Source organism: Alligator mississippiensis, chromosome 11, assembly GCF_030867095.1.
Source record: "Alligator mississippiensis isolate rAllMis1 chromosome 11, rAllMis1, whole genome shotgun sequence".
NCBI classification, from domain to species: Eukaryota; Metazoa; Chordata; order Crocodylia; family Alligatoridae; genus Alligator; species Alligator mississippiensis.
This window is the reverse complement of record NC_081834.1, coordinates 23,690,711-23,834,889: the sequence shown is the minus strand read 5'-3', so window position 1 is coordinate 23,834,889 and position 144,179 is coordinate 23,690,711.

The window sequence follows — 144,179 nt, the reverse complement described above, 5'->3', positions numbered from 1 at the left end:
GGTTGAATGGTCACAAACTACTTCAAGATCGTTTCAGGGTGGACAGAAGGAAGAATTTCTTTACTGTCCGAGCCCCCAAGGTCTGGAACAGCCTGCCACCGGAGGTGGTTCAAGCGCCTTCATTGAACACCTTCAAGATGAAACTGGATGCTTATCTTGCTGGGATCCTATGACCCCAGCTGACTTCCTGCCCTTTGGGCGGGGGGCTGGACTCGATGATCTTCCGAGGTCCCTTCCAGCCCTAATGTCTATGAAATCTATGAAACTGCATCCAGCGGGGGAGGGGAAAGGGGGGAGAAAGGAGAAAAGAAATGGGAAAGAAACAGGGAGAAAGAAAACAGAAAAGGAAAAAGGAGAAAGAGAGAGGAAAGAGAAAGGCAGGGGGAGGAGGCTAGGTTGCATGGGTACATAGATGATTTATAAGCCCAATCTTAGCCTTGAACAATCTGCTGCAGCAAGGGCAGGAAAGCAAGGAAGACTGGGTATGAGAAGTTTTCATTTTCCTGGCCACGCATTTCTTCATTGCTTCTGCAGTGCATTGCCGGTCAAAGGCCAGTACTCCATTCTGGATTGATGACCCCCATGATGGACAGTTGAGAGCAATTTGCTCCCACGACACTGGATCGATGCTGAAACTCTTTAGGGGCACCTTTATGGTGTCTTTATACTGCCTCTTTGGTGAGCCATGAGAGCTTACTCCATTTGACAGTTTACCATAGAAGATTTTCTTTGGCGGGCAAGTGTCGGGCATTCTTGAAAGGTGGCTGGCCTATCTTAGCTGCTTCTGTATTCAATTGCCACAGCAAATTGAATACAGAAAGCAAAACATGTAGTTTTGTATTGAAACTTCCAGAGTGAACAGATTTCCACTACTTTGTTTGGAATTTGATAACAATGGTTAAAATTCATACCCCTGTGGAGGAGGATGAATACCATGGAGTATTAATGACTGCAAAGATTAACCCTTTGTTATTCACCTGCTATTTAAGATGGTTTTTCTAACAGTACAATGGTCCAGAATATCATGCTAGAGCACTGATTCATTTCTGACTCAGAAGGAACTTAATTCCCTCCAGCTATCAATAACTCCCACCTGGTCACTAATTCCCTAGGTTATGCCATATGTTTCTATCTTTATTGTTTAAACATAAATATTTAAAGAAATATGTACGTGCTAGATTATATCTGTGATTACAATCTATAACTATATATTATACTCTGTAATTCTATAAATCTATAAATATAACATTATAACCTATAATTATATTTGTAATTATAATTAGTGCCTAAGTAAATTAGGTTTGTACTTCCCATTGTTTTTGAATCACTGCATCTTTAAACATTTACATATCTTTATACATCTGTCCTGCAGAGTCTAGCATATAAACAGGTATCAATGCAGAACATGTGTAATGTTTATAAAATGCCTCAATTTTTATCAGGTTAAATATTTGGGCATTTGAGAATACATAACAATTTATTATATAATTCACAATACTACTAGCATGTATTTTTAAATCAATGCCATGTAAAATATTGTAAAAGGGTTTTAAATGGGTAAAATTCTAAAAATCATATGAAAATGTGAGTCCTTCATCTAAATTATATTAATTAGGACACAAGCTGCTGAATTAAAATTTTTCTTGCTAAGTTTCTGCCATTTGTACATATTTCTGGATCTACATGAATGTGTAAAAGCTGAAATATAATATTTATCATGGGCTTGATGCTGTAATGAGACCTGAGGACACTCCCAGGAGTGGCTCAGCACCTGGCAGGATCAATTATTATGTTCAGCATGTGGATAATGAGAAAAGTTTTGCAGTCTCCTGAGTCGGATTCTCCTCTCACCACAAGCATAAATCAGGAACAGCTTTGCTGAAATCAATGGAGGTACATCAGTATAAGACAGGGTGAGAGGAAAATCAGGCCTTGATGTATCTAAATATAAAACTAACACATACTGTATTTACTAAGCCAAACCAGCTACCATTATTTTTTTCCAACAAATTGTATCAAAGTCTGCATCTGACCCCTAATGTTTACTCTGCAGAGATGTGTTAGCTGATTGAAGTGTATATGCCTACTTTTGGTAATCTACTCCAGTCTATTTTGGTGCATTGCAAGACAGTCCAATTCAATATTCTCCACTTCAGTATTAATTTGTCTTTTCAGCTATTTCAACAGAGAATGGAATGTGTGCCCTCTACTGCAGTTTGGCTCAAATCCATCCGTCATTTTATTGACCTTCTGGGAACAATGTCCCATAGTTTCTAGCTCGTAGATTAGGGTCCTTTGTGACCATATAACTGAAACTGAGATATTCTGCAGGGTTTTAAAAGAGCTGTGTAGCTATAGAGGCTTTCCCCTTTGTGAATATGTATGATATTAAAAACAAATGGGCAAATAACTATCCTTAGGGGAATGGAGTCTGTCAGAAATCAAATAGCAGCATGGTTCAGTTTAGAACTCAGTCATGATGATAATGTGGTGGGAGTACATAAAGGAAAATATAGAGATGGGAAGGAATTTCCATAAAGGAAATTCATCCTTGTACCCATAAAGAAGCCAGTGCAGGAGCTGGGAAAGAGAGATTTGTAATGTCTTCAGGAGGTGCTGGGGCTGGCCGCAGCAATATGGGTGCTACAGCAACTGAGAATTGCTAAGGTACAGAATCGTCCTGACTATGTCCCTTTCAGCTGTCAGCATATGACTTCCTATATCAGTCCAGCCTGCCTTGAAATGACTTGCGTGTCATGGACTCCTGAGACCTGATGCAGCTACCTGCTGTCCCCAGAGACTTCATCAGGGGTATGCATGGGACAGTTACCATAACCTCCAGTCTGCAGTGTATCTGCAACTCTGGGCAGCCTGTTTCCTCTTACAGGTTCTGCATTACAGATGATTGAAGACACTATGCCTTAGTTGATGAAATAGTCATAAGCCAGATACCATTTGGAGCTGGTATTTCTTTACGTATCGTGTGTACTACAACTCTTCCAATGCAAATTTCTTCCCTCTGAATTTTGAATTCCTTATACCAACAACAAAACAAAATCTAAACACTTTCTGGAGAAAGATGGGAGAGGAAGAATGGTGAAGGGAACAGCTGGACTTGGCTTGATTTCTACTCTGTCATTGCTTTCCATATGACCCCAGGCAAGTGATTTAGTCGCACTATGCCTTAGTTTCCCAACTGTAATATGATGATATTAACATTTCATTCCTTTACAGGGAAGTTGTGAGGCTAAATGCACAAAAGATTATGGGTGCTCATTTAGTATGGCAATGGAGCCATATGGTCTTCTATGCTAAAAGGTTACAGAAACACCAGGATTCAGAAACTAGAAATAAAGAACTGATCTATTTGGCTTCTCAGATTGAAATTATACCTTTCCTTCTAGGTTCTATGTTGTGGTTGGTTTGGTTTTTTTTCAAACCTAATGGTATAAGTCTTCCTATGAGGGCCTTGAATTCTAGCTTTTCTGATCATTGTAGCTGCCCTTGGCTTCAACAAGCTGATCAAATCATTCCTCTTTTTTATTAAACGGGAATCATTCCTCATTTCAATTAAAAGTCATTTTACTGTACTTTTCCTTTTCTAGTAGGAAATCTCTTAACTTTCATTGAGAGACTTGTTCATTTCTGTCCTGTCATCAGCATCAGAATTCTTTATGTTACCCATATACATAGGCAGCCTCTGTGCACTTTCAGCCTGCAGGCTAAGTTAAAGGAAAACAGCAAAACAAGAAAGAACAAAAATAAAATCTCCATGAAAAAGCACAGAATGAGTCTCATTGCTACTATGCAGTAAAAATTTGCCTCACCAAACTGGCTATTTTTGCAATCAGCAGAATCCTCAGATGTTGAAAAGGAAATGGAGAGGGCAGTAAATGCAGTTGAATAAACAAAGGGGTCAAAAACTTGAACAAATCTTGAGACAACTATCTCCCTTCATCTTTGCTGATGCAGCTCACTTGACTACACCACCAGTGGAAATGCACGTGAGGGATTTTGAATCATGTCTTTCCTCAATGCATCACAATTACAGACACAGCTGTATTAAAAAATCTTTGTGCTTTGTGTTCTCTGGGGACTGAAGATTAAAGATTTTATTAGCAATTAGAGTAAGGAGAGAACAAGGTCACAGGACTAAGACCCACAGTGTTCCCATAGAGGGAACAGGGAAGAGGACCTGCTCAGCAGCAGTTCACCTTTCATGGATACTGATAGGAATAAGCAAGCAGGTATGGAGGACTCTGTAAGTCTGCAGAGGTGTTTTGTTTTTTTTTGCTCTTTCCTACTTGTCTTCTGAATAGTTTCACTCTGCTGATATTCTCCATTTACAGCTCTCTCAGTCCAGGAACCTGTGCATCTTCTCCCCTGGACAGGGCCCTGAATTTGGAGAACACTCTTCTGTGTTGCTATTTAATTGCTAAACTCCCCTTGCTCATGACTCAGGGTTAAGGTAGTTAAGAGTAAAATGTACAATTTGGCCAGATTCACTGTTGGTGCAAGTAGGTACAGAGCTCCACTGACTTTAATAGCTTCTAGCAGCTGAGAATTTGATGCCATACCTTCTTTGAATAATAAGATTTAAAATAGTGTATCTTTAGGGTAGGGCAGGAGGCTCTGGATGAAATATCTTATTACATTGATTCGTCTCTTATTTTGTGTCCTGTGAGAATATCCAAGCTGCAAATAAAGGGTCAAGAAGGACATTTAACAATATATGGTCTATACAGTATTAAAAGTCCATCTCACAGTTAATCATATGATTAATTTCTACAAGAAGGCTCCACTAAGTCTGCAATAAAAAGAAGTAATGAGGTTTTATAGTAAAATTGAAAAGCTTTTCTAAGATGTACACAGAAATCCTTTAAATAGAAAGGTAAGAAAAATCAAATGTCTTTCCTTCTGTTCCTAGCTAGCCGAGCAGTCTCTGTGACAGCTCCAGGGCTCTCTACTAGGCCTGTGTAAAGCAGCAAGTATTTGATTTGGCTTTGGATTTGGCTGATTCAGAGGAACAGTGATTTGATTCATGATTCGAATCACTGTCCCGATTCGATTCAGGTGATTCAGATTCAGAGATTCGGCCACCGAATCGGGCTAAATCTTCTCTGAATCGAACAGGAGGCAGTCAGCGGTAGAGGCGTGGCAGTGGCGAGTGGGGCACCACCTACTGCCCGCTCCCCTAGTCGCCCCCATGGCTACCCTGCCCGGCCCCAGCATCCTGGCCTTAAAAAAAAAGCCCCACACTCTCTGGCTGCAGCAGCAGCAATCAGGGCTTCTGGGAGCTCATGGCAAAGCCCCCCCCCCACACAACACAGGGCAGTGGGGGACAGAGAGGATCAGCTCCCACTCCGCCTGGCACCCTCACGGCAGCTGTCACATCACACGGGTGCAGTGCGGCTCGGTGTGCTGTCTGTGAGCTGGGGCTGCTCAGGCTGAGCACTTCCGGGCTCCAGGTAACTGCTGGAGCTGCCCCAGCTCCGGGACAATGCATGGTGCCCTGCTGAGCTGCACTGCACCTGTGCAATGCAACAGCTGCTGCGTGGATTTCTGTTAAAATCGTAGTATATAATAGTGTTATTTCTAAAGCATTCATTGTTGCACTATCTTGGAACTAATGCAGTGTATCTTAAAGATTTACCCATATTTAGAAAAAAAAGACAATGTGACTGTAAAATCAATTGAAAGTCTCAAATCAGATATAAAGGAATTAAAATATTAAGCAGGGGAAAGTATCAGAGAAAAATATGCAGTTGAAACACTGGTCCCAGTTTAACAATGCAGGGTAATACTGCTGGTAAATTGGTGAGACTCGGATTTACGCTGCATGCTGCAACAAAAAGAAGGGGTGCAGCATGAACTCGAGTGCAAAAGGATTTGGAGAGGCACAGTGAGAAACCTATGACAGGTGGGAGCCATCCCATTTCTCCTGCCTGGGGGGAGATGGCAATCTATCTCATGGTTTCATTGCAATAGGTAGCAATCTGTTGTATTCAAAGTGGTAGACAGCAGAGATCTCTATACAGGGTAGGCTGTGTCATTCCCTCATCCCTATGCAGCTTATACAATAAGGAGTGGTGGAGCCAATATGCACTGGATACTTGGGCTATGACACTTTCATGTGTAATCTTGGAAATGCTATGTGCATTGCTACAGGGGTGTCAAGCATATGCCCCACAAGCCAGACCCAGCCCAAAGAGACCTATCATGCAGTCCGTGGGTCACTGGTCTGACCCCACAATGTCAGCTTGGCCCCACATGCTACATCCAGTGCACAGGCTAGACCTAGACCATATATCCTGCATGCAGCACAAGAGGTCAGTCCAGGGCACATGATGCATGGTGCACCCTGCTGAAGCAGACCTGTGCATGGGCTCTGGAGCTGTTCTGGATGTACCCGAACCAATATGCAGGGCTGGTCCAGCATGGCATTGATTGCAGTATGAGCCCCATGACAGCACCCTGTGCTGTGTGTACCATGCACAGCTAATATAGTACTGCATGCAGTGCATGCTGGCCCCAGGGCTCACTGTGCTCAGGACACACAAAGCTAGCACAGGGTGTATATTGTCTGTGGTACATGGGAGGATCCAGCACTGCAGGCACTTCACAGAGGGTCAGTCCCAGTCCAGCCCACAGACAGCTGTATCTGGCCTGCAGATGAGCTTGACACCCCTGCATTACCAGATGGGATCTGCAAAAGAGCCCAATGTTAGGAGTGGCTTAATGCTACAGAAAGGATAGCCCAGTGTTCTTTGTGAGATGTTTTACATTAACACAGCCCTAACATTGCTCAGCATTCAGCACTTCAACTCATATGGAGGAGTGGGGTTTTTTTCCTGCCAAATCTCATTTGCCTTACACCCACTGAGGTTGGTATGCTTTCTGCTGTGGCCTGATAGTGCTGGTAATCCCTATTCTGAGGTCAATTAACCAGGTTTCAGTCACCCGGTACATTTAATTTACAAGGACATACAGTTTGCTACAATTTGCCACATCATTAATAGCATGTTAAGCCAGACACTAGCAATCAATTTTGGCATAATAAACAAAAATTAGGACAGTATTTACTGTACCGTATGATTTTTAATATTTCTCTTAGGCTGCTTTTAGCCATATTTTGACTGACATTTCAGTTTTCCTTATAGTAGACAATCAAAAGCAGGCAATGTAAGTGCATCTAGTCCCTCATTCTCCATACCTACCTGAATAGGCATTTAGTACATTTTATCCAAAGACATCAAAACTTTACAGTCTATAGAAAGTCAGGCATGTGTGACTAGGCAGTACAGGATACCTATTAGTCTACTGCATGCTTTGAGCGTGGTAATAGGGAATTCTGCAGAAAGTTGTAGAGTTATAGGAATTTATACAACCACTCAGGTGAGGAGCTTGCTCATATTCACATAAGCTCCTTGGTTCCTGTATTTTACAACTCCCTGTCTACAGTCAATCCTTGCAGCCTGGTGGGACTAAATTTCAGATTGTGATGGATGTGTAGAAAGCAAAAGAACAGCTAAAATGGAAGATAACAACTCTCAGATCCTTAGGATCACCTTCACGTAAAACTTTCTATCATCATGCTTAGCATTATATATTGCATGTTGCACTCAGAGATCTCCAAACAAAATCATAATGATTTGATTAAGCCTCAGATCACCCCAAAGGGAGAGGCATTAATACCCAGTTATGGATGAATAAATTGATACACAGAGAGAATGAATCACTTGTCAATGGCAAAATAGTAAGTTCCAGACACAGTTTGGAGTTCCTAGCTCTAAACTTAAGACTGAGCAAATGAACACAAACAAAAGAGAAAATTTGTAGAAGAAACATGGATCAATTTTTTAAAAGGGGACTTTATTAAAATGAAACTCAAAGATAATAGGAGATAGAGATGAATGTAGACTGAAAAAGAACAAAAAATTCACAAAGCCAGTCTGACAGTCACAAATTGTCTGAATTGTACCAGTTCTTTATAGACTTGAAGAACATGAAACATTTCTAAACAACTAAGCAATTGCTCATAATACAGCATATCTCTGCACTAGAAAGAACTTATATCACTTCTCTAAAAGAACTTAAAAGAGGGGACTGTGCAAATAGCTAATAACAGTAATGGGTCTGAACAGTCGTAGGTCTCTGCTTCACCCTCTACTGTGTCCTTGATAGGTCAGGCAGCCACAGTGTTATTCCTGTATTACAACCCCAGAAAGATTAAGATAAAAGCCGCAGTCTTACAATGATGATGAATTTTGTCCTGGCTTCTCTCACCCTAGCTGGAGAAATTTTTTTGTTAAGGGTTTCTTTGCTGATATTTTTTCTTTTCTTTTCCTCAACGTGACTCTGAACTCTGTTTCCTTGGAAGTGGCTTTACTAGGACATTCACATCTTACAAGGGTAGTACCAGAATAAAAGGCAAACTATTTTTTTTATGTTCTTCTCTTGTCCTTGCAGCAAAATATGTGTAATTATTCTCTATTTGAGATAAAAGCTGATGGAGAAGAAATCTCAAGGAAAAATGTAATCATTGACTGGTGACAAAGTAAACTCTATGCATTCCAGAAAGAATTTCCAGGCTCAAAACCTTGAATATTTTTATTCATATTATAACAGAGGTAGCATATAACTGAATTATTAAATCATTGGTTATTTCAGGCTCAAGCACTCCCTTAACTGAATGTTGTTAAACTACAATAATGTCACTAGGTCAGGGAAGATACCAATACTCATAAGGTCAACAGGACTAGGCTCCTACATAGAAGAAAAAAGGGTGTGGGCAGAGAAGAAAGAGAAAATGGGCTCAAGGGGCTTGTCCATCCAACCTGATAGAGCAGATGTGCCTCACTTAGGATTTTATATTGCTGTTCAGCTCTGTGGTGTCTGTACACTGCCCACATACATCAATAATAATTAGAGTTGCCTGAAGTGAGGGCTTCCTAGCTTGTGAAAATGTAGGGTTTTGCTTTTGTGTTTATATTTCAGTGTGAAACAGAATTACTCCAATATTGAAATGCCCCCCTATAAACCAGCTTTTTTAAAATGTTTTTTAAGCTAAATATGTTATGTGGGAACCACAGCTTCTGAGTGAAGTTGTCATTCTTACCTGTTCACCTTTGGAACAAGAATGTTAGCTTGACTGTGGAACTGCTGATGCTCCCAGGGGCTGTGGCCCTAGGGCATCTCTTTTATAAGGCTTACCCTGGGCTGGGGACCTCCAGGCTTCTGGAGTCAGTGGCCAGCTGGCTCACTGGGTTGCCTTCTTGAGAGTCTGGAAGTTCTGGAGCTCCTGACCCTGAAACAGTCTGTGTGGTGGGACTGCCCTAGAGGCACAGTCCTTGGAGCTTGGAGCTGAACTTCTAAGTCCTGGGTCCTGGCTCTGTGAGAGGCTGCCTGGAAGCCCTGAGAGCTGTGATTAGAACTGGAGATTCTCACCTTCAGTTCGCTAATGTGGAGCTGAGAGTTGAGCCCTGATTATGGCCAGAGCTGTCAAGGATTTCAGATCCCCCAGCTCTGCAGCAGAGAGGCTGGAATGCTTGGTTGCCAAATCCTTGAGTCTTTATAAACACATTACTTGAAATCATTAGGAGTTTTGTCTGACTAAGGCTTGACTAAAAACTGACTAAAGATTTCATGACTTGCCCCAGGGGAGTCAAAGGTTGATTAAAGATAGATTGTTTATCATATATACAGCCCCTTATGACTACATGTAACAGGACACAAAAGTAGGATGAAACGAGAAAATATAAATTCTAAAATAAAGGCAAACTTTATTACAAGACACAACATATATGTATATGCATGTATATACATATTAAATATACATGAGTGCAATGTAAGTACGCATGTATTTTATCTTCAGATATTTAATGTTTCATTGCACACACACAACATACATACTCTTAGATGTTTAAACTATGAAAATATAAATGTTATCTGTGCTATAGATGTTGGTGAAATACTGACACTGAAATATATATTATTGAATCATCCATTGCAAAACCAAACCCCCCCCAAAAAAACAAAATGGACATGAGCTGTCTTGAATGATAAAGAACAAGTTTGCTTAGGTTATATTTTACATTAATATAGCAACTCTATTGTATACACATACAATATTATTACTATTACTATTATTACATGGTATTAAAGTTTTAAAGTACTACAGGAAATCTATTAATCTGCAAGTGTTAGGTGAAATCCTGACCCCACTGAAGTCAATGGAAAAATCCCATTGACTTGAATGGGGCCAGGAATTTAGCTATCGCATACTGCTAACATATTCCACAACATAAAAAGTCTCTTGCTCTTAATTGTGTCTGACTTGCACATATTAACATTGGCTGCTTTCCCCAAACAATGTCAGGAGGTAAGCAGTTGGCAGTCTTGGTGACAATATGTAAATTACTTATAGAGTGAACCTGATCTTGTATAATAAATGCCAATTTGACTCTAAATTTGTTAACAATATTTTAATGTGGTAATTGAGGTCAAAGAGGACTCCAGTTAAATGCTAAGCTATCTATAACTGTCAACATTAAACACTACTTAGGTATCCATGCTGAAAATCAGATACCTAGGTTAACATATATCATTGCTTTTGTGCAGTTAGAAATCAAATAATGTGCATTAGTCTTGGCAGAATGCAAGTATATTAGGTATAAATGGGAAGTTGCAGCAGTCAATAGCTTCTTTAACTCCTTTTTTATGTCAATAAACAAACAACTTTTTTTTAACTTTGTTCCAGCTATAGTTTCTATATTTAAAAAATTGAAATACAAAGTCTAATAACAAAATATGCACCTTGTCCTTTTGGGACAGAATTATAAGTTTTACTGTCTCTGTTATTTTTGACTGGCTAGACCACATTTAGACGGATATTTGATCATACATTTATTCAGCATTACTATTTTATAGAGCTTCAAGGTTCTTCAAAATGAACATGATAAATTCTGATTGGCCTACATTGGTCAAAGTAGGTTATAAATATTAGAGCTGCACAAAGCTTTGGGTGCTGATTCAATTCAGAGGAGATTTGGCCCAATACGGCGGTCAAATCTCCAAATCCAAATCAAATCAGAAGACCAATTAAAAGGTCCGAATCGATTCAAAGCTCTTCGAATTGACTTGGAAAAGATATGGAGAGCTTCAGAGATTTGGGCAGTCCCCACTTGCTGCCACAGAGAACAGGACCCGGGCTCTGTGCTGGTAAGTAGGAGGCGGGGGAGGGGGGTGGGGCTAGAGGAGTGGGGGAGACCATGGGGGGACCCCTGCCAAGCCCCATCCCCTGCCTGCTCCCACAGCCCCACTAAATGCCCCCGACCTCCTCCTGCTCCCCCAGCTCCCAGCTCCTTAAATAAAAGTTCCTACTCACCAGCTACTGCCAGGCAAAGAGGTGATCCCCACTGCCCCCCACTGCCTGCACTGCATGGGGGGGCTGTGCCACAAGACCCCTAACCCCCACCTGCTGTCCCAGCCTCCGCCCCCATGGCTGACCCTCTCACCCCAGCTCCTGGTTCTTTAAAAAAAAAACCAAAAAAGCCCCCACTCACTGGCTATTGCAGCAGCCTTGGGGCTTCTGGGGGGCTTGTGGCAGAGCCCCCCATGCAGCATAGGGCAGTGGGGGGCAGCGGTGATCACACGCAGCCCCCCCCCCCCCGCCCCAGCCTGGCAGCAGCCAGTGAGTACAGAGCTTTTTTTTTTTTTTTTTAAGAGACGGGAGCTGGGGCTGGGAGAATGGGCAGGGGATGGGAGCTCCTGAGAGAGCCCCCCCATGCAGCATGCCCCAGTGGGGGGCAATGGGGCTCACCGCCAACCTGGCAGCAGCTGGTGGATGCAAGGCTTTTTTTTTCAAAGAGCCAGGAGCTGGGGCTGGGCAGGGTAGCCATTGATGGGGCTGGGACACCAGGTGGAGGATGGGGCCGATTCAGAGATGTGGCCGATTCAGCAGCGGCCAAATCTCTGAAACAGATTCAGCCGAATCGATTTGGGGCAGTGATTCAAATCACCAGATTGAATCACTGTCCCCCAGATTGGCCAAATCTGAATCCAAAACAAATACTAGCTATTTCGCACAGGCCTAATAAATATAAAATCATTCCCACCTTCATGTGCATCTGCTGACATCCACCATGCATTAGTGAATCAAGGTGTGTCCTTGCTATGAATGCACAAGTAACTTTGTTCATGGGCAAGAGGTATCCATTAACTTATATTTTATGAGTGTTAAAAAGCCCCAGAGTACTTGTTATTGCCATTCCTGTTGTTGCTGTTGTATGAAACATGGTTTAAAGCTGTTTCTTGTTCAAGCCAACGTAAAACATTCAAGGATTATCACAGAAAGGTTTCTCTTTTGGAATCATGAGTCTTATTGTGTACTTGCAAAAGGATTCTTCTCCTGAGGTATAGAGGCTCTCCTGCCTTCTCCTTTTCTCTTAAACTATGGGTAAAGTAAGAGACCAGCAGAAACAGCTGTAGGGTCTATTGGCACAGGAGGGAGGGAATAAGTCACAGTTGAGAACCACACCTGTTCTTCAATGTCCAAGAGGAAGGGATGCCTTGTGGCGACAGCAATGATTTAAGATACAATAAATCTGGTTTCAATGCTCAATCCTGTCACAGACTTCTGGTGTGAATTCATGCAAGTTACTATATTTGAGTCCTGTTTACCCACATGTAAAAATGGAAATGATTATATTACCCTTGTCTATTTGGATAGTCAGCTTTGCTAAACCAGGGCAAACTATCAATAGATGTGTGTGTTCAGCACTTTCAATCATAGAGCCCCATCCCCACTGAAGCCAAACAATAATAATAATAATTCCCCAAATGTGTTAGGGACTTGCTGTCTAATCAAGGATTTTAAACCTGAATAAAATAATTGGGTTCAATTTTGATCCTAGGCAAAGCAAAATCTTATTTAGTCTGACCCTTTAACTATTGTCTTCTTGGACTAGCATTCTAGACTCATACTTTGAAGGTGCTGTTATCACATATAATAATACACTGAAATCCATCCCAGCTAATCGAGTTGGTTTGGGTTTTGTTTAGCACCTTGTAAACTTTGCACATCTTATAGCTCTGCACTGACTGAATCACCAAGTAAGTAATAGCTTCAATAAAATCTTCTCTTGTGGAAACACTTCATGATCAAATTTAAAGAACAAGTAAAAAAAGTTCAGTATATAATCTTTTCCCATCTTTTTAATGCTCATACAAGTTAATACTACTATAAAGCATATTAAACCAATGGGTACAGGTACTACATGATAGATCAGTCAAAAATGAGCTGTTTATAAATTGTTATGCATATTGTGTCCTCATTCAACTAACTCACTCTGATTTCAGGAAAATAAAATCATGGTGGGGGGAGCAGGAGGGGAGAGAAGGTAGAGGAGAAGGGGTAAGGACCTCACGATTTAGCCCACTGGTTTCAAAATGGTTTTAATAAAAATAAGTAATAAACTGCAATACAGCATAAACCCTTCAAGGTATAAAGCCTGCCTGGAAATGATTGGATAGGCTATTTTTCAATATACTGTTGTGTAGGGTACCCATAGTTACACTAGGATGCCTACTGAGCTTGATCCAAAACTTACTGAAGTCAGTAGAATACCTCCCACTGACTTTGGATCAGATCTGTGGTTTATATTCATTAGCCACCATACAATGTTAAACATGTAAATGATTCTGTGTGGTTACAATCTCACTGATTTCCCAAGGAAATAATTGAAAAATGTAGTATCATAGACCAAGTTGTTACGTTCAGATCTATCGGCCTCAGGTTTCAGAGCGGCACTGTAGGATTGGAGTGCCTAAGTAAAATACTTATGGCTACAATTCAGCTATAAGCTACTAAAATGGAAATAATTAGATGAATTTTATTGCTAAAATTTGAGTTTTCCTGATACTGTTTGGAGAGGACTACCACCAATATTCCAGTAAAAAAATCCATTAGGAACAAATGCAGTTCAAAATTAGCATAAACTTCTGTGTGCATTTAAGTATAATGTCCTGTCCTTATTGGAAGTCAGCACTATCATACACAAACAATATTAGTAGCTAGGCTTGAGTAGCATCTGAAAGAGCAGAATGGCATGGAATGCAGAAGAAGCAGTTCAGACACACAGCATTTTTTGTCTAGTGGTATTTCCTGCTCATCCTCAGGGGAATCCTTCTAAACCCTGGACATTCAGACCAAGAAAATTGCTCTGGCCTTGGCTAGACTAATAGAAGTCAAAACTTCAATCAGGCACTTATTAGTTACTTTGCACACATGATATGAGATGCCTTTGTTGGTAGCAAACACGTGCAATTGCAGCTTGGAATTGACAATGATTTTTTTTTTTTTGCTATCTTTGACTGCTCAATATAAGGTTAGGATTGGGTCATGTACTAGGGCTTTTACCAAATTAATGCTATCAGGGGAATTACACTTAAATGGAATTTTTTTCTATCTAAACAATTTCATCTACTTTCTTTTCTGCTTTTTCCTTTCTGTCAGACTCTGGACATATAAAATAGTTTAGACAAGTCACCTGGAATAATACATAATATATTCAAGGGACTAAGGCATAGTATTAGGTTTTGGGCACTCCCTGTAACTTTATTAGGGTGCAAGTTTTAAACACCTTATAATTTTGTCTCAGCTTTGAGTAAACTTTTGCAAACTGGATCGTGTTAGGAAATTCTCACTGAGAACCACCCTGGACTTAAGTAGGATGATTTTTCTTCTTAAGCAAAATATTTTACATGTCTTTGGTGAATTATTCTGTACTCATAGTCCTAAAGTCCAAAAAATTATCACTGTTTAACCACACGTTTTTAGTAACTATATAAATATTTTTTTTATCAGGGGATTGTCCATAGATATACATATAAAGCTCTTTGGTAAGCTCATTTTTACGTATGTCATAGAAAGAGAGTCTAGACCATGAACATCAGTAATTGCTTCTTTCTCTGGTAGTTGTTTCAGTTGCTTTGATTTTCTGTGGAGGTCTGTTAGCATGCAGAATGAAATAGAAATTATACCATACACCAATATAGTTGTCTGAGTAACAAGTACTAAAAAAAAACCTAATTCAGCAGAACTCTTAGAACTGACGAGGACTATAAAAAGCATCAAGTGCTATCATGCTGCTCATTAAGAGGACCCTCTTTTGTAGTCAGTGATCCTCTTGATTTTTAAGTTTTCAGAACAGGGGTCTTATCTTTCAATTGGCTGTAAGACTTACCCCTTATTTTGGTATTGCCTTATAAATTAATGATATCTATGGAGGTCAATTTCCTTTTAGTTATAAATATTTGTTTATTGATGCTGTTCATAACTAGAGATGTCTCCCCGTGCCTTTGGTTTCACACTTTAATGAGAGAGAAGATGATAATGCAAACCAGCTCTCAAGTCTAAGGATGATGACTGGAGAAACAGCAATGAGTCAACACTCTTGGTTCCCATGATATATTTTACTCTACCACTCTGGGTCCAGATGCAGGTATCTGGTTGAGTATCTGTTGTTAAGAGCACCTTCCATTAGTTCAAAAGGTTGAGGTGCCCAGGGTGATTTTCTTAGATATTTCAGGCTTTCAGATTTTAGGCCATGGACAAATTTAACTTAGCTTAAAGGGAAGGACAAATTGCTGCTGAGGAGGGTGCATCAGCTGTCATGGTATAACTGCCACACCTACCTCCAGAAAAGATTAACGTTATAATGGTTTTGCTACACTTACCCTGCTATAGGAGCATGTAGACATAAGTAATATTGTAACAGCTAATATTGCTCTCATTTGATGTTGGTATATCTGTTATGCCTGTCCACACTTATAGATAGTAAAGCAGATGTCTCCTGCAGTTATCAAGGAGATAAAATGGCCTTCCAATGGCTTTACCTTTTTCTCTTAGGCAGGTCTGAAAGGATTGTAACCAGCAACAGCTTTCCTCTCACATCTAGAGTTATTTCCCATATACAATTTCCATATAAAAGTCACCTCTCATATCCATAGGAAACTGTGAATTGTTTTGCATTTCAGCACTGAAGATGATGACCTCTACAAGTATTCATCAAACCTGGCTTGAACAGTTTCCTTACTCTTCCAAGATTAAAACTGGCAGCTCAGTTGAGGTATGATAGAATGTCAGCATGGCAAAGCATTCAACAAAGCAGATAGATACAGTATCTTCATCTACTGAGACTATCTGACTTTCACATACAGATTAGTTCAGTCCTGCGGTGCTATCAGACTATCCATCCTGACTTCTGAAATCCCTGTTAACAATGGTGATTTTTCATTATTTGTGGAAGTGTAAAAGACCACACCTTCTTTTGTTCTTAAAGTCACTTGCAGCTTCATTATCACCAAGCTGTTACTATTCTCAGGCCTACCATGAAATCCATTCAGAAATAGAAACTAGTGCATAGCACATCTGTCTGCATACTTTTCTCATCATGAGTCGGTCAGCATTCTGAAACAGCTTACTTTAAGTTATGAACAATTTTCCATTATAAAGAACTGCACAGATATCCCACAAAATGGGTTAACCATAATGGGTTAAGGCCCTTAAGGTGAGAATCCTTTGGGAGCTACTGACAGAAGAAATCTGGTCAATACAGTGCCAAAGATAGCACAGTTCCTGAAGAACTGTAAAGTCTGGAGCTCCACATCTCTGCTTCTTCCATGTTGATTCAAGCTGCCCATTTCCAGTTTAGGAATTTGAAGAAAAGTCCTCTCATAAAATCTTGTGAAATGTCTCAACCCTTATGCATTTCTGTTTTTCCTTGCAAAGGTACAGTCTATTACTTAGATACCTAAATTAAGTATTGTATCTGTATTGCACTATAAGTATTGTGCTACTTCTCTCCTTAGAATAATATTTGTTATTTTCTCTGATATCTATCTGAAAAAGAAGAAAATATGATACTGAGGGTAATAATTAGCATGTTAGATAATACTGACTCTATTAAATGTTTATTATTCAAAATAACCTCTTTGCAATTTTTAGTATAGATCCAGTCAGTTCTGACATCTTTACTTGAGCATTTTAGTTGAGCATTACTGTAATTCAAGAGAATTTTTACTTGAAATAGAAACACCCATTTTATTTGATGTTCATTTAAGCAGGACGGTAATATCTGGCTGTCACAACCCAGTGATTTTGGTGCCTCGGCACGGTGGAATTTTCCCGCCACATGAGAGCCTCTTGCAAAGTAGAGGTTTTCTGTTGCAGCAGAAAACCCCGGTGCAAGAGAGTTCCGGCCACTTGAATGCAAATTTGTGTCCCGCTATTGGCCAGCTCTAAATTATTCCTACATGGCGGCTAGTAACTGGCTTGCTAGCCGTTTAAATTTTCGCGTGACTTCCGCCCAAGTCGGAGAACTTTGAGCACGCTGCAGAGTGCCTCTGAAGAGATCTGACTCGTGGCTGAGCTGATCTATAGACTGATCACCTATCGATTCTTCTCCCCATCGCTGAGCGCAATACCAGACGTATCCTTTTCCTTGCCAGCTTGATTTGTGGACGGACGTGCTGGCCTGAGCCCTGCCAGCTGGAACAACTAACGTAGTTGTTCAGACGACCGGACCATTTTCGTCACAACCACAAGCGACGTAAGTAAAGTTTTACAACCATAAAGCTTTCTCAGCCTCTCTATTCACCAGCCCACCCCGACGAACGAGCAATTATTAAATCACCTCGAGTCGGCTTTGGCCGTCCGAGACACTGGCCTTTATTGTATCTCGAAAAGCATATGCCAGAATGTCTCAGGAAACTATTAACTTGTTTTGTTTCATTTTCATAGCTACTATATCATTATAATTTCTAGATTTTATACATCTTCTCAAAGCTATTTTTTCCAATGAGCACCAGATAATGAGAAGTATAAAGACTTTATTTTTAGAAGCATGTATCTCTAAATGTCAACTTACAGATTTTCTATAAGGATATATGTTTTCTCCTTAATTAGATTAACAACATTTTCCATGTATTTAATCAGTGGAGTTAACTTTGATCTTCTTTGCATTCTCATTTGATAAATTATTTTAATATACTCTAATTTGAACCATGCAGGAGTAAGTCTATAGCCAATTATCTTTAATTAGAAAGGAGTACTTTTACCAATGACAATGGTTTAATTTATTTTTTTGTATGCTTAAAAACCTGAAAGTAATCCACCTGGAGTAATCACCTCTTATTTACCAGGTGATTTAAGCAGAATTCTGGAATAGAGCAAAGCCAAAGCTTTATGTTTTGCTGGCTAGTACTTAAAGTGGACAACAATTTAATCCAGTTAAGAAATTAAGATTATTTTATTCAATTAGTTGAGTGTTGATAGATAATTTTCATTGTCTGTTAGGTGTTTCTGTAAAGACCAGAAATATAGTTTAATTTTTTTTTTACCATTCAGTTTCACATTTTCCTATTTTTAATCTTATTTCATTATTATAAAAGGAAAAAGAAATAACTGATTTACTAATCTCATTTTAAGTTTTTTTACCTAGCATCTCACCTCAAATCTACATACAAATATTCATATAAAAATGCTAACAACAGTTTGAAATGTTATTACAATATCGCCCACCATAACAGGTGTGATTGTAAAAGTATACATGATGCAATTTCTAAACTCAAAAGCTAGAAACAAGGGACACATGACAAATGTAGGAAAGGAATCCAATCAACCACTCATATGTATATACTCACATACACAACTGCAATTTACATTGTAAAAATAGCTACAAATAAATAAAATGCCATTTCAACCCTTTGTCCCTGCAGCCACCATTAACTAGTGGCAAAGTGAAGCAAAGGAAAGTGAAGAAGAGAGTGTATTAGTTTGTGTCAGGGACATCCTCAATTCCTTTGGCTTGCTATCATTCATTTGTTTTCCCCACTGTTATCCCCTTAACTACCCCCCTACTTGTCTTTGACTCCAAGTTCTGCTGGGCTGCTATATTCCATCCCTTCCTGAGTTAGGAAACACAAAAGTCAAACCCAACTGATGTCCAAATACCTCACACTGGGTCTTCACCTCAGGCCCAAGAATTCTTTTGCCACACATCAGGGTGCTTTCACATCTTTCCGCAGGATCTTAGGAGGAACCCAAGGCCCTCCCTGTACTCTGCATTTTTGTTTGGAGAATCCAGTGAGCTTGGGTCACTCCCTAGGTAGACCCATCTTTAAGCCTTTGTCACAGCCACCCTCTTGGGCTTTTTACTGTTAGGCTTCTTCCCTGGGCTAACTGCAGAGGGCCTCCTAGCACTTCTTGCTGTCTGTATTGCTGTACTATTGACAAGTTTTTTTCAAAGGTCCCTCTCTAACCCTGGAGCTCTCTAGTAATCTACCTTGCTACTGAGCTGAGTTAACTCCTTTTCATCCATCTCAAAATCCTTCATCTTGGGAGGCAACTAGGAAGATTCAGGTGGGATAAACTTAAGCACATAAAAAGATAGCCCACTTTGTGATTTGATCTTATGGAATAGTTGAAGTTGGGCATGCCATGAATAAGGAAAAATGTAGAAGAAGAGGCTCAAATCTGTGGAGGGAGCATATGAGATAAAAGTTCTGCATAAATAATAGCTTTTGTTTTTGTGCAAGGACTATGACAGTCTGGACAAGAAGTTTGAGCTTGATCGGTAATATGGGGCAACATAAATAGGAGGAGGATGTGGCCAGAGCAATAGCCAAGAAAATGTTAGCAGCCAGACTTTGAATGGACTAGAAGGCATAACATAAACTCCAGAGGAAGAGGTTACTTTAATATAGTCCATAGAATTATTTCAGAAATAAAGATGGGCCTGTTTTATTTAATGAATAGATCATGATCCACAGATGTTAAGCCAAATCTTGCCATGTTGCCAAATCATCCCATGTCAAACAGGGTACAATACGAGTAGGAGATATACTGCATAGTCCCAACTTGTAAGTGCTTATATATGATGCAAATATCCAGATAGAGGGAGGGATGGATTTTTGCACTGGCATTTTCCATGTTAAAGCTCTGTTCAATACAGATCTCAATCTGTAGTCATTATTTAGGCAAAATGCAGTATAGCAAAGACTTATTTGTAGGAGGGATTGAAACCCTATTGTGGAAGCCATCATAACCACCTTAATGAAAATATAGTCCCTGCTGCAAAGAGCTTACACTTTAAGTATATGTTGAAATATTGAATGTACATAACTGGACTTGTTTGTTACTGCCAGAATGTGGTTTAACATTTAATTTGATATTATTTTAAAAATCACCATCCTTATCAGAAAAATCCCAAATAAAAATATTTTGTAATTTTTCAATGATGAGTACCTGTATTCTCAACATTCACATAGCTAACTAGTTAATGTAAGAATTATAACTTCTTCCTATAGCTCATACTACAGCAGGGGTGGCAAACCTGTGGCATGTGAAGCCTCTTTATGTGGCACACATTGTGTATGCCCACATTGTGTATGCAGTACAATAACAGGGCATGGAGCAGAAAGCAGAGCAACAGATGAGGCAGGAGAAGGGAATTGGAGTGGCACCTGGGGAGGCCACAGGGCTTAATTTGAGGAACTCTTACCAAAAAGACACACTTGTGTCTTTTACCCATTGTTCCTATTCCTCCTATTCAGTTTCATTTCTTTCATTGCTTCCCCCAATGTACTAGAGAGTACAGGAAAACAGTGTCATTCTCCTTAACTTTTGTGAATTGAGTGGCACCCAATTTCAAAAACTAATTTATAGATTACAGAGCTTGCTTCCTTGCAGAGGGGCCTGGCATGAGGAATGGGGGATCATCCAGGCAGGGACAAGCCTGAGCCTGTGCTTATCTGCTTAATGAAGCTGCTTATCTCCCAACACTTCCCAAATGCCCCAGCACCCTGGTTGAGAATCACTGCTTTAGTGGAAAAGCATACATAGATGCTCTGTGATCTCAGTAAAATTTCCAACTTCATTATCATTCACAGTACTTTAATTCATTTCCTTCTTTAATTGCCCGTCTTTTGTATATACCCTTGGAAACAGCAGATTTGGAAGGTAAAGGTGTTAATTTTGTACAGAAGACTTATTGACTTTAAAATTTCAGTAGCTTAAAAAGTTGATTTGAAATCTCAGTAATGAGTATCATGCAATTGATGAAGCCAGCACACTGTAAGAGAGAAGTCACTTTTACCTGTAACAGACTTTTGCAAATGTATGATTAACAGCTGCACCCTGAGTGGTCACATTTTAAGTGCTTTGAAAATTTGCCAGTACTAGTTTCCACTCAACATGAAGAAGAAAAAAAAAATCCTCTGGTTCAGTTTATCTACCTTGAAATCTAGTACTATTAAATATGATCCGTGACTATTTCTTTGTTTACTAATTTGTAATAAAATGTACTCCTTTGATAAAGCCTGACTAAAGCTAAGTTTCATCCTAGAATGAATTCTTATAGCTAGTGAGAAATGCCATTAAGTTTGTCCTAGAATGGTTGCCGACAGACCTTTTAACTATAGTAGCTCTTTGGGATCACTACAATCAAAATACGATTATTAGATTTACATTATAAAACAGCTCTATGTCTGCTGTTACTGCCCTACAAATAATATGAAAAAAGAAAGTAAATATAAAATGTCTATCCTAAATAGTAGGAAACCAATGATTAATCTTCCTCTTCATGTAAACAGGGTTATTTTTCTTTTCATAACATGACATCAAGCCAGAAGTATGTGATTGATTTTATAAATCAGTCACTACCTTGTTCATACCGTCATTCTTTCTTCTAATGCACTCTGCATTAATATTATGCCTCTGGCTTGTTTCGTTTAATTTTTTCTTGCCAATAGAAAGTAGCCAGCTACATATGTTTAATCACGGTATACATTTTCCAGTAGAATTCACATAAGAAAAGAATAAACAAAAACAAAATACAAAAAGGCTAGACTTGTCAAAACTTCCAGAGGAAACTCTATGATAAGCTTGGTTTGTATTTGAAACTAAATAATTAGCCTTTCTATAAGGCTTTCAGAAATTGCTCTTGTAATAATAGCCTTACTGCTGTTACCCACTTCACACACACACACACACACACACACACACACACACATACACATAATATGCAACACCTTTTTGACTCTATATAAGGTTTTTCAATATTCAGTACTGGTAGATAAAATAACACTCAAGACCACATCCTGACATTCAGCACTGTGACTGACTAGGCCATTTCTTCACTGTCCTTACTTCCTTTTGAAGTACTACACTTTTTCTTAGCATTGTTTTTTATTCAGATTCCTAGGCAATAATTCTTCTAGCTTTTCACTTGATTACAAAAAAAAAGGGAATTTTAGCAGGGCAGAAATCCAGCTAGGGTAGACTTGAATTAGCATACAGTCTGATAATATTTATTTACTCTTAATTATCTTAGCAAAATTATTTATCATTTGCATGTTGCTGTCCTGGTTTTATATATCAGTAATACACAATAATTATAAATAAAATTCACATCTGTGTTTGTTTTGTTTGTTTGTTTTCTCCTTGACTTTTGTCAATTGTAATATCAGAAACGTCTAATAATAAGCTTTCTCTCAATGCAGTAATCGCATATGTCTATTACAGTATATTTCCACCATAGCCCAGCTACTACTTCCATAGATTTCATAGCTGTTTAGGGTCAGAAGGGACCTTAGTAGATCACTGAGTCTGACCCCCTGCCCTGGGCAGGGAAGAGCGCAGGGGTTAGGTGACCCCAGACAGGTGCTTGTCCAGTCTCCTCTTAAAGACCTCCAAGGTAGGGGAGAGCAACACCTCCCTTAGAAGCCCATTCCAGATTCTGGTAACCCTCACCATAAAGAAGTTCTTTCTGATGTCTAATCTAAATCTGCTCTCTTTCAGATTGTGGCCATTGTTTCTAGTAACTCCAAGGGGTGCCCTGCTGTCTCCCCTGACAAATTTGTAGATGGCCACTAGATCCCCTCTCAGCCTTCTCTTGTGGAGGCTGAAGAGATCCAGGTCCCTCAATCTCTCCTCATAGGGCCAACCATCAGAGTAGCCCTCCTCTGGACCCTCTCCAGGGTTTCCACATCCCTCCTGAAGTGTGGTGCCCAAAACTGAATGCAGTACTCCAGCTGCGGCCATACCAATGCCGCATAGAGGGGAAGTATCACCTCCCTAGACCTGTTCATGATGCACCTGCTAATGCATGATAGAGTGCAGTTAGCCTTACTAATCCCTTCATCACATTGACAACTCATGTTCATCTTGGAGTCGACTATAACTCCAAGATCCCTTTCTGCTGCTGTGCTCTGTGAAGGAGTGAGAGAGAGTGAACAGGAGTCCCAAGGTATCTTACGTGCTGGGCAGGGGAGGTCAGGAGAAGGAAAGCAGCTTGCAGCAACAGACGGAGAGAGTGAAAACAAGCAAAACACACAGCATGGAGGACCGGCAGGGCTGCAGCTGGAGACCAGAAGGAAAGAGAAACACCCACCACACTTCCAAAGCAGCATCTTGCTCAGGATTGGAGGAGGGAGGCTGCCCAGAGGTATTTCCGGCCCTGGAGAGGAGCAGAGGGGGATCAGTTCCCTGCAGGCCACAGGGAGAGGGGGGCGGCTGAGCATCCTGGCAGGCAAGGGCTACAGAACGTGCCTAAGGAACGCTGCCCAAGTGACCCTGAGTAGGAGGAAGGCGGAGGCAGGCACACACATGGCTGGTGATAAGCTCCGGAGGGAGCCTCAGCTGAGGATCTGGGAGAAAGAACACACACCGCCTTTGATGATCTCCAGAGCGGAGTGTCAGCAGAGGATCTGGAGGAGAGGCCTGAGGAAACTGCTGTTCCATGTGCAGCAAGGCTGTACCTATGAGAGATCCCAGTGAGACTGTAACTGTTCACAGGGGAGCAGGGCAGGCCTGTGCATAACAGACTGGACTAAGTGATTTCTTGATCATTGCGATTGGGATTTGAGAGCCTGACCCCAAGTGAAAGGGGACATAGACTGAGCCTGAAAGGAGGGTGAAAACAGTTGGGGTTTTCCTTGGGGTTTTTTTTGCCTTTTCTTTTGATATTTTGAGCTCAGACCAAGACCAGCCCTGGAAGGGTGTACTTAATCAAGACCAAAGGTCACCCTGGGGTGCAGGGCCAAAAAATAGCACAATAGGCAGTACTGCGACCTGGCTGCAGGACTTTTGAGTACCATCTGGAGAGGCTAGGCTGGGGTAAAGGGGAGGTTTGGAGCCCCACAGAAGAAACAGGGATCGAGACCAGGCAGAATAACCATGGGCAGTGCCTCCTGGGAATATAACTTCATCAAAGTCGTGGCAGGTGAGAAAACAAACATAAGACCAACTTCCTGGCAGACCAGGTGATCTGAAGCCAAGGTCCACCCTGTTGCCACCTGTGGTAGCAAGCCCTACAACACCTACAGCAATCACATGCTCCTTAGGAAGTCACTTCCCATTCTGTAAGTGTGTTGGTGATTCCTTTTCCCTAGGTGCAGCACTTTGCAGTTATCTTTGTTAAACTGCATCCTATTCCATTCTGCCCACTTTTCCAACATGTCCAAATCCACCTCAATCCATTCCCTGCCCACTACTGTGTTTACTTTGCCCCATAATTTGCTGTTATCCGCAAATTTGGACACAATGCTCTCCATGCCCTCATCCAGGTCACTGATGAAGATACTGAACAGCACTGGTCCAAGGACTGCACCTTGGGGAACCCCACTTCCCACATCTTTCCAAGTCAATACTGACCCATCCACCACCACTCTCTGGGTGTGTCTCTTAAGCCAATTAGTCACCCACCTGACCATGTAGTCATCTACATCACAGCCACTTAGTTTATTTATGAGAATGGGATGAGACACCATATTGAAGGCCTTTTTAAAATCCAGTTAAATGACATCAATCTCGACTCCTGCATCTAAGGAATAAAAAGAAACAAGACCTGGTCATAAAAAGAAACCAGATGAGTCAAGCAGGATCTACCTGCTATGAACCCATGCTGGTTGCCCTTCAGTATTATTTTTCCTGCTGGACTCCCACAAATGTAATCCTTCATAATTTTTTCAAAGGTTTTCCCAAGGATAAGTTTTCCAAAGACTAACTGGCCTATAGTTACCTGGATGCTCCTTCCTGCCCTTCTTGAAAATAAGGATCATATTGGCCCTTTTCCTGTCCTGAGTGCCATGAGTGCTCAAACAGTCATGCCAGTGGTTCTGCTATGACACTGGCCAATTCCTTCAGCACCCTTGGATGAAGATCATCTGGGCCTGCTGACTTAAACACACCAAGCCCCTCCAAGTGTCCCTTCACTAGGTCGGTGCTAACTGTTGGTGGGTTGGTGTCCCTCCTGTGCCTGCCTATAAAAGAGCCCGGCCCACTCAAACACACGTCCCCACCCATAGATGACAGGATTCGAACTTGTACAGGTAGACCCCAATGGATTTCTAGTAAACAAGTAGTTCAGTACAATATGCTTATGTGCCAACCAAGCCACCAAGGGGTTTGGTCTGAATCGCTTATATTATGGTCACTACTTTTTGTCATTTCCATAACAAAATGGAATTAGTTATCTATATTTTCCATGTATGCTCACTGTAGCCCCTGTGATCCTTTACTACTGTAGTTAATGGAAGCTTTCTCATTGACAACAATGGATATATACTCAGGTCCATATTGGCTGACTATCTTTAGTTAGATTATATTTCCAGTACTGTCCCAATTTTCTTCCTTTTTTTAAAGAATATTTATTATATCTAAACTGAGTTGGGGTGTACACTATTTCTTTATTGCATTCCATGCTTTTGTGCTCATGCTGGTGCTCCAGGCAAAAAAGAGTAATTTCTATTGCTCTCTAATAGTTACTGCTGGTTCTACCTGGTCTGCCCTCCCTGCTAAAGATTCCCCTTAAAACTTACCTTGCACACCATCTTTTCTTCATGTCAGTTAGTGTCCACTTGATGGTTTCATGTGGAAGTCTCTGTTATGAGTTCAGACCCAAAATACATCTCTCGCTTCCTTCTGGTTCTGATAAAGATGAATGGCTAATTGGTGATTATCAATTCTCTTTGTTGGCAATGACATCTTTCATTCCAGTGGCCAGAATCTTTCATAGATACAAGCTGTCAAAGACAATGAATTTCCTATCTAACATTGTGGTATATCCCAGCTTTCCATAGCTGTATGTTAACATTTTCTGTCTGTTCCTCTTCAACAATCTAGGATGGGTAATATCTGGGCCTGGGAAGTTGACTCTTTAAAAATCCTAACGCTTGCCTGATCTTTGGGATGAATTTATTATTTACACTCCATAACATTGGTATTACTCAGTGACTGACCTGTGTAAACCAGTACAGAATTACTCCAAAATTATTTTCCTTTATGTTTCTCTTTCATCTGCAGGGAAATGTATGTTAATATTTAATCATGTATAAGCTTCATTCTAATAGCTTTCTAGTCCTCCTCTCTATCTGAGAGTTATAGTGCACACATTTTTCCTTAGTCTAGATTACTTTATGCTTTTCTTCAGTTCATCTCTACGTCTCTTTCAACTTCCATTTCACTCTTGTGTCTTTTACCGATTGTTCCTATGCTTACTGCGCCCAAAAGCTTGCCAAGACCTTTTTTCCAACTACTTAGTTGGTCCAATAAAAGATATCACATCTACTGTAAGAACCTTGCCTGCCTGTACAAGAAACCCACAGACCAACATACATATCTGCACAGAACCAGCAATCACCCCAAACACACCAAAAAAGCTGTGATATACAGCCAAGCCCTCAGATACCACTGCATCTGTACTGAAGAGAACACCCAGGATCGCCACCTCACCAATCTTAAAAAGGCTTTCACCCAGTAAGGACACTCCTCCAGAGAGGTAGATTGCATGTTTGAAAGAGCCACCTGGATACCACGTGAAGAACTGCTGCAGTACAGAAGAAAAACACCCACAAATCGCACACCGCTGGTTATGACGTATCACCCCTCCCTTGAACCTGTACAGAAAATCCTCAAAAAATTGTAACCCATATTAGAAAATGACCCTATTCTTAAAAAGATCTTCCCAGAGCCACCCATCCTAGCCTTCAGACAAGCACCGAACCTTGCCAGCCTCATCACCAGAAGCAAACTTCCTCAACCCCAGAACACACCAAAAGGATCCAGACCGTGCCAGGACAAGAAATGCAAAACCTGCCAACACATCTCCACCACCCCCACTATTACTACACCCCACAACAGAGCCATCAGCATTCCTGCATCTTACAGCTGCACCTCCAGAAATGGAATATACCTCATCCAATGCACCAAATGCCCAGATGGAAGATATGTAGGAGAGACCAGACAACAACTGCGCACCAGAATGAATGCACACTGGAAATCCATCAAAGACAGAAATACCCAATTACCAGTGGGGGCACATTTCTCACAGGAGGGCCACTCTCTCTCCAATCTCTCAGTCCTGATCCTCAAGGGAAACTTACACAACACTTCCAGAGACGAGCCTATGAGCTCCATTTCATCCACCTGCTGGATACTAGAGATCAGAGACTAAACATAGACATTGGATTTTTGATACATTACAATCTGCCTGGCAACTGACTCCCCAGCCCAGCCCAGCCCAGCCCCTGGCTTGTTTACTTTTCATTCCATCCAGGAAGAGCACACACCAACTGCTGCAGCTTCCTTAGCCTGACGAAGGGTTTTTGAACCCGAAAGCTTGCTTAATAACTATTCTCCAACCATTTGGGTTGGTCTAATAAAAGATATCAAATTCACCCAAGGAACCTTGTCTGCCTTTTTTCATCTCGTGCACTTTAGTCTTAACTGATGAATTAGCTAGATGATGCGTACTCTTTCTTAGTTATCTTCGACTACCTTCTTAGCCGGACTTGAAACTGACTTCTGAATTGCTTCAATCCAATTCACTCTGCTAAATTATTCCTTTCATTTGCTCTGTCCCAATACACTGCACATGGTGTCCAAGCACACGATATATCTTTTTCTCTAGTAGTATAGCTAGGGGTGGGTGAGTGGAACACCAGCCATAGGCACCAACTTAAAGGGGGCACAAGAAAAGCCACTATTGTTATTGCCAGCCTGGCCACCAGCACTGGCCCAGCTGGTGCCACCACCTCCCAGGGTCCAAAACTTCCTAGTTATGCCTTTGTTTTTTTCCCATTGCTTATATTGTAATTTGTAGCTGAATGTTCTCCCCAACATTAATATGGGTTCTTGCTCATGCTCCTGTGCCTGCCCTACTGCTTCATCAGCCAAGACAATTGGAAAATATCAATACCAAGCCTATGTGTCTCCAAAGAGATTCAGTAAATTCTGGTATCCCAATTGATTAAATAATGCTGGATGCATATGATACAAAGGCTCAGATATGACAGTGACAGGGATAATATAAAAATGAGAGAGAAAAATTAATTATTTATAGAAATATGTATCCACCAGAGTAGTGTCATTTTAATTCAGAGATTATGTTAGCCTTAGCAATGAAGGGCTGGATCCTTGGCTCGTATGAATCAGTGTAACTCTTGCTCATACCATCAGCTATGCTTTTCTAAGCTCACACTATCAAAACACTGCAGCTCTGCATTACCTATCATTTTCCCTTGAAACCTTTCTCTCTTTGTCACTCACAAGGAGAGAAAGGTTTAAAGGGAAACATGATAGGTAAATATATTATGTGTTTCATTCCACTCTTTTCCTTTTACAATTGATAGTATAGAAATATTTTCCAAGGGAAACCATGACACATTTTTTCCTTAGTGCTCAGTGTATGATCCTCACTTTTCACTTGTTCTTCTAGGCTCTAGTTTTTAGGCATCCATATCAAATTCAGAATAGGAGTGTGTGTGATGCACTGATCTTACTTGGAAAACTGTTATGTTTTAGAAGCTTCAGCTCCTTTCCCGAAAGTCCCACATAGCTGTCAGATTATAGGATACTTCTTTTTAACATGTTATATCACATTCTATTAAATTATATCCAGTTCTGTCCTATCACATTTGATACGTTATAATACTACATAATGAAGCTTACAACAGTGCATTCAGAGAAGATCTTTAAATAAACGTTTTTTGTTGGTGGCAATTAGAAATCAGATATCCAGTCCAAAACAAATTGCCTAGTTTGCAGTTAGATTTCTGTAACTGATATGAGGGTTTTCCCTAGTCCTGCAAATTATCTGGTTTGCTGAAAACATATTTCAATATCATCCCTTTTAAGTTAATACATGTTATATTTCAATATAATGTATCACTCTTAAGTATTTTGCTGCACATATCTGTGAAACATTACCTAGAGTAAAGGAACTGGCTTCCAAACAAGACTGGCAAAAACCATGTCATGGCCATAAGAGTTTTATAGGCTGAGCTTGCAAGATGTGCCCTAAATTTCTGACCAGATAGTAATCTTGTCCATATATAGTGTTTGTTGTACTCCCATAAACATTTGACAAGAGGTGAGGTGAGCATTGATCATCAGAAGCCTGCCAATGCTTCAGGATTGTCCCTTGCAAGAATAGTTTGTACAGAGAAAGAGTTTCTTGAATGTCCATCTATGTAAATATCTGTATGCGGTACAATTACACTGGTAATGATTTCCTACTCAGAAATTTGAATGGTAAGATTGGCAATGAGACTTAACACATGCATAATTGAAGCTCTGTAGAAACCTTAATTAACCCTCCCAATACATCTTCTGGAGATACTCCAGATGCACCTATGGTTATGCGATTTTTGTCAGAAGTGAACCATCAAACTAAGATCACATAAAATGCTTTAAATTAAAAAAACAGTTCAACTCTATGTTAAATTTCTGCATGATTCCACTTGAATCCTTGTTGTCTCAGGGCATTTTGAAATCTAGTGTTTCCCAGTTTTGGATCTACATGTCTGCCTCTCTTCTGTGTTGCTAAAAGGGAAAGCACTGGGATCATTGTCATTCAGGCACCGCAAGAAAATAGAATGATGCTGTCTCAAGTGACATTTCTAATGCAATATATTATATGTGGTCACATAGTTGTATCAGGCTACAACAATTTATATATAGTGTTGTCAGACTTTTTTTCCAGTTACAGTTGGACAAAATCAAGAACTGTTTCCTCCTTTGTGATTCTCTGTCATTCTATTCCACTGATTTATTTAATATCAGCTGGCAAATGGCTTTTTACATAGTGAAATGTTGTAGATATCATTGGTCATACGCTACAGAATAGCGTGCCTTTTTTTTATTGTTTTTATGTACAAGAAAAAGGCTAACAACCTCCTTCCTAATCACATGATCAGCGTAGTTAAATGGACAGTCCTGGACTGCATATTTAAAGCTCCAGCTGCAGACACAGGGCTGTTTGTTCAGTGCTATCCCATCACAGAATTACACAGCTCACTGTGGTTGCAGTCTGATAATTATTATTGATTCGCTCTCAGGCTGTCAATCTGGGGACAGCTCTAAAGCAGTCCATGATGGACAGAAAGAGGATTGGACAGCCACCATCCAAAGAGGAAACTTCATCTTGAAAATGAACTTAGATGAGATGGTGCAGGTGGATAAGGGTAATTGATGATTGTTTCAGAGTAGAAGAAGGGGAAGAAGGAGAGATAAAAAATTCCTCTTTGGCATTCATCCTTGGTGTCCTGTAATTCTCTAGGGACTGTCTGCAAACTCTGTAAAGTTTAAAGTTTCTGTTTTCAATGGTTAGCTAAGTCTATTATTTTTATTGTACAACAGCAATGAGGTTAGGATCACCAGTACCCAGAATCCAGGAGAAAGCTGCAAAAAGTACTTCAAAGAACTGACTTTACACAACCCAGACAGATTCACTTGATCTTCCTTTTGAGTTCTTAAACATATGCACATCTCAGCACCTTCAGTCTAGATAAACTGTTAACACATGGGATATTGACAGTAGCAGCATGGATGACTCTACTAAAGAGTCCCTACAACACTCAGACAATGTTAAAATATATTCTGCAGCCTTGTTACATTATCTCCTATATTTTTCTGTATTTCCTTTCCAATTAATTGTCAGCTCGCAAAGTAGTAAATCATTTTATCACAAGCACTGGACAGTGGGGACAAAGCAGGCTAGCAAGAGTTCTTTTATTATGGAGTGGATTTTTCCCTGTATTTCCAGAATACCTTACAAAATTATAAGGATGGCTAAATCAGTGCAGATAAAATAAATGCTTATCCAAAGCTGATCCCATCCCACAGATTGAATTCAATCCAAATCTTCCTTTTAGGCACAAGAAGTCTTGGCTGCAATTTCCTCTGCCTTTTTGACTGGGGAAGCTAACCCGCTGAGGCTGCACTCAAGAGCTTTCCCTATGGGTCCCCCAGAATGCACAGCACATCTGGGAATTCACATCTTGCAGGAGCTCAGGAAGCCGCAAAGAGTGAAATTCAAAAGGGCCAGCTGGAGGCAAAGTATCATTGATGTTGCTGCTGCTGCTCCTGCTGTTGGCAGGGAGTGTCTGTGAAGCTGCTGTCTGAAAAATGCTGTATATCATAGGGAGGGAGAAATGGAGGGAGCTTCCCCCTGCCCTCAGAGAAAAACTGCTAGGAATGAAGAAGCCCAAATACTGATTTTCCTCCATCAGAGTACTCTGCATGCAAAGCAGGACAAGAATTATCCTTTTCCAAACCTGGAAGTCCCTGAGGAAGGGACCTTCTCAGTTCCTACACATCTTCTCTGGCGGGCTGGATGGGTTTATCCCCCCAGTACTGCAGGAAAACTCCTAAGGGTGTGTGAATTGTTGCTGAGCCTTCCCATAGGTCAGCACAGGGATGGGAGGTCAGTTCAGGGATAAAAGAGAGAAGGGTGTCTTCTAAGGTAAAAATGGTTTGTCTGCAGGTAACTTCTATTTCCCACCTCTGGGAGGTTGGCATCACCCTCAATAGATCTGTTGCCTGATCTTGTGTAATGCCAGTCTTCTTGTGTGCTGCATTCCAAGTTAAGTTGTGTAGCTGGTTGTTTTAAATATGATCATTTATTAATTATTTGTCCTGCTCTAAGGCCTATAAGCCTCAGTCCTGGAGCAGAAGTACCTCCTGTTAGGCACTGTACATCTACACACAGAGCCAAAAAAGGGTTGGTACCCCCAAAATGCCTACCATAGGAGTTGCATGTAAAATTGATTGATTAATAACACAGAGATTTGTCCACACTGGAGAACAGCAGAGAAATGTCAGGTTTCAAAGAATTTGCTCAGGTTATTTTCCTTTGTTTAAGTTTGTGGTAGGAATGGAGACAGTTCTAAATTCTGCTTTGCTTTGCCGTTGTTTTTTTCCCCTAGTGAGAGCTGATTATAGATGTAAAATGAGGTCACTTGTATTACTATAATTTAACATTTGTGCTGTCCTAGCACCTGAAGGCCAGGGCTGGGTTGGATCTCATTGTGTTAGGCACTGTACAGATGGATAGCAAATGATAGTCCCTGCTTCTAGAGATTACATTTGAGAAGATTTGTGTCCAAATAAATGTCAGGGCAACTTGCTTTCCAGAAGCCATAGTATTTAACAAGGTAGGAAAACTCTCACCAGACTGCTCTATTCGGTTTCAGGCTATGCTGAGAAGCAGAGCTGGCCTTAGAGAAAATGGCACCCTAGGGAAACTTGTATTTTGGCACCCCTTTTCCCCCAGGCCTCCCTCATGCCCCCTCTCCCTCCCAAGTCAGCTGGACTGCTGCATACAGAGACAGGCAGGTAGGGGAATGGGGCACAGTCCAGCAGGGAGGCAGAGTGTAGCATGGTACACCTGGCAAGTGGGCTAGCAGGCTCCATTGCTGCTGCCTGTACTGTCCAGCTCAGCCCCTCCTGAGCAGTGGCTGGAGGTGGGGAGTAGGCTGGGCTGGGCACTGCTCTTCCTGTCTGGGGCAAGGATCAGCTTGGATGGGGTAAGGCAGGGGAGAACGCTGCTGTGAGCACCAACTGCTCGCACATGTGTGTTCTTGAGTGTGCATGTGCATATGCATGTGTGTGTGTATAGCACTCCCCTAACCATGGTGCCCTGAGCGGTCACTCACTAAGAAGTAGAAGAAGCTAGGTGCCATACATTAGAAATGTTCACTGGCAATAGAGATCTTTAGGTATTGCAGATGTCTAAAACTATCAGGAGACACTGATCAGCAAAGGTGACCCTGTACAGTGGCCATGCTGGTCTTGTGCTTGAAGTGTAAATTTCCACAGGAGGAGTAAGGCAAGAGCAAAACTGTGCCCTGTTCCTACTGCCCTATTCAATGGAAGTGAATGTTAAGTCATTTCAAAGGGACTTGGGCAGTGGTGCTCAATCTTTTTGACCAGTGGGCCAGATAAGCAGAGCCTAGGCCATCTGCAGGCTGGATCCAGCTGGTAGTCCCAGTCTAGCATGGGGCAGTCACAGCAGGGTCCCATCTGGACACACAGAGGGGGGCAGGGGGCATCCCGGCTCCAACCTGGCCCAATGGGGGGGAAAGAGGAAGCGTGGCCCAGCACCACAGGAGAAAAGGGTTTGACCCAGCCCCAACCCAGCCCTGTGAGGGGGAAAGAGGACATGGCCCAGCCCCAACCCAACCCCATGGGATAAGGGGGTTTGATGCAGCCCCAACCCAGCCCCACAGAGGAAAGGGTGCATGGCCCAGACCCATCCCGTCTTGGGGAAGGGGATGGCCCAGCCTCATCCAGCTATTGGGGTGGGAGGAGGGGACATAACCTGGCTCCAATATGCTGCGTGGTGCTTGGAGTTTGGGAATTTGGCAGTAGGGGAGCATGGCCATATTTATTGCCACCACTGCTCTGTCACCAAATTTCCTGATCTGTGGCGAGCCCCATGGGCTAGATACCTAGGGATCCACAAGCTACCTTTGGCCTGTGGGCAAAAGGTTGTGCGCCTCTGAACTAAAGGAAGTCTTGTTTTCCTTGCACTCCCCCAGAGGTACCTGCATGTCTATGGTGCTAGGAGATGTGCAAACAAAACAGGATGTACAAGTTTTGATTTGGGGGAGTTTACATTCTGTGATGCTTTCAAGAACTTTGCCAGTGTGGTAAAGAAATGAGAAAGATATGACCAAACACCAACGTGAGAGCAAGTCGTGCTCATAGCATGGGGAGGAGGAGTGATGGGCGTGGTTAGCAGTGTTCCCGCTCGTGCTGATTGGCAGGGGGCAGGCAGACGCTGCCCGGTTAAAAGGGGAGCACGCCAAAACAACAGGGGGGACCCGCGTAATATCGGAGAGGACTGATCACCCTCGCCGGAGGTCCTGTGTCCGCGAAAACCTGGATGGCCCCATCACGATTTGGTATACCATCTGAGTATATTTAAGAGCTCCCGAGGAATCGGCGAACTAGATTCCTGATACAGCTGTACGAGATTGTTGCCTGAAATAGTGAGTAAAGCGATTTTCTTATCTCACTGCCTCCCCGGTGTGTTTCTGTCGACGGAGGGAGAGACAGAAGAAGGAGGAAAGGCCCGACCCCTTTTGTCCCCGACCTACTCGAGTGGATTGGGCTCAACCACCCATAGTTAGGTTGCACAGCCAGGACTGGGCCTCTTCCACACCACCACTACTAGAGGCAATAAAGTTTTATGCTTTAGGCTTCAGTTTAAGAATGTTAAATCTGCTACCTGGCCCCCAAACCCCCCCAAAAAATTTCCACTTTTAGATTTACAAAACCAAACACAAAGCAAAACAGACTGAGACCTTCAAAGTGTATTTTTTCTATTAATAAAAACTCAGAATGGCAGAACCAGAATATTTCAAAGTCAGTGAAAAATGTGGTCCCCGTCTAAGACTTAAATTACCAAGTATTGGCCAAGAAGAAAGTTTTATCCTTAAGCTATATGTTACAGCAATAGAGCTTTAAAATGAAATTGCTTGGATTTACCTGGGAAGAAGCGAATGAAACTGCAATGGGGATGACAGCACTTGATCATTTTTGTCTGTTTAACATTTTAAAGCTGGAGCCAGATCACTTGCAGCATTCGCTCGTGCACAAACACTGAAACACAACTCAGGTTCTGTGTTGCCACCTTTTGGGGGGGTTATGGAAGGCTGTTCAGTCTGGCTGTGCTATTAGTTTTGGTTCCTATGAAACCTTTTTTTATATTGGTTATCATATAAACTAATATTTCTAATATATTACTTATATTATACATTCAGTAGAATAACCTGAGGGGGGTCGGGGAGGGAGGAGAGGAAGATGAGCAGGCAGTCAGCCCCAGGTACCATCTTAGTGGGTGCATCTACACACGCACTTGACTGAGAAGCTGACTAATTAGCTTCACAGTAAAGCCTCACTGTCTACATGTGTGCCCATATAAGGGTACAGTAAATTAATTAACTCTCCTGTAGGATAGTACTGTCCAGGACAAGTTACGTGCAGTACAATGTAAGTGTAGATGGTGACTGGGGCTGGCTGGGGCACGAGGGTGCTACAGTGCGGGGTCTGCCTGCTGTCTAGCCCCACACTGTAGCACCGTCATGTTCCAGCCAGTCCCTCTGCAGCATGTTTTACTTGAGTGGAGCAGCCCTGGGCTGGCAGGCTGATGCCCCAGGCCACGGTTCAATGTACAGCAGTCCTGGGCACACGTGTAAACTTTGCACCTCAGATAAATAATAAACTGCAGCATGAATTGTGCTAGAAATTATTTCTGCGTGCTAATTGCATGTGTAGATGCACCCAGTGGAAAGTAGTGAGAATAGGGTTCCCCCAGAAAGTCTGCACCCCAGCCGCAGCAGCAGCCCACCTACTTTTGCAGAAGCAGCCAGGTGGTTGGACACTGCACTGCTGCTGTAGCAGGAGTAACTGGGGGCGGGCCATGCCATGGCAGCAGCTACTGGGGACTTTTTTGAATCCCTGAAGCAAGTCATACACCCCTGGTCCAACACTCAGCAAAATCTTTCCTCTCTTCTTCACCCCTGCTCTCTTCTCCATTCCTGCCCAGGGTGCAAACCCTGATTCTTATGCCTCTGGATGTATTTACTGGTCATCCCCACTCAGAAGCTGTCATCTGCAGGCATGCTATGCAGATAATTTCTCTTCTTTAGTGAGTATTGGCAGTATTATTGCAGCCCCATCTTATAATAGAATGATGGGTATTCTCTCATGATTCATTCTTAGAGGCACAAGACATTAGGCAACCTCCCCTTCACCACACAAACTTGAAGAAGAGGCCAAGAGTAATTTTTACAGGTACAGTCAATCAAAGAGTAGAACCATGCTGCTTCATCAAACATATATACATACTGTTGTTTGCTCCCATATTACCTATCTCTGGACCCTACAGCAGCCTAGGGAGCAAAAAGACCCACCTTAGCACTACCTAAGACTACAAGCCTGGAGAGGCAGCCCAGTGAGAAGGGATCTTGGTGATCAGAGGGAGGTGTGGTAAGAACATAGCTTGTAAGGATCACTGTGTTCAAGGGGATGAGAGTATTTTAAGGGAGCCCAAGTTGTTATGGTTTAAGCATTATTATTACTACTTGGAAAATGCAAACACGCCAAGTGAAATTTGTCTTAAGAATTCTATCAGATATGTCCTAGCATGGAACCACTCTTCTTCAATGTGAATAGGACCATTAGGTTGACAATGGACTAGAGCAAATAAAGGGAATGGCAAAGCAATACCCAATTTACCCAACTATTGATGATCTGGTGTTCAACAGCGGGGTTGGCTCATTGGCTGCTCATGGATGTGCAAATGGCAGCATAGTTTCCAATAGCAATAGATTAAGAACATGAATCCCCACTTCCTCGCAAGTCTGCTGACTTTCACGGTCAAAGCAAGGCCTATCTAATCAGTGAATGTAAGCACTTCCACTCCTGAGTGATTATTAGAACAGAGCTCCTAAATGGCTTTGCATTTGCCTGTCACTAACTGACATACACTGATAGTTTGCCTAGCAACCTAAGGGGAGAGTTGTTCTACAGTCTACTCTGCTCAGACTCTGAGAGATTTTCATCCTACCTCCTTGCCATATTGAGAGAGGATATTTTACTATTGATCTATGCCAGTTACACCTTACATCCCAGTTTGGCTTGTTGAGTTTCCCATCATGACGAGTAGAAGCCTGGAATCCAGGCTTTGCTTTTCCATATTCAAGGCTCCTTATTCCTTCTCAACCTACTTGGGAGAACAAGTCTCTATGGAAACTGATTTCTCTCACCTCCTATGACATCATGCTGAGTGCCATGTGAAGAGTCTGTGCAGAAGAATGAAATGCTTTAGTATGCTGCAGACAAGGTTCTTTGGGTAAATCGAATATCTTTTATTAGACCAACTCAAATAGTTGGAAAAATTCTTCTTTGCACACTTTTGGGTATACATATCGTTTGTCAGGCTGAGGAAGCATCTATCTGCACCACCAACGTGTGTGCTCTTCCTGGATGGAATGAATAGTAAAGAAGCCAGAGGCTGGTACACTGCATAGACTTGTAGAGCAACCTGTAGTCTTGCCTTCTTGGGGAACTTCCTTCTAACAAGGTAAAGATGATCTCTCCCTCTGCATGCTGTGATTTGTGGAGATTTCAACAACTACTTTATTTACTCTAATCCAAGAAGATTTCGAATTTAAGATGAGTCCCCAATAATTAGATTCTATACATGGAAAAGTATAAATTTGTTATAAATTTCCATGCATGGAAATAATATGATTACTGATGGGTTATTTTAAATTTGTTCCCCACCCCTGCCCCGCACAGCAGCAGGGAAAGACTCCTGCTCCCCTGCCTTCCCCCATGCCACTTTCCCTCTTCTGGGCACCTGCCCCCCCTGCCACCTGTCTCCCCTTCCACTCGTTAGGGACTTCCACTCATTAGGAAGTCAAAATGGCTATATGCTGCCTAAGGCTTAGTTGCCTAGAAGTTGCCTAGAAGTAATATTCTGCCTGCCCCCTACTTCCTGGTCCCCTGCAACTTGTCCTTCCCCCCACCCCCAAGTGCCTACCTCCTCTGCTTCATGTTCCCCCAGGCATTTGCCCCCCTGGCCACTTACCCCAAGTTACTGCACCCCTAGCCACTCATCCTGCAGCCTGCCTCCTCCATTTCTTGCCCCCACTGCCACTTGCCCCCTCCTCCTTAGTGCTTGCCCCAGCCTTTTGCCACTTCCACCAACTTCCCCCCCTTCCTGCAGCAGCTCTAGCCCCAGCCAGACAGTGGCAGCAGCCCCAGCCCAGGTCAGGGCCAGAGCCTCCAGGTCAGGGCCAGAGCTGGAGCTGCAGCTACAGCAGCTCCCCTGCCACTGCACAGTCTCCCCTGCACTCCCCGACCTCAAACTGCAGTCTCCCCAAGGTGGGGGCCAGAGATAGAGACAGGGCTAAAGCCACAGCAGCTACCTGACCCAGCCCTACTCAAACCCAAGATGAAATTTCTTTTTCCCCTATTTTGAATGGAGAGGAAAGCTTGTCTTGGATTTGAATAAATATGGTATTTACTGAACCATGGTTACCTGCTTGGAAAGCACTGTACAGTACAGCAGAAAAACATGATGCAAATGCTGTTTGCATTCAGAATCATTTCTCTTCAAAACCAGGTAATGAAGAGGAGAAAAATTGGATACATTAGTACCGTAATTAGACAGAAGACATAGAAATTGTGTTATGTGGTTTGCACCTCTCACTTGTGATTAATCAAATGTGGGATTCTTTTACAAATAGAGGATGGAAAATGACAGGTGATAACTGAGGTAACAAGGGCTGTGGAGGCCACATAGATATTTTTCACTAGTTACTCCTAAATTGTAAGATCACTAATGATTAGCAAAAGTCAGCTGTGATGGGTTTCCTTTTTGCCAGTAATTGCTTGTGTGTTCTGTGTGATTTCACAGAAGCAAATACAAACCTGTATGCATAGTAACATTCCTGAAAACTTTGGTACCTAAAATTGTCACACACCAAACTCTTTAACTAAAAATATTGATTTTTCCAGTTTCCCAAGGAGGACAGTCATATACATAAATGCTTTCTCAACATTGTCACCTGGTCAACGAAATATATCCATGTACAGTACCTGATAGGAAAGATCCTCCACCTTATTTCTACCACTAATCCTTTATTTTCACATTTGCTGTAGACAACCCACAACTCTCAACACCAATATTTTTTGGCCACTGGTAGGCTAGGGACAGATATTCAAAAAGCCTGAGCCTGAATTGATTCAATCTTTGCAGGTTAGTCTAACCTGGCTAGGCTAAATCAGTTTTGTAACCAGACAGACATCCCAGAAATGCAGGCACATGCCTGCAGTGGCTCAGGCTAGAAGGCAGGGGGGGCAGTGTGCTAGAGCAGCCCTCCCTACCCTTTCACAGGGCTGAGCTGAGGGGGGTGTGGCCAGGCCCTGGCAGGACACTGTGATTAGGGAGGGGTCCCCCCCAACCTTGATAACACAGCATTTATCAGCTCTGTTATCACCATTTAACACCCCATTAGAAAACAAAGCCTCACTCATTACAAGCTCTTCTTAAACAGCTTTTTCCAAAGGAAAATGTATACCAGCCTCTGGCTTCTTTACTGTTCATTCCATCCAGGAAGAGCACACACCAACTGAAGATGCTTCTTCAGCCTGATGAAGGGTTTTTAAACCCAAAGCTTGCTAAGAAAAAATTTTCCGACTATTTAGTTGGTTTAATAAAAGATATCAGATTTACCCAAAAAACTTTGTCTGCCTTTTCCAAAGGAAGGAATGCAGGAACATTACCATCTGACCTGTAGATTACCTCCAAAAAGCCCTAAGCGGACACTGTCTGTCTTACACAGCATTAGCTAGCATACCACGTGCTGGCTACAGTCTGTGCTGTGGGAGAGAGGAGAAAGGGATCTCTGCTTAAGCAACAAGTGTGTGGAGGGAGAGGGGGGCACAAGGAAGCCAGCAGACCCCTGCAAGTCTCTGCCGGAGCTCTGGCCAGGGACCAGGGTGGGGGGGCAGCCCTGCTGTGGAGCAGAGAGCCGCACCCAGCCCAGAGAGCATGCTGGGATCCTGGGGTGTCTAGTTTAGCTTAAACCAGCAAAGGGATTGGGACAGACATTGCATAAACCAGTTATACCCAAATCAGTTAAGTCTGATACTACGTTCAACCAGGTTTATCTCAGACTGGTTTCAGACATTTTCAAACTGGTTTATGTGCACTGTATTGACACTGGATTTGGACCCAGCACCTATACCTTTGTTTCAGGTGGGCACAACCCTCAAACCAACAACAATACCTACCAGTTGATAATATTGATGACTGGTGATTTTATTGATGCAGAGTAAGAACAGAAAAGCAACGATATGAACAATCAAACAATTCTATATCTACCAATCCTAGGGCTTTCATCAGAGTCAAAGTACATCTGGTTAGGATGCAGGCTCCACTCTGAGGCTCTTTCTCTTAGGTGTCAGCAGTCTGGAGGTGAGATGCCGAGGCCCACAGGCCCCCTCCAGTTGGGTACATGAGATGGGCTGCTGGTGTGTGCCATCTGTCCATGGTGGCCTCGGGGACCCTTCCCAGGGGACGGGGATAGGGGGACCCCTCTCAGGGAGGAGAGGGAGGGATGGGAGGGATGGACAAGACAAGGGGAGGGACCCCCCCTGTTACTCTCAAGTCTCTGCTTTTGTATTCTCCTTCCCCCTTGATGACTCCTGATGACTCTTCATCTGTGGCTATCTCTGGTTGGCTGTTGCTGTGGTCACACATCCACGTAGCCTTCTGGGCCTTGTCCTAATGTGGTCTGTTCCCCCAAAACCGGGACATAGGCCCCCCTTTTCTCTGAGGCTTTGTTGCTGGTGTCACTTATTTTCTGTTCTGAGACATACTTCCTTTGCTTCTCAGGCTGTGTGTCCTTGTTGTGCCATACAATTTGTCTACCTTCAAAACTGTCCACCCATTGGCCTTGTTATGTTATAGAGACCATCTACTTCCAGGGCCATGAGAAGCTTTGTGTGTGTCTTCCAAGCTCTTTAGAAATCCAATTAACCCCTGCTGCCCATCTTGACCCCCTATAATGCATATATCTATACCTATAAGCCAATTCCCAAAAAAACAGAACTTCAAATACCATTTCTAAGCCAACTCACTGAACATCTATTCTGTTTCAGGTTTAAACCAGTTTCTGATCACTTAAGCTAGTTTATGTATAATGTCTGTCCCTTGCCATAAAGATCAGACTTCAGTGACCACCAGTAGGGGGCAGACATTTAGGACTTGCACAGCTATTTTTCTCTTACAATACTGATACAGAATCCTATGCACTCATTAGGAAGTCGAAATGGCTATATGCTGCCTAAGGCTTAGTTGCCTAGAAGTAATATTCTGCACTGAGTTGTTCAATAAGCTCCAACAAGCAACACTGCTGCTGCACCCAATAACCATGTAATAATCCAAAATAAAAAATGTGAAAGATCACTTATTATAGAAACTCTGCTATTTGCTCTTTAAAAATTGCAGCCTGCACCTCTTAGTTATCAGATAGATGGTAGGACCATTGTTTTCTGATTTTGTCCTGATGCCAAAGTGGGAGTCATTACCTCCTGAAGGAGGCATATGCTCACCCTCTTAAAATGGCTGACACACACCTGTCTGTCATTTAAATTAGATAGTGTCAGTCAGCAGGTGAGTAGTTCGGTGATATAAAAGGACACAGTACATAGGAGCTATCCTGCAGTCCCACTTTGAGCAGGGGTCATGATGAGGTAATGGCCTGGTGTGTAACTCTTGTGATACATTGTCCTTAAGGAAGAATTAGGGACAAACCCTTCAAACTAGGTTTCAAACTCTCATAAAAAGCTGGCCCTAGAGAGGTAATTCAAGAATAACCTAATCTTTCTGCCCCACGTCCCCCAAAACACAACAGCTGGCCTGCAAATGGAAGGGAAAACACTGTGTAAAGGCACGGATGAGACAAAATAAAATAACCAGTATACCTGCAAAATCATTTTACAGCCTCACTCTGCAATCTACAGAGGATTAAGGGCTTGCAACATGTTTATGTCTCATTGAGACCAGTGAGGGTTGCTGCAAAATGGTTATCAAGTTAGAATCAAGAAATAAATGACAGCACAACAGTAGAAAGTGTAATGATTTGAATGAATAGAATGGAATAGACATGTCATAAAAACAAGGTTGATTGAAGGAAATGTATTGTCCTATATGCTTTTTCTTCTCATATACATTCACAAGCTTGCCTTTCTGTAAAATAACATAATTTTAACAATTAAAGATTGCAGCTTCGACTTCTGAGATGATCCCTTATGGCCTACACTTTATTAGATTTATGTTACCTTTTGATATGTTCTATTTGCTAGAAGCCCCAGCATCCTATCATTATGATTCAAACAGGCTTTGCTCTCTGCTCACAAATAATTGATGCTCCCTTTGCACAAAGCATAGTTTTCAACTGATAAGCAGCAGGGTAATTGGCACCTTCACAGGATATTAGGCAGAAGGGGAAAAAAAGGCATCACAGTTAGTCGACAGGAAGCAGACAGTAGAAGGTAACCAAATAATTGTGCTACAGTAAGTGAGGCTAAATGCTACTTGACAAGTTGTATATGTTTGCATTTCCTGTGGTAAATATTAAGATTTCTATTTATCAGCACTGGTGAGGGGAAAAAAACCTCCCTATAAATGACATGGACGTTTATAATGGATGCCAATAACATACATTGCTAGCATTAGCAGCGCTGCTCAGTATAAATGTGCCATAAAGTTTAATATGGTTTGTTCATGTAAAGTCACTGGGCAGCTTTAAACTGCTATCCATGGAACAGCTCCCGTGAACTCTTGTTACCTAGTGCTTGTGACATAATTAATGACACTGTCATGTTGGATATGTGGCTATGAATAATGCTAAATTATAATGGATTCCAATAGAGCAGTATGCTAGATATAATGTCTACAGACATGCAGTATTAAAGATGAATTTAGGTTTATTTTAGATAGCCAAGACGTGTTTTTAAATCTAACATCTTTTTTCTCCCGGAGTAGATAAAAAGCTTCTTGGCTGCAGTCACTGGCAGCATCACTGTCTCTCTTGAAATATTTTTAGTTCGTTTGACTTTGCAACACTTTTTCTGGTATGATTTTTGTAATGTCCAGCAGCTAACAGATATGTATTTATTTTGAAATTATCCTTACCAGCTAAGCCATGTGCCTTTTGATAGGACTAATTTGTTGGGCTGTTTAGCCTTAAAAATGCAATCTCATCAAATTTAGCTTCTTAACAAGTATGGTCTTCCTCAATAGTAATGCTTTCTTCATCTATTTGTTAGAATTATAGAATTCATAGTAAATATTTTAATACATATTTAATCTTGAGGTGGGATGCTACAGTATTGAGCACAAAGGAACTGCCTATAATTTAAGAAGTTAATAAATATAGCTGAGTAATGTCACATATTGCACTTCTAGCTAAACATCATTTCTGTTTAGTAAGATTCACTTTTATTGGCTGTTGACTGAGGCTTGTTCATGATTTTTTTTTAATTAACAAAATAACATGATAATGAATTAGATGCTATGTTCCAGACTTGGCCTCATCCTTAACATTTAATAGTTATTAAAATATCCCTTGGAATCTGCACAGGATGCCAATATATATGTATGAGGTTTAATTATTAGTATTGGGTTGCAAAGGCTGTAGCAGTGTACTTTATTAGATAAGAATAAAGAGTGTCAGTGGAAATAAGACCTATCACATTATACAACAACCTGTTCCCAAGACAAGCACTTGTGTCTGTCCTGATGATGGTGTTGCTGTATTTGTTTTCCAATTACATCTTGAGTGAACTCAATAGAGCACAAGGCATGATGGGAGAAATCTACTTTCACTGCAATTACTGTTTATGTTCTGCTTAGAAATAGGTGAACAAACATTCTCACTGACCGTCCTTATTCAATTTTTGAGCACAGATTTTTAGTACTTGTGCAGAAATATGAACTATATTGCAAAACCATCTTATTCTCAGTCCTGCTCTTTCCTCCCATCCTCAGTTTACACCAGGGCATAGGTTTGATCTCCCTAACATTTAAGCTTAACATGCTAAACATTATCAAACTATGTTGTGCTGTATGCAGAACTTGCTGTGAGCTTACACTGTAGCACTTTATATTTATATCAATATTAATCATGAAATTTGTTGTTGGTATCTTCATAATTAACACTGAAGACATATAGTGACAGCTTAGTTCTAAGTAACATGTTCATAGAAGTGCCCTACATTAATGATAATTCTTCATAATAATATTCCAGCTTGGATAATTACAGGAAAGTGTTTGTCTCTGAATAATATGCACTGGACAAAAATCAGGATTTTAAAAGAGCTCTCAGGGAATTTATTATATCAAATGTCAATGCACGATTTTCCTGTATAATTAATGTTTTCTATAATTAAATTATTTAAATTACAATATATATTTTCCCAAAATAGAAACTAAATTTGTTTTCATTCCAGAATATAAAAACAAATACTTTTCGTTTGGAAAACTCTTAATGGCTTATTTTACCTTCTTGATAATTCAGTTAGATTTCACAGTTGTTACACAGTGGGAGTGTCTACATGAGACATTTACTGTGCAGTAGCTTAACAACACTGTGCAGCAGCGTGCCAGTCAAAAACCATGCTAATACACTACTGTGCAGTGTTGTTAAACTACTGTGCAGTAAGCATCACAAAAAAACCATGAGCCAGTGTCGCCACTCAGTAACTGTAGTTCTTGCACATTTAGTTCATACTTCATTAAACAAGTACTAAGCTAAATGTGCAGTAATTACTGCACATTAGTGAACATGTAGACGTGCCCAGTGTGAGCACCCATGTATTCCAAATGCTGACATTCTATTTATTTAACTATTTTGTGTGATTCAAATTATAAAAAATGAAGCCTCTATTGTTATCTTTGCGGCCAGTTTTACATAGGGATCCTTCAGTGGAACACTAGTTGATCTTTAAGACCCTGCTCTATACATTCTGTTCATACCCTTTCTCCAACTCTCATCAGCAAGTACTTACACTAAAATATTCAGGTTATTATGTTCAAAAGTGCCCTCATGAGTAGGATGCATCATTCCCCCCATGCCGCCCAGTTTACACTTGCATCTAAGCAGCCTGGTTCCTTTATACCAGAATTTAGATTTCTGCATCTCTCAATTCACAGATTTAAGAAGTACCAGCCCACATGAAATCTCGCTATTACAAGATTACACCAATACCATAAAAGTCTCTTGAGCTGAATGTTGGTTACCCACAGCTCATGGTAGTCTGCAAGTGCATTCTTCTAGAGCTTATTCTAGTCCTTGCTGTGCTCTAAGGGCAGGGTTTCATATCAGCAATTAACACCTTGAATATCCAAAGAGTTCAGAATGTTTCCTGGACCATTTAGGTCCTGCTGTTTATTCCTTCTTTATGCTGAGGGATGGGCACCACAGTTCCAGTTCAAGAATCCGTTTCAGGAGTCGAATGTATTTCTGGTGTGAACAGCTGTGGCTTCCTTTGCTTAACTGGAAGAATACCCATCAAGTTCCAGGTCTAGCAAGCCTCTCCCAACTGGATCTGCTCTTCTTTTACGCCAAGAAAGTGTGTAAGCAGGGAGAAGGGACTGTTAGACTTCACTTTTTTGTTTCTAGGTTGTAGTGGAGGCTGTGTCGCCTGCTAGTAAAAGAGGGAATAAATGATTCAATTCACTGGTCCATGGTAAAGGGGGGTTTCCTGACTATCCACAGCTATTACTATTAATCTTTTGCTTCTTCACTGGCTCTTCGGTGATATAAGCCATTACTCGAAGAGCTTGCAGTTGCATCCACTAAGAGGAACATGGATCAATTGTAGATAAACTTGTAATTTTCCATGAAGAGCAAGATCATAGAGTTTCACCCAGACCTTTGTCTCCAGTTGGTAGCATCTTATGTCCTACCCAGGTTGAAAAGTACCTTTTAAAATCTATCACATGATGCATCACTGAAGGAAGAGAAGCCCAGTAGTACTGGTCATTTCCAATGCTATGGAAATAAAACCTAACAGCCTAACTTTACACTAAGTGATTGCTCTAATAAAAGAAAGATTACTTGTCCTCACACAGGACATTAACCCTGCATTGCTCAGACAATTAAGTCAAGCCATAAATAAGGCTGTAATCACAGTCATAAAAAAACCCTATCCTGACCTAGGGGATGAGGAAGGGATAAAAATGTTCTGTGTCAGCATCTGCCAAGCCAGGCAGGAATTTTAGGTCACTGCACTTCATAGTGTCATACTTTGCAGCATCTTACACTACTGCTGATGCAGCAGGAGGCCCTTTGGGGGTTCAAGCCCAGAAGCCTGAAAACCCTTGATGCTTTTGGTCTTTTCCCTGCTGAGAGATGCTGCTGCTTTTGGACAATTCAGCCTAGTCTATGCTACAAAGTTTTACCAGCAAAACCCCAGTTCTTGTGGCAAAACTTCTAGTGTGTTCTCACTCAAAGCCCCACTGAAGTGGCAGAACCAGTTACCATATGATTTGCAGATCATTAGAAAGAAGAAGGGAGATCTTCTGTCTGAGACACCACCTTGGGAATGAAGGGACCTGAATCCAGTTCCCAGCTCTGTTGCTATCTTCCTGTGCAACTTCCAACTGAGTGAAGTAAAGCTTCTGCCAGCACCTAGCAGCTGGCTGGTGCCCTGTATAGACACTCCCACCCCCTCAGCCAGCTGCTACAGTCCATTCTGCAGCTGGTGCTTTCCCAAACAGCACTGATGATACAGCTGCTGAGTGGAGCCATGTGTCCCTGCTAAAAGCAAGTGGGTGTGTGGATACTCAGGTGGCTGGCAGGAGCAGATTCAGAAGGGGGCTTGGCAGCATGGTTGCACCCTTTTTTGAATCACAGTGATCCCTTTTAGGTCATAGCAGCATCAGGCAGGGACCATAAGTCCTGGAAGCAGGTCAAAATCCACCCCTTCCCCACTCCAAGCATCCCTTCCATTGCCCTCCATGTGCAGGGACACCTCTCCTCCTGTTCCTTCCTCCCCTTCCTGGACCCACTGCTGCCGCTGTCTCTGGCTGACCCAGGGATAGGGGTCGCCCCAGAGCTGTTGCTGCCCCCCTCCAGCTGGGCTGCATGAAGCCAGGCTCAGTGGGGACAGGAGCAATAGTGGCAGGTTCCCCCTCCCTGCCCAGCCCCCTCTGGTGTTCCCTGACGTCCCAGAAGCAGGGGCAGGGTGAGGGGACAGCTCTCCATGCAGATGTTCCCCACAGCCCTGGCTGGAGTCAGGCAGGAACAGTTGGGACAGCAGCAGATCTCCCCACCTCCTTCCTGTACCCAGAGGAGTAAATGGAAAGGGCAAAGGGGGAAATGGCAGGGAAGACGATGTGCTGGGAACACAGGTAGGAAGGGATGGTTGCCAAAAGCAGAGGAGTTGGGAGATTCTTACTTGATTCAGGGACTTTAAAAAGTCCCCACCTGCTGTTCCCACAGTATGGTCTGCCCCCAAAGGTGAATAAGAGGTCAGGCTCAGAACAGGGGGGTGCAGCCACCTCTGCAGTGTCGGTCCCTGCTCCCACACTCCCCTTTTTACAATTTGAGATCTGCCCGTGGCAGTTGAATAGCTGCTGCTATCTGTCACCAGAGTTGTGCCAACAGAGGTAGTTAAGTATAGGAATAGCCTTAATTGGCACAGGTCTGAATCCAGGCATATATTAGGAACATCCTCTTAACACAACAAAAGCAAAGTAGTACTTAATAGTTTTGCAGTCTTGTATTTGCACGTGACACTTTTCTCTTCCATATCCAGTGTGAATTAAGACGATACGTTTTATGCCAGGATGACAATTTGGCATCCTCAACATGATGTGCATTAGAAAAACTAAAAGTTGATCCTGCCTGTTTAGAGCTAGAGAAGTCATAGTACTACTTATTGTACCCCCAGAGTCATCATTAGATGTAATTAGTATTTGTTAAGCATTTTGAGCTTTTTGGGTGGCAGTTGCTATATTATTTACAGAGCACTGTTAATTATATAGTGATAGAGAAGGATGATTTTGTGGCTTAGGCAGCGATATGGGAATCAGGAGACCAGAAGCACTGCTACAAGCTGCCTCACATCTCCAGCTATGAACTGGGGATAACAAGAATTCCTTGCTTCTCTCCACGTTCCTGTTTATTAATCACAACTACCTCTTTGGGGGATAGATATTTTTTTCTTAGAGGCTTAGCATAAAAGGGCTCTGAGATCAGCTTCAGCTAATAATAAGAACAAATAGATGAGATTATTAAACTAGACATCAGTATTACATATTATAACAGCTTTGTGCAGAAAAACATGTTACCTCTAAAGCAGTGCTTCTCAAACTATCTGATGTGGCGGACTGGCAATTTTTTTCCACTGGGCCAGGGACCGGTGCCCGGTTCAGCCGGTGGCAGCAACTGTGTAACAGCACTACACAAATGCGCAACCGGCTGTTTCTTTCTCTTTCCTCACCTCGCATGACATGACGTCACCTGGAGTGTTGGAACGTACGAACTGTGGCGCTATGACTTATTAATGTTATGCTTCTGAAAACATATTTCTTTCTTTCCTGGCAACTCACTGCGGACCGGCAACTGGTGGCTCCGTTCCACGGACCACCACTTTGAGAAGCACTGCTCTAAAGGATAATACTTTAGGTGCTTTTAGACCTAATACTAATGCTGGTGTGGTATCAAATGCTCCTATTTCAGGAAAGGGACATAACTTTGCCTGTCTGTCTGTGTTTCTGTTCATTGAGGTAAGCTACCAATACCTGCACACATTTTATTGCTGGGAAAGCATTTGATGATGCTTAGTGCTAGCTCTCCAAGTATGTAAGCACTGGAAAAGCTTTTTGGCTCTTAGGTATGGAGACAATCAGCTTTCTTTGCTTGATCTCCTCCATTAAAATTAAGCTTCATGGCACAATTCTTTCTACTATTTTTTTAAAAGAAATGATTTATGTAGTAAATTTTAGCAGGTTTATAAAGCACTGCCATCTAAGTATTGGAAAGAAAACAGTAATAATGACAACCCAGAGTTTATCTTTTTATTTAGAGAAGCAAGGTGCTGTAATGACAAGTCTTTGTAATAAGGTGATCCTGTCACCAGTTTAGTCACAGGGCATTCCCTCCATACACATACATATTTACTTAGGGCCAAACTCTGCTAACCTTGTTTACATCAGGTTTTCCTTATACTGCAACTAGCTTCACTGATTAAGGTACAGCTTGCCCTAAGTAAGGGGTTTACAAGGTCAGTCCCTCATTGAAAGCCATCAGCAAAAACTTCTACTTAAGAAAGGAGGTTAATAAAAAAAAAAGTTCTGAAAAAACAGGAATGAAAGCTACTTCTAAAGAGAATTTAGGGCTATGGTAGATGCTTTTATGATCAGCAAAACTGTCATAAATTAAAGAATTTCATAATGTTTATTACAGCTTCAGCCAAAGGAAATAATAAATGCAATAACTGCCTGAGTAAAAAATACCATATTATTGGTTAAATCATTAGTGGGCAATGACCCTAATTAACAAGGTAATAAAGACTTGCTGATAATGCAATTTTTAAGCATCATGCATTCCAGGTAGGACCTTCCCTGAAGAGGAGAGAGAGCGTATAATTCCTGGAAGAAAAAAATAACAAAAAAATTGGATGCTAGGATTTCTGGGTTACTGGAACAGAATTGTCCAAAAAATTGATGGTCCAGGTAGTAAGAAAATATCCATAAAAACCATTGGCCAAGTCAGATAACAAAGTAGCTGAGATCCTAGCAAACATGCATACAGCTGCTGTACTTCGCTGAACTTCAGTTTAATTTCATGCTGTAGCTTACTGGGAGGATGAGTCCAGAGTCTGGGATTGTTTCCCCCCAAAATTTCTAAAACACTAAATGTATGTAATGGCTCCCTCTAAACCACCCCAGCCAAGTGTTTGTCTAAGTTGGTCTTTAAACCTTCCAAAGATAAAGATTCCACAACCTCTCTATTCCAGGGTTTAACCACTCTCACACCTAGAAAGTTCTTCTAATACCTGACTTAAATTTACACTGGCATTATTTGGTCTTCTTGTCTGCTTCGCTAAGGGCACAGAGAGAATCTATCAACATCCTCTTTAAAACAATCCTTTTGGCATTTGAAAACTGTTGTCAAATTCCAACCCTACCCCAGTTTCTTCTTCAGACTAACTAATCCCAGTTCTTCCAATCATTCTTTGTAATTCATGTTTCCCAGACCTCTAATCATTTTTGTTGCTCTCTACTCTTTGCAATTTGTCCATGTCTTTCTTGAAGTGAAGTGCCCAAAATTGGACATAATGTTCCAGGAAAGGCCTTGCCAGGGCTATACAGAGTAGAAGGATCACTTTCCATGAATTGTATATGACACTCCTGTTAATACAACCCAATATGCTGTTGCCTTTTTCACAATATTGACTCATATTCAGCTTGGAGTCCACTACAACTCCAAGGTCTTTTCTGCAGTATTTCAGCCTACTGAGTCATTCCTCCATTTGTTTTTGTGCATTTGATTGTTCTACCATAACTGCAGAGCTTTGCATTTGTCCTTATTGTATTTCATCCAATTATTTTGGACTATTCCTCCAAGTTAACAATGTCTTTGACCCTAAGTCTATCTTACAAAGTGTCTGCTATCCCACCCAGCTAGCTGTGACCTGCAAGTGATTTTGACTTCATATCACATTGTTTTTCACAATCAGGCCACATTATATGAAACCCTGATGTTCATCTGGAAAAATGAATCTTGTAAATAAATAGAAGGAAACAAACAAAAAAAGGGTAAAATTTTGTCACTCCAAAATAGCATAAGCATAAGTAGCCCTGGTTTACTGTACAGACTGTAAACAATACTGACTTCTTAACCAGTCAGGGTAAAAATAATCATCATTGTACAACCCTGCTTTACTGTCCTCATGTTTAGATCTATACTTACTTTTAAGTATTTTCTGAAGCATTTTGTTGCATGGGGTTTTGCGTGAAGAATCGTGGGAGAAGGAAAACACGTAACTGCTTATTTTTAAGAGGCATCCACAGGTTGTGATTATGCAGTTGAACAGGTAAAATCCACCATATTGTTATTTGAAGGGTCCAAGAAAATCTCTGTTGATGATGATAGTTCTTTGGCTGATTTCACTTGCCTTTAGATCAGGTCCGTGGGTGTCCCAAAATGGAGGCATAAAAGGTATAGCTGCAACAGGTTAGAGTCAAAGTCAGAAATATAGTTTCTACCATGAAGAATGTAAAAGAATTGTACTATTCACAAAACACTGCGAGGATTTTAAGTAGAATTCACTGGGCTGAGGATTAGGTTTTATCTAGAAAGCAGTTACAAATTTTTGCCTCAACAATTTTACATAAAAAACTCTCACATTTTCTATCTACCCTTGGCCAAAGCCTCCTCTTTCCGCAATAGTATCATGCAGTTGCTTGTCCTATGACATACATGCTGCTACTGTTATTATCCAAAGGAATCATAATAAAATATACCTGAATTATGGTTACCAGTGAACCTTACATTTTGGGGCTGAGATCAAACATGAAGGCTTTGTGTTCTACATTTTATTGGTTTCAAGACCTTGCTTAAGATGAGGGGCTTAGCACCTGCTGCATCATCCATTAATAATATGGGTATGGTCAGAATCTGTTCCAGTATTCCCCTTATCTGGTAGCTAATATTACGTTTCTCTCCAAACTAAAAATTGACAGGAGACCTTACTTTCTTGTGTGTGTGTGTGAGTGTGTGCTATCTATAAAATAATGTTTGTAAAGCTTTCATGTGTGCTGACCTCCTCTACTACCACCTCCCCCAATGATTCAGTCACTTCATATTGTAATACTTTGTTGATTATTGATTTTTGGTTAAGGTTGGAGCCCAGTACAACTGTATAAGCATTCGTTGGCTTTAATTTGATGTTATGCTGCTGCCTTCCACTCCATATTGACAGGCATCCTCTTATTTTCAGATTGGTGTCCATTCGCTGATGAACACGCACTAGGGGGATCATGACCTTTTCTCTTATCTGGACAGCTCTTGGCTTCATGAACATTTTTTGCTGGAGGGTGTTATTAACAAGAGGGCAATAGAACAAAGAAATGAAGCAACGGGCAGCACATCAATGTATGAAATTTGCTTTATTAGGATTCCCCCGAGGCCTGAGCAGTCCCTAATTACAGAGGTGTTACATCCCTTCTTGGAATAACAAACTATATTTTTAGCAGTAATGAGAACATGATTTTGAAATCACTCTCTTGGCATCCGCCTACTGTATAGATGGTTGTTAATTCATATTTTGCTGTAAACTGAATGTAAGAAATGGAACATGAAACAAAAAAGAGCTAAACATGGCAAATCTCAGATTGAAAATGCCTCCTAAAAATTAAGCAAAACAGAATCAGTTTACAATTGGATCTACATACATGCAGGTTATTCACTGGCATTGTAAATCAGTGTCTTCTGTAAAATTATGCTAGCATACTGGGGTTGTGAATGTGAAATTCAAAATGTCTGGAGCTTCTGTTTAGGTCAGTGATTCTTAACTAGGGTGCTGTGGCACCTTGGGGTGCCTTGAGATTCTTTCAAAGTGCCACAGGGTGCCATGCAATGTTAGTACCATTAGTTGTGCAAATATAATTCACAAGAAAAAAAATTCGAATAATGTCAAAAACATGCTGACTCATTGCTTGCTTTCCATGTTCTTTGCAGCAGAAGAATTGCTCTATTTTTTTCTAGTAAAGAAGTTAGTGAAAAGTTAAAGCTGGCATTTTCCAGCAGGAGTCTCCAGTCTCATTAGGGGCTCCTTGGCCGCGTCCAGACGAGCGTGCACATGCCTCTTGTCCCGTCTCAAACCCCTTTGAGACGGGACAAGAGGCATGTGCGGGAATGAAAAAATGGATACCCAGGGGTCTAAAAAGCCCAAAGTTTAAAGAAACGGAGCAGGGCACGGTCCCGAACTGTGCCCTTAAGAAACCGGAGGCTGGGTCCTCCAGTCTCCATGGTTGGCCCCTTGCCCTGGTGCTGAAGCACTATGCTTCAGCACCAGGGCTCCAGAGCCAGTGAGTAAGGGGCCAGGGGGGCTGGAGGAGGGGGGAGGTGGCTATGGAGGTAACCCCCACAGGACCCGCCCCCCGCCTACCCCCCCGACCGCCCCAGCCCCACCAAGGCCCTCGCTCCCTGCCCCACCCACCCCAGCATGCTCACTTGGAATAAAACCCCCAAAACTCTGGCACTTATGGGCAGCTCTAGCTGCCATAAGGATCACTTGGGGCCCTGCCCACAAAGCAGGGGGCAGAGGGACAGCCCCAGCGGCCCCAGCCCGGGCCCTCCTGCCCTGTGCTGCCTGGGGGGGCTCTGCCCCCCACCCCTGCTTCTGGGTTAAGTAGAGGCTTTTTTTTTCTGGCTTTTTTTCTGGCTTTTTTTAAGTGCTGGTTCCTGGGATTAGGGGGGCTGCCACAGGGTCTGGGGGTACAAGTGGGGGGTGGGGCCAGGTGGGGCAGCCATTGTAGGGTCTGGGAGTGAGGGGGGGTGGGGCTGGGGGGGCAGCCATGGGGGGGCTGCAGCAGCTGGCAGGGAATGGGGGCAGGTGGGGCAGCAATTAGGGGTGGGGCATGTGGGCCTTGCAGGGGGTGGGTAGCTCCTACGGAGGCCATTTGGCCCTGTTGGGGAACCATAAACCCTGTGTGGCTGTAGCCCCACAACAGCCAGTGCTTTAACACTGTAGATATATCAATAAAACATTGCCCAACTGATCGCTGTCTCTCTGTCTCTCTCTCTTTTGCACTCTCTTTATAATGGTCTTTTGTTTTACTTGTGGAGGAACATGGATTTGGGGGTATTTTACAGAGTGACTTTAGGATTTTTTTTATCAGGGATTTTTCAGTTTTCCAATAGGGAACACCACAATTCCTGCTAGGGAGGCCAGTGGCAGGACCCTGCCTGCTCAGAGCTGGCACCTTGGACCCAGCTGGCTGTGGCTGACCTCTGGCAAATGGGGCCAGGAGAACATGCTTTGACAGTTCAAAGCAGGCCACCACACCGGAACACCTTCTGGGAGATAGTTGCCCAGATGGCCAGGCAGGGGGCACACGTGGCAGTAGGCCCAGAGGGGCAGATGCCTCATCCCAGTCTGGCAGGTGTGCAGCAGGTCATAGCCAGGCAGCAGCCCCCACCGCTGCAGTGGATAAAGGGAGCAGGGAACTCTCACTGCTGCTTCAGCAGTCCAGTTGGCACAAGGGGTAGTGTCCCCAGGCACCAATTGGCTGGGCCTGAGAAGCTCCTGAGAGCTAGTAGCACTGAACTACTTGCCAGGGTGGCTTTTTATACTGCTGGGGCCAGGACAGGGCAGCTCTTTATATTCCTGGGGCCAGCACAGGTGCTGGCCCTGGGCTCTAGCTCCCCCTGGCTGCAGATCTGGGAGGAGCCAGGCAGGGTTATTTTGCTTCAAGTGGCACAATTTGCTCCTCAATAAAATGTCTGTCCAAGCATGTGCGCTAGGGCAAAAAGCCCTGGCTCAAATTTGCACCACTTCTATTTGAGCTCCTGGAACTGCACGTTCTTGCATGTGTGGACACGCCCCTTGAGTCTAGCTAGGGGTGCATCAAGACTAAAAAAGGTTGAGAACCACTGGTTTAGATAATAGGAACTTTATCAGAGAATCTTTGAGGGAAGAGCTGGCCTACAAACTCACAGAAAATGTTTTCATGAGAATTCCTGGATTTGGCTAGGGTGGGACTGAGAATTTGGAAATGTACCCATTTGTGGTATTTCAGTTTTTCGGCTCGCAGGTGCTGATGGCAGCCACAAATGTGAAATAAAAAGCCATCAACACTATATTCAACCCACAAACCTATTAGAAATAGCATCTCTGCTTTATACTGCAATTAGAACACATAAGCAGAACAGAGGTCTATTATGTAGTCAAAGTGTCATGAAATAAAAAAACCTTCAAAAATCATGGAAATATAACTGTGACTATTCTCACAAGAATAAAGGTGCTTGTGCCTTGGTGACTTTTTTCTGGTTTCACATGTCAACTGACTGCAACCAGATGTGCCTTTCTCAAACATTCAAATCTGCAAATTTATAAATAAGGATAGGAACACTGAAAATTCAAGGAGGCTGAGTACCAACTTTAGCAGTTCTACAATGTAAGATTTACTTGAGGCCTTGTAACTGCTTACATTACTCACTGTTCTCCTGTTATTGCCCTTGGTTTTCCATTCCATGTTAGAAATAACTGTTTGTCTATAAATAATCTGTCAAAAATGCTGCTGGCCTTTTTTAATTGAAAGGTCGTGCCCAAATGTACATTTTTGATCATACTGAACACAAGCTTGTGTGCATGTCTACCACTGCCCTCTATTGGAGAGATTCAGAATTGCTCTTCTCTGTAACAAAAAACAGCCCCCAAGAGAGTTTCTTTAGTGTGGGGCTAGTACATTTGAAATCTCCCTCTACTGTCACTGTGAAATTCCAAATGACCACAACATGTAGACAGAGTGACAACTCTGGTGTACAGTTCATATACTTAAAACAAGATTGAATTTAGTTTTAGAAATATTACAGGTTTCAAAAATAATCCCTGCATTTAAAATTCAAAACACCAGTATAACTAGAAACATATCCTGGAAGGATATTTTAAAATTTCCCATTCAAAAAGGGTTTTTTTATATTAAGTCAAAACTTGAATCTTCTGTTATGTAATCTTTCATTGTTTTCACCTGCTGGAAATCAGTGCCTGATTTGCTACCCAGAGCATTCACAAACTCTCTGTGGAATAGGCTTCTTGGTGTAGCTTGATCATTTCTTGGTATCTTTTAATATAATTAATGAAAAGAGGTGAGCAATTCCATTTAATCCAAACTGTTTATAGAGATGTCCGTTATTTTTTTCCCATATCATCTTTGTTTAAATAATTCCATATTCATTGGGCCAGAGAGAGAGTGAGACTAGCTCTATAGCTTGTTGGATAGGTTGCTCACCTGGAGATGCACAGTTCCCAGTCCCTATTCCAATAAATATTTATTTTTATAGATGGGAACAAAATCAACTAGCCCAGTGGCTAGGGCATTCCATGGGAGGGTGAGAGACCCAAATTCAAGTCCCTGCTCTGAGTCAGGTCTGAGAGGATTTGAACTTGTGTCTTCTGCAAGTAAGCAGGCACCTTGCTGAACCATATAGCACAAGGGGAGGGGTGCTGCATGACCACCTCTATTTTAAAAATGGTGTATAAGTTCCTTTGCAAATTCAGCTCTTGGTTGCCAAATTTCCTTTTGTTAAATATGCCCATAGAGGAAACAACAAACAAAATGTTCAATCTCATTCACTAAAAGAAGGAAAAAAATATTTTTGCTGCATTTCTGGAGAGCAAATAAACATAACTATACTTACAGATTATGACTGGAAGATTTTCATAAACAGGTAGTGCTAAGACATTTACTTTGTTAAATTATTTGACACCAGTTGTTCTTTATAATAAAAAAAATACACATCTTCTGAATTTCAGGCATTTCCCACTCAGTCCCTGCCAATAATTCAGTCAGACAAATATAAATCAAAGTAAGCAGTTAAGTGGCTTGCACCTTTAAAAAAGAAGATACAAGCAAAAAGTACTTGGTTTTGGTCTTCTCGTGCCCCAGAAGTTCCTTTTAGTCTCTTCTGCCTTTCCCCATAGATTGCAGTTGTTTATTCAATATTAATCTCAGTCTTTCCCTGAAGACCAGCACATTCACATTCACAGATCACCAGTAGTGTTCTGATTCATTAATGAAGGGGCCTGAGTTTGGAAAAGCATTCAGGATCCCCCTGTGCTTATTGAAATGGGTGGCAGGTTGAAAACCAATCCACTCAGGAAAAGGATGATTTTTGTCCTGCTGGGAAGCAGCCCTTTCCTGGATTGCTAAAACCAGTACTGACTGCTAGGGAGGATGCTAATTGAAAGATGAAAATGTAATTGCTATAGATAAGTAATTTTTATTGAGCAATTTTTCAGTGTTAGGTGTAAGGATTTAGCCAAGAAATTTCTATTAACATTAAGGGAAGCTACACACCTAAATCCCAGCATCTCATGAAGAACTCTTTCCCTTTATTGTATGAGAGAAAACATGAAAGCCCACTAGAGCTAAATTATGATTAAATGCTTGCCCTTATTAGATGAGCTCCCATGGAACGTCTTCTCTGCCCATGCACGCATCTACAAGAACTATGTACCTGCATGCAGAGCATTCAATGGACTGCTTTGAAACTAGGGAAGGAAAAACACAGAGACTAAAAGAGCCTCAGGTGGCTGATATCTTGGATTAAAAGAAATGGCCCTACCACTAAAAGGGAAGGAGATGGAGTATGTACAACCTCTTCTGTGCCGGCGTTGTACCATGAAAGGAAGATGGAAAAGCTAGAAAAGGACAGCACTGGAAGTGCTTGGCAATCAAATGGGCTTCTTTCTTTGTTTTATTTGAGAAAACATAGGCTTGGAAGCAAAATTTGAAGGCCCTTGTGTTTAAAGCCTATTGATAGCAAAACTATATGAGAGCCAAGGGTACACTCAGATCTATAATCTACTCTTCTGTAATGCAGCACAACACATTAAAAGGACAATGTCAAGGATGACTGACTCAAAATTTTACCTTAAAAATGTCATCCAACATTTACTTTCATAGTCTCCTAATGATCACAGAAACAGTGCCAGATTTGGCTTTCAGAAGTATCCAGTAGGGCTGTGTGAAGCTTCAGTCCCTGATTGTACTTGGTGGAGATTCGGCCTGATTCAGTGGCTGAATCTCTGAATCTGAATCGAATCAGGAGGCCCTTTAATCTATCCAAATCAAATCTGAACCCTCTGAATTGATTTGGAAAGATTTGGACATAGACACAGCTTTAAATTGTTTTTCTACATACCTCAAGGTACCAGACAGCTTGTCAACTCTGCGATGGTGGGGCAGATGGAGCATTCCACAGGAGCACAGGGGGTGGGGGGCAGCGTGCTCGGCAGCAGAAGCACTTCTAACACACTTCCAGGTCCGCCGAGGAGCGTGCTGGGGAACCGCCCCCCCCCCGCGTTCCCTCCCGGCTCAGTGAATGGTGCCTCCTGGGTCTGGGGTGGCACCAAGGGTTGCCCCACAGCTGACTACTGAGCCAGGGGGGCACAGGGGGCCCTCCAGCGCGTTCCCCAGAGGACCTGGAAGAGGACCAAAAGAACTTCTGGTCTTCTTCGGGGTTTATCGCCAAGCATGTGGTGGGCCCCCCCGCGCTCCTGTGGGATACTCCATCTGCTCCACCACCAAAGCTTTCACAAGCCATGCCTGGTATCTCGAGGTACGTAGAAAAAACATTTAAAGCTGTGTCTATGGCCAAATCACTGATTCTCAGAGTCAGCACCAAATCTTCAGATTAGGGTTCAGCCGAATCCAAATCAATGACAGTTAGTGTTTTTCATTCACCCATTCATGTCTCAAAATATTTTAAAAATATCACTTATGTACTTTACAAGCTTTAAAGGATCCATTTCATCCACCTTGAACAGTAATCACCTCTGAGGTAAAACACATCCAGTATTTAATGGTGTATTTAGTAACAAACAAGCTTTAGATCAAGCGCTGCCACCACCATTTTTAAGCATGGGGATGCTGATACACGGGACAGCGTTTTAATTAGAGCGGGTCATGGAGCTGCTCTAATTAAAGTGTCCCCCTACCCCCGGAACATGTATAAAAGGAGGAAGAGGTGCAAATGTATTCAGTAAGAATTACACCAGGAATTTAGATAAGGAGAATGCAGTTACCAAAGACTACCTACCGCCGTGTTCTCCCTACCACTGTGATAGGACTCTACCTCATATGGCCATTGGATTTTTCAAAGAGGTCCTATTGCCAAGTATTGAGCCATCACCATCCTATTTTTCTTGTGAGATTTGCTAGTAAGATTGCACGTATCATTGTAAAAAAAAATAGTTTTGTATTATTATCACCTGTAAGTAATTTTAACCATTTCACCATATAATTTTAAAGAACGAATTGCAGGATTTATGATGACTGGGGAAAAGCCATCCAGATTTCATAGTGTCATAGTGCCAGGAGTCTCTGCTGGAGCACTGTTTCTTTCTCATAGGATGCTAAGCATGCTCAACTTCTAATACAGTTAGTAGGAGTTGAAAATGCAAAACTGGACTCTCATAGAAGCCCATCAGCAAACAAGCCAAAGAAAAGAAATAAGCACTATTTCTTCTTATTGAAGAATAAGTTCTGTAATGTGATACAAATTCATTTCCCTTTTTGAATCAGGAAAATCTCAGTGACCAGCAAACAAAAACACACCAGTTTTATTCTTTCATCCTTATCGCAGAAGTATTTATTCTTGCTAATTAGTTCCATGGGTGATGAAACCACATGAAGTATTGCTCTGGGGGTACAGGTGGCTTTAGGTCACACATCCCACAATCAAAAGCAGCCTGACCTATTCTGCAGATCGTTGATCTTGCTGTGGAAGCCCATTTTATTAACAAAGAAAAAAATTCTCCTAACTCTACCCTCTGAGTGAAAGGTTCATAGAAGTTATTTCTTTCAGTAGATCCAGTGTTACTCCAGACAAGATTTTCATGGCTTTCAAACCCCTTTTTCACATGCACACAAAAAAAGGGAATGATAGAATATAATGCTTTCTCACTGAGCAACATCAGTGTTACTAACTTTACACCAGAATTGAATGAAGTATAAGACTTGTAGGCATCACACATTGTTTTCAAACAATTCAATTGTTTGTAAATGTAATTCCTATAGTTATGGCAGAAGTACAGACGAGATACATTTGGCCCATTATCCATTATTGACAGAGCTGATAATAATCACTTAAGGCCAGATTCAGTGAAAATTCCAGAGTGCACTTTCTCTTGACTTTTCTGTATAGAAGCCCTGGTATAGGTTGCGGCATTGCAGTGCGTGTAGCACAATACAGTTACAATTATAATACAGGTATCTGCATATTCAAATTTTCCAATATAATAGATGATATTTGAATGAATTATCTTTCTCAGGTCATGTAAAGCTACTGGATACAGTAAAAGGTCCTGAAAAGCATTCCTTAATAGAGGTGACCATAAGTAAATCCAAAAACATCTGCTTACTCCAGAGCAAAGATGTTCACTGACCTGTAGGTAAGCTAGGAATTTTAAGCTCTTCAGGCTATTGCCTGTTGGTCAGAATTCTAACTAAAGCTATAAAAAGTGCCATAACAAAATCCAAAAACATTTGGCCTGCTTTTAGTTTGTTACAAACACCACTTGCTTGGACCAGTTTGAAAACAGGTTTGCTGAAGGTGATTCTGGCTTCAGAGGCAATTGTCATTGAGATGATCTGTGGTTTGGGGGATACCAAGGCAAAAAAAAAAGAAAAAAATCACAGCCAGATTTCAAGTTGAAAACATTGTCCCTTTGTTTTAAACCAGCAATGACATCAGGGCTAGGGACAGAAATTATACATAAACCAGTATAAATTATCAGAAACTGGTTCAAATCTGTAACAAACAGAAGTTCAGTGCATATACACTGCTTTCAAAGTAGCCAAAACCAGTCTAAGATAAAACTGGATCTTAGGATGCTTTGCACCTCCCCTACAAACCCTCTTTCGCTAGCCTTGGCCCAAGCTGTCTGCTCCAGCCAAGCAGAGAGGTGTGCTCTAGCACCTCCCAGGTTCTGGTCTGGGCCATTGCAGGCATGTGGCTGCATTTCTGAAATCAAAAGTGAATGTCTGTTCACTTGCTTATCAGTTCAATCTATGCAGCTTAGACTGATCTGCAAAGATTGAACTGATTCAGCCTTGGGCTTTTTGACTGTCTGTACTTAGCCTAGGAGAGCTATGTCAATTTACACCAGCTGAGGGTTGACTGGGAAGGTGTTTGCTTACACCTGCGTGAAAAATACCTGAAACCAGGTCTATGTTACTTTTCTTTTGTTCATGGCTCATATCCGGTGAGTTGCTGACCACATCCTGCAAGATGTTAAACATCCTGTTTTTGTTGTCTCCAATCGGAGTTGAAGATGCTTAGCAGCCTATGGGTGAGATTTTCAAAGGCATTGAATTGAGTGCTTTCTAGTTTAGGTCATTAATGAATAGCTTAGAAAACCTCACCCTGAAAGGCTTTTGGGTGATTGAGATTTGAAAATTCACTAATTATTGTTGAAAACAAAGAACAAAGGCCAACAACTTTCACACCATTGGTTGGACAAAAACGTTCCAAGAATACTTGAATGTGTAACATAAATGAAAGCCTACAGCTGATTGTATAGCTGCTACCTGTGCTGCAGTAATTAGAAAAGCCATTCAGATTAGCCAACATTCACATTTGTAGCTCCTCCCTGAATTAACACTCTCTGAAGAATACAGGAAGCAAGGATCAAAGATTAGAGGCAAATACAGTTGGGAACCAGGTGTTTTTACAGTCTCAGAGGTTCACAGGCAAGACAGAAAGTTAGATCAGAAGATTCCTCCATCCAGATACAGTAATGCCAAACACACACCCGCCTTTGGCCAAGACCACATAGAAAGTATCTTCTGTAGTAGCTATAAAAGGAGAGCAACTAGATTTTGAACTAAATCTCACTCAGAAGTTGATTTTAAACTAAATCTCATTCAGAAGTCCCAGTCAGAATCAGGACCCTATTGTACTGGCTGTCGTGCACATCTAAAAGTAAGCCAGATTCTTACACTGGAAAGCTGTGCATTCTCATGTTACGTTGTAACATCACACAGGACATTGTAAAATAGGTCACTGCAAATAAAGCAGCTCTAATTTTCAATGGCAAGCTATAAAACTTCCTAATTTTCAATGACAAGCTATAAAACTTCAGTTAACTGTGATGAGGCTTGGTACTTTTGTTTCTTGATAGCTATACAAAGCACATTGTGCTTCAATAATAGTTGTCTTTGCAAAAAAAGCATGTATTCCAGAAAGTGTTAAGCAACAGTGTATGCAGAGTATTAAGTTAATCTTGCCCATCAATTATTCCATTCTAGCCAGAAGTAGCAAGTAAAAACATAGGAATTATTTTTGACAGTTCTCATTTTGTCTTTGTGTAACCTCCTAGTGAAAATTTTAGCAAGAAACAAGGGGCACAGTAATTTCCCTAGTATATGTAAAGATTATATTTGCAGACATAAGGATAGAGGGATAAATCAAAAAACAAAAAAACTAAGTTGAGGAAAGTAGAGGAAGTAATATAAAAGCCTAAAAGCCACAGGGGTTGATTGATTGACAGACCGTGCTGCAAAAGATTTTTTGCTACTGTGAGGTGTTTACTTTAAAAAAAATCTAAGCTTGTTACTCTAGAAACTGCTGCAAAATTGCTGCTTTTTGAACCAAGTGATTAAATACCAGGTTTGAGATATGACATTCATGTGACATCTGTAACATTTTGTTGTGAGCTTAACTGCAGCTATTTAAGTTCTTTACTGCAGAGTGTTCTACAGAGAAAATATGTAACAAAACATGCTATCAAGGGCTTCTGAAGCATTTGTCATGCATCTATAAAAATCTCACCAAAAGGGCCAGCTGACACCAGTGTAAAGTGAAATTATATATACAACTGCAAAAGGATTAAAAGTAAAATATTCCCTGATATCCCAGGTAATTTACACGTTAAAGAATGTCGCAGAATGAATTATGCTGTCATGTCAGAAGCCACACTTCAAACCAAAATCTGCCAATCATTATAATGCTGAGTTTGTTGGGCCTTAGATACAGGGACCCAGCCAACTGCCTCAAGCAACATCCATACTTATTAGACAACATAGACCCCAGGGAGCTTTTCAGAGCATGGCCCTCACCACCTGGCTAAAGCAGAGAGCAATGAAAGACAGCAGTACAACAAAGCACTAAGTGACTACAGGACTGGCTACAGAGCATGAATCCAAGGCCTAGTAGGGCAAGCAGGCTTGGTCCCAGGGGTCAGACATGTTAGATTTGTATTTCATGCTCCCGTATTTTTAGCACCTTTGTCATGAGATACCCAGAAGTCTTAATAACACGCCTCTTTCATACACTGATGATTTTGTGACTTTTGCTTAAATCTGCAATTCTTGAAATTAAACAGTGGGTTCCTTTCATATGATGGAGCTTCTTGGGGTTTTGTTGTTGTTGTTGTTTTGTGAATTTGGAAATGGGCAGATGTAGGGTCAGATTATTGATTTCCTAGCAGTTTCTTCCTGCTGTGTTATGTATCAAAGCCTAGAGGGAGCTATCTACGTTGGCTGGCAGCTCAGAGATTATGATTGCTCCAAGGAGGACAGAACATAAATGACAAAGCTGAGATTTTTTTGAACATTTTCCTTGCTCTTTTAGTGGAGTCAAGTGTGAATATTTTCTGGAAAAAGCCCACTTGATGCAGGTTCTACAGATAATTTTGTGGCCTGTTCTTGCAAAGGAATGAAAATAAAACAGAAAAGCAGTTATAAAACCTGAAAGAAAGTGATGTTGAAAAATTATTACCCATGTCATAGGCAGCAGCGATATGTTCTTTGTCTTTATACATTAGAGAATAAGCTGCAATAGCATTCACACAGTGCTCCCCTACCCTGATTAAAATGGCTGGTCAGTACAATCAACTTTTTTTTTCCCTATAGCCTGCTCTGTAACATAATGACCAGCTTTAAATCCATCAAAGTGGAGGGCTTAAAGGTAAAGCCTGGTACAAAGTCATATTGCAGAGGTTCAGGCATGGAAATCCAGTAAATTTTATTTTCTATTCAGAGTGAGGTCGGGGAAGAGAAACACTCCTGAAGCAGGAAGATACCATGCTGAGGACAGGGGCTGTCAGTTCGCCTTCCTTAAACATATGACCTTATATTCCCATTTCTTTTCAAAATGTTGTGAAAAACTCTTGCTTAATCTTTGCATGGCTTATATACATGTGCTTATAAGACAAAAGTCAATCACTTTTGTATTTACCTAATACCAGCTATTAAACATAAGGTAAATTCAGAGGACTGATAGAATGAATCTTATTGAGAGTGTGAAAATAGCAATAGTTACATGACACATTTTAGTTTTTATCTATGTTACAAGTTTGTTTGTTTGTTTGTTTGTTTGTTTGCAAAGAGCATACCTCTAAAAGGAATGCGTAACTCCAGATAATTAATATTTCCTTTCTGTCTTTTTAAACCTTTCTGTTGCTACATGGCAGCCTTTCAAAAGGACAGAAAGCAAGAGAGTAGAGTAGAAAGTGTGCATGTGTATGAGTGTGTGTGTATGAGTGAGAGAGAGAGAGAGAAAGAACAATTCTATAAAAGATTATCTTGCACACAAAGCAGTGGCCCTGCCCCCATTGTGAAGGCAGTGATTCCCCTGAGATTAGGGTAGAAGGAATTGCTTATGGTCAGCAGAGGCAGGGAGAACAATAGAGACTAAAATGGACAGCAGCAACAGCAGTCTGCTCAGATGGGTGGGATACTGGCCAAATGGCCATTGCAAAGTATATGGCATTGTCAGTGTCACCAGAAGTGGCTAAAAGGTCTCAAATTAGCAATTGTTACGATTAGCAGGTGGTTTGAGAGATAGCAGGCCTAGAGAAGTGATTCGTGTGTGTAGTATACATCAAATTTTTATTCCTATTTATTATACTCTACTTAGCCTTTTTTATTTTCTCATTAAAAGAGAATTATGAAATAATTTAAAGGAAAAATTGGCAATAAAGATGAGGGGCACAGAATTAAAATGTGGTTAATGAAAGAAAAAGATGATTATTAAATCCTTAAAAAAGGACATTGAATTTTATACTAGCATAGAATATTTGGGCATACTACTCAAACATTCTAGCGTAATCCAGTTTTGTAATCGGAGACAAGAGAAAATTTGAATTCCATTTTATTTCTTGTCTTTGAAAAGAGCACTAGGGGCTAGACTGTCATAAATATATGGGTGATTTGCAAAATGTAATAACAGACCTAGATTTTCAGATTTCAGAGGCTGATCAGCTCCAAGGAATTTCTTCAGAAACATCTTTGGATCACAAGCAAAGCTCAGGCCAATCTCCACAGTTTCATTGGCTTCCAAGGAACTTATGTCAACGTATTCATGCAAAGAATTTGACCCTCTATATCTTTGTTGGTGTACTAAACCTAAAAGAAGGCTTATTCCTAGCCTGAATTTCATGGGTATTCTTTGCTTTATTGAAAGTCCTTAATTAGGAGCAGTGTTTTCTACTTCCTCTTTTTTTCTTTAATTACCTGGGAATTTGATGCCCCTGAAAACTAACAGAACTGACAGCATTTGTTATTGGACTATAATCACTAATCCTTATTCCACGTGCAGTTGGGCACTGAACAATTATCAGATATTTTTTACTAGTAGCCTAGGTTTAAAATAGTGAGCTAAGAAGGCTTCTGTACTCCATCGCTAGTTCCCTGGAAGTTGCAGACAATTGGCATCTCTGAAAATTAGGCTTGTTACATCTCAAGAAGGGCGATGAGTGTATAACCCGACATAAAAAGTGTATTAATATCAGAGGATATCAATATAAGCTATTATAATGTAACTCTTATATCTACTTGATTCTGTAGGAATACAAGTGTAGCAAAACTTCTCTAATTTTAACCCTGCTTCAGTCAGGGTCAAAATTAAGGGGATTCAGTTCATTTGTATCGCTGCAGGATTAGGCAGATGTAACAGCAAGATCGGAACAGCTGCTGCATGCTCCAAAGAAGCAGCTCTCCCTCCCTTTTTAAGGCAGCTAAAATGTATGCTTGTCTAAACTGAGGCACCTGTAATTAAAGACTGCCTTGGAAAAGTTGGACTGACAACAAATGTTAGAATACTTCTACTGTGTGACTACAGTCAATAAATCTCTTATTTAGAATGCACTGCACTTCGCTCAGCACCGTATGCAACTCCTACTCTGTTGAATCAGGCCCTCACTGCCTTGATTTAAAGAACTTTAGTCTCATTGAATAAGCAAGTTGCATGTTCCAGGAAATACATGGACCAAGTCCAAAGCAGGAAGAAAGAAACAACTGTAAAAGATTTTGCACATGCTCTACTTAAGGAACCATGCAACAGAGATGCCCACCCATCTTTCCCTCTTCACCTCCTATAGCAATGACAACCTCTACTGTTCAAAAATCATGAGTCAGGACCCTCCAAATCAAAAGATCAACTTGAAAAATCAGATTTCCCACCCCCAAAGTAAATGTGTGTTCTGTTCACTACTGATCTAAACTACTCTGCTTATAGAAAAATGTGTAACTTTGATTCTGCCTTGGGCTTTTTGAATGCCTGTACCTAGCCTAAATGCACATATACATGCTAAATGTAAAGACATGCTATCCTATTTATCCCACCCATATGCTAGTATGTTTTATTGGGAAATGAAATGATTAGGTTTCAGTAACCCTTGCCCTGCCACCTTTCAAGAATCAAGTATTACTGGAGACATAGCATTGTCTCTGAACCTCTTATTTTCCTTGCAAGGATTTTATTAATCAGTTCCATCAACATACACACATGTTGAATGGGGGAATATACTCAGTAATTTTTCATGCTGCTGTAATTCATAGATTCATAGATGTTAGGGTCGGAAGGGACCTCAATAGATCATCAAGTCCGACCCCCTGCATAAGCAGGAAAGAGTGCTGGGTCTAGATGACCCCATCTAGATACTCGTCTAACCTCCTCTTGAAGACCCCCAGGGTAGGGGAGAGCACCACCTCCCTTGGGAGCCCGTTCCAGACCTTGGCCACTCGAACTGTGAAGAAGTTCTTCCTAATGTCCAATCTAAATCTGCTCTCTGCTAGCTTGTGGCCATTGTTTCTTGTAACCCCCAGGGGCGCCTTGGTGAATAAATCCTCACCTATTCCCTTCTGTGCCCCCGTGATGAACTTATAGGCAGCCACAAGGTCGCCTCTCAACCTTCTCTTGTGGAGGCTGAAAAGGTCCAGTTTCTCTAGTCTCTCCTCGTAGGGCTTGGTCTGCAGGCCCTTGACCATACGAGTTGCCCTTCTCTGGACTCTCTCCAGGTTATACGCAAAAAAAAATAAAATTTTTCAGTTCCACTTACAGGTGGAAGAAATATGAGGGGGCACCGGATGCTCTTGGGTCCTGCATCATATAACGACCAGACTTTGCTGTCATCATCATCTACTATGATCTTTTTAAGAGGAACTGTACTTCTGAACCAGTTATAGTCAGGAGAGACTTTAATCTCTCCCATGATGTTTAGATGAAACTTAGGTAAACCCTCTAATTATGAACTGATGGAGCTTTCGGGGATAAAAAGGCAGCTTTTCCTTACAGACCATTCAAATGGAGCAGCTCCGGCTCCCCCTCACGGAGGAGGGAGTGGGGGGAGGGGAGGAGCGCTGTTTGGATCATACAGTACCAGAGGGAAAAGATATGTGGGGAATGAAGTGGAAGGGCATTCTTGTTCCTGTTGCATTTCTCCAAGTCAGATAAGGTGTAGCAAAAATTCTATTGACTAGACTTGAATATACACATTTCCCATGCAGTCATGGGAAAATGCACAGAAATAAATTTTAAAAGAAAAAAACAAGAAAAACAAAACCCTGCCAGAACATAACACTGTACTGCACAGAATTGTCCCCTTGGTAAGATGATGAGAGAAAGAACAAACCATGAGATGGGATAGTGATGTTGCCAGATATGCTACTGGAGAATGCTCACAGCATAAGAAACTGTTTAAAATACGACAGAGGTTAAAACTCCCTGTTTTGAGTGCAACCACATAATTGTCTCCTGTCCCTTTGTTCTACCATCTCTCAAGTGGGGGTATATTGCTAACATCCTCTGACTAGAAAAATATGTAAAGTTGAGCATCCATAAAATAGTATCTCAACACGCATCCAAACAAGTCCTAATTATTGTAAACTGCTAAGTCATTCACATCATGTCCTTGAAGGAAGAATGGTAATAACGTGTTTCTTTAATAGCAGAAACATGTTTTCCATTCCATAATTCAACAAAATCTAAATGAATTTGGTTTAACTCTTACATTAAAAATATATACAGGCAGACCAAATACAAACCACTAGAAACTTCAGCTTCAACTGTCTCAGAAAGAGTATAAACCATTTTGTAATACTTCACTGCTATAGTTGTTGAAGGTAGCATCTAATAAAGTATACAGTATGAACAATCTTTATAAAAATTTTATCATGAATGCCACCTTTGAAACATTCTTCAGTCAGTTTTACTTGTTTAATGTACCCTATACAGCAGCTAACTGAGACTATAACATGACTGAGAATAATAAATAATACAATCATGGGTCCATTACTTTTATTCCATATGTCATACTATATTTCTAAAGTTCTGTGCTGGAGCAGCGAGCATGTTTTCATTGCGATGCCCTTTAATTTTTCAGCACTAGTTTATGAGTTGGTTCATCCTAACTGTGCAATTATCAAACTCTGTTTCCACCAAAAGAAGCACAGGGTATGAGGGGAATGAACGGAAAGCTCAGTCTGCTAAACCCCGCTAGCTATCATATTATATAATAAACTACTAGTATATAAAAATTCTTGGCACCACTCTCTAGAATTAACTAAAATGTTTTAAATGAAATGTATAAAAAATAAAGAGCTTTCTAACTCAATTGAGCATATGGCACCTACCTCTCCTGTAACTTTACTAATGTGGCTCAGTAGGAATATTTGCATAAATGTGACTTTCCAGGAGCAGGTTTATTTATTCCCATCCAGAGTGCAAAGTCTGGAATTTTCAAAAGAGCCTGTGTTGCTGTTAGGTCCTCAGCTGATAGTCCCTGGGGTTTTTTAAATTCCCAAGAGAACACCCATAAGCCTTTTAAACTAGACTTTATTAACAAAATTATCAACAAATGACAAAATGTAATGACTTGTTATTCCACATTTACGGAGTGTGGTAGTTGATGTCCTATTCAATATAAGCCTTCCTGTAATTTTGTATCTGCATCTCCTGCCAGAATAAGAGCTTTATGAGAAGTTTTAAAAAGTTGGCCAGAATTTTGAACTTCTGTTAAACAGATGTTTTATGCTGCTTTTGCAATACAAGGAAACTACACACCTGTCTTAAGCAACTTTGCAATAGTCTCCTCCTGAAAGGGAAGCCTGTCCTCCTGAAAGTGGGGGGGGGGGGGGGGGTGTCTGAGGCAAAAATCCTGCTGTAGAAAAAAATCTGTGCTTGAGTTGTTGAGGTTCTCTAAATGAACCCCAAACATTCCTTTATAGGTGTACTGCAATGGGATGGACAGTCATGTTCTGAAAATTCATTCTGTTTTGACATTTAGGTTTATCAAAGCTCCATCAAGACCACACCAAATCATCCTGTTCATTTGGAGATATAGTTAGACAGGAGATTATAAATTCTGGGAACACACAGAGAAGTGATTCTTAATCAGGGTGCTGCAGCACCCTGGGGTGCCACCAGATCCCTTAAAGGGTGCTCCATGGTATGAGAACCTAAGCAGATAAGCACAGGCTCAGGGTCTCCCCACCTGGCCATTCTTCCACCCCCACTGCCTGGCCTGTCTACAAGGAGGTAAATAAACACTGTAATATATAAATTAGTTTTTGGAATTGGGTGCTGCTCAATTCACAAAAGTTATGATGCCTCAAGTCCAGTGAGGGGTGCCTCAAGTCCAAAAAGTTTGAGAAACACTGACACGGAGGAATGTCTTGGGGCTGTATTTCCCATTTTGTGGTGGTTTGGAAGAAGCTAGTGAAGACACATGAGTGACAAGACATTTGAATATCATGGAAAGAAATAAAGAGAATATAGAGGATCATAAAAACCTAGCAGAAGAAACCCATATAGAAGGGGAAGGGAGAGGTACTATGAAGGATAAGACGTGTGTATATATAAGGTAAAACATATAGAGTAAGTCAAACAAGTAAGGTTCAAAATCTATTTTACTGGAATTCAGCTAATATTCAAAAAAGTGGGTAAAATTCTGATCTCAGTTATTTTGGATTTAAATCTACAAAACTATGGATTTTAATGCAGCTACTCTCATTTCTATTATTGTTACTGTAGATAAATATAGGTTACTGTCATTTTCTTTACACTTAAAAAAACTCCCAAATTAGAGCATCTGGTAAAGAACAGTTAAAACATTTAGCTAGTTCACCATTTCCTATACATTTCATAACTCACTGTCACTTCACCCTACATATATTGTGCCCTCTTAGAGCCTGGCTTTCTTGATATGTGAAAATGTACACAAAAGCCAAAGGAAAAAAAATGACTAGGTGGTGAGCAAAAATCATTTATTCAAGGAATCCAGGCTTAAATCTATGTGCAAAGAGTACACATAGATTGTATGTGTGTGTACACAAGCTCATGTGCATGTGCATGCACACACACTCTCTTCCCTATACATATGTCTAATGATGCTTGGTTTGAACAAAATATATATTTTTGTCTGTTTCTTTTTTAACCTTATCCGTGCATTCTTGGGTCATGTAGTCTTTGTGCTGACTCTGGACAAAAATACCCCTTTGATGGAGGATACATGCTGAAAGGTAGAATTCTGAATTATGTTCTCTAAATTATCCCGTGCTCAGAGAGCAAGTATTGATTTTAAAAATGACTGAGCCAGACCTCGCACTGCAGTCCCCCCAAAGCACAACAAACAGCAGTCATGTGTTCAGCTACCAAGAGGCCACTGTGCTGGCATTGTTTCAAAAAATCAGAAAGTCATCAATCAACCAAATAGTAATCGGAATAAGTACATGGTATCTAAAGATACATTTTATCCAGTTACATGCTCCAATTCAGTTAGCTATGAGGAGAATTAGAACAATATTGGACCGATTAACAAGTCTACCTTGGGAACTGTGAGTTGTTAAGGTATTTATTTAGCTGCCTTGTATAAAAGAATGAATAGAATTTCATCTGCATAGTAAAACATTCAGTATCTTCCCACAATAAATAAATCAGCATCCTTTGTGACAGAGCTTTTTTTTCCTTAAAGAGCCTTATTGAGAATGTGGAATTCTGCTGTAATTGGGTTATGTATCTTTCAAATGAGTTGAACAAATATGTTTCGTTTGGTTTGTGAAGATTTTTTTCTTTTGGAGTCTTTACTCATCAGTGCTGCAATGGAACTTCACGAGCAGTAAAATTATTAGCATCAGTGTATTCAAAACATCATTGAGTTTTATTTTAACGATACGATTTAAGGATCAATGCAAAAGGCGCAGTTTAGAATTTCAGTCTCGCACAATTCAATTGAATCAATAATCTACAGTGTTGCTATGCAGGATGCATTTCACGACAATACAAAATATACAATTTTAAAAACAAATATGCAGCTGAAAAAATACACCATTCAACTGAATAAAGCTGGCAATGTATATTTACTAGCTTCTTTTAGAAGCTACAAAATAGGATGAGACAAAGCAGACAGAATGCTTTTCAGTAAAAAAGATAGCACGTACAGTTAAGGCAGCTGAATTTTTCAGGACTTCTGTACAGCACTTCAATGAAAAGAATCTACAATTTATAAAACAGGGTTCAAACTAAAAACCTCAATCACATTTATATTGCAATTAAATATGAATTGTAACCTTTTGGTTGAGAAGATTTTTTTATATATATTTCAATTCAGTAATCCAGTGTTTATTGTTTGAAGGAGAGGAATTTTTCTGTTTTCCTAGTAACAATAAACACAAATGAGTAAATCTTTTCTATACTGCTGGCAACCCACCTGCCTGTATTGCTTTTTTATACATAGCACTGAAGGCATTGGTTACAATTTATTTTTAGGGACTTGTTTTAGCTCAGAGATGGCTGGGGTTATATCATACAGCCACTCCCTGCTCTTTGTTTCTTTAGCTTTCCAACAATTGCAAGGTTGAAAGAATGTGAAGATTTAATTACCATCTCACCCAGAAGAGAGTAGCTTCTCCAGGTCTGAGGTTAAAATACTGCACTTGAACTATCAAACTAAGCTATACCATACCTGGCCTATGTATTCAAGTACTTGAGGATCATCATATTAACATGCTATCAAGTCCCATCCCTCTCAAAAGCACTTATTCCGCTCCTTTCTCCTTGGGAAAAATAATAGCTCCTCGGTAGTAGTCCTCTCATTTCATTATTCAGGACATGTGAATAAGCTTGACATACACAGTAGTTATATGAAACATTTGAGCCTCTGCCTCTCCTTATAATGATCACTTCAGAGCAGCGAGCTAATATACAAGCATACAAGCATAACACTGTTAATTCATGCAATAGGACCAGAGTTTTTTAAAAAGGAAAAAAAATACCAGAAAAAAGAGTACTCAGTCACCTAGTTCCAAAACAGAATAATGTATATGTGGGTGTGTATTTTATAAAGACATACACTTACATTTTATAAAGACATATAGTACTTCATTTTGTTTGTATTTTTCTCTGTGTATTGCAGTACTTTTAAAAGGCCCCATCCTGTAAGAAGAACTTCTACACCTACAGCATATTTGAAATATGAAAACCCAACCTTTCCTTTTGGCATTTTACATATATTAATACCCATTTTTACAGCAATGACAGCATTTTCAACTCATTCAGATCATGATATCATTGCCTAGACATTCTCCTCTCAATTGCCATTTTGGCTCACATGAATAATGATAAATGGGAGAAGCTGCTGTTTTGTTTTGTGTTTTTGGTGGCGGGTACTACAGCAGAAAAGAAAGCATGTTGTTCTTCTCAGAGACACAAGAGCTGGAAATCAATACTGTGAGGGTCAATTACAACATTGAACTCATGTGACTTCCAGAAAACTGCATTATCTTTATTTTATCAAAAATTCATACAGAAGTTAAAAAATTCATCTACACTAGCCAGGTACTTATGCATAGAAGAGGTTTCCTGCAACATGCTGGAGGTCCTGTAACCTCTTTTTAATACTTGAAGAAATCAGCTATTTGAAGAGTTTGCCACTTAAGCACTGTGATTAGCCTGTCAGAAAAATCAAGTTTACCTTGGTTCCTTGTATCTCTTCTTTTACAGAAAGTGTTAGGAAATACTATATAATATTGCAGGACTTATCCTTTAGCAAATTAAAATTTGTGTATTTGAGGCTAAACACAGAAATGTGTCTAATTTGATATAAATGTAACCTCTTAAGTATATCTCTTCAGGTATATCATATGAAATGAATTACTCATTCAGATTTAACCTCAGATTTATCCATAGGAATAATAAAGCAGGACAGAAAGAACTGTGTTTTTAAAGTGGTTTGTAGGCTTCAAAATTTTTACTTAGAATTATAGAAAAATAAGTAACAGGCATGGGAAAATCACCATTGAAAATAGCAGCATGTTGCATTTTAAAATGAGATTCAAATAGATTCTGGAGTACAAATATCCTTAAATTTCTTGTAAACTATCATAAAATGACCATTACAAAATATTGTATAGATATTATATAACCACTATCTGGACCATATTGAACTAACAGACAAGACTTAAAACTTCAAACCTAATTTAGACTTTAAATTTTCTCACAGATAATATAGAAAACACCAAAACAATGCATTAAAGAAGAATTTGAACAAAAGTTATGAAAAATAGAATATTTACATATGGAGGGATGCGCTTTGTTTTCTTTGGGAAAAGTTCCGACCATTTTCAGACGCTACGAACAATGGTGGGAGTAATCCATATGTGAGAAATAGTTTTTTCTCAGTGGAAATGTGGGTGTTTTTACATAAGCCCTCACTAAACTTCACCATCTTTTCATTTGCTGAAGCTGTTAAAGGGAATGTAGGGAAAGAAATTTAAGTGACATACTATTCCATCCAGAATATGTCTATAAAACACCTCAAGCATTGATTATTTGGGATACCATGAAAGCTGAAAAATGCTTTCCGTTACTTAAAGAAGGACTGATTTAAGGTGGTGGCTTATTTTCTTCATTCAGGTTTCATACCAGTGACATTTTTCTTCTCTCTCAGTTTTGCAACTGACAGATTTTCATCCTAACAGCCAGATTTGTAAGTGATTTTGGTTTCTGAAATGGATATTAGTTATTTTGGAGCAAGAAGCACTGAAGTAAGTTCGGTGAGAGGAATAGAGAAGGCCACAAATTCTTACCTGTTTCTGTAGTCCCATGGTAAGTGGAAAAAGGGGGTATGTTCTACATGGAAAGAACTCATTTCCTGCATTATCTCTTTTTCAAATGCATGACTTCCTTGAGTGACAGAAGATAATATCTTAGCTGAAATCCATGTACCTGTCAGCTCTCATTTAGGGTTTTCAGACTAAAAAGAGAGCAGGGATCTGGAAAATAAAGTGTACATTATATACCCTTGCCAAATTCTCATGATCTACCCGTTCACATGGGCAAAACTCAAAACCTGGCAACACAAAAAATAAGCCAGCTAAGGATGGAACCGGCTAGCCTGGGATATGATGGCATAGTCATAAGTCTCCATTACTTTGGAGAGACCTGACAATGAATGTAAGGTATGCATAGAAAGCTTTTCTACCACTTTCACACAGGTTTGCCAGGCACTGGCATAAGGTGATTTGCCCTCACTCAACCTACAGTGTTGGCTGCTGGGTGCTGGAATAACTCCCACACCAAGCCCTCATCACCAGGTTGGTGAGTGTGCTCTAAGTGAGCACCAGAGGGCTTATGCCCCGTTATCCTATTGACTGCCATGAGCTTTGCTAAGTAGGAGTGCAACATGCTAAGCCCCATCATACTGCTCTCCTTAGAAGCTTTTGCAAGTTCTAAAAATGATGTGCTGTCTAATATGAAAACATGTATTGATCAAAGACATACCTATCGAACCTTTGTATGAAATAGTCCATTTTCATCCATTTTTCCAACAAGAAATGTGACATAACTTTACCCTCACATCTCCTGAAGTCCATTTCATTTGTTTCATTCTTTGCTGTTGCCAAAGAGTTTGGAGATCCCTTTAGAAGATATAAACGAAAGAGCAAAGCCTGGGTTAGGCAGCAAGTTCTGACAAACCTCAGTTGTGAGAGTGAAAGTTTGGTTCTCCCTTCAGCAAGTGCATGTTTCCCAGTAGGCTAGCATAACATTAAGAGAAATTCACACACTTCAAACAAGTTACTCATTTGCAATTGATGAGAGAAGGTAGTGCATCAAAGGCATAAAAGCCAGAAAATGGTCAGAAGTTAAAAGTAGGGGATATCTAGGCTTCTGCAAACTTGTAATTTAAAGTTAACGGGTGCTGCTATTCTATGAATAAAAAAAATTATCTCTAGAAATCCATAGCTAGGTCATCTGTTCCTTCAGAAAAAAAAAAATCGCCATTTCAATGCAATACACTAGACTGAAAGGTTTTTATTTATCTCTCTTCTCTAGCAAGCTGCAGAAGTCATAATCTTGCAAAACGGATCAGGTATTGAACAAGTGCCAGCCTTGTAGATCAGCTGGCAGAGCAATTTAAGATGAGGCAGGGGTCTAACCTCACTGATGGCAGGTCACTGGTTTTACTCTTTGTTTTGCTTTCCTTTCTGTGAGTTTGAAACATACAGCCCACAGGCCAGATCCAGCCCACATAGCCACTGGATCTGGCTCACAGAGCCGGAAGACTTTACCTGTGCCTGTGCCTATGATTAGACTGGGCAGTGAGGGCCAGGCAGCTGCAAGCTGCACCCCCTTCACCACCGCTTCTCCTAGCCCCCTGCTCCTGATTGCAGTGTAGGTGCATCCCCCTTTCATCTCTGGCAAACTACAAAAGTAACAAACTTGCAGAGCTGATGGGATACATAACAAGTGCTCCAGCTGCCCTGGTTTTAGAATTTGGGAGTGTGGGTGGTAGTTATTTCTTCTTCTCAATACTGCTTCCTTTTAACAACCTACAGGGACCAGTTTTACATGTTTTATTATGGTTTTTGCATTATCTAGTACAACAGCATCCTACACCTGGGCCTGGATTTAGAGCTAAACGCAAAAGCCAGTAGGTACTTTGTATTGTCAGGCAAAAAGTTCAAAACTAATTTGAAGCCAATTACCTATTTCTCCCTACCCCAGACTAGCAATAATAACATCAAATACTTTTCACTGATGTAGTGACTTCCCTGAAATGATCCCAGTACAGTTTCCTGAACCTGAATTAATTATATCACTACACTGTGATCCTTTTTATTACACCCATATTATGCATAGGTAAAATTAAGCATGAGAAGGTGCCTCAAAACAGAGGTGAACACCAAAAATAAGATTTGAATGGAAGAGTCTTCACTCTCAGTTCTTTGTGCTCTCCACTAGGCTCATAACATGGAAAAAGAGAAACACCAAAACTGTTGGTCATGTTGTACTTTGTTGAAGTTACTAGATTACCAAAATCACTGTTACACAGAACGTAGGGGCAAAAACATTGGCACAGATGTCTTGTTTTTATCCAGTAGGTTGCTGGCAATTATTTCTTCTATAATTTAAGTCTTTCACTGACTTAAAATATTCCTTTTCTTTCTGCCCCTAATACAAATACTGGAATCAGTGCCACTGTATGTTTGGTTCATCCCAATAAAAGAATGCTCAGACAGGTCATCAAAGTCACCCTGTGACATTACTATTTAAAGCAGTTGCATCTGCTGTTCAGTAAGTTACTATTTGGGCCCAGCTATCTGTTAATCTTTGTTTGGATGGAGAATACTACTACCCAATACATCCAAAGCAGCATGAATTCCCTCTGCACAATAAGATGCCCTAGATTTTTCATTCATCTATGTTTTTAGGGACTCTGCCCTTAAAATTCATGGCAGACAGTTGAGAGGTTATGTCCTTTTCATGGCTCACTTCAGGGAGTTCTGCAGACATCTTCAGTTTGCTCAAGCAAGATTTTTACCTCTTACTCTTCAAGCAGAAGAGAATTGCCATTAGCCTTTTATACTGGGCTTAATTGCCAATTACCAGCAGGTAAACAGCCTAATAATGCAGCAGTGCTCCAAGCTTATTACACTTGCCATTTGCAAACTTGAGCCCTGTACAGAGAAATCTCTCTTCTATTAGCATAAAGAGGACTAAAGGGCACTGACAAGGACCCTACTGCTTCTTCCAGTGTCTCCAGTGCCTCCTTGTCAATTTGAGAGCTCCTAGCACATTCATCTGTGACATCACAATTTGTTCTTGATAAAAAAAAGCATATCTCCATCCAATAGCAAGGTCAGAAAACATCAAATATAATTGGATTTATCTGGCAAGGTGAAGAGAATAAATGTTTTGAAAACCCTGTAAGCAAAAACAAGCACAATTTTCCAGGCAATTTTTGAGAAGTAAGAAACTGCAAATGCTAAAGCAGGTAAAGAAGCTGGCACTTACATTTAAGCTTATTTTCCATATTTTAAACAGGGCAGGTCAAAAGCATAGTCCAGAGGGGGAAGTTCAGTATATTAAATGCACCAGCAGTTTTCTCTTGCAGATTGATTATTTAAATAGAGTTAGTCTCAACTAATGTACAAGACCAGGGCTTCCAACTATTAATTTTGCATCCAGATTTGCATGAAAATCAGTTTGTCTCTATATGCATTCTAGTACAGCCATTCCATTTAATATCGTTGTGTTTCTCTTAGCATTTAACCTTGGAATTAAAATGAACTTAAGATTCATAAATTAAATCCTTTCCTTATTGTTGGAGTAATGAGTATTTCCTCCATCCCACCTGGTATAGTCAAGATACAGAAAAACCCACATTGACATTGTCTATATATATAAGGGTTATGTATTGTCTAACACAAGCAGGACTTGCTTTCTTCATGAAAGGATTGATATGGAAATTTAGAACAGGCTAAACAAAGAATGACAGACTAAAATAACTGTGGTTAACTGTAGTTAACCACCTATATGAGACCTGTAGTGGAGGCCTAGTGAATAGTGAGCATCATTCCTGGGTCCTACCAGTGCACTATAGGAACAGTTGGTACTGGCCCCAGGGGCAAAAGAAAACTCATCCAAGGGGAGGATGCGAAGATCACTGGGAGCTGGGAATGTACTCAAAGATATTTGGAAGAACCACCACCCTGAGTGCTGGCTTGGTTTTGCTGGACCTTAGTGAGCCAAATGAAGTTGTTATATTTATTATAACATCCATTTGTTGCCCTAATGGGGTACATCACTATAAATTCAAGCCTAACGATATGCTTACTGCTATTTGGGGGTTTTGATTGGTTTTGGTTTGGTTTTGGGTTTTTTTGTGGGGGGAGGAGGGGAGGTTGTTCATTTGTTTCTGGGGGGTTCTTTTTTAAATCCTCGTGGAATTGAATTTCATTCATCATTTACAGTGGAATGACCCTTGCCTGGTGCAAACAGAAGTCAGACATGCATCAGAGTCAGTATACAGAAAGCTACTGTGTAGATCTGACTAGTAGCGATGAATTTTTCTCAGTGATGTTTCTTTCCATCGAGTCTGCTCAGCAACTTGGCCATATCTCATAAGTCTTTGTTTTTGGAGTTCCCCTTGCCTGTACAGCCTTAACTTAAATGGGGCTGTAAATCAAAATGTCCTCATCCACAATTCTTCCTTGAGCATCTGATTACAATCATGCTGCATGCTATTTGTACAGGGATGTTTAAAACTGCCTATAAAACAACAGCTAATTGCTGATCTGCTTAATTAAAGTGAGCCTTTTGTTGTCACATTTACAAAGATAAATGAAATAATCAGCTTTGGACTAATGAGAGATAATTAGATTATGCCGTCTGATAAATAAAGACAAAAATCCTACAGATTGCCACTGTACCATGGGAGGCTGAGATCACAATGGAGTTTAGAGATGCATTATCCATTGCTTTTCATTTTAGCTACACTGGTTTGTTTTCCATTCTGAAGTTAACCTGGTAATTACAGTTTCATGGGATGAAGATGTTTCATATAATTTAGCATTTGCCATTTATAGTTGCTCTGGCTTGTCAGCATTTCCCTGATGACCCCATCAGTTTCTGCAGAATTTAAGCTTTCACCTTTTAAAAATATTCTAGATTGTATGATTTCATTGCAAGTTTTCTAAATTGACCTGATATACCTTTTTAACACCTTTCATTAGTCAGACAAGACTAATTACATCATTAAATTTATTCTAGTTATTGTTCTGTTGATAGCAGTGGCATTAACCAAGAATGTCTCTGAAAAACATGACTGCCTTTGTTCATAACATCCGGTGTTGACTCTGATGCCTAATGAGCCTAATTTAATGTCACTATCAAGTGTGATCATTTTAGTAGAATCATTCATGTACATTCTCTGGGATTATAGACAAAAGATGGGCAGAGAACCAACTCCCTTTCCCTCTTCTGGCCTTGATTTGTGGCTGCGGAAAACTAAAACCTAGTACAGATTGATTCTAAAAAATAAACACATCTACATTTAGTTTGTAATATCTCTCATAAGTAAGTCTTCATTTTTACACAGGAAATATTATAAAATCCAGGAAAAACCTTTATTAGGCAGAATGGGAAATGAATAAAATGGAGGTTTCAAGTGCAGATTTATAAGACACTTCAGCTTCTTATTTTTGCTGAACATAATAACACACTGACTAGTCTGCATATTTACTGCTGGCGTTTACTGAATGCAGTCGGGTTTGTGTCATAAATCCTATATGTAAAGAAGTAGTGGACACCTGCTATGTGAGAGAGATGTGAACTTGTTGGGACCCAGACCTATGTGATACAACTGGTATCAGCTTTTCAGTGTAATATACTCTTCTTATGTGAAATTTCTGGCAAAATATCTTTCTATATGCATGTCAGGAGTCCAGCACACAGGGCGCCAAATGTGCCACATGGTAGTTTTTGGTTGCTGCCACAACACCATAATAATAATAAAGTCATTTTCATAATCATCATCAGTCATGCTAATATTTATATTTATATATTTTAATATATAATTCTAACTTTTAAAAGAGGTGTTTCCTCCAGTCTATACTGAAATCACACCGATGAATTTGTGGCATCGCAGCTATTAACCATGGTTACTGGTTGGATGTCACAACCCCAGCATTATAAGGCTACGACACTTTTTAATCAAACACAAATATCATAAAATAAGAAATGCACCAAAAACCAATGGGAACAGTGCAGGGAAAGGGCCTTTCTGTAAAAATGTTTTCTTTTTTCACATTAGCTCTGGGTTAAGAGTTGCCCCTTCAAGTATTTGTGAAGTGTTAGAGACTGGGAGCAGAGCTTCAAAACCTGCACTTGAAAGTCCTTTTTTTCCCCACATAAGTAAAGTGGAATGAGATGAAAAGACTGCAGACATGGGGGGAGGCCTCAAGCACAGCACTATTAAGGGATTATTTTTCCTTTGTGGCAATGGCACTCAGCCTTTAACAGCCAAAGAGCCACTTTGTCATCAGTTGCAAAGAGCCACTGAAGAATGGAACATATTTAGGGCTCTATTGAGTCTTTTAGCTATAGGCCTGCATTGAGAGCAGCGAGGAACTGCTCCATCCCAGCAGGAGTTCTGGGAAGCATTGTGCCGGAGGCAGGCATCATCCCTCCCAGTGCTCCCAGATCTGTGGAGCACAGAAAGAGAGTGCCTGCTGCTCTCTCTCTTATGGGATGGACAACATATGCTTCTTCCCTGCACATCTGGCTAGTGCAAGTGGGGGTAGTACCATGAACCCATTCTTCAGCTGGCTAGCACCAGCAAAATGCAGGGAGTGCAACTGTGCTCACAGTCTTTACCAAGGCTATAGGAGGTGAATATTCTTACACCCCTGCAAAAGGCCTGACAATAATCTGGCTCTTCGCATGCAAAAGTGTGTGCAACCGCCTTATCATAAAAGTAAATGCTAGACATTTGCTCTTCAGAATATGCCAACATGAGCAGTAGTATTTAGCATAGTTCAAGAGAGTGGAATTCTTTGGTTCAGATGCCCTCTCTCATGGAGCATAGTCCCATTTGGGTAAAAAGGTAACTCATAAATTAATGTGCTTCTCAGAGGGTATGGGTATTTGTTAGCCAGAGATTCAGTTCATCATCTTTTGGGATTCTGGTTCATTCTGACTTGGGGGGCTGAACACTAGATAAGCCTAAACAAATCTCCATGAAAAACTCACTTGAGGTTAATGGCTTTTCTGTGCTTTCAAGAGGCAGTTGAAAGAAAAAGTAGTGCTTAGTGGGAAGCACTTGAATATTTTGTATAAAAACCTATGTAGAAGAGAACTATTGATTCTATAGTTCCAAGGAAATATAAACTGGAAACCTCCTCTGCCTCATCTCCTCAGGATCTTTGTCCCCAGTTTGTGACCCTCTGGTCATTTTTTAACGGTCCCCCATTGCCTTCCCCTCTGACTTGTTTTAGATATAGGAGCGGCTGTGTTTCCTTCTAGACGTTAAAAACAAAGCATTCTTTAATCCTTGACCTTCAGTGATCACAAAAGTCATTTTTTTCCTTAGTGAACATAAAATATTTCAGTAAGAAGGTTGCTTGCATACCCACTACTAATATGCATTATCAGTCAACTTTGCTTTCAGTCTTCCCACTGTCAGTGAATGCAATGCATCATTCTGGTGCTGAGACAACTCAGAATGCAGCACAGGAATCTGTGTGTGGGATGTTGTGCTATGCCTTGCCCAAAGCCAGGAAGATTTCAGTTACCCTGCAGGTACCGAATGAAATAAGAGTGTCATATATGTACATGTGTGCCTAGAAGCATGCAGCTTTCCCCTACTGCTGGAGCTAAGGTCACCTTTTTTGTGGACATATTACAGCATTGGCATGTGGTGTCAACCATTTTTTTCTGTGTAAGATCTCAAGCCTCTTAAACCTAGACTTAGACTTTTAATGCCTTCATATTCAAAGCTTGAATCTTGCACAGTATTAATGTCCAATTAATTAAAGTTAACCAGCCAAACCTTCCATTTAAGATCCATAAGTTTCCCCTATTAACAACTCTGTATTTTGTCTATCGTTATACAGATCATGTGGTCCTGGATATGACTGGAAACTGCACCCAACTGGAGGGCTTGTGGGAACGTGGTGGGGTAACTCCTATAAAATAACACAATATAGAAACCTCCAGAGGAAGGTAAATTTAGGGCACCTCAAAACCCTAACCCCCAATGCCTTGTGGGTACTCCTTGGTTGCTTTCTGGCTGAAGCTACAACCATCGAGGCACTGAACATCTGGATTCAATCTGGCCTTAAGACTCTGTCTCAATGGTCTAAAGGAGGGATGGTAGGTCTTGTCCGCCTCCACTCCTCCATACTCTTGCCTAGGCATATGCACTCAGGGTCTTTGTATGATCTATACTGGCCAAAATGATCAAATGACTCGCATGCTGGAATGTTCAGACTCTGACCCCTGGGTTCAATTCAACTTCAGACTTATGGAAAATGGCACTACTAAACTATGAATTGTTTTGACTCAGAATTGATATTGCTGCATTATCAGAAACTTGGCTCTCACATACAGGTTATATCCAAGAAAATGATTACACCATATTCTGGCATGGGAAACCAGCAGGAGAAAGAAGAGAGAAGTGAGTAGGCTTTTGCTATTGGAAAGTTTACTATCTTTCTGTGAATGCCCCAATTTATGTATCTTTTCAACTCATGAGTTTCAGAGTCCATACACAGAATGGCTTCATCATGTTGTTTAGTATCTATATGCCTACCCTTCAAGGTAGTGACAAAGACAAGAACATTCTACCAACACCTTGAAAAAGAAATTGAGAAAATTCACAGAAGTTAGACCATTATAATACCTGGCAACTTCAGAGTTGAATGTAGTTTTAAAAACTGGCCTGGTATTCTGAGCAAACATGGAATTGGTAATATGAATGAAAATGACCAGTAAGTGTTAGAACTTTGTGCAAGTCAAAACCTATGTGTTACCAACGCCTACTTCACTGGGAAAAATCACAAGAAAAACATTGTGGAAACATCCAAGAGCAGGGCACTGGCACCAATTAGATCTAGTATTGACCAGCATGACCACCTGAAAGAAATCCTGCATGCAAGGCCTTATCACAGTGCTGATTGTGACACTGACCATGCCTTAGTCTGCTGCAAAGTCAGAATCAATGTCAAAAAGATCCACTGTAGCAAAATTACCAGTCATCCTCAGATTGACATCAGCCAAACTAAAAACATAAAAAAAATGCAAACTATTAAATGACAAGGTTCCTTGGGTGAATTTGATATCTTTTATTAGACCAACCCAAATGGTTGGAGAATAGTTATTAAGCAAGCTTTCGGGTTCAAAAACCTTTCGTCAGGCTAAGGAAGCTTCAGCAGTTGGTGTGTGCTCTTCCTATTAAATGAAGAAGCTGTGAAAGCAAATTCACCTAACAACTCAGCCACTGAGACTTGGGAAAGCTTAAAAATTAGCATGTATAATGCTGCTATAACAGTGCTTGGCACAAAATGCAAGAAAATGCAGACTGGTTTGAAGAGCACTCTGAAACTCTTCAACCACTGATTGAGAACAAAAGGACAGTGCTAAACAACTATAAGAAATCTCCCAACACCAGAACCCTCAAAAATCTGAGAAAAGTTTGAAGAGAAATGCAAAAGGAAGCTAAAGGGTGTGCCCAAGATTTTTGGCTGGAACTCTTTGATGATATTCAAAAAGCAGCTGACTCAGGTGATTGCCATGGAATATACAAAGGCATCAAATGAGCAGCTGGTCCAGTCAAGAAGAAAACAGCTCTGCTAAAAGACTTAACCAGAAATGTTAATACAGATAAATAAAAACAACCTGAGCATTGGATTGAACACTATGGAATGATAAACTCCAGTGAGACTGAAATCAAACAGCAAAAGCTCAAAAGATTACCACAGTTCAGTTATGATGGATTTAGACAGTAAGCCTACATTAGAAGATTTACAGAAAACCATTAAATCAATTCCTGGGAACAAGGCATCCAGGAACGACTGTTTGCCTGCTGCAATCTTCAAATGTGCCAACAACTAATTATTTCAAGAGCTTCATGAAGTTATACTGCTGTGTTGGAAAGAGGAAGTGGTATGGCAAAATTTCAAAGATGTTCAGTTTGTGCAATTATACAAAAACAAAGGGGATAGAAGCACTGTGACAACTATAGAAGTATCTCCCTGTTGAACATCACTGGAAAAATTGTCACGCACATCATGCTCCCTAGGCTTCAGTCTCTGGGTGAAAGAATCTACCTTGAAAGTCAACGCAGTTTTCACTCACGACATTCCACCATTGATATGATATTTTTGGTCAAGCAACTACAAGAGAAGAGTAGAGAAAAACAAATACCACTGTACATAGCCTTCATTGATCTGTATCACAGCCTTTGATACAAGCAACAGACAGGGCCTTTTTACTGTTCTGAGGAAACTGGGCTATCTCCCCAAACCACTGAACATCATTGGTTCACTCTATCAAGGTATGAAGGCAACTACAGTGTATGAAAACTAAGAATTAAACACCTTTGGTATCCACAGTGGTGTGAAAAAGAGATGCATCTTAGCCCCCTTGCTTTTTAACATCTGCTTTTCAGTTCTGTTTCTTCATGCATCCAAGGACAGCAGTGATAACATTTATCTTCAAACCAGACTTGTTCAATATTGCAAGGTTTAGAAAGACAACCAAGGTGAAAGAACTGGTTCTGAGAGATTTCTTGTTTGTAGATGATGTGGCCTTGGTTGCCCACAGTGAATCTTCCCTGCAAAATCTCTTGGGCAGATTTTCTGAATCATGCAAGAGCTTTAGGATGGCAATTAGTCTTAAGGGCCATGTGTAGATATGCTCAGCATTTTCTAAACTGTGCTAACTGATTCACATCACACAGTTTGAATCAAATTTAAATTTGAATTAAGGGTTAATAGACAATCCTTGCAACCCCTTAACAGACCTAATTCTCAGCCTCAGATTCTCTTACTGAAGGCTATAAGCAATCAGGGTTTGAGTCACTGCTCTGATTTATTATCTCACCATATCCCAACTCATCTGTGGCCAAAGAGGCTATGTGGGCTGAGTTTTGGGCTTGAGTGCATGTGGGAGACACTTTGGAAGGTTCAGTTTGAGCACCTTTTGCTATAGATAGATTCATAGAGTGTAGAGTCAGAAGGGACCACAATGGATCATCGTGTCCGACCCCCTGCCCCTGGCAGGAAAGAGGACCGAGGTCAGATGACCCCAGCCAGGTGACTATCTAGCCTCCTCTTGAAGACCTCCAAGTTAGGTGATAGCACCACCTCTCTTGGAAGCCCATTCCAGATCCTGGACACCCTTACTGTGAAAAATTCCTTCCTAATATCTAACCTAAATCCACTCTCAACTAGTTTACACTCGTTATTCCTAGTCACTCGCTGGGGCACCTTAGTAAACAATGCTTCCCCTATTCCCCCTTGACCTCCCTTAATAAATTTATAGGCGGCCACAAGATCTCCCCTCAGCCGTCTCTTGTGAAGGCTGAAGAGATTCAGCTTTCTCAACCTCCCCCCGTAGGGTCTATCACAAAGGTCACTAATCATGTGAGTGGCCCTCCTCTGGACCCTCTCAAGATTCCCCGCGTCCTTCTTGAAGTGCGACGCCCAAAACTTGACACAGTACTCCAACTGCGGCCTGACCAGTGCCACATAGAGGGGAAGCATCACCTCCTTTGTTCTATTAGTCATGCACCTGCTAATGCACGACAAGGTACGATTGGCCTTGTTGATGGCCTTGTTACACTGTCGGCTCATGTTCATCTTGGAGTCAATTATGACTCCAAGATCCCTCTCTGCCTCCTAGCTGCTGAGAAGGACACTCCCTAACCTATAGGTGTGCTGGGGGTTCCACCTTCCCAGGTGGAGTACCTTACATTTATCTTTATTAAATTGCATCCTATTTCTCTCTGCCCATTGATCCAACCTGTCCAGGTCAGCCTGAATCTGCTCCCTGCCCTCCAGTGTACTAATTTTGCCCCATAACTTGGTATCATCAGCGAACTTGGAGAGGGTGCTCTCCATGCCCTCGTCCAAATTGCTGATGAAGATATTAAATAATACCGGTCCGAGGACTGAACCCTGTGGGACCCCACTGCCCACCTCCCTCCAGGCCAAGAAGGAACCATCCACCACCACTCTCTGGGTGCGATCCCTAAGCCAGTTGGCCACCCACCTGACTGTGTAGGCATCCACTCCGCAGTCTGCTAGCTTCCCAAGGAGGATAGGGTGCGAAACTGTGTCGAAAGCCTTCCTAAAGTCCAGGAAGATGACATTAGCCTCGGCTCCTGCATCCAGGCAGCGTGTGACCTGGTCATAGAAGGCTACAAGGTTTGTCAGGCAGGATCTACCTGTGACAAACCCATGCTGGTTTCCCCTCAGCATCGTTTCCTCTGCTGGGCCTGCACAAATGTGCTCTTTGATTATTTTCTCTAGCATTTTCCCAGGAATAGAGGTAAGACTGACTGGTCTAAAGTTACCCAGGTCATCCCTTCTCCCTTTCTTGAAAATGGGCACCACATTGGCCCTTCTCCAGTCCTCAGGGACCTGGCCGGAGCACCACGAGTGCTCGAACAGCTGTGCCAGTGGCTCAGCTATGACACTGGCTAATTCTTTCAGCAGCCGTGGATGGAGGTCATCCGGGCCTGCTGACTTGTACCCATCCAGCTCCTCCAGGAGCTCCTTAACTATTTCAGAACTAACCGTAGGCAGACTGGTGCCATGTGGACATCCGTCAGTGATCAAGGTGGGGGAATTGGCTTGGTCGGTACATAGAAATACTGAAGCGAAGAACTCATTGAAGAGATCTGCTTTTTTCCCCCGCGTCAACCACCAACTGTCCTGATTTGTCGTGCAGGGGCCCTATGTTGCTCTGAGCTTTCCTTTTGCCCGCTATATACCTGAAGAAGGACTTTTTATTGTCCTTGATTGTTGAAGCCAGCCCGAGCTCAAGCCCTGCCTTGGCCTGTCTAACTGATTCCCTGCAATAGCATGCCAGGGAGATATAATCCTCCTTGGTGTCTGCTCCCTGCTTCCATTGCCTATACATCTCTTTCTTTGCCCCCAGACTCCTGGAGTTCCCTGTTCAGCCAAGGGGACTTTTTTGCCCCCTTACCTCCCTTCCTACGTAATGGGGTAGACTCCTTTTGAGCCCCAAGGTTCACTCCCTTGAGATACCTCCAACCCTCCTGGACCCCAATATGCTCTAAGTTCTTGAGTTGTATCCCCTCACTAACTAGCCTTCTAAGCTTGCTAAAGTTGGCCCTTCTGAAGTCCAACACCTTAGCCACACTAGTTACTTTATCCACCCTTCACTGGATAGTGAACTCAACCAAGTGATGGTCACTGTCTCCCAGGCTACCATGAACTTGCATGTTTCATAGTAGAACATCTTAGATGCCCTTTTCACCCAGGGGATAAAAATAGTCTGGGCCTAGGAGCAGATCCTAGAAACTGTTCTCTGACTGGTTTCTGATTAAGATACATTTTATCGGGTTAACTATTGTAGTTTTGTTACACTCTTTGTGGTTAATGTGGCATTCTGTACCTGTTGGGAGGCTCAGGGACAGCTGGAAAGGGAGAAAACAGGAGCCCCAAGGAAGACAGGGGGAGCACAGGTGAATAGCTGAGGTGATGTTAGAGTGCTGGAAAGCTGTTTAGCACTCTGCTGGCAGGAACTGAGGTGGCTCAATTAAGACTCTTTGTTTGAAGTGGAGCCGACTGCTGTTTCTCTTGGGACATCAGCATTTTGACACACATATCCAATAGCATCACTGAAGGGGAGCAACTGGGGCAGGAGCCCCAGGCACCAGAGGTGCAAAAATAGCTGCGACCACAGTGGCAGCTGATCACACCACTGCAATCAGCACCACAGTAGCCAGCACCGCCCCATGCATCATCCAGCTAGCCCAGGTGCGAAGCAGCCTGGCTGTGTTTCTGCACATACCCATCCTTTAAAGAACAGTCAGGGTCTTGAAGCCAGAGGCTTTTCTCTCTAGAAGCCATACCAGGGCTGGCTGAAGGGGATCCTGGTGGAGGGAGACTGGAAAAGGCTTTTCGGGGAGTCCTGAAGTAGAGCTTTCTCTGCAAGGGGGAATCTGTGATAGTTTATCAGAAAAAATCAAATGCCTATTGTATCTGTTCTTTGATTGGGTAATGTCCACAACTAACAAACAGAGCATAAAATTCAAATTAAATCCTACTGAAGACAAAATTTAACTTTTTGGAGTGACTCTGGTCATGGGATAAGGATCAGACCTTTCCAGCAGTCCCATGTCACACCCTGATTCATAGATTGTAACTATATGGCTCAATATTCTTTTTATGGTATATCTGAATATAACAATCATTATATTTTTACTACCAGGATCATTTTCCCATTTCGGGAAAATTAGCATGAGCACATTGAGGATCTGGGCTGAATAAAAGTTAGTTTGTGGATTTGAATGAATTAGAATTTGTGGAATTTTGTCCTAATTATTCCCTCAGAACCTGATGCTACCAGTTGCTGATGCTTCCAATAGGTGCAGAGTGCCTTTCACACTCATCAGAGTCAATGATGGCCTCTACAGGAGGCAGTCAGCACCTTTCAGTGTCATTGCTTCAGCTCATATACCTGCCTCATTGGCATCCAGCTGTGTCACTTCAGACCGCTGCTGTTGTAGCCACTGTGTGCACCCACTCACTAATTTAAAAGCTTGAGTCAAGTATTCTCTCCAGGCAGTGTTACATATGACCTGGTTATCTTTGCTAGAGAAAATATTGTAGATACAGCAGGTGGCCCAATTCATTCTACTCCTAAATATTGCATGGGTGATTCTTACATTCTATTAGGTAGGGTAAATGGCCCCTTAAAGGAGGTTTAACATTCTTCAGTCCTATTTAAGGCCATATGGCACAGCCAGTTGGGATAAAACGGCCTGGTGTTTAAATGCAAGCCATGTCCTGCCTAAAGAGAAATGTACACACTAAAGGCCTTACTTTCCAAGAGTTGAGTAGCTGCCATGAGCAGCAGCTGGAACTTGGCGTTATCGACACTTCTGGAAATCAGATTTTACACATGTATATTTAATATGACAATTTGTGATCCTCTAAAAAGTGATCCTATTGCTTCAGGAAGATCAGGTCCAGTGCAGTTGTCAGACTCTTAGTTTCTCACAAGGAACATGTCATCATTTCAAGCTACATTGTTTGTAACTCAACAATTCTTCCTTTTAGAGCTGTCCTTTTTTATCTTCTCTTACTGTAATACAGTTATAGTGTGACAGCAGTTTTGCTTTAACATAAAGAACAAGGCAGAGTGGTGCATCAAACATAGTGAGAAATATGGGACATACTTATGACAGGAGTGTGCAATTGGTGGGAAATCATAAGTGTGGCTAAGTATTTGTAACAGTGAAAATATAGTCCCCATTATTGTGAAACTATCAGTGGAAGTCTTAGGCATGGCTTAGTATTGTATGCTATAGTGGAGAGAAGACTCAATTGAGAGTTAAGAATCCAGGGTTATAATCCTGGCTCTATCAACCACTTCAGACTCATCCAAAAATGGAATTAGGTGCCTAAATCCAATTGGTGCCAGTGATTTCAGCTACAGCCTAAACCCGAAGGCCATAAAATACCTCAGTGTCTAAGACTGTGCCCATGGAACCAACCTACACACTTCTCAGCATCCCACCTAGCGCCTAACCCCCAACAGGATTTATCTCATTAATTTTACTTGTGGGCCCTACCCTGGGGACACACTCCTACATGCAAAGGGCAGTAAGGAAACTGGAAATCTTTTAGGCCCCTTTACCCAGTATATCTATTATTATTTTTCAATCTTAATTAACTATGGTGCCTTAAAAAGGTCCAACCAGCTATAAAGCTATTGCTCAAAAATAAGTAATAACTGCATAGCTGGTTTCTATCCAGCTTTAATTTGCATGTGTAGTCCGGTCTCCCAGCTGGCAAGGCACAGCTAGGGCTGACAGACCTGCAGCTGACAGGACTCTCAGTCATGGCTGCGCCCCATGCACAACCAGGGCTGAGAGTCCCACAGGTGAGAGGACTCTCAGCCCCAGCAGTGCCTGGCAGCTGCAAATGCTGGGTCCAGGCAGGCACTGGGTGCTGCTGTGATCTCCTAGCCCTGGGGAGTGCCTGGGGCCCCACAGCTGGGAGATCACAGCAGGGATGTGTGGGGCACCCCTGCGGCTAGGACCCTGTCAGCAGAAGGGGCTCCTAGCTGTGGGAGCCTGCTTCTTGCTGGTGCCAGCTCCCCCTACACTACAATAAGGGGCAATGGGATCTAATGCATGATCCCACAATAATGCTTCCTGTCATACACATGTGGCAGAGCAGGAGATGTGTGATTGTGTGAATTGCACATTAGCTCCTATAATGCCTTTACCTACATGTGTAGAGGGGGCCATAAAGTGTACATAGGTGTTTTTACCCATTGGTTGAGGCTGTTCCCCCACCCTGTCTGACTGAAAGCAAAGACGAAAAAAGTTCTGTCACTTTCCAAAAATGAGCACTAACCATTGGTTATACTGGGAGAGGCAGTCTTTTCTATTGACACTATTCCACTTTGTATGAAAAAATGAAATAGTAATTAGGGGTGTGCAAAATGGACTCTATTCAATTTGGATTCGGATTCAGCCCGAATCAGGGACAGTGATTTGATTCATTGATTCGGATCACTGTTCCCAATTCGATTTGGCCAAATCCAAATCTGAAGATTTGATGCTGATTTGGAGAATCAGCAATTCAGCCATAGACACAGCTTTAAATGCTTTTTCTACATACCTCAAGGTACCAGGCGCCGCTCATAAAGGCTGCAAGGGTGGAGCAGATGGAGCATCCCACAGGAGCATGGAGGGGGGCCTGTGCACTCCCTGGTGGACCTGGAAGTGCTTCTGTTCCACTTACAGGTCTGCTGCCCAGTGCGCTGGGGACCCTCCCATGCTCCTGTGGGATGCTCCATCCTCCCCAGCATTGCAACATTCACGAGCTGCCTGTTGCCTTGAGGTATGTAGAAAAAACATTTAAAGCTGTGTCTATGTCCGAATTGCTGAATCTTTCTGAATCAATTTGGAGGGTTCCAATTTGATTTGGAGACATTAAAGGGCCTCCTGATTCAATTCGGATTTAGAGATTCTGAATTGGGCTAAATCTCCGCCGAATTGAATCAGCGACTGAAGCGTCACATGGCCCTAATAGTCGTAGGTCAATGTCTAGTGAGAGTCAAGGAGAAAGTGAGCAACTGATTCCGTGGCATTCAGCTAGGATGTGGGAATCAGGTTCCATTCCCTTTTCCAATTTGCATAATATTTTATGCAAATAATAAAACATTATATTAATAGCAATCAGGTTCTGTTCCCTCCTCTAATTTGCATGATAATTCATGTATTTATGCAAATTAGCTGAGCCAAGAGTAGACATCAAGAAAGGCTTGATCCAAAATACCCAACAGCCTGGAGGGCAGGGCCCTCCCTTGCTTGTGAGAGACCTGGATCTAAACAGAGGTAGACTGAGGATTTGAACACAGATCTCTTACCTCCCAGGAGATGACCTGGGAGGGTAAGCATTCACAGACAGGAGTCCCAAGAAGTAGGAGCCTCTTTCTGGCTTTTGAAGTGAGGTGTTTCCAATATCTTTGAAGGACAGGGCCAATTCTCTATCCTTTTGTCTAGGTTAGATGGCTCCTGCTATGCATTCTGACTTATATAAATCCCATTTTGTATACCTAACTCTCCCTATGGTATGTAGAGCCTGGGGACTCAAACTTAGGACTAAGGATTCTAGTAGCAGCAGGGTATCTAAAGCGTAAGTTTAAAATGCTGTAGATCTAGCCTTTCACTTGGGCTGTTTCTTTTCCCCACTTTTCTAAACTGTACGTTCTTTGAGTCGCATACTATCTCTTATGGTAGGGTCTTTGCTGCTGTTTAGCACAGTGGCGATTTTGGTTGAGACCTCTGAGCACTACTGTAATGTAATAACAATGCTGGCATGGCAAGACCTAGCTCAGAGAAGATGGTTTGAGGACTAAGAAGATGAGTTTAGGAAACAAGTGCACCAAAATAAGAATCATGAAATAGGAATTAGAAATACAAAAGGTGGATGGATCACAGAATGAGCACAGACAGAGAGATTTGACCAGAAAAGTAAGGTCAAGAAAAGATTTGGAGGGCTTAAAATTTTATATGTATTTTTCAGCTGCCAGACATTTTTGAAGTTTTAAGTTTATATGAAAAATTGAAACCTTATAAATGTTCTCTAATCCCTAATGTAATGAATTAATAAACCACTGATTCAAATATGATAGCTAAGCAGAAACACTTATAGATTCATATCACAGTATGTGTATAGGATATATTTTTGATGTCTGCTGTGGATAACTTATGGGATCCCATGTTAGGAAATTGTGAATCATCAATTATTTAGCCAAATCAAAGAAACCTCCTACATATTTTGTGGTTGGTTAGCTGGTTGGTTAGACTGAGCTTGAGGTAGGAGCAGATAAAAGAATTTAAAGAAAACAAATACAGTTACTATATGTTGTCCTTTTATGATACTACATTCTGGAAGTCTCCATTAATTTCACAGAATTATGAAATGTTTGAAATGACCTTAAGGGTCATTAAGTCTAACTTTCTGCACAAACGCATGACTCACTGCTCTTAAACCAGCCCAGGCAGTTGCGTATCCAGGCTTTTTAAGGAGATTTCACATCTTCCCTATTATTACTGTTATTCCTGAAACCCAAGCAGCTAGTCAAAATTCAGGTTCTTGTAGGTTATTCCTAGTGGAAGGAGTCAGATTTCTGACTTTGGGATGTGCGAAGTTCTACTTTCCTTAACAGATACAAAATCAAGCAACTCAAGACAGCATCCCTGGTTACAAGTGCAAGTGTGCTTAGATATCCCTAACATGTTTGTCTAATGTGATCATAAAAACCCTCTTGAAAGAGCTCTATGGGTAACACATTCCAGCGTTTCATTGCCCCAACAATGAAAAATGGTTTTCCAAGTAGCTGACCCAAATCTTTTTTGCTGCAAAATTAGGCACATTTTTGCTTATACTTCCCTTAGTGAGAACAATTTATCATTGTAAGATGCACATATGAGCTTTCTCACTGCTGCTCCACCTGTGCTACCTTTCATCCACATGCACCCCTGCCAAAAAACAATATCCAGCAAAATGTCTCTGCTCCCGTACTCCATTTGCTGAAGGGACTAGCAGACACCTTTGTTTGGGGCTTGGAGACTACTACCTGCTACCATAAAGGAGTTTGATCAATGACCTCTCCTAAACTTCTTAAGCGAAAGCTGGTGGTTACATGCACCAGACTGGTAGTAGCTTTCATTCTGAAGGCTCCCAAAACACTTTACTAACTAGATAGACGTAAAACTATTGTGATGCAGCTGCTTCCGAGGTGGACACCAAAGACCAACCAATGCAAAGCATAACAGCGTTTAAGGACACATCCCCTTTGCTTGTTACCAAATAGCGCTGCATGGGAGCAGCAGATATTGTCACATCTGAAGTCAAACAAAACTACTTTCTGAAGGCCCTTCTTCAAATAATTATTCTCTCCTAGCATTCTCCTCTCCTTTTCCAATGCCCTAAATACGTTTTTGGAAGAACTTCAACTGCCAGTATCTATATGTCTAACATTTCCAAACTACAGCCTATATATTATTCCTGATTTAACAAAGGAAATTTGTAGTCATTAAAAACTACAGCTGGTGAAGAATGTTTGATCTAAATGTTTTTAAATAGGAAATAGCTTTTCTGTGAAACAAATGGTGGTGGAACTTCTTCTGTTTTTGTTAGATATTTTTATTTTCATGAAGAAAAACAAGTTAAAGAACTAATCCAAACAATCTCAAAGAAAAAATGTGTAGGAAATATTTTTTGTAGAAAAATATCCCAGATGATTCTATTGCAAAATCTTCAGATGGCATTTCCTTCCTTCCTATCAGAACGTATTCCAGGGTGCTTCACTCTTTCTCACCAGTAACAATGAAATTAAGGGCTGGATCATCAGTTATTTTCAATTCTCCTGACTCAATGGAAAGCAATGGAGCTGCCTTTTTCTATACCAAATTAAAAGATGTAATCCAAAAACTCAGTAGAAGGGAGAGCCCCCATCAAGTCTCCTTCATAAAACAAAGGGTCCATAAAACGTTTTCTGAGAAGTCAGAACCCTGAAATGTGGGTTGAGGTGATGGAGTTCCCTCTTGTTTAGCTGCTTAGTTTGACTCTTCTTACAGCAGTCCAGAGATAACAAATGTTTGGTGGCAATTTGCCAATTTGAACTCACAAGTGCTGAGCTTATTCATTACTAGGAAACAGTGGTTCTCTATGGGGAAATGTCTCCAAACATGATTAGCAAAAAGAAAAAAAAGTCTTATGAAAAATGTGTGCGCTGCTAATCAATGGCAAATAGCTTCTTTGTACATTTCCTGACACATTTAAAAGGTTACCGAATATAAATAGCAAGGTGGGAAAAGCTAGGAAGTGACACAGTTTATCACAATGATCTTTTTACTAACAATTAAGAATGCAAGAGGGAATACGGCACATGTGTGAATACATGTGTATTCAAAAGCATATCCACATGTGATTCATGTCTTCCTGAAACCCTAACATTAAACCAGCTAGTGTTGATTCCTTTCTTATGGACATGCACTTTACACTGGGGAGAAGAAGGGTGCTGGTCATAGATGGGAGATTTTCTATCTTTCTGCACATTTCTAATTTTAGTCTAACCTAGACTCCAGGAGCCAAAAGATATAGCTCATCACTAAGAGAATTAACCCCCTGCCCTCTACCCCTATGCAACATCAGCGAATGATATTGACAAAATTGGTGAATCCGAAGCACGTGAAATAGAAACACAGTAGAGCTATAAATGTAAGTGTGCAAAATTAGCCCTGGGGGTTGTTGATGTAAAGATGAAGGATATTTATAGTAAACTGATTTGAACTTGTAAATATAAACAGTGCCCTAGAATTAAAAAAGTAACCTAATATTAATACCATTTTCATTATCTTGAAAGCACATCACTAAATGTTTGCAACGGTGTTATCATTTAGATCTGTGCACAAAAGTGTATGTAGCAATAGGTGTCATATTACCTGCCTTCTAATCAAAGCTTCTCAGAAGCAGTTGAATTCTGATAGAAGGCAAAATCCATTTGGGTTAACATAGTAACCTCAGGGGAACTTTAAAATGATTCTTGAATAATTTTCAAATCTAATTTTGTTTGCACTCCAAACTGCTTTAAGTCCTTTTCAAAATTCATTGGCAAACAAGTGAAATCCTTCTGGATTTTATGATTTATCATGTGAGATTTCATGCAGGGTCCTTCAGCCAAAATGAACATCACATTTTCAAAACTAATCACCAGATCCTGCCCATTTGGGGCTGTGTGACAGCTTTGCCCATTTATAGGCACAGATCAAATCTCCTTTACTAAAAACTGTACTCCTCTAAAGAACACTTAATATCATGGCTTCTAAGATTTTCTGCTAGGCACATTTAGTAAGTTATTTATAAGCAAAAAATGTGTAAATTATATGGATTTTAATTTCAGTATAAGTAATCTTTGACATTCTCAGAGTACCTTCTATCCTACAATTTTATGGTGACTGATGGTAAAGATGTTTGCCAATACACATTTGAGTTCCCATACTTTATCAGTAAGGGGATAAAAAACAGGTTAGTACATACTAACTGGACCAGATGAAGCTTCATATAGGTGAAAATGGCTATCCATTGATAAATCATAAACGCAAACAGAATATCAAGCCCACCATGTTATTACAGCATTAAGTCTGAACTCCTAAATTCACAAAAATACTGGAAAGACAAAGATAATGTTTCAATAGCATAATCAGTTCATAAGATTTTATAGCCTCCATATTTTATCTTTTACATTTTAGAAACAGTAATATATTAAACCATTCATATAATTAAAAGAAGAAATTGAGTATTTACACAGGCAATATGATCAACTGAGTGTTTCTGTTTGAAGCCTTCCTTTTCCTAACATTATTGGTGTTTAGCTGTGCTATCACATCGATATTATATTAACATAGGTGCAGGCTTTTTTATTTATTTGCATTTTGTTTCCTTATCTATTTCAAATGTGAAACAGAAAACAAATTGTCTGTGCTAAATTGTATTAGCTTGCCCCTTACACTTGTATCCTTCCCCAGCCCTGATCTGGTAAATACTTACACACAAACATTGCTTAACTTAACTACCAGGAATAGGTCCATTGATTTCAATGAGACTACTCACCATAGCAATTATAAGTGCTTGGAGAAGTGTTTGCGGGATCAGGGCTTCAGCATTTAAGGGGGATCAATTACCCTGTAAAGTTCACAACTTGTGTAAGTGGCAGTGGCTGCTGATATCATTGTTTGGCTAAAGATATTTTCTGTCTTAAAACCGTGATGTTTCTTGGCATCAGAAATAAACTTTTTAGAACGGAAATCCTAGCAGTTGAAGAGCAGAGAAAAATATAGAAAACTTGTGAAGTTACAGCACTTTTTACCACCACTATCAGTATTTCTCTCTAAACATATTGCTGTGTATTTAAAATGAAATGTAGGTGTTCCACTAACTGAAGTGTCTCAGCAGCAGCAGCACTCCCCATGTTTGTAATAAAGCTCAGATGAGAAAGGGTGTGGTGATACTACAAATGGAGGAAGGGCTTAATTTTTCTGTTAAAAAGGAATCCTAGCAGATGGCTATCAAGTGCCCTCAAAGTGGTTTTTCAGTTACTTATCAGCACTTAATTGTGATATTGCCCAGAAAACAGAGAAGGGTAGTAGTCCCCACTGAGGACTTATAGGTACCAACTTCCAAAAATCAACCATTTTTTGCTGTGGCTTATTACTTTCAATGAGAAACTTGGCCATGATGTGCTAATCCAAGCCATATGAAAGTGGGAAAAAGGGGAGTTTTTCCTTTTTTTTTTCCTCAGAGGCCATGTTAACCCTATGGGTCTGGTCTATTATGTCTCCAAAAACCAAGGATTGGTATCTGAGACAGATGCTTTTGTTGCTTTGTTTATTAGTCAACTTTTAATTGGGAATAAATAAGGCCTTTGATCTTTTTATTTTTTACTAAATCACATTCACTCAGCAGTGGTATCTGCACTGCATGTGCACCAATGAGCTTTACAGTAATTTTCTATAGATGCATCTGATTCACAGCTATTACTAGAATGATTGGCTTTAGAACCTTACTTCAGAGCCTTAATGGACAGGAATGACATGTATACTCATGTTGAGGAACTGAAAAAAAGTATCTTTTTAAAATCTGTGATGAATCTGTCCCACTACATCAACAATATCATTAAAGTGTTAGCAAGGCATTTATTAGAAAAATAAAACATGGCTAGTATAAAATGCGTAGTGGAGGGTAGTGCCTAGGTTGCTTACTGATATATATGACTTTATATATCACTGATGAATCAGTGAGCAACCCAGGCACTACTTGAACAGGGAATTGTCTCACTGTCCTACTACTGTCCTCGCAGAAGGTTCTCATTGTTGCCTAGTATGTAGAAATTTAGTAGCTGTCTCTTCCAATATATGATGTCTGCAGATTAGAAGAGACACAAACTCATCCCTGGTCAGGAAGTTGTTGGCTCCATTCTCACTATGACAGATTGATCAGCTTACATTGATTACAGGAAATGACTGTTAATAGGTAAATAAATAACACATCTGTATGCAAGGATAATCTTAAAATTTACAGTTTCCTCACCCAAAAATGATGATGTGGAGAGTTGGGAGAGAAATGGAAATGTTCTTTGTGATCAGAAACAGATTGTGTTTATATGTTCCTAGACTACTCTGGTGAATTTTCATTTTCTAAAGGAAAAATTGGAATTAAAATTGTTTGTCAAAGCAACTGAAACATATAGCCAATATGGTACACTCTGAATAGTGCGCACCCTAATTAACATACATTTTTTCTGAAATAAGAATCATGTTATTCTTCAAGCCAACCATAAATTAATACTTATAAAACATGCCAGTCACATAACTCCTGGAGCAGTGGGGCTAACTTTTTTGGCAGGTGTGCCACAAGTTAAGACCTACAGCCCCCCTGAGTGCCACTGTGATCCCCATCCTCAGTCCAGATGGCTGCTCTAGTTTCTGCTCCCCGCCCATTCTGCTTCTCTTCCTTTTGTTCTCTGCCCTCCTCTCACTGCCCAGGCATGCAATCTTTCTCCTCCTTACCGTATACTCCCTGTTTGTGCTGCTGCTCTGCTTTCTGTTTTCTGCCCTATTTACTGCTTTCACGTCCCCTCCTCTAATGCCACACAGGCTGCCATGCCACTAGTGACACACATGCCATGAGTTGGCCACCCTGTCCTAAATCATGGTGACATCCCTGGGAGTCAATTTAATCCCATGCCCTCTTGAGTAACACAGCACAGCAAGCACTACAACTGGATGTTGTCCTGTGTGCATGGCATCTGAGACAGACACCTTTATCATAACCACATCTGAAAGAGAGAGAAAAGTAGGATGTGAGAGACAAAGGTACGACTTCATCCCATTCACACACTTCACAAATGTCTTCAGTAGTCAGAACATTATGCCAAATTCTAACTGTGGCAACTACACCCATTCTGGAGGAATGTTCAGTCTTTCAGATCATACATTATACTTAGAAACTCTTGTTATTTTTCTCACTTAAGTGCATCTATACAGTCTCCCTTACTTACCCACATTTTCTTAGCATAATTCTGGTCCTAGAGATCAGATCTCCAGGCTCAGTTAGCACAATGCTTCAATATGACCCATGTTGTGTTCATAATATGGCAGTATTATTTGCTTTCCAAAAACATGATGAACATGATTAAAACCTAAAGCATAAATCTGGATACAATGAATATAACTGTATAGTAAATTCATTCTGCAACATGTTGTTTACCATAAGTTTTGCACCTCCATTTGCTTTTGCTGCTTATTATAACTTAATAAGTTTTTCATTCAGTTTGTAAAGTGCCCCTTTTTAGCCTCTAGCTACTGGATGACAGCATCTGTGATTTCCAATGAAATTAAATTAAGTGAAAATTCAATCAACAAAAAGATTGTTGCTTCTATGACTTCAGTAGGAGGCTTGGAAGCACATGTGTGTAATGTGCCTTTCACAATATAAGTTCAATGTCTGCTTGAGTCAATTGGACTGAAACTGGGAGATTTCCCAGAGAATTATTGACTGAATATGTACTATTTCCAGGGTAATGTGCCTGGTTTAATTAATGATTAATTATCATTAATGACCCTGTTTTAGCTCTTCTTGGCAGTAGGCAGTGACCTCTTCATCATTCTTTAGCTTGAAGCTCATCTCACAGTGCATTATTATTATTATGGCCCTAGCACTGGAAACATTTATTTGAATAGTCCTATGGGATGGAGTAAGGAATATTGAGTCAGGATTTCCAGGATATGCTACTGAATATAATACGCAGGAATTTTGTTTAAAATTGGGGCCATTGGCACATATGTTAATTACTTAATTTCTGCAATGGCTATCTTTTCCTATTACTTTTAGGGTTTAAGAGTAGTGCTAGAATGCAGGAATAAGTGAATTATATAAAGACTACTTCTTGTGTTTATCAGGAGAAAGAGATGTTTCTCCTGCCATTCTCCTACCTTTCTCCCTCTGTTGAGGAGCACTTCATTGCTCTGTTCTATCCTTTCCCGTAACCATGTTATAATTCTTCTCTTTAACCAGTTTATAGAAGGAAGTGTAAGGACTTAGAGTTCAACAAAATACCAGTAAAAATATCCCTAGGGAAAGAGTTAAGTGGTCAAAGCCTGGAAATTAGGTTCGTATTATTGTATCTGAGCTGACTTTTGCTTACCCCACCCCCCAAACCCATTTGTAAACTATGGCAAAAGTATATGTTAATTTCCCCTTCCTCATTGGCTGTAAAGAACAAGTAATAATGATTTTACCCTATTGCCTAAATAGTCCTGGACACAATGAGAATGTCCAAAATCAGAAACCTTAATGTAGTAAAGAAAATCAGCACTCTTCCCAACAAGAAATGAAGGGCCAATGCCTGATCCTACAGGCTTTTGCTAAGATCCACATTCCCAGCAATCCTCTTGTGCTCTCATATAAAAAATGTAAAGGCGGGGGGGGGGGGGGGGGGGGTGTTATAGGCTGTATTGACAGGATAACATTATAACAGGTTTTGGAAGCTTAGGATTGTTCTGTCAAATACAGTTCACAGCCTTGAAGCAGTACAAGCTGCTGAATACTTGCTTCTCTATTTTAAATCTCTTAATGTAGGCTTTTCATAATGGAATTTGATGTGTGTGGAGGGAAGAGAGAGCAATGTCAGGTGTCACCAGGTGGCACTGTTACACATAGCTTTCCATTTCTTTCTTCAGTGTGTGAGTAAGTGTTCAAGCTTGGGAAGATACATGTTGTTGTTGGTTGGTTGTTATGCAGGATTCTGTGCCGTGATCCTGGACACAGTGTGGACAACACGGGACTTTGCATTCTCTCTTGGCCTTTGATTCAAATCCTGAGGCAGAATTCTTCCAGAGAGAAGGAACTGCCTTTGTATTTTTTTACCAATTCTGTTCCAAGATTATATATATGTAAATCAAACAAATTAATTTAGTATATGCCCTGACAGTACAACAGAGATTCTCCTCCACTAGGAAGCTCATCTGTAAGCCCCTGGACGACGGTACTACTCAGCAGAAGGCAGGCAGTGACAACTTGTGTTTGCGTGCTTGTGGGTAGAATGTGGGTATCATGAAGGAGGGAGTTTGCAAATGCATAAATATTTGACTCAGGAAGGCTGAAAGACAAAAGGTGATGTTGATTACACACCATCATTCATTACTATAAAATGTAGAAATTAATATGTTCTAGCAAAGACTAAATAAGCTGGTATGTTCAAGTATAGAGATTTAGGGACCTACACTATCTCCATTTCAGAGATGTTAGGTAATGTATGGATTGTATGCTCAAACATTTGATTATTTGGATTGGTTACTGTGGATTATGGGTGTTGGTTACTGTAGATTATGGGTGGTATAGTTCCCTTTCTATGAGGCAAAGGAATATATCTAATAGAAATGTTTAAAGCAGAAGTGCTCATTCTCTGGCCCATATACCAAATGCAGCCCATGGAGCCATCACATTTGGCCCATGGGGCTTCCTACAGATCAATAAATTTGGAGGCAAGGTAGCAGTGGCCATTAATACAGCTACCCTCCTCCCTTCCAAATTCCCAAACCTCAAATTATATATTCCCGATTATATATTCCCAAACCTCAAGTCCCGCAGGGGCTAGACTGGGTTGTAACCCCTACTCCCATGGGGCTGCACCAGGCCCCGCCTGCACATCTGGATCAGGGCTGGACCACACCCCAGGTTGGGGCCTGGCCATGCCCTCTCTCCCTCCATGGGGCCAGGTTAGTCTTGGTCACAGCCCCCAGAGGATCATGTTCAGGCCTGGCCATGCCTCCTTCCCTCCCTTTGGGGCTGGGCCAGGTTCCCTTCCCCTACAGGGCCAGGTTGGGGCCTGGCCACACCTCTTCCCTCTCCACAAGGCTGGATCAAGCTCCTTTCCCATGTGGGGCAGCATTGGGGCTGGCCTGCTCCCTGCCCCTCTCCACAGGGCAAGATCCTGGGCACTGGATTGGGAACAGCTCCCAGTTTCAGCCTGCAAATGGACAGGGCACTGCCAATCCAGCCTGCAGAGCAAAAAAGGTTGAGCACCACTGGTTTATAGATATAAAATCTGCCCATTTTCCTTCTAGATTCCTGTTTCATGTAAAAGTCTGGAAAGAATAGGGCTATGGCTGAAAAAGGAAGGTAAAGTACAAATATCTGTAGGTCTATAAGTAATATATAAGTAATGTACCCAGCTGTTCAGAGGGCATCCTTTTCCAGCTGCCATTAACATTTCGCTAGCCCCCAGCCATGGCATTATAGTGCAATATCCAACCATTTGCTCAAAGATCCCCAGCTAGGCATTGAGACCACAGAAAGGAGCCATAGCCTGCTCAGTGGGTAGAAGATCTTCTCAGTCTGAGTGTGACAAACTTTGCATAGTAAACACCAGAGAATGTCATCTTCCATGCAAGCCTTCTGACAAGTAAAACTGTATTTAAGACCCATCTTTACTGGCTTGATCCAAAGCATATTGAAGTCAGTGGGAGTCTGAAAGACCCCTTGCTTCCCCAAGTTTTGGATCCCAGGATCTGCTTCATTGCAGTTCCACCTCTGGAAGAGATAGTATTGGAAATGACATTTCACTGTCCTTGTTGAGATATTGCCTTATGGGCTCATAACTGTCATAAATGATATTGCAGCTATTGAACTTCAAAGTCTTGATCTGTAAAGGATCATGATTCTTCTTTGAACACTCACAGTAGATTTTCTCTCCCTGCCTTGTATGTTTTACCAGTAGCTATGACTTCCACAGATTCACATAAAAGGTGTAAACCTCTTCCATTGTACTTTCTTTCCTTTGCTTACGGAAACACTATCCTTTTCACAGAATGCTCTGACATTGCCACTTCCCCTCTAATTGGTGCCCTTGAACATTTAAACCTTATTAACTTTAGAAAGTCTGTAGGTCTGCTGTTGTCCCCATAGTGTTACTCCAAATCTCATACTTGCATGGGAATATCACAAAGTTGTGTTTAAACAGATTCTGTCTTGTGATTGTTCCTACTTTGTATAATATTAAATTCATCGGTTACTTCTGAAAATGTAATCTTGAATAACTTTGAGACCTTTGAATGAGACACAGACTTTTATGTCAACATAGATCAATGCACATCCCACCACAACCACAAAGAAGGAATAAGACAATGTATCTATTAGGTGTCTTAAAGTTAGCACATGCTTGACACCCTAGACCACTGTTTCTTAACCAGTGGGTAGCAACCCAAAATGTGTCACAAGAGTATATGAAAAGGTAGCAAACAAACTTTAAAAATGGAATGTCCTTTAAAGGAAAAAAATGGGAAACGGTGGCTTTTCCCTTGCAGGCTGGTGGAGTTCCAGCCTGCGAGGGACTACTTGAGGCCCCCCATGTCCCACACACAGGGGGGCTGGGGCCTGGGGTCAGGGGGCAGTGAGTCAGGAGTGAGGGGCACTGGGTCAGGACTGGCCATTGATATTTATAAATGGGTCCTGGTACAAAAAGTTTTGAGAACCACTGCCCTAGACCAGGGGTTTTCAACCTTTTTTAGTCTAAGTACCCCCAGCAGCCGGACACCATGGAGGCAGAGCAATGTGTGGTCAGATGCTGAGCGGGGACGTGGGGACACTCCACGGGCGGGTGGGGATGGAGTGCTGCTGCCTCCCAGGATCAGGGCAGGGGGAGGGAAGGGAAGCTCACCAGGCTAGAGTGAGGGCAGCAGTGCCCCTTTGTGGGGTAGGGAAGCTCACTGGGCTGGTGTGTGGCAGCAGTGGCTGCTGTGTGCAAACTTTCCCGCCCCATTGAGGGGCACTGCTGTCCTCACCCCAGCTCTGCTCCTGGGAGGTGGCAGTGCTCCATCCCCACCCGTCCACCTGCCATGTACACCCTAGGACCAGTCCAAGTACCCCCAGGGGTTACGCATACCCCCAGTTGACAACCCTAGACCATACTATACAGGAGACAAATGTACATAATTCTGCATTATTGTAGATCATAAGGAAAATGTATTCAGAATCCATTAGCCTGTCTTACATAGAGTAGCTACCACCCTGTGCAAACAGGGGACTCATTGTAAATAAATACCCCAACTTGTGCTCAGCAACGACTGTCTTGTTCATGGGTTCCATAATGTATTAGAGGTGACTAAGACATCTTTGTCCCCGTAGCATTTGTTCTTAAGCACTCACAGGTGGACCGGTTTTATTAAGATAGTTTCAAGCCATCAAGAATTTGATAATGCTGATAGTACAGGACTAAAATAAGCTAGTACATTACACATTGTATAATAAAGAAAGCTGGAAGCATTACAAAATGGCTGGAGAAATCTCCAGCATTAATATTTGATTCAAGATCTTTTAGTTGTCTCTGGCATATTTTGATTGAGGAGGCATGTGAGTATATTTATTTATTTTTAGATTTATATAAATGTGCACAGTCAACATCTCTCAGGGCACCAGTAAGACATCTAATAAAATATACTCTATAGTTTAAGCCCCTTTTCGTCAAAATAGGGAAAAAGCACTGTCTAATGCACCCAAATAAAAAACAATTCCCTCCAAATGCCCCTGAGGAAAACTGATAAAATAGGGAAGAGAGTTCATTAATACTGGTCTGCTTGGAACACTGTAGCTTGTAGATCAGCAAAGTTAGGGATCACAAAAAAGAACACACCTTTGAAAGTGGAGGCTCCCCTGCTGCCAGATAGCTAGGCTATTAGGCTGCTACTTCAAGTACTAACTGACTTTAGCTGCCAGGTAGCACATTTGGAGAGAGGTGACATGGTCCATGTTTACTGACTGTTTAAGTATTTTATCTTAAATATTGTCTGGCCTGTATACTGGAACCCATGATTCCCTCTTCCAGTGGATACCCTAACCCCTGGGTCAGTGGTTTTCAACCTTTTTTTCATTTGAGGACCCCTAAAACATTTTGAATAGAGGTGCAGACCCCTTTGAGAATTTTGAGTGGAGGTGCTGAACCCCTTTGAACTGTAACTGTGGGTATTCATATACCTTTGTTTGATCATACTCCTCTTTTGTGGACCCCTTAGACATAGTCTGTGGACCCCCACAAATTGAAAACCAGTGCCCTAGGTTATAGAGTCATGTTATTTCTCATTCTGAATACTTAAATGTTTTGTGCAAAGTAGAAAAGCTTGAAATGAGAAAGGATGAGGTCACATACTCCCACCTCCCCCAAATGCTTGATAGCCTAGTGATTAAGGTGAGACAGGTAGAGGAACACCTAGAAGAAAACCTAGTTTGGGGCATAGATATGAGATTGAAAACTAGCAGCTGAGAAACACTGACATACTTTTGAGCATGTGCAGAATCAATATTTATTTTCCTTTGCGCTTTGCTTAGTGTGGCTGTCTAAGGACATTGTTACACATTAATTTTAGGTGGCTCCTAGAGCTCTTAATCCCTGGATTGTCCACATTAGCACCTGAAACTGGTTTTAAGTACACTTTAGGTGGCTTAAAACTATGCTGCTCCAGGGCAGGTTTACCTCTGACTCATGTTACCCAGTTTGTGTTCCATTAATGTGTGGCCACTCCCCACAGATGAGCTGTCCAAGTTGCAGTCCTCCAGCATCCCATGATGCAGTGTCCCCTCCCCTGCCCTCCTGTTTTGTGTAGCCAAACTTTCCACCCCCTGAACTCTACTGCTCAGGGGGCAGTTCTGGCACCAAGACAACTCTACCTCCCACCCCCAGAATTGTGACTTTCCCACCCCAAGGGATGCAACCGCACGCAAACAGCCTGCAGACCACGTGTCAGTTAGGTCCCAGGGCACGGACAAGTCCAGGAGTGGGGCCTGGGGGAGGTGGGAGGAAATAAGGTAGGGGGCCGGGTCGGATCCCCATGAGCTGGAGCTTCATTCCTGGGGCAGGGGCAATAGCTCCACCAAAACCACTTTCCCTCACCTCTCCCGCCTCCCAGGCACCCTGGGAAGAACAGTTAGCACCCCACACTCCAATCCCAAGTCCCAATTTATTAAAACATGAGACCTTCTTTAATTTACTGCCTCTTTATTTCTTTTAAAATTCAGTGGTTTTTTACTTCTTTGTATTTTATCCTTCACTGACTGATTTCCTTCATTTCACCACCCTTCCCCTACCCCATTTCCCATCCACCTCCCATTTCATTACCCACCCCCATCCCAGGTTCATGTTCCCGCTCTCCCCCACCCTCCAGCCTCTCCCTCATACACCCCAACCTACAGCAGGGATAGAAGTCTGTCCTGGCTCACAAGCCCTGTAGTGGCAACTCAGAGCTGTAGCTCTGAGTGAGGCCCCTGCTCACTAGCCCTCTAGTGGCAAGTTAAAGCAGTGTAGGTGGGGAACAGTCAGAGAAGGTTTTTAGCCTTAAGGTGTAAGTGCTCCAAACCTGAGCTAGCTCTAACACAGATCAATATTTGAGCAGCAAAAAGTGCGAGGTGTAACAAGGCCCTAAGGTAGCTGTCACTTACCTGTTTGCAGGCAGTAATAGCTATCAGCCTATGTAGTTTTGTTTTCCTGCAAAGCTCAAATTACATTTATTCACTACAGAAAAGGAAGCTCAGCCCACATTCATCTATGAGAACTGCCCAAATCCATATTAGAAGTTGGAACATAGCAAAAGGCAGCAATATGCTCTTTGCAGTTCCACAAAGCCAGCAGCTGTCCTGGGAGTGATCAATAACTTGAACCCAGCTGCTTTTTACCTAGAACCAACTGAAATATTTTAGACAACATTTGCTTATGAATAACTTCATTTTATCAAAAACAAATTCTGTCAAAAATTGTGAGATGAAAATGTTTACCTTTCTAAAAAAAAAATCAAAATTAAAATACTCCAACAAAATACAAAAATTGATACCTTGGAATGTTTTTTTGTCTTGATGTTTTGAGCACTTTTTGATCTTTTTCATTTTTTTAACTTTTCTCCCCTTTCCACATAGAAGAGTGAGTGGCAGGCAAACGGTTTTTTAAAATTAAAAAGTAACATAAATGAACACCTTGCCATCTTTATGTTTTACTTTCAACAATAACACTGCAAATTAACTTAGTCACTTTTATAAATGGAAGTAATACTTTTGCTTACTTCTTTATTGTCTGTCAACTGAAAAAAAAATAACTCAAAGTAGCACTTGAACTTTTTTCAGTAAAAAGATAAATTAGTTTTCAACTTTGATTTTCATTTTAAAACATTTTCTTTTTACCAAAAAAGGGAAAACGTAAAAGAAAAAAATTGAAAAAAATGCATCTCTACACCCAAACACTATTTTGTCTCCCTTTTCACTTTATTTTACCTTTTCCAGTGAAAAAATATGGTCAATAATTAAAAAGTAAAAAAGAATAGTAATTTTAACCAAAATGCAAGAGGCAACTTTGAAAATAAAAATTTCAAAGCAAAAATGGCAAAGCAAATATATATATGGAAAAATGCCAGTTCAATGCAACTAAATATTTTTCATATATATATATATATATAGTATATAAGTATATATAATATATATTTTCCATATATATATATATATATATATGTGTGTGTGTGTGTGTGTGTGTGTGTGTGTGTGTGTGTGACTTCAATTTTTTCCCCTCAAGAAGTTTTGAATATAAAATTTGTCAATTTTTCAGGAGATTTTGCAGGGGGAAACAAACAACAAAAAAATTAGTTTTAATGATCTTAGACCAAATGGTTCCTTGCTGTTAATTTTTTGGAGCTACTTTCTTTGGTTATGTATTAGTTTTGATGAAAATTCATAGGGCAGTTTTCTCAGTCAGACAGAAACCTCAGAATAGCCAATGAACCCAGGGTTGGGATATTCACTAGGGAAATAGAACAAGGTTCAAACCCTTGACTTTCCTTGATTGGAATGAAACCTCAGTCTTCTTCCTCCCAGGTGAGCATGCTAATTACTTAGTGCCTCTTTCTTTCCATATTTTTCCATGAAAAGTTTCAGAAGTTTTTTTGCTATGTGGAACAAATCCCAGTAGCAGAACCTAACATTTTTTTAAATAAGAGAAGATTCTTGTTTTATGGCCAGGCCTAGCCTGAGAAGAGAAAAAAATCTGGACACTTATCATAGAAATGATGTAAAAAGAAGTAAATAGTGCAGATAAAAATACACAGAGACATTTTCAATTTTTTTTTTAAATCTTATGTAAGAACGTCTTCCCAAATGGATCTTTCGAGTACCTAGGATATGCTTTGGATATCTGTTCATCTCTGAAAATGTTTCAGCCCTCATCCCTTACTTTTTTGGCTTGCCTCCTAAAAGAGAATGTCCAGTCTGTATTAAGCATACCAGCTTAGTCTCATCACTTTTTCCAGCACTCTTGTGGATCAGATCCTACCTTCCACTTCCAACTCCGAACCGAATTTGTGGCTAAATTAGTCCTTGGTTTCATGGAATGGGCATCTTAGTGTTGCTATGGAGATAATGTGCAGACTTCTCTGCAGTACTTTGCTGCAGCCTGTTTATAGATTATTATGACAGAGAAAGATCTAAAGACAAAAATCTAGGTTGTATTTAAAGACTGGGAGAATAGGGTAAAACCAACATATTCAGTTAACCAGATGAAGGGGTACGTGTCCTTCTGAACCACTCAGGACATGGGCATGTTTTAATTTGGGGATGTCTTTACATGGTTCCATTTACATTCAGATACGTACTAGTGTTTTTAATCCTATAGATATGAATGTGAATGTGTAGGTTTGTTACCATTTTCCATTGGGTGGTGGCTTTCAACTTTCTAAGATATGTTTTAGGCTGATCATTTGGTAAATAATTCAATTGCATCAGCTCCTCAGTCTAATAGACAGCAAGAGATTCACTTTGGCTGACATAAGCTTCTTTGTGCTCATGTCACAATGTCTTTGGAAAATTGTTAGCTTGCACTGCAGTAATTCAATTTTGATGAATACCCCATAACTTAATTTACTTTCTAGTGAAATGCAGTTGTATAAACAAATTGCTGCTGTCTACACCTCTCATGCCTTCATAGGGTATCATTTTAATATCAGCTACTTACAATTATAATATATAAGAGTGCAAAGTGTGAAAAGGAGCTTCACTTGTAAGCGTAAATGTTTTTAGTTTTGCTGTACAGTCCTAAAAAGTTATTTTAGTAAATATGAAAATAACGGCCAAGAAAAATAATCATAATTATTGTTTTATGTCTTAATCATATATTGAAGTAATATCTAGAGGGCTAATCATGGAGCTAGGGACCCTTATGCTATGTGCTGTGCAAATGCAGAACAAAGCAAGGAGCTTACAAATAAATAATACATACAAAATATGAATTTAGGAGTTATGCTTACAATACAAAATCATGTAATGCTTGTGTTTAACATTAGCTTAGGAGATGAGACAAAGCAGGCTAAAAATGAAGAGGCCCTCAGAAATATCTACAGGAGATCTACAGTTTACTGCAGGATAAGTATCCTAAGAACAAACCAGTTATAAATTGCCACTGGAATGGATTCCAATTTTTTTTAACTCTGGTCTCAGAGGCATGGGGAGAAATTATTGTGTGGAATGAAAAGTCTGCCACTGTACAAGGGTAACCAAAAACAAACAGCAACACCTAGAACGTGCAGTAAAAACTCTAGTTGGAAGTGGGGTTGTCACTTGAACATGTCTGTGTCAGCCTGAGTTAGCACAGTGGTCCTTGAGTGTTAATGACAGAATAGACCCCAGCATGATATAAGACTTGAGTCCAATTCCAGGAAATGATGGCTAAATTTGGATCATTTTACCATCCTATGCACAGGTTCCTTGTCACATATTTAAAGCACTGAGTTGAAAGAAAAGACCCTCAAGGGCTACATCTAAATTGCAGTTAACTCATAGAACTAGAAGTCTATTGTCTGGGCATCCAGGGTAGTTTAGCCAAGCTGTGAGCATCCCCCATGCAAAACCCTTATCATGATGCTCTGTCCTCACCACGTCTTCCCTTGCCTATGTGTGTCCAGAGGTGTTTCCATGGCTCTTTGTGTTGAGATGATCTAGGATTCTTTCCCTATTAATTATGGGAGAATTTTACTTTAGATTAAATTATAAGGGCACTGAATACAGGGCTGAACCTATAATCATCCTGTTTAATATGATTTAGCTTAGTATCCGTATCTTGAAAGATGTGCTTATTTAGACAAGGGGAAAAGGTCTCCTAGGGCATATAAGATCTGGTTTGTAAAGTTTTTATACTTGCATAACTCTTTGGGTTATGGAGGGTGATTTTGTTTCGATTATAGTGATTCAGCCTGTAGTGTGGACACTGTTATGACACTGTAAATGTGCCATAGGCCAAGGCTGTCCAACTTCATCACAGCCCCCAGACCACACACCGCATAAGCCATACTCTGTGGGGGTGGCCCCTCTGGGATCCCTCCTTTGTTTCACAAGCCTCTTGCCACAAGACTGCATCAGCTGTGCATAGCACCGCTGGGTTTTTCCAAACCCCGTAGCAGTAGGGGAGGCAGCTGCAGGAGCCCATGGGACACAGGTTAACCTCTTGCAACCCATGAACCAAATGCCAGCCCCTCACAGACCTCAGGATACCCTGCTTAGGCTATGGCAGTGCTTTTCAAACTTCCTAAAGTCACAGAAACCTTTCACATGGCTTCTTCTGCCATGGAACCCTTACCCCTATCCTATGAGCTGACATGGAGCCAGGCAATCCAGCCACACAATGGTGGTGCACTACCTTGTGGCCCACTCCACCATTCCCCCCAATCTCCTTGTGGAACCCCAATGACCTATTGTTGAACCCCAGGGTTCTGCAGAACACAGTTTGAAAACCACTGGTCTATGGACACATGAACTGGTTAACCCATGGGAAGTCAAGTTGACGCAATTTAAGCAAGCAGCAAACATACAATCGGCCCTGAAAGCAGGATGTAGCAGGGTAGGTTTGTCATGGTTTCAAGTACCTGCTGTACAATATTCAACCTGCTAATTTGTGCACAGCTGCTAATAGACAATTTACTCTAGAATTAAGCTTTGAGCTCTATCTGTCTGTTCATGTGTCCATAACCTTACTCTGGCATAGCTTATTCCTATTTTCACATGTTAATATCTATATTGATATGAAGCATTTTTATACTGTTCTACCTGTGTCCACACACAGCAGTTTGTACCACTGGTATAGTTAAAGTGATGCCACTTCTGTGGGCAGATAAGATCAATGTGACAAAGTGATCAGTAAAGCTAACCACAATTTATCTTGCATTAGCAGGTGCATGACAAACAGGGCCAGGGAGGTGATACTTCCCCTCTATGCGGCACTGAGTTGCCAGAATTTGGAATGGGCTTCCAAGGGGAGGTGCTGCTCTCCCCTACCCTGGGGGTCTTTAAGAAGAGGCTAGACATGCATCTGGCTGGGGTCATCTAACCAGCGCTCTTTCCTGCTCAGGGCAGGGGGTCGGGCTCAATGATCTACCTCAGTCCCTTCCAACCCAAACATTTATGAATCTATGAATCTAAGTGGGTGGAAGTATAATTTGCATCCTGATGCACTTCATTGCTAGTACAACCATGGTATCATTCCTGTTAGCACTCAGCTGGTATGGGGAAAGTTAAGTCTGGAGAAAGGTGTAATTCCTACAAATTACAAGTACTCCACAGTTTGGGTAGTTGTGATCCTGCAGCCAGAGTGTAGAGAAGGATAACTAAACCTCATGGTTTTCTGAATCAAATATCACCCGGAAGGCTGGTGTAATGCTGCCTTCCGGTCAAGAGGCAATGGTTTCCACCAAGCGTTAATTTCTAGTGGCAGAACTTTCTGAGAAAATTCCACCACGAGAAATTATTCTGAGCAGGGAGCAGTACAAGCATTCAACCTGCAGCCACTCCCTGCCTACTGTTCCCCATGTCTTCCTCAGACCATGGTGATCACCATCTCAGAAAGGCATGGGGAACAGTAGCTGCTCCACTCCTCTCAGTCCATGGGGGAACTGGAGCTGCAGGGCAAAGCTCTCTGCCCATTTCCCAGACTGAGGATCTCCCATCTGGTGAGCGAGCAGAGAGCTTTGGCAGCTGCTCCAGTCCCCTCCCTCCCCTTACAGGTGACAACCTGGAAGATCTCTCTCCCAGATGGGGTATGTTGTGTCTGGTAGAAATTGAACAAATGCTTGTATGCTCCTAGTTTCTACTGAAGAGCAGTGACTCTCCCAGTAGAAATGGAACACCTGTATGTGGCCTGTGTCTACACCACCAAAAAACACCGGGTGTGCAGTAGGTAACAGGAACTGATTGTCCATGTAAGGAAACATTGTAAAAATCCCTGAAATTAATTGTAAAATTGGCCTGATTTTTTTTAAACCCCTAAACTATCACCACTAGCCAGAGTGGAGCTACACCAGGGATCAATTTAACTCTGGGGGCGGGGTCCCTCTTTATCTTTAGTATCACCCATTATTGCTAGCAACCCCTGCCTTCTGCACTTGTGGCTCAAGGAGTCCAGTCTGAACTCACAGCTGTTTCCAGGCACTCTCAAGTCAAACATGTAGCTCAGTCTCCTTACCGCTTTCTCTTTAATGGATCAAGCTGGTCTTAAGAAAGTGATTAACGTATGCTTCCCTTTTGTGTCCTCTGGAGTGAGGTCAGGCAATCATGAGCTTCCTGAAGAGGGAACAGACAGGCTCTTTAATGCAGAAGTAATAATAATAATAATAATTAAAGGTAATTGAAATATATTCAGTGTTTTTCATCTCAAAATATATCAAAACACTTCACAGACTGAATGCATTTAGCACTGTTAACATGCAACCAGCTTGGGGGCAGGAGATAGTAATCAGCTGGTTCACAGGACACTGCATATCAGTATAGATCAGAGGGAAAGGAAGAGGGCATTTTAAACAAGGACAACAGGATAAGAGCCATTCTCATGAAAAGCTCTTTGAGATCTCTGTTGCCCAGGCACAACAGAAGAGGCTTTGGTGTGATGTCCTCATTCTCTGCTTCAGCCCCTCTCTGCAGAGCAAAACAAGTGGAATGGCATAAAGAAGCTTTCAGTTCCCAGTTTATCACATTGCAAGAGAAGGACTTTGCCACTGTTGAGAACAGACTGACATGTGCACTGAGCAACCTCTCAGATTACTACAATAAAAACCAGCTCCACACCAACCCAACCAAGATGCAAGTCACAGCTTTTCACCTATGCCATAGAGAAGCCAAGTGGAAATTAAACCTGGGATGGAATCCCACTGACTAATCACCTGAACCCTTTGTACTTAGGGGTTATATTGGGCTGAACACTTACCTTCAAAGCACATGTAGAGAAGACAGAAGAGAGTCAGCACCTGCAACAACATCATTCAAAAGTTGGTTACCTCAGATTGGGGGGATGAACCCAGCTACCTTACAAACAACTGCTATTGCCTTGTATTACTCCACTGCAGAGTATGCATGCCCGGTACAGCAATGATCAGTTCATGCCAGGAAAATGACAGCTGTCATGAAATAACAGGATGTCTAAAGCCAACGCTAAAGGATAGCCTATACTTACTGGCTGGAATTGCACCACCTGATATCAGAAGAAAGGTAGTGAGCCAAAAAGAAAGATCAAGGCAGATGGAAGACCCTACGCATCCACTCTATGGCACACAGAAATAACTAAGCAGCTTAAAGTGCGAAAGAGTTTTGTGATCAGTGTTACACCATTGAACACAACAATTGACAGGGCACGACTAAGGTTATGAAAGGAAAGATTACACACAAACACATGCTCTGAAATGGACTTGGAACCCAGGAGGACCTTCCCAGAGAAGCTGATCTAGACTGGCCAACATGGTGATGCCTGAATCACCCACACATGCAAACTGGAAGATTAAAAACAAAGATGAAGAAATGGGGATAATTTAATGACACAGATATATGCAAGTGTGGTGAAGTTCAGGCTATGGATTGCTTGCTCATTTGCCGACTCCTTGGTAAGACCTGTACAAAGGAGGACCTCACTATAGCAAAGGAAAGAGCCATCATTTGTGCACGATTCTGGAAAAACAGCTAGTTTATGACAAGGACACGAGTAGAAGGAGAAGCGCCTTGGATCTGACCACCAATGAAGATTCCTCTGTTGCAGGCTCTAGGGAGCCCCAGACCTGTCTAAATTACTCCAAAGGCCATGGAAAAGCTCAGGATCAGGAGGCACAAAGGTGAATAAAGTCTCTCTGACCACTCCCAAGATGGCAAGTTCTGTAGTGCATTTCTAGGACACCCAGCATAGACTCTACCTTTTAAACAGCCAGATTTGCCAAGGTGTTTAGATGCCTAAAAATGCACATAGACACCAGTGGGATTCACAGAAAAAGATAGGTGCTAACAATGGGAGTTCAGGAAATAGGTGCTTTTGTAAATCATACTAAATGCACACCTGCACCTCTAGGCATCTAAATACCTCAAATCTGTCTCTAATAGTTCATCATAAAGATCTACAGAGAGCAAACTGCAGTGCAGGCAAGTTACTGAATAAGGAAGGTGAAACACTGAGTTGTTATAAAGTCATGGTAATAGGGATCCTAAATGTTCCTAACTAAATACTTGTCTATAAATGGTGAAGCCATCTCCCCTAGTATATTGTTACTCCCAACTGACTGTTACAAATATTTATTTGTAGAACTTACATAAGGACTAGGTTGAATGTACACATGAAATCAAAGATTTGAGGAATGTGTTTGCATAAATCAATCACAAATCTTTCCTAGTCTTCTTTGGTTTTATACTTTAATCCCAAATATCTGTTGGATAAGTTGAATAAACTATTTTTAGCCTAGGGAATATTTCTTTAATTATGTGGAGATTTATTATAAAGGGTGAGGATCCAGTTCAAAAACTTTTAGAAATACTTAGCAAAACCATATAGAATGTATGCATTAAATTCAACAACACTTTGAATTGCCCCCAGAAATCAGTAAGAAGCAAGTGCTACCACCTTTTTATGGTGTCTGATTAGCCACATGATATTGTTTATGCTCCCAGCCTGGATAGCTGAAAGTTTTTAACAGGAAGGTAATGAATGGTGGGTAGGAAATAACCTAATCCTACACAAATTCAGGATTCATGGACATCTTACTGTCTATTCTGAATATTTACACTACTCTGAATATGTATAATAGAAAGCATGACTTCACCTGCAGCAGCAAATAGGATTTCAATTATTTAATTAAAAAACTATTTAAAACTGGCTCTCACACAGCTTATTATTTTGTGGAGGTTGGGGAGGAATGCTAGTTGCATAGGTTTTCAGAATATGGCCTTCAAGAGATAGAAACAATACACACTGCTGTGGATATTTTCTGCCACAAAAATGAGTTGTAAATAATTGCCTTACATTCAACTGCTACATACGGGGCATGTCTACATGTGCAATTAATATGAACCAATAAATTGCGGAGCTTATTACTTCAGAGTTTTTTGCTCCCAGGTACGCTGTTTCAACATGGAGAAAAGCAGTGGCAATGCATAGGGGCTGCACGGGGGGTGCATGTGCACCCCCTGAGAGTGCCAGTGCACTCCCTGACAGGCCACACTCCCGGCTTAGTTGACGGGCGGGGGGGCAGGCAGGAGCACTGGTGCCCCCCCCATGAGGAGCAGGAGCGCCAGATGAAGCTCCTGCCATGGCCACTTCCAGGAGTGCCACAGCCACTTTCCAGTCAGTGCGATTGGCCACAGGGGGGAACCCCCACTTCCCGGTTGGCAAGATATTGGCTGCGCTCCACCCCTCCACCCCCCCACTCACTGACTGGTTGCTGGGGGGGGCATGTGCTCCCCCCCCCGCCCCCGGACTAAGGTGGCACCAGTCACCAACAGAGAAATGCAAGGTGCTCCACCTCGGGAGAAAAAAACCCTCATCCTACTTATAGGCTCAGCAGTACTACACTCACTAGGACCATGACTGAAAGAGACTTGGGAGTCATGACTGACCACAAGATGAACATGAGCCACCAATGCAATACCAGAGCTGGCAAAGCAAACAAAACTCTGGCTTGCATCTACCAATGTATCTCAAGCAAGACTCAGGAAGTCACCCTCCCACTTTATTCGCCCTTGGTGAGGCCACAGCTGGACTAATGTATCTAGTTCTGGGTTCTGCAAGTCAGAAAGGATGTGGAAAAGCTTGAAAGAGTCCAGAGGAGAGCCATATACATGATTAGAGGACAAGAGCACAGACTTTATGAAGAGAGGCTGAGAACCATGGGACTCTTCAGTCTGGAGAAGTGTAGGCTCAGGGGTGACTTGGTGGCAGCCTATAACTACATCAGGGGTATGCATCAGGAACTGGGAGAACATCTCTTCACCCAGGCACCCAAGGGAAGACAAGGTCCAACAGTCACAAACTCCTAAAAGACCGTTTTAGGCTGATCATAAGGAAAAACTGTTTTACCATCCGAGTCCCTAGGGCCTGGAATAGACTCCTCACCCCCACCCCAAGGTGGTGCTAGCACCTACTCTGGACACTTCCAAGAAGCACTTGGATGCCTATCTTGTTGGGATCATTTGGGCAGGAGGCTGGACCCGATGATCTTGCGAGGTCCCTTCCAGCCCTAATGTCTAGAAATCTATTAAATCTATGTGCCTAGGAGCAAAAAAACTGCAGAGCAAATTTCTCAGGGCTAACTGCTCCCCCATCTGCATGCACGACTGAGTCCCTACAGAGGCACATGGAGATGGGGAAGCAGCCATATCCACATTCTGCAGAGCAGCTGGCTGGGAGTTTTTTACAAGTATTTACAAGTACTACCCGCCTGTAGAGTTTATTAGTTTCATGTGCCCTAATAGAGGCTCATGTGTAGATGCCAAGACATTTATTGCACAGTTAATTGGTCAGCTATGCAGTAAATGTCTCGTGTAGATACACTTGTGGTTTGTCATGTACTCTCAAGTTAAGCATGTTCTTAAGTGGTTTGCTGGGCAAGAATGAATTTGACCATATGCTCAAATGATTTGTTGATTGGGAATACATACATAAAATTAAGCACATATGCCATTGTTTGCAGGATTGGAGCAACAGGGTATTGCACCAAGGTACAAAATAGTTATATTAAAGAAATCTCTCCTTTCAATCTAATTAGAGACCAATTTGCTTTAGAAAACAGACTGGGATTTTTTTTCAGAATTTTTCCTCATTTGCTGAGCTCCTTGACAAACTATCACAAAGTGCTGAAACGTTTTCAGTGGAAATGGCCTCTATATTAAAATTCTCATTATTGTATTGGTGTATTAGCCACTGTTATTAACAGTGATCATGGATAAACATTTTTGTTACTGACAAAATTGCTCAAGTGCACAGAAGCTTTAAAGCCAAAATAAAAAATATAGCATTGTTTAAGTCTGTTTCAAGAAGACTATAAGTGCCTTGAGATATTGATCCAGCCTGCAAGTCTGTTTATAAGGATACTCAGTTTGCTACAGTATGCTTAGATGCAATCTACTAAGAGTTTGTTGAATAATAAACAATGGTAGTCACCTAATTCTAAAAATTCAGATTGACGAAATTCCTCCCCCAGTGAAGAAAGAAAAACTAGAGCTTCCCATAAACCCATTACTGTCCACTCACCCATAAGCCAATACAAGATCTTGGATTATTGGAACTCTTAGCTTTAAAAGAAATTGCTTTCCTAAATTTGACCTCCCACACTAAATATAAAATATGGACCATCTGTAATGAAGGGATTGCAGCCCAAATAGCTATCATCTCTCGGTGGCAAAGGTTAGAAGGTTGATGCACATTGGTTCCATAGGGATAGGGATGTTGGTGACCTTTTGGCATGAAAATGGTCACTCGGAGCTGTAATGTGAGAGAGAGGGGTCAGGTATTAGCCACTAAAGAGTCTCTGATGCTGTGTCCTTGTTAGGCTTTTACAGAAAAAGCCACGGAGGCATTATGGGAAACAACATCAAATCCTGTCTACCAGATCTGAATATGATACAGAGAGAAAGTGAAACTGGATATACATGCCATTTTGGTAACATTTCTTCACTTAAAAGGACAACTGTCATGTGAGCTTATAGAAAGCATTAATCTCAGAGAAAAGATGCAAAAATACAAATTAGGTGGTTGTCTGATGTGCATTTTACTGCTCTGGTATGCAGTACTATTTTTGACAGGCACCTGCTTAATGTGAACCATCTAATTACTAGAATGCATATTTTTTCAGAGTTACTTAAAGAATTGCACATAAAAAGAAACCAAACAAGTTATGTGGTTAAATCGAATTGCCACTATCTGTTCCCTGTGTTTTAGTGTAATTCCTGTAAACGATTTTGAGAGGCTATAGAAGGAAACAGTGTGAGCACAATGTTCCTTTTTGATCAGCAGCTTTTAACAAAGGAAGGATGTTGAACATCTGAAAGTAGAGAGTGCAGAGTTCACTGCAGGTCACCATTAAGGACAAGAACAAGGTAATGTAAGAGGCTGTGTGATTCCAGGTTGACAGGAGGATTTTAAAAGATCAAAAGTGCTTTATACAAATGTAGTACACGACCAAAAGTGCTTGCTATCAACAAATGAGAATATTAATATTTAGCAAGGATGCAAACAAGGCAAATGTGTTGAGGTGTTCCACATTTGGCGTCAACACATATTCTTAGCCTGTGGTTTTTTAAAAGATTATTGCAAATTGTCCCTCAGTGCAGGCATGGTAAAAAAAAGGTTGTTCTGCTACTACAGCAAGAATTCATTGTGTTTGCTATTTTGGGATAGCAGGATCAACATTGAGTTTTGAGTTGCTATAGTGGCCCCTTTGTATCTAAAAATATTTGAATAAGGTTGTTAATTTGTTCAGCCTTGTCATGTACTCCCTTCATATTACTAATGACAGGAGAAATGTTTCCACTATATAATTAAGCAGCTGAAGAGAAAAAGAAAGAAACAATTAATAGCTGTTTCTGATAGAACCTTCATCAGTTCAGCGTGAAAAAGAAAAATGATGGAGTAATATTGCCACTAGCAATTCCTAAGTCACGTGACTTTTTTGCCAGATCAATGCTGGTTGCTAGGCAACAGGCAAAAAGGCATTGTTATGTTTTGGTAAATCTTTTATTTCAGAATATTATATTATGGAGTTTCATGTGCTCTACCTTTTACTAGTGTTGTATCCCAGATCAACAGTAGCTTCTGAGCTATAAAAGGCCTTCTTTTATTAATTTAAAAATCAACAAGGTTATTTAGCTACCAGGAAAAGTTTTGTAAGCATTAAACATTTTAAAATGCGAACCTGAGTCACTGATTAGGAAACATGTTAAAAGAAAGCATTTGAAAAAAATCATTAAAAGAACTCTGACATTTTTGGTTAATGATATCTACATTAATGAGTTAATTGCCTTTGCATAACATTTTATTCTGCTATCAAATATTAATGTTATCAATGTTATAATAATAGCATCTATTGATATAATTGAAGTTTATTTTCCAATAGGTGTCACCATGAATAATACCATCACTGTATTAAAATCAATAATAAGAATATTAGTGGGGCATTATAAAATGTCAATACAATGAAAACCACTTAAATAAACGGCTGATATAAGACAAACTGACTAAATATACTAAGCCATCATTTAAAAGTATAAATTTACAAGCCTATGTATGATGATTCAGGTGTGGCACCTTTACCATTCTTAAAAACATCACACAGAATCTAACAATAGAATGGAACAGTTAAATCAAAGGAAAAGCTTTTTGTAAGCAGTGAAAAAATATGTAATGATTAAATGATATGTTAGAGGAATTAATGAACCCTGGAACTATTCTGGTGTTACATTTAATATACTTCCTATTAATTACTATGGACCAAATATTACCCTGAGCTGTCAATGCCATGTCTTGCAATGTGGTCAGCTGGAGTCAGTGCACACAGCTGAGGGCTTGGAACTACACATGTATATAGTTCTTGGAATAATAAATAAGACAAGTGTGTATTAAAAATTCAGAACTACAACAATCTGTGATGAAAGTGAACAATTGGCACATTTGTACCTGCCTAAGGTTTAGTGTGACATACCTGAGCAATTAGTGACACCACTGGATTTGTTTATATGTCTGAAAGCAACAAAGGACCAGATAGTAACTTTAATTTGCCCTAAGTAAGGAGGAGGGGATATGCCATGACATTGCTCCATGAGCAGACCAGAAGACAAAGTATGGTGCAGAGTCAAAATTGGCTCTTTTATTCTCTCTCTGGGGATAACAGAGGCTATCCCACCCCATTTCCTAAGGCTGCTGCTCTCTAGGGCTGCATCAAGCCAACAAGCAGTTCTAGAGAGCAGAGCAGCAGAGTTCAGCTGCAGCTTCTCCTTCTCCAGGTCTATTTTCTCACAGCAGGGAGTTTCCAGTTCAAAGCATCTTGCTCCCCACTGTTGCTGGAGTCAGACTCCAAGCAGGACCAAGGTAGAGACTTAAGAGACAGGATCTACTCTTTCTTGTTGCCTTCTCCAACAGAGTGAGGGCTGACAGTCTCCCTTCGAGAGAGACAGCCTGCAGGAACTAGCCCTGCCCTCTGAGGAAAGCCCCGATAGCTGTGCGAGTATTTAAATCCACTAAATGCTAAGAGGATTTGAATCTTCCTACAGCCTAGGAGCCGTCTCATTAACATGTTTCCTCCTTCCTGCAGACACAGGCCAAAGATTCTTGCGTTTAACCCTTCATGTGACTTTGACTTGGAGCAATGATTTGATAGATGGCTTAGTTCTATATTTAGTCATCTTTTTTAGGCTTCACCCTTGGTTCAGCAAGCAATCTTTTATTCTCAGTGTCTGATAACAGACTAAGTTAATTTATTGTGGTCTAATTAATTATCACTTCTTTTAAGCCCATGTATACTAGGAGTAGCCCAAGGAGCCATTGTCACTCAGACATACCTCTGAGTCACACACCTCCCTGCTTCTGCTTTCTTGCCTCCAGGAGGTAGAAATTAACTGTTGGCCTATAAGGGCTTTAAATTACTTTCCTTCCCTCCTTCACACCAAGCCATATCAGTGACAGCAAGGTGTTGGAAAGCCAAGCCAGACTTTCCTCACTCCTCCCCAGTCACCTGCTTTAGAGTAAGAGAAGTAGGAGATGCATAGCTGTCAAGCTATGGGCTGTCTGTCCCAATGTGCCAAAGGTGGAATGAGGTGTGGGCCACAGTCAAACCCATAGACGCCAACTGATGTTTTGGCCGAATGTCCAATTTATTAGCTATGTCTGTCTTGACTTTTTTATTGCGCAAGGTAATGATCTCAGTTTAAAACCAAATAGATTTTGCTGTTGGGAAGGCATTACAATTTGAAAGTTTATTCTGGAACTCTGTAAATCAAAATGGTTGTATTAAAAGCATTTTATTGTAACTGTCGTCTTTAGCTCTATCTGCCAAAAAAGTTTTAAGACAACCCAGATTTATTTACCCAAAAAACATTTGACATTTACTTCATTACTCACTGGACTACATTCTCTTTAAATAAATTTTCCACTGATCTGGACTTTCACCATGAAAATCTGTACAGTGAACTCCTAGTTTATTATGCCTACTTGAAAAGGGTAATTTAATAAGGCATCAGTACAAATACTTAATTGTGCAATGGCTATTGACAGTGCCTTTAAACAGTTGCATATTTGCCAGATTTAGCTAATGGAAGTAGAATTGCCACTTAATGTCTCATCTTGCACTGGCTGCAAATAAATTGTATCTGACATTCCTTTGGCTTTTAAAGGACATATTTAGATATTTAGAGTCAGACTGATCTATTGTTGCATTTATGTTTCCTTGTGTGAAAAAAGTATCAAGTAATGTGGAGTGAAATATTTTTTCTCATGTGCAGTATTTGTAACAGTTTTATATGTTAGATTCAGAGCCTGATCCTTTGAGGTTCTGAGCGTCTCCTGAAAGGTTCTTAGTAAAGTTGGTTTAGACCTTTTCACCAAATACTTTTTCATAAGAAAATATAGATTCATCAAAAGTGAAACTTTTTTTCAGAAAGCTCATTCTTAGTGAATTTTTCAGGTCAAAAACATTTTGAAAATAAGCCTTGAAGTTGTCAAAATCATGTTTTGACTTTTTCCTATGTGAAAATGTCTGCTTTGTTATTCAAGCTGGCTTTACAATTAAAAATGTAAGCAATACATGGTCAATTAAGCAATAAATGAGTGGGGGGAAAAAGAAATTATTGAAATCAAAATAATTGGAAATAATCAGTTGGTTGAGATTTCAGTTTTTAATGCATATTTTGATTTTCAGTTTTTGCCAAAATTTCTGACATCTCAGTATTTCCTCCTGTTTAGGAATTTGGAAAATGTTTAAATCTTGAAAATTTTCATGAGATGGGAACACCATTTAGTGTGTGGCTCTAGTGAGGAGAGTCTTCAGCTCAGATTCAGGGCTATCAGAACCTTCCAGTACTGGGTCCAATGATCCTCCGTTTAGGTAATGAATTGCTGTATTATCCCCATCATCTCATATGTTAGCAGCAAAAATCTTTTTTCAAAAGATAGCTCACCTGCATAACTGGTTAGGTATTCTGCTCAGTGGCAGTTGAACTATAAATATTGTTATTCTGGCATTTTTATCAATGGCTAGTGCTTTCTTAGCATTATGATAAATCTACTGTAGGTTTTAGTTTTTCTATTATAAACACTTTTGCATAAATAATAGATATCATAAAAAAGAATAATTATTTGTTTCTGCATTGAGATGCAAAATGTTTCCACCAGTTTTTGGCGTCCTAAAGTATACAATTTTAAAATACATAAACATCTCAAGAACACAATTTAGTGAACATATCTATATAGTTGCTTTCTTTTAGTTTAGTAGGAAAACTGTATGTTATTGGATTCAGATCCAATTTTTTCTAAAACAGGGACCTCTCATATTTGAGTAGGTGATTTGTACCAGCATTTTTGCACTTTAATTTCTGTGGCTGTGTTTTATGCACCACCTTGCTGGAGGCATTCATCACATCACTGGAAAGAATCCAGTGGGACTTGCATGGGAAAGAATTCCACAAGGCCAGCCTTTATTATATTTCCCTGCTTTTAGGATTAGGAACAACAGTGAAGTGAAATTCATCCTACCAACAGAAAGTCTAACTAATGACATCCTACAAAAATAGATTAATCCTTTTAATACTTATGAACCTTGCTACAATAAACAGTATATAAAGCCTACATCTAATATGAGATTAAAGTGTGTTCTACTTTGTCTGCAATTTTATGGGTGCAAATACTTATGGATATAACTGATGTTGTGGACTTTGACTTTCTGTCTGACTACCAATCTGTGGGTACAGCTAAAAAGGCTAGTTAGCAAAATAACACTGATTGAGTCCAATGCAAAAGCATGGAAAGCTACTTCTAAAAATCAGACATGTTTCAAAGACATACCATACATTACTCATATCTCTCCAATTTGTAAAAAAGGATGTGTAGGAGAGTGCATCACTCTCCTACAATCAAACATTGCAATCAAATATAAACCCTGATGAATGAGCTACATATTTTTAAAGACTTGCCTGTGAAAAATAGAATAGTATAAGGAATAGTGAAATCAAATTCTCGACTTTGGTTGAATTTACCACTGTGGATTCTGCAGGGGCATAGGGAATTCTGTTTTGCCTATGGAGATGCTCACTGGTGACCTTTTACACTCCAAGAACCAGATCCAATTTCGTCTTGCAGAATCACAGGGCTCTCCCCTGCTTTTCAATGGGCAGCATTTAGGCACCTCTAGAGACAGATCCCATTACACTCAGGGGGCATGTAGCTGTCCATTTTCTCAAGGGGAAACCTTAGCCTGTGCTAAGATGCCTCCATTTGTCCCAATTCAATCTGACCCTGACAGTGTAAGAGGGAGATGTCCTAGGGCATCTACCTGACCAGTGGGGTCTACCTAAGATCCTGAGTGATGTCTTCCAACAAGCATTTCCTGTATGCAGTAGTATTGTTAGTAAGCTTATAAGCAAAGGCTTTTCAAATCAGGGGAAAAATTACAGCAGGTGTAGCCAGCCTGTGTCATGAGTATCTTAAGTGGCATGGGCAGACTCCGTGTCTGGTACATGACAGATCAGGGAGGGGACAGGCAGCACAGGAACAGATAAGGCAGGAAGCAGAAAGCAAAGCAGCAAATCAGGCAGGGAGCACCAAGCAGAAAGTAGAAGCTACTGTAGTGGTGAAATAGGCCCCTAATTTTTAAATTCAACCAAGTGTGTACAGAAAGAAAAATTTAGATGTGTAGCATGAACCTGGAGGTGTGTAAGGAATGTGGGTATCTTAGCAGAACTCAGACTGTTGTACAGGGTGAAGTAGAATCACATTTAGGTAACTTGGATCCCTAAAACTCTGTAAGTGTCAGTGTCTATCTTAGTACCTAGCCTTAAAAGTATATTTATCTCTTACAGCTGTAGAAGCTGGGTGCCATAGAGCACATTATAATAAAATTGCAGTGTACAGAAGAGACTGGATTTAGCTCAGGTGAAGCTAAAAAGAGACACTTTTTTCTGGCTGCTGGATACAGATGAAACCTCGTAGTTTTTATAGAATATAAAATAGCTTTTGCTGCCTGGTATCACTGTGTTTTGCCTGGATGGCAAGTTAGGAGATAAACTGTTAACTAAAATACATCAACATTATGAAAAAAATTTAAAGTAGCTATTGAACCTGACTCTAAATCAAAATATCTCCAAACCTTTGGGAAGGTCAACTATAGATCCATACACTGCATCCCAGATCAATCTCTTTTTGCAGACAATCATATGCAATGCACACGTTTTTGAATGCTGAGTCATAAACAGGAATCGGCCATGATTTCTTCAAGTAATAGTTATTTGAAGCCTTCTCTGACTAGGACATCAAGCTCCATTCAATGGCCTGCCAATTCTGTGCTCAGTGAATGGCCAAGGGCAAACGGTGGCAAAAGTTCCATCAAGTATACAGGGCTGCAGCTATTAAGTGCTTTTAAGTGAATAATAAAACTTTGAAGTTAACATGGAATTTTATGAGTAGTCAGCTTATGGAATGTATTCTAAAACTGGGGTGATGTGTTTGAATAACTTGATATTAGGCACTTAGAAGACTAAAGGTGAAGGCACTCTGAAAATTTTACAGTCTACACAAAATAATCAAAAGCTCCCAAGATTACAATATAGAAATGGAACAAAAGAGGGTGAAATTAACCTTTAAGAATGATGCTTTGCACTTTGTACCATAGAACCCTTTACACCAAGTATATCTGAGTTTAAATATAAATTAATCAGTTGTATTAATTTAATTTGTCATAAAAAGGTTTATCTTCATTCAAAATGCCTGTCAGTGGCCCTTTTAACTATTAGCCACGGTCAGATTCTTTCTTACTCATGGTTATCATGCACAGTTGAGCCAGACTAATGAGAGGCAGCATGGGACAGTGCTTCCCGTATTTGTCAGGAACTTAGGAGACTTGGGGATCCATTCCCTTCCCTACCTGAGACTTCGTGTGTGATCTTGGCCAGTCTGTGGCTAAGTTATCCCTCTGTAAAATGAAGAATAACAGGACTTCCCCACCCCATAAGAGAGGATAAATAGATTGAAAAACACTGAGATGCTCAGAAGGCCAGTAGAAGAACCTACAACAGGTAAATTCTGATACTTTTGCCCATGAGTAGTACCACTTTTCTCCCAAAATTAAGTTGTATTCATGTAAAGTCAAGTCCTACTCGTAAGGTCTGGCTTAATAAATAGGATCAAAGTGGTCAGTCAATAAACCATCTTTATTAAAAGACTACATAGTTCTAAACAACACTTGTAATAGAGGTATTACAGTTATCTGAATCTGACTCTTTCCTGTGCCATCAAAAAATTATTAGGATACAAACAAGAGTACTAAATGTCCTCTATGTTACTAGGCCACATATACTTTCCCTGTCTGAGACCTGTCTGATGGATAGGTTCGTTCAGTTCACCCTTTTGATGTGCATGATATTCCCATCTTCCTTTCTGGACATCTTTAAAACTAAGTTGTTGCTGAACGCTGATGCATTCATTCCATTTAAAACCTAGTGTTTTTCTGAGGTGGTATTGCTACTGAAGTTATTTAGACACTTCTCTGTACCTTTGGTAGAATTCCAGCTTTCACCTCAAGGTAAGGTAGAAAAAATGTTTTAGCTAACAACTAGCACTGGTACTTTGTGGTGAATGAAGCGTTCAATTTGCCAATTCAGAACAGTATTTCCTTCAGGACATAGTCTTAGCTTGCACTTTTCTGCAAAGATATGTGAACTGACTCACTGCTGCTTTGACTTCTAAAATAATGTTTCAATTTAAGAATTGCAGGGATTATCATTAGAATTTTTTCATAACTGATTACTAATTATGTCTTTTTTTAAATGCTGGATAGTTTTTTGGTCTTTACCTGCATCTTAGTGTCAGAGCAGAGCTTAGTGGTTGAGTGCCTCGGCACAGTGCAACTTTCTAGCACAAGGCACGGTGAGATTTTGTACGAGGGAATTTCTCAGCACGGTGGAGAACCCCGGCGTGGAAAGGTTCCCACCACTTATATGCAAATTCACACATTACTATTGGCCGGTTCTAAATTATTCCTAGGTGGCGACTAGCAATTGGCTCGCTAGCCGTATAAAAGGTTGGAGCAGTTTCTGCCCAAGTTGGAGAACTCCGCGCCCATCTCGGAGTGAACGTGGCAGACTGATCAATCGCTGACGACTCCCCGTCGCCGACTGATCCTGACGTACCCCCGTGTCCTGCATGCTCGTGTCAAAGATATCTCATCTTATCAGAGCTCCTCGGTTAAACTGTAACTGAAGTTTGAAGTTAACTTTCTTCCTACGCTGTACATCTCGACAGTGTAAGTAAAGCCATCTTTGTTTGAATCAGTACGCGTTTGTGCCTAATTCCACTCCAGTGGTCGAAAGTACCCATCTGTACGTGCCGGGTTTGTGGCCACAACCCAGCTAACCCTTTCCCGGATCCCCCTCGGCCCCCACACTTAGTTGAGCTGTCATTTACGAGAAGTATTATACCAGGAAAATCCTAATCTAAGTGTAGAAGCCTCAGTACTTCCAGGTAGTTTTCTTGAACCATGCTATGATTATGATGTATCCATGTACAGTTTCTCTCTTAAATCAATGACAACGCTAAACAAGAGAGGTGAGAAAAATGATCGTTGCTTGACACCAGCATCCATGCTGAACCATATGCTCAAGTCTCTGTTTACTTTAGCATGTAAACAGTTATTTGCATAGCTAATTTATAAAAAATACCAAAGCCCTCATTGTCATCGTAAGAATGTTGTTTAATACAAAATCGAAACAAGGAATGTAGTAATCTGTGCAAAGGGGCAAGATATTAAATTATAGCACATGCTATAGCTACTGGGAGGAAAAGGAGCCAATGAGACTACAGTTTAGATCATGACCCTTTACATAGAAGAATGAGCTGTGCTATACTTTGTAAATTAATGTAAGGAAATGCTTCTTCTACAAGAACTAATGGTGAAACAATCAGAAATACTATTGCCTAAGTAATAGGTACTAATATCTGCAGCTCGATCTCAGCCAATTTAGATTTACCAGCATTCCTTATTTCATCATTAAGTATCATTAGAAAATTCCACTGGATGTGCAAAAAACAGAATGGGTCATTGTATCTAAAAAGGAATTGTTAAAGAGGAATTAGATGTTCGCATATTTTACCTTTCAGGACAAGCACATGCTTGTATTCTGGCAGCATATACTTGTCTGAGCTAGAAAATGAGAAGATTCCCTTTTTCCTTTGCCATTCCCCTGGCTACCCATCTCTCTCATGGTACTGGGTGACCTGGCTGTGACATCATTACATCCTGTCAGCCCTCCAATATTAGAACAGCCTTTAGGGCTGTTTGCTGCTTGTGCATATTAGAGTGCATATTCTGTTAGAAAGCAAAAGCACACACCCTCCTACAGGGTTCAGGATACACGTGTTTGTGTGCTCATTCTGTATAGTTTACAAAAGGGCATTTCCTTCAAGAGTATGTCAGAAATATTGAAAGTATAGAGTGTTTACATAATGTAGTCAAACAACTGTTACTAGAGCAGTGGGAAAGGTTATCTTTTCAAATGGGGGTAGCCCAGGTAAGCAGTGAAAACTATTTTGAAATACTATGGAGCACACATCTGTGGTCAAACTTTCATTCTGAATTCTGTAAATGTCCACAGGGAAGATAACAATTTTCTCCTCTCTCCTCTGTTTTGTTAAAAACTAATAATATAGAAAAAAAACTTACAACAAGGAGTAATAAAAAGGTAATCCATAGTCTGGGGCCTTGTGTAAAGGCAGTAAACATGAAGAGTTTATTAGGTTTTTCTTATTCCAAATGGGGATTGTTAAAACGGGCTTTACTTTCTCTGAATTGTGTTGGAAATTAACTTTCTTGGAGTACAAAGTTTTCCCAGGCATTAAAAATCAACTTGGAGCTGGACAACCTGAAAACTTCATTGTTGACATGGTAGAAGCAGAGAGGGAAAGGAGAGAAGTATACTTCAGGGAGTGGGCTGAAGTGCTTAAGGTTCTAATCCTGTGAAGTGTTAAGCAAAGAAATGCTAGCACCTCTTGGGATTTGTCTCATAAACACTTTCAGACTCCTCCTCCCACCTTATCCCTGCTATGTGGGCTTGTGAAGAGAGGAACCAGCCAGAGATTCCTGCTGGCAGCTACAGGAGCAGCTACAGAAACAACAAAGGAAAGACTTCTTTACTAATCAGGAAAAGATAATGTGAGTCCCAGGTGAGGCCAGGCTTTCTCCTAACACCTATTCAAGTCTAGAGGGGAAATGAGTATCCTTCTAGTGAATTCAGTAGGAATGGAGGGTACTTAGCACTTTACATGATCAGGACCTAAGGCTGTATTGTCATTAGCAGGATTTATATCTGAGATAACATCCTTCAGTAATTTTAGTTAGGATAGGCTAGACATAGATAAGTGAAATACTGCCTCTAGAACTAACTGTAGTTATTGCAAACTTGTGCAGATGTGTTCCTGGGGAAAACATGAATTTCTCAATAACTAACATCCTCACTATTTACTTCAGTAATATTTGAGTCAGTGTTTAAAAAATTTAATGTAACTTGATTTTCAAAAAAAGAACATACATGCCACAGGTTAACAGCAAAGGTCTTCACTTATTTTTCTCCAATCAGGATTCAGATCCCAGCTACCATCTGTAATATTTTTAAAGTAGACTGTTAAGATAGATTATTCAGCCCAAGAAAACCTACACAGAATACCAATACATAACACCACAGTGAATCCTCTTTCTTTTGTAAATCCTTCACAAAGCCTTGTAGGTGCATAGTCTGTACAGTTCTCATTATTAGGAATCTAAAACCATATGAAGGCTCACCAACATCAAATAAGTGTACATTTCAGACAGGAACAAAGGAAAACATCTTTTGATTGTACTTGCCTAATCTAACAGTATGATACCCAGGGTTACTGCCTACAATCATATTGCCTAGTATTATTTATTATTATCTATATTATTATCTGCTGTTTTTGAGTGGTCATAGATGTGGTAGGAGATCTTGCTGAACAGTCACACTACCCCTAGTAAGAGAAGTACTCCACATAATACATTATCTTGCACAAGACTAAGTCAATCTACTGTACACCTTGCTTGCTCCTTCTTGTAACTGAAGGAATGGGGTTATGTAGGTGAGGTAAAGAGGAGAGACTAAATACTAGACTTCCACATTGACTGGCAAATGTCTGAATTTGCTATTAGCTCTAGAGTTAATAGCCAAAATTGCCACTGGCAAATTGTTCTGTGATGAATAACCTCTGTATATGTGCGTGCACATGCACATGCACACATCGCTGTCTTGTGGTAGTGAGGAGAATTAGAACCATTCAACTATGCATCATAAGCCTCCTGCTACAATGCACTAAGGAATATTGTACCTTAATCCAAGCAGCAGAAGCTGCTTTGGCTCTTTTGGCTCTAGGTTCTGTGCAAGCTGGAACAGTGGAGTTCTGTGGAGCTATGGGGCAAGACACAAGCTCAGTGGAAGGCTTTTCATGGAAACCAGTAAGCTTTGGATCAAGCTTCTATGAACCATGAATGACAAGTGTAAAATGCTGCTGCCTATGCATTTACTGTGCTACGTTCTACCATTTTTCTGAGGATGCAAATAGACTGTCAGAAATAGTTCAGTTTAACAGAATCATCACAAGAAGCAGGCTCCTGTACATGAAATAAAGTCCTGTGTTCATGCAACAGCTAATCCACTATGGAAGGAATGCTGTCAAGGTTGCTAGGTCCCAGATTTTTTGCATAAAATCAGATACAGCATATAGGCTGACCTAAATGGAAGTGTTATTAGAGGCCATATTCTGATCTTAATTATACCATTGTAAATTGAGATGATTTGACACATTTCAACAAGGACACACTGAATTTACCCTTACAGTGTAAGTGAGAACAAAAGCTGGGCCTAAATTATAAAAATGTAGTCCTTACACACGTTAGCACAGAATACCTGAGCAACATTAATCTGAGCTTCCAAAGAAGATACATAGGCAATATTATACAGTGTAAAAAAGGTTTGAATCTATTTAAGATTATTTACACTTTCACAAGCGCTGTGTCTGTATTTTAGTTCTCCGAGTTCATTTTAATAGCATTAATTGAATAGTCTCTCTCCACTCTGGTGTCAGTTACGCTCTTCACTTTCATATAGCAATGCTTTGAAATTTCAAAATACTTGAAGATACTGTAACAACCAGTCCTGCCAATATAGCATGGAACTGCTACTTCACAATTCAAGTAGTCAGCTATTGACTCGTGGCAATCTATATCTGCATTAAAATGGTGAGTTTTGGATTAATGTGGAGCTGAAAGCCCAACTGAGGCTCTTTGCTGCCAGCCTGTCTCTGTAATTGCAGCATGGATTTCACCAACCACAAAGGGCAAAATGAATGTGATCATCCCCAGCAGTCGATAGCACATTGATTTTTTTCACTCTACGATTCGCACAAATATTGAAGCTCATTTTTTAAGCAAGGTGGATTATTAATCTACATTTCTCAAAAAAATAAGTCTGTTGCGAAGCACAGCATCTTGCAGAGGTTATTCAATGTGCGGTATGTAAATAAGATGAGCAAAGTATCTTTTTTGGTGTAAAACTGGGATACTCTGCAGGCTGTGAAACCTCATCCTCACTGTTGTGCTGTCATGTGTCTTATTGTTTGGTTAAGAGATTAAAGAAGGAAATGTTGGCAGGTCTCATTCTGGTCAATGGCCTGTGTTTTCTTAGTTTGGTTTCATTTTCACTAACCCCGAGGTTGTAAACAGAATGTGTACAACATCACCTGTGGTTCCTAAGATGAAACAATGATTCAAGGCCATTTCTTCCCTAAATGGATGCAGTTAGTCTGTGGTATAACAAATATACTTTTTGTTGAAAAAACAAAGAAAGTTTCTGTAGAGGACTGTTAACATTTCTCAGAACCGCAGCATTTCTTTTAATCGCTGACAACAGTTATTTTTGGACATGGGCTCTATCAAGCTGTCTCCTAATTGTACAGTTGCAAGAATTTTTTTTAATCAAATTTTCATTCCTGCCCTCCAAATTGTATGCCAGATGCAGCAGACCGGACTGCTGACCACTGCATATCTCATGTGAGCAAAAGGGACCCACATTCTCCTTCACAGGCCCGGTCAATTGTATAAGCGTTGCATATCACCTGTATGTTGGCCACAGGTTGGTTGATGACTTTAGTCTTGCATGATTAAACTTTTGTCTATGTCAGTTCCAAGCAATTCTGAGCAACAGCTCCTACAACACTTGTAAATCCACAGCCCAGATAGGAGAAGAGAGAGCAAACAGTCTTCTGCATTGCAGTAAAGTGTTCAGTCATTGGACCAGCTCTGCCCTGGATTTACTCTATTTGTTAAAACTTTTCTCAAGGGAAACAAAACTCATGATAAGAAACATTCCAGGAGTGGCTTTAATGAAAAAATAGCAAACAAGCACAAATTAGATTACCTTTATAAATGTCCAAGGTCAGTCAGGGCTCTCCTGTTCTTTCCTTTATCCCAAGGCAATATTAATGAATGCAAAACCCTTCTCTGCTGAGTGGTAGCCTTGAATATCAAAGCTCCATTTTGGAAGGACTTAATTCAAAGCACTAGTGAACCTTCTAGCAAATGCAGCACGGCAAACAACAAGACAAAGGCTATAAAGCAGATACTATTTATCCCCTACAATCACCACAGAACCCAATCCAGCAAATCTTTACTAACATACAAATATGGCTTATTCACACAAATATTCTCCATTCGTTGGTGAGACTCCTTGTATATGGAAAAAATACTTGCTTAAGTTCCAGGAAAGTAAATGTTATAGGAGCAGGTCCACTTTTCAGTGTACAAGTAGTCAACTCTGGTTGTATAGGCCCAAATGAAACCTTAATAATATAACAGTCGCTACCTGAAATCAGTAGTTTGTTTACAGTTAGTTAGTTCTTATGTTGCACCTACTACACATAGCATCTATTGTGATGGCATTTAAGGGCCCTGCATTCAGTTAAAGGGTGATCAAATCTAAAAATATTAGTCACACACACAGATGCATGATTCATGTTACTCTGTGAAGATGTCCAAGCATGACACAAATGCCTCCACTTCCATAAAAAGTAAGAGTACTCTTAAACAGGATAAAAAATATATTATAAATAATTTTCCATTTAGTACAATGTATAATTGGACACACTCTGTTGTTTTGGGGAATGTGTATGCATAGTAGTAGTGACTAGACAGAAAACTACTTCATATGTTTTCAAATTCCTCTCTGATGCATGACTATGCAATATTTGAAGTCAACGACCCTTGCTTTACCATTTTAACAGTGCTTTATTGAAGGACAAGCTCAGGAAAGCCAGGGAAATGTGGTATATCTTCAAGGAAGAAAATGTATTCCTGATTTCCAGCACTTTTTACCTATTATTAGGTCATGGACAAAATTCACATTCAAAACAGCTGATTTAAAACAAAAAGTGAAATATGCACTCTGTCTGTGTTAAGGGCTCTGTTATATGATTTTTCCACAATATTTTAATGAGCTAATGGTTTCTAAAATATACATGCATGGACTTAATTAGAGATAGTCCTCCAAATTCAGTCCTAGTATAGGTGAGGGGTCCTTATGTGTTTACTCTTCTGCTACTGTCTAAAAGTACCTGAGGTCACTGAGATGTTAAGCTTCTTTATACATCTTGTGTTGGGATTCTAGTTTGCTCTCTATTTTTCCATGTAAAAATGACCCTTAAAGAAAGGTGTTTTGGACTGTTGATCAGAACATGGTTCTTGAAGTGTAGAAACATTAGTTCTAAAAAATTTGACTATAGACTTGATCTGGGCTTGATTTTGAGTAAGTCTTTATTGTCCCTTTATTTTCCCTCCTTTAAAAGAGGTAATAATGTATCCTCCCTTGTATAAAGCTCTTTGAGAAGTTCACATCAAATGCATAATAAATAACTGTCAAGTAATATTAGGTATTGGGGCAAATATGTCCCTGCCCCCACAGCCATGGAGGTATGAGAGGAGGGGCTCTTAGATCCTTCTTCTGTGCAATGATGAGTGTCATCAGTTCTCAGTTAGCTTAATGAGAGCTGAGAGTACTGTGCACATCGCAGCATTGGGTAGCTAATGAGCTGTACAGAAGAACTACTCAAGAGCTGCTGCAGAAGTATGTTCTGTACTGCTTTCTTGCTTAGTTCATTTACTCTTATGAATATCTACTCTATGTTAAATAAACATTAGGAATGCTGCACTAAGTGGTTACTCTGGGATTTTTCAATACATAGCTCTTTAAATGGAAAGCAAACTATTCAAATGAATCAAAAGGCTCCAAGGACTTTAGCACAGAAGATATCCTAGTGATTTTAAGCATTTCCTAATTTTTTAATATGTAACTTCAGTACCAGTCCCCAGTGAATAGGGAATGGTTTTATTAGGTTATTGATCATTTTGATTTGCATGAACCTGTACCTTTTACTTTATGTATTCCCATTTTATTTTTAAACATCTATTATTTGAGCCACCTTAGCCACACATGAAAACCTCTGTGCTTGCTATACTTAAGCAATAGGTTTCTTCTTGTTACCTCTCCCATCAAGCAGTCCATAATAATGCATGAAGTTCTCAAAGGTGATCACCCATCTTCAAACAGAGGAAGTAACCTGTATTTAAAATCCTCCCTAGGTGTTTTTGTATTAATTGTTGGAAAGGACTAGTGCAGGAGTGTGGGTGATGGGTCCAAATCTTGCCTTTATATCACATGTATACATGAGCGCAGTGTTCTCCTCCAAGCATATAGCTAACGCCACAAAAGTGCCTCATGTCACTCTCAGCTCACAGGTGGCCCAGGGAATAGCAGAAGTGTTGTAGGTCAGGAATGACATGCAGTGGCAGAACTGTCTGAGGATGCTGTGTGGGGAGATGGAAGCAAATGTACTGATGAGTTGCCATTCTCCATAAAGAAGGGGAAAAAGTATAAAGGTCTACAGAAATCTAAAAGATAGATGAATACAGACATCAACATGAAAGATGTCATTGCTAAAGTGTTCAGGAATAAATGACAAATGGTAATAGGTCACTTTGGAATCAGAGTCACGAACGATAGAAAAAGAGTTAGGAATGAGAAAAAGGGACAGAGATCATGAACTCTCTGCTGGAAGAAAGAACCCAGGTTATGCAACAAAAGTAACTCAGATTGTAAAATACACTTACTGTCTTCAGTGTGGGTGCCCAGCCACCAGAGTTTTCAAAGGTATTATGACATATAAGCAGCTCAGTGAAGTAAAAACTGTGAGATCCAGCCCAAGTAGTAAATGGTTCTGATATACAGAAACAACAAATTTTGTAAGATGCTGATGACAGGATATGACATATTACATTGCCTATAGAGACACTGATAGGCTATCTCATATATTAGTAAGAGCTATTAAGAAGGTGAAAAATATAAAATGATAGAGAAAAATGTAGATGAGTAGTAAAATGTAAAGCAAGTAGCTGGATATAGAGAATTATCTGAGCCTCTGGATAAATGCTAAAATAAATTTCCATTTCAGTGGAGTCAGTGTAGCTCTGCAAATTTACATCAGCTGAAGCCATTAATACGTTTCTGAGGGAAATGAGAGAGTCTGGTATTAAATATAGCACCCATATCTTCTGTTAATATGTTGGGCACATAGAAAATATCCTGCAAGCAGCATTTTAATGGCTGATAAGGACATCAAGATAGTGAAAGTGATTCTTAGCTACACAAAAATCATGTGCAATGAATGAGGAAAAATCACAATTGTTAGATATGTTAGTGCATATGATACAGGGCTGCGTCTGTGCCCATGTCAGTACATTCAGAGAGATGACAGTAGGGTTGGGGTTAATGAAGCCAGGGTGCTTTGCATTCTATTCAAACCATTCCAGAGGACTGGTTCAAGGGATTCTCACTAAAATATGAAACTTTACATTACATTTTTTCTTAACTCAAACCTGGGCCAGGTAAGCAGCAATCAGAAGTTGACTAGCTATTTAGGGCACGTGTAGATGAAACTGGGGCCCTTAATCGGAGTGGTGGGTTTTTAAAAACACCACTTCAATTCAGGGCCAAGTAAACCCCCATGTCATGCACACACCCATGCACTTACCTGCCTCTCCAGTGGCGGGGAGGGAAGGGGAAGGCGAGCTGCCGATGGATGGACTGGTCCCTGGGCTGTGGGGGGGGCTAGTGCTTCCCTCAGCAGCAGCAGCAGATCCCCCCCCCCCGGCAGCACCCACTCACAGGCACCCAGCTTGAGGGGCACTGCAGCCATGTAGGGAAGCACCGGGTACCCTGCACAGCTCAGGCAGGCTCCAGGGCAAAAAAAAAAAGTTCAGGCTCACTGCTTTTTTTTTTTTCTTGGGCAGAGCCTGCCTTCCCAGGCTGCTGCCAGGTTGCCTGCATGGGCTTCCTCCAGAGCCCCTGATCTGCACATAGCCTGGTCCTTCGCTCCGCAGCTGTAGGACAGCAACTCCTTGGAGGAGTTTTAGTTTCCTGCGCCCCAAGTCATTTAAAGTGCCTTACACCGCCGAATTTACTACAGCGGCTGGAACTACTGCGCAATATGCCACCGACACGTGCAAACACCAACACCATTAAAGAGGCGCAGAAGCATTTAACCTGCTTTAAAATGTCACACGCACATACCCCTCGTTTTGTCTACACACGACTTTTAGTGGAGTCTGTGATATGGGTCCCTGTCTCAATCAGTTTCTAGTCTACATAATCTGCCATGTCCTTTAACAACAGTTGGTGTCCTTGCTGACAATCTCAGCACTCCCAATCTCAAAATTGGAAGACTCAATGGCTAATGAACTATGCTTTTACCGAGAGGTAATTCCTTCTCTGTGAAGACTGTGATACCAGAAAGGCTGCGCAAAAAGCCTGCACTGCCACGGTTGATACTACAAGCTATTTTCTGTGGACAAAACTAGGATGTCAGTTTCAAGGACTGTAAACTCAGCACTTTCTATCAGCACTAAATGCAACAATAAAATGTTAAAAAATAATTAGATAAGCAGTACCATGAAAATAATAATTCGTGATTCCTCAGCCATTGTGGACTGCTCACCAGGCACATTCAATCCATCCACATTTTTTGCATATATTTACTTTTTGCCTGACATCAAAAAAATTCAAGACATGAACACTGTGTACTTCTATTGCATAAACAATAAGCTATGAACAGATGATCATAAGCTACTAATGAGCTTGTTGCTTTCATTTTGCCCTTTTCAATACGAAAATTATCTAACAACACTCTGGTTTTGACAAATTTATTATTCCAACTTTTGGGTGAATTTATTCACTTTGACTAAATATCAACTGGCCATTGTTTACTATTTGATGTCTGCTTGGTGAGCTATATAATTATGTCATTGACAATTTTATAAACAGGAAAAGAGACATGAAAAAGTTTTCAAGGTGGCCGTAATAAGTTTTCATCACAAGTTTTTGCTGAATACATTCAAATGTTAGTGAGCAAAAATTTGTGATAGAAATTTGGGTGCAGCAAATGTTCATAGGAAATAAATGCAATGGTTAAAATTGCCTTCATTTTCAATAAATTCTCATGATTGCTTTCATTGCCGTACATGTCCAGCTCTGATCTCAGTCCTTCAAAAAACTAAAATTAAATAAAAAAAGAAGATCCAAAGCCACTGCTGGTTAGAGAATCAAACAGGTCTTACCTTTCTGACAGTGAAACAATTTTTCCCAGGTTTTTTTCACCCCCAACCTTGATATTTCATTATCACTGTTGCAATTTTTTGACATTTCAAAAGCCTGTTGTTGATCTATACACAGAGATTATGGATCTTTGCAATATTTCTCTTTCATTATTTGTAATTTACATGATCTCCTACAATCTAAATGCTGTAGTAATTCCCTCTCTTGAGTCTTTTCCTGCTGCTGCTTTATATTGTCCCTTTGGGTCCTACTGGTGACATTAGTATGATTGGATTTTGGTGCTTAATTATTATAAAAGCAGCATGACACAGATTATTCTGTGCCTAATGTGAGGTTCAGACATTTATACAAGCATTCTGAGTGTTACTATATTACATAGGAGGCAAACTGGTGTGAAGACAAAGTAAATAACCTTACTGAGCAAGTATTAACAGCATTTACACATGGTGGCTTTAGCCCTTGGTCCCAATCCTGGCTGCCCTTGTAAGGTGTCTGAGGACTCCAACATCCTGAGGGCCATAAAGTTGTCATAACTGGCTCTAGTCTATATCACATACCTCTGTTCCCTTCAGGGGGCACGTCAGGTGGTGGAAAGAATATAAAAATGTGAGTCATGAGAAGGGTTGGTAAGCAGGACATGATGCTCCATCAGAATCTCAGGTAACTGTAGTTTCCAGCGGCTGTCTATTCTAGAGCAGCGCTAGAATACTTTAAGTTTATGCCCCAATTCCAATGCATCTCTGGGATTTCCGCAGCATGCATACTTTACCTGCTGGAGCTCCATTAACCCTTAGTGTTCTGTGCTGAATTTGCAGCATAGAATTATACTCCATGCAGGATTTGAATACAGTCTTCTTCTGAGGAGTCTGATCTAGTTGGCATGCTCTCAGTGCACCTAACACATATCAACAGCATTGTGTTAACACAAAGCACAGTTAGCACAAAGCACCTCCAAAGCACAGCCAGAGGAGGAGGTGCACACAGGCCCTAGAAACCCAGGTTTCCCACCTCTGGCTGAGTGCTCTGACTAGTAGACTATTACTGGTATATAAAAAAGTGAATGGCACAGCCCCCTTCTCCAGACATTCTTTAAAAGAAAAGAGCAAGCTGGTTGTCTGTACTCAAAGGAGCTGCTTGGGCACCTACGTCTAGGAAGGAATTTTGGGCTTTCCCATCTCACGCAGGCTTCTAAAATGGGCCTGCAAATAGGTACAAATTGGAATAGAGGCAGGATTTTCAGATGCTCCTCTCTCCTCAAGGTTTCCTGTTACTTGGCTTAGGTGTCCCCCTCCACTAAGCATGTTGAGTGATGTGAATCCCATTTGTATGCACCTAAGTCTCACGATGCACTCTCCAAGGAACTTAGGTGCCTAATTCAAGGCTTTGAATTCCATCCCCTCCAGGCTGAGATGCTGAGCATCTCACCTTGCATGCCAAGTCCCTTTGTAGATCTAGGCCATGACTGAGATAACAAGTGATTGTCCGATATAATAAATATATCACTTTCAGCGGTGCACACTTTTTGGGGAAGACACCATCTCTTGGTTACGTGTTGGGACACTACTGAGAACAATGAGGCACTGGCTTCTACAGTGTACCTAAGTACAAATAATCCATAGTTGTGTAAACTTGTACTTTGTAAACATAAGCCATTGTTAATATCGTAAATACCAACCAACCCTTAATTAGATGTGTATTTGCTTGCTTGCTTGCTTAAGAAAATCAGCTTATAAACAGTGAAGTCAATTTGTAAAATCTACCTACAAAATGACTTCTTGGCTAAGGGCCAAATTAAACCTTCATCTGCCTGTAGCTATGGCCCCCATTTACCTGAATAGAAACTGCTGTATTCATCAGAGAACACGATTTGGCTCTTATGGAAGCCTGGAGAAAATATTTTAAAGCAACAAGGAAAATGATATTTATAATAGCAAGGTTGACATGGTTAGAAATATGAGGCTCGCACCTCCTTAAGTTAAAACGCGGATCCTGAATACTTATCAGAAGGTGAAGCAAAACAGGGCTTAACTTCCTGGGATCAAATGCAGTTCTAGGCAGAATTTTCAGTGAATCAGGAAGTGTAAGAGGTGTACAGAGGTCTCACTGTTTTCCTTTTTCTTGTAAGTCCCTGGTTCACTGTAGGAAAAAAAAGGACTCTTTCTATGATTCTTTCAGAGAGCAGGCAGCTTTGCCTAGTCTCACAGTACCATGAGCCTCCTGCTAAGCCCAAATTCCTGGAGTCATGCAATTACATGAGACTCTCAGCTTTCTTTTCTTTTTTTATGCTTTAGAAGGCAAATTGGACAGTGTGCATCCTTTTGGGCAACTGAAGGAATATTGTGATTTTTTAAAGCCAGTTCTATTATTGGGGGGGGGGGGGGTAGTATCATGCTGTTTGACTGTCTGTGAAGACACACACCTTTTATCCTCTTGGTGGGGAGCAGAAAGCCATACTATACCTATACCGTGCCTGAGAGCAAGAAGTGGCGCAGTGTTCAATGGCCTCCAGTGTGAGGTAGTTCTTCTCTATCTCCCAGCCTGGCTAAATCACCCTGTAAGATCCCCTACTGAGCCCTCTGAACTAGTAACAGTATAATTTTGAACACCAGAGTTCACTAAAAATACTAATCAAATATCCTGAAATCTTATGTGCTTATTAGTCACTAACTATACCTATTTAAAAATGTACTCCTGCAAGGCTATCTTCACCCAATAACGAAGGCAGGCAAATACTAATCTGATACCCTGTCTATGCAGAGGACAGCTCCCATGGCATCCTACACTGGTGACACAAGTCATCTTCCAAATTATCCTCTGATATATTGCAAGACATGGCAAGATGCCCTGTGTTAATTCCATTTTAATTAATGGAGTTATCCTGTGTGACATCTCCTGAAATAAATGTAATCATATCATAATAAATTGGTGGGTGATTTATGGTACCATTTTAGTTCTTTTAAGCTCCATTTGGATGCCAGACTACAGGATGGATTCCAAAACTCACTACTGCGAGGCATTTGCTCTCCTTTCTTTCCTTTATCTTTCCTTTCTTCTTCCTATGATTGATGTTGCTCTCTCCTGTGCCAGCAGTTCAGTCTTATGGGACCAGTTCATCAGGCTTCCTTTGTTTGCACCACAGCTGCAGATCCAGAAGGATTTCTGGTTCTCCTAATTAAAAGTGTATAGTCCTGCCCTCAAGCAGTGTTTGTGGTCAGAGATCGGGCTATGAGAAAACTGATGTTGCAGTATCCAGACAGGTCAGTAAGATTCACCTTACGAATGCTGCCCCATCTAACAGACTGGCCAGTGGGTGCTGGGAGAGAGACAACAGGGGGCACCAACAGGGAAACAGGAAATCTTTGCCTGAACCACTGGAAGTTCCTGATACTACTGGGAAGATGTGAAAAGCAACAGGAAGGTACATTAGAGCTGACAATCAGCTAAAAAAAATGCAAGTATCTCCTGCCACACCTCCAGTTTCCAAAGTGGACCCTTAGAGGAGCAGCTGTGGAAAATTACATGAGGAATCTGTCCACCCAGAGGACTCAGACAAGAGAGGCAATACCTTTTTTTTACTCTTTCTCTTATCACTGAGAGTGATATTTGAGTGGAGAACCTGGGAGTGATATTTGAGAGGGAAAATGGCCAGAGGCCCAGGCATAGCTACCAAGTTCTAAGTGGATCTTCAAGTGAAATTTTTGCATATGTGAGCATATGTGAGCATATGAAGTGAGCCAGCTTTTCCTGAGTCAGCTTGGTCTCTGTCAATCTAATTTATGATAATACTTCCATCCCCAGATAATGAAGTGTTTTCTCCTGCCTGTGAGGCAGCTCAATTTTATTACTATAATAAAAAAAAAATTCATTGGAATTCTTTCTTCAACTGAAAATTATGTTTTTCACAAAATAAGTTTTTGTGAATGTTGTCTGCAGCCAGCAGAAATTGTTGAGATTTTCTTGAAAACTTTAAAGGGAAACAAGACCCTGCCAATTGAAATTTATATCCATTTTTATAAATTCAGAAGCTGAAGTCCAGGGAGGACACATGATCTTTCCAAATTCACACTACAGCTAAGTTGTAAAGCTGGGAGTCGAACACAGGAATCCCAGACTTGTATCCTACTCAGAAGATTTTCTTAGTCTTTTGTCCCTCTGGTGAGAGAGGAATCAAGGCATCTTGTTATGACTCCAGAGCTGTAAGTTTGAGCCTTGCTTTGGACTGGTACCAAAGGCTGTTCACAGTTGACCCACCTGTAAATTGGTCGTGGCCATTTGGCCTAGGAACCCAAAGGGAGCTGCATGTGATGAAATCTATATCACTGCCTTGTGTCTTTCCCCACTTTCTCTGTCTTAATGCCCTCTCCCATCCTTTTCTCTTCACTACTGCCTTTCTCTACTTTTCTTTATTACTGGACTTTCCCTTGGCAGAGTCCTGTCTACCTCTTTGCCTTTTCTCTCTCCGATTTTCCATGTCATTTTTCCAGCTGTACCTCCCTCACATTCAAGCCACCCCATGGGGTAAAATGTGCTGTTGCTTGGGGACTGGAAATTAGTAGTGATGGCCATTGCTCTGATCTGAGGGTCACAGCAGGGGCAGCAGAGCCAGCTGGAAAAGTCAGGAGGTGGAATCCTTGGCTGACTGCCCAGAAGCCATAAAAAATAGCCTATGCAAAATGCAATGAGGAGCTAAAGAGAAAATCTTGCTCACTACCTGTAACCTGGTGTGTGACTGTACGTTAGGGGAGTCAGTAAAAAAAAGTGGCAATGAACATTTGGGGTAAGTAGGGTCCCATTTTGAATTTGTGCCTTGGGGACAATGTAACTGGATTTCTCATCCATTCTTATCCACCATTTGCTTGCTGGTCTGAGAGTTTCTGAGTCTGATGTGTTGGAGCTAAATACTCTGCACTGTGTAATTAGCTGTCCAGCTTCATTTCTGGAGCAAAAAAAAAGTGTTTCTCCTGTGGTTTGGGAGTAACTTAAATAGCACATGCTGCATACAATTCAGTTCATGTCATTATTTGCACCTGCCTTGTATAAACCTGTAATCCAAAGAGTTTCTGATGAATAGGCTCAGGTACTAAACTGAAACTGTAATATTCAGGAGCTAAAAAAGAAATCATATTTAAGTGCTTAACCTTGAAGATTGCCTGACTTTAGGAATTGGGAGTGCATGGTTCTACCTTTAACCTCCCGGTCATTGGTTCACTTCCTGTATAGTGTTTGAAAGTCATTACCAATATGTCTGCGTAAAATGAGTCTGTGGTCTCAGTCTAGTTATCAGTCAACAAGATACAAATGTGAATATTACTCCTACAGTTGTCCCTAAATTGTGCCACTGCATGCATTCTCATGAAGACATTTCAATAGGTATGGAGGCTTTTCCCAGGGCTGGAGTAAAATCGAGATGCTATAAACCAATGCCTACAGCCCCAGAGTCATGGGATTATACCAGAATCTCAACAAAAAAAAAGGGGGTAAGTTTCTAGCCATCATGGTTGACAAAGAAGAGCTTGAAAATGTGATCTGAGTGTAATTAATTTACAGATACCTCCCTGCATCTGCAATAGTAGCTCTGGGAGTGATGAACTGCCTTGTGCATCCTAATGGGTTGTCAACTCCAAAATCCAAGCTTCTGGGGAGTTTTATCAACTATATTCTGCCAGAAGATTGTGTCTGAAGAAGAGTGCAGCTTACCCAGCTCATCCATCCAGGAAATTACTCCCTTGTTGTTGGGTGAGGAAAGCTCACCTGCTGACACCTCCGCCTCTCTGGGGAAGGACAGTGGGATCACTGCTGATGCCACCAGAAGAAAGGAACTTTGTTTTGTTGCCCTTGCTTTTCTAGGGAAAGAAGACACCTACCAATCCAACTTGAGATGCAGGATGCTGCATGCATGGGAGCAACCCATATCATGGGATGCCTAAGACTTAACATTAATTCAGCCCTGTCTCTTCCCTTTTGAGTTGATTTCTTCCAGGTCAGGCAAAACAAAGGCATCCCTGAATTCTGCCAACACATGCTATACCTGTTCCATAAGACCAGCATAATTGAAGCAGAAGTAATGAAATCAAGGCAGAAAAGCGTAATCAAAGATTGTATTGGTGTCTTCCAAGCCCGTTATCTCATATGTAGAGAAGTAAAACAAACCCAGTTAAGCCAAACTACATACTGCAGGGGTGAGAACCCAGCTGCTGCTGCCATTACTCCCCCCAGCAGCTTCTCCCTCCACAGCTCCCAAGCCACCTGCTGCCGTGTCTGCTATCTGCTACCACCTCTGGCATGCGCCACCAAATCCTGTCCCCAATGGCAAAGAACAGGGGAAAATTTGGCAGCAGTGATAGACACTGTAGGGGGCAAGGAGCAGGAGGGAGGGCTGCAAAGAGGGTCGGAGGCACAATGCAGGGTAGAAAAGGGGGATACACAGGGCTGAGCTGTGTGCCATCAATCCCCGTGCTGCTAGCTGGATCCAGTCATTTTGTGGGCCAGGTCCTGCCATTGGGCCTTGAGTTGCTGACCCCTGACTACTGCATTTCTAGACATTTTAGTTTTCCTATGGTCTAATTCTATTGCTATGAACCATTATTGAAAACCACTAAGCTACCATTAGCTAAAGTGAAAGGTCCTAGTTCTTCATTTTCCACTTTGTCATTTCTACTTGCTTTCTGTGCAATAAATGAAACCCTATAGCACTCTACAATCTACAGCTGAAGTCCTGCTTAAAATAAAAGTTTTAATTGTTCATGGAAACACAGTACTGCAGGAGCCTCCTGGGCCATCAAGTCCTGTCCAGTTCACTTACTCATTGGCAGTGAACTACAAAATACTGTCCTACATCTGAGAAATGACTGTGTCATTGCCAGCTTTGATTGCAGTGAGACTAGGACTCTGACCTTCTTTGACATTGCTAGGAAATTTTGACTGACAGCATGCAACATTTCAGACCACTACTGCGCGTGCCTATCATCCCAGAAAGGAGACATTCTCTTTCTAAGACATTATCATTTTGAGTCTCAAGGATTGTTTGCTTGATGACTACCAATGCAAAGTAAAAATATTTAGAGAAATACTTGCAGTTGTCAACTCCAAGCTGTTAGGAAATTTTCAATTGTTGTGTAATCAGTCACATTATTGACAGTACATTCTAGCATACATCAGGTGAGTTTACAAATGTACACTGATTTTTAAACATACATTTTCTATAATAAACCTTTGAAAAACGAATACTGACGATATTATGCCTAGTCATTTACAAAAAATATTACTAAACTTCTGGCAATACATTGGATTTGCAACAAATTCTATGTTTGTATGTTTGTGTTCTCCTTCTGTATGTATATAAAATAAGATTTTTCAAAGGCATCTGAATCAGTCACCCAACTCCACTGAATTTCAGTGGGATCCAGGTACAATAGGCTTTGAAAATCCCAATACATACACATACACTGATTAAAAACATTCAGCACAAGTAATATGTGGACTGTTGGGTTCTAA